The sequence below is a fragment of the Camelus dromedarius genome, unplaced genomic scaffold (assembly GCF_036321535.1).
Source record: "Camelus dromedarius isolate mCamDro1 unplaced genomic scaffold, mCamDro1.pat HAP1_SCAFFOLD_117, whole genome shotgun sequence".
Lineage (NCBI taxonomy): Eukaryota > Metazoa > Chordata > Mammalia > Artiodactyla > Camelidae > Camelus > Camelus dromedarius.
Window position 1 is genome coordinate 883,888 of NW_026989731.1, and position 144,179 is coordinate 1,028,066.

A 144,179-nucleotide genomic window follows, 5' to 3' on the forward strand; every position below is an offset into this window, starting at 1 on the left:
CTGAGGCCAACGTGGGCATGAAAAGCCAGCTTCTCTTGTCGCCATGTGTTCTACCAGGTCTCCAACTAAAGGAATGCGAGGAGATTTGGAGAGGCCTTACCTTTTACCCTCTTGTCAAACATCTTAATGCTGACTGTATTTATTCAAGATGACACAGAGATCACCTGCAGAGCTTGAGGGAGCGGTGCTTGCTTCCTGACTTGCCCGCCCCAGGCTCACTCATCAGACTCCTGATTCTTGCAGGCACTGCAGTGCCCGTGAGGGGTGCTCTGCTCCTGGGGGGGTCTCTGCTCCTGTGGGGGGAGCTCTGCTCCTGGAGGAGCTGGGCACTGGAGTGCTCACATTGGAGCCGGTCGCACAAGCGCTGATCCCTCACCACGTGATGAGCCCTTTGTGTAAGTAGTAGAGGTGGGAAACAGAGTCTTCCTGTGTCTACGGAGTTCTCCAGTAAAGCCAACTTGGAGGAAAGAAAGAAAATGCCTACTGTTCCATGACTGTGTCCTAAGGGTTTAAAGCTCACTGCGGGGCACACGTGAGATCTCATCCAGTAAATACTCTGGGGTCTTGACTCTGACATGTCATGAATTTGGCATTCTCATAATGTTATTTCTCTTAAAATATGTCTAAGCAATCATTTTTGTGTGATGGTTATATGTGCATAAGTGTCCTGAAGAAACTGTTGTGGATGGAAGTGTGGGCATCAGTGGTACCAGAATGGCTGGTGGTCCTGGGGGTTGCCCGAGCTGCACACTATTTGTTACCAGCAGTCTTTCAGGTCGCATCTTATTCCAGAGCTCACCGGGGCTCCCATCTCTCACTATGTGTCTTGAGAGAATATTTGTTCAGAGGGTAGGGGACAGGGTGCTTCCAAGTCTGGGTTCTGGGGTTCCCTGTCTAAAGGTGGCACTGGCACAAATCCTTTATTCATGGGGTAATTAAGCCACACAGTCTCGTGGTTAATTTGGCCTCCCTGTACTTCTTCATGTTAGGAGCTGGAGGGCTTGGGTAAGGCCCCCAAACCTGTTTTTGGTAAGCTTTCAGCCCTACCACACAACCTGGGTTGTCCCATTTCAGTCACATGACTTTGATTTTTGCAGGTAGGTGTGACTCCTGGACAGTGCCTGGGACTTCCAGGTTTCCCCTACAGTAGGAACACTGAAGAAATTTCAACCCGTAAGTTGTGTTTGGGGGCCTCGAGGACAAGTAGGGACCCACAGAAAGATATCTGGATGGGTGGCGATCAGGCCCGAGTCTTGGAAGGACAGAGATTCCATTATTGTTTTAACAGTGAACTTAAGGGAGGAATTCGGGAAGGTCTGATGCAATTGAGGTTAAAAATATTATCTGGCTTTTATTGTTAGCAGTAGTGGTTTTTAAACCTTAGACCCATTCCCGCTTTTTATAAGAAATATTTTGCAACCTTTCTTTTTTGGTGCCCGGAATTGAACATCATGGAAAGTGTAACCTAAGTATAAATATGATAAACAAATAGACAGGTAGATGGAAAAATGGGGTACCTAAATTCTTATATTATGGGGTATTTTATATTTATGTTAATTAGTGACCTCTCAGGACAAAAGGCACATACAAAGGGAGTCACTTCTAATAAACTGTTTTTCCAAGCCTTACCTAAATGGGAAACAAGTGGCTTCAGAATGTTAGAGCACCTCCCAGGTCCCCGGGGAAATCTCCTTGTCAGAGTTACACTTGCTGATGGTGTCCTGTGCCAAGTGCAAGCAGATGCGGTTCGGAAGCTGCCCGGGGGCTGACTCCGGGGATTCCTTCTCCGTCTCAGCTCTGAGGGAGCCTTGCCTTTCCTGACCACAACCACAGAGGCGATTTTGAATCTCTGAAAACTGCCATACCAGTGTATATCACAACCCCCACAAGATATGTTGAATAAAGTAGAAAACTTTAAGTGCCTCCTTTAGGATAGAAATAGGATATAAAATAAATCATGATTTAAAAAATTCTAGTGCCCGAATAAGTGCTACATTACACTGGCTGCATTATTAGGTTAGACAACTTCATTACTGCTTTCCATACCACATCTTCTAGTTAGTTTTTATTTATCTTTTTTTCCCTAAAGAAAAAAATCATATGATGCATTCTTGTGTCAGAGGTGACAAGAAGAGAGCAAGTGTAAAACCGGAAATCGTGATGCTGGTCAGTCTAATATCAGCTCCGTCACTGCACAGATCATCTTAACTCATTTTACTGCAATTTTTGGAATTACCTTCTCACTTGGAAAATCCCCTGTGTCAGTTAGATTTGCTAGTAAAACAATTTTTTTTCTTACTTAGTGCATCAGTGATGTTTTCAAGATGATAAAAAATTTTGCCCATGGCATTTAAACAGTTGCTTCTTCTCGTAATTCATGGTTCACGGTCTTGTATTTGTCACAACTGGAGAAATGTGTTTTCTTTGTGCAAATTCTCATTGTTTTGGTGACGCAGGGACACTTGTCCTTACTGGATGGAGTATGATAGTAGTTGTTTGAATTCTCTCTCTAAATCTGGAGTCCTGTGTTATGATTCCTGTTACCTTAAAAAATATGAATATTGTTATTTACCTAAATAGATAACATCACACCAGTGATGTATATCAAATTGGTCCAACTAGGAATTCCAATATTAAATGAGACAGTAATTTCACAACTCACTATTCCAAAAATTTGGATTGATGGTTCAATTATACCAGGGACATTACCTGTTGTAATTGAATCAATCATTGCTTTCTTCAATAAAAGTTTCCATTCCATCTGCTCTTTTGTTTTATTGTCCTTCTGTGTTTTGTTTGCTTTCTTTCCCAAATATATATGATTTTGGATTTTGTCATTGAAAATCCTTGCTGGTTTTGCTACCTCATGCTGCAGAGAAAGCCTTGTGACTGTTTTATAGTCACTGATTTCATGGTTGTATGAGTGCTTAATGCCACCTTGCAGGGATGTGGAGACCTAATGAAGTGTGTGCATAAAAGGCTTAGTCTACATTGAGTGCAGGGTTAGTGTGAGCAGCTCATGTCATCAGTATCATAGTTAATCCATTACAATCATCCTCTGTTAATCAGTGTTATCATTCTAACGTCTCCAGGAGAGGAAATGTAGTATTCTAAATGCAAATCTTTGCCACTCTTTTAGTCAATTCAACACCTTTAAAGCTTTGCTGTAATAGGACTGTGTGCCTGGTATCCCTACTTTTGCTTCTCCTGACCCAGGACGCGGTCTCCACGGCTGATGATCCATGAGACACTGGATTCTTGGTCCCATGGCTCTGTGTGTTCTGGGACATCTGGGGACTTCAGCACTGTTTTAGGGGCTTTGGGTCCCACCTCTTCATAGCATTGCTGAGATGAGATCTGTGGGTTCACCCTCATTCTTGAGTGTATGGTGCATTTTTTCTAGAACCAACACACGCCACCGTGACAGCACTGCTTTGACCACGTGCTGGGGCAGCGTGTGCTTGTCAGTTCTTGGGTTTAAATTTTCTGTTCAAATTTCTAAAATGGGGTATATTGACAGATACACTCCATGTAAACAGAAGCTCTGTGGGGTTTTCAGCAACTTCTAAGAGCATAAATATTCCTGAATCAGCTAATCTTCCTCCCAACAAGTGAGGAGCAAGCCGGCAAGTCCTGGGCGCCTGTGGCGGCCAAGCTGTGCAGCCCAGGCTGCTCACCGAGGAACAAGGAGAAAATCTTAAAAACCTACTTCCATGCTGTCTTTCACAGAATCTCAGAACTGAATGTTTTAATATTTAAAGAGGGGTGATTAGTTTTTTTATATATTATTTTATTTTTTTCCTTTTTCAGTATTATTAGGTATAATTATTACAGTTCAACTCCACATACACATTGCATGTAAATACATGTATAGAGTATACTGCATTTTTTTAGTTACATATATGTACTAATTATTGTTTCTAAGAACAGATTAGAGTTTCAGATTTTTAAACTTACATAGTTACCAGAGGAATAAAGCCAACTACAAAAGAATAATAAACAGAATATGGTAATCCAATCACAAAGGACAGTCATATGTGCTTAAGCATATTCAAGAAATCAAAATAACAATTAGTTCATTTGTGGTCTTATTATTATTGCTATTAATTTTAGATTCCTCATAAATGAAGTCTTATGGCATTTTTCTTTCTCTTTTCACCCCACTTCACTTAGAATGACAGTCTTCAGGTCCATCCATGTTGCTGCAAATTGCATCTGTTGTGGCTGAGTAGTATTCCATTGTAGATATGTATCACCTTGTCTTTATCCAGTCATGTGCTGATGGACATTTGTGTTGTTTCCATGTTCTTTGTTCTATGTCCCTTCTGGCAACAATTACTGATTTTAAATATTTTCCACCTTAAAATCCTTCCTGAAGGAGACGTGGTAACAGGAATCAAAAACAGTTACAGCACAGGGTTGTGTGTGATGGGCCCTAGGGCTTGGTAGGAAGGTTGGCAGAAAAGATTTCAGATTCTGATCAAATGATTCCTCCTCTTGTAGCCCTGCTGACCGCCTCTCTCATGGCCTGCCCTACTAGTCTGACCAGTCCCTTCTGTGAATCCCACTGTATTGTGCACAAATTTTTTCCAATTGTTGTCATCCCGCAGGGACCTTAGGTGAGGCACCTAAGCTCCTGTGTTGGTTTCTTCCATCAGCCCTTAACTTCCTTGGGAGCCAGGACTGTCTCATTGCCCCAAGGATTCCTAATGCCTAGTGAGATGCCTGATACAGCTGGTACTTAACGAGCACATAAGTCAAATGGAAAAACCTGATCAAAGAAATGGCCCTCATTTTTCAGACATGCCTACTTGAGTACATAGGGTAAAATGACATGTTTTCTTGAATTTGCTGTCAAATACTTCAACAAAGGACAAGTAAAAGAACAAAGGTCTGAATAAAGGAAATATGGAAATGTTTGTGAATTCCTTAATCTGGGTGATGGGCTTATTGTACTATATTTATTGATGTATAATTAAGTTATTTTATAATTTTCTTATCTTTAGCTGAATAGCAAGTATTAATACGTATTAATTGAAATCCTTTGAGCCGACCAAACTTACCCCACACAAAATGCTTAATGTCCTAGTAGTGTGTCTTACAGAAATCTTTTCCCATAAAGACAGGAAAAAGGGAAAGACTGATCTGTGCAGTATTTCCACATTGTCAAAAGACCAAAGACCGACACAAAGAAGAGATTCTAAAAAAGATAAAGAGGCTGAAATCAATGTCCTGAAAACCTAGCCAAGAATTCTAAATGTCCCAACTTAACTAACCTCAGCACTGCCGCATCAAGAATGAGGCAAGTAGAACCTTGAGGATTTTTTTTAAATAAACAAATAATGATCCAGTTCCTACCACAGGCAATTATGGTAAGAGTGAGTACATGTTCTAACACCAACTAGTGTACAAATTGTAATTTATACTTGATTCAAACTGCTTCTTCTATAAAATCTGAATCTTTTTATTCTTAAGACAGATTTGTGGCATATGACCTAGTGATAAAATTTTCAACTCGCTTGTATTCAAAAAGTTCACCAATGTGAGAGTTTATTACAACAACTATTGCTTTTTGGGAAACCCATGTGCCTTGTCACTCTCTTCCATAAGATTTCCTGTGGAAAATTCAATCCCTCATTCAGGAAGGGGCTGAGCAAACAGTCTGATGGAAAACCTTCATACACTGCAACACAAGAAAATGAAAATGACAGTGAGCCGCCCGTGAAGCTGGCAGACACACACAGCTCACGGCTGTGTTCCCGCCATGACATTCTGTAACCAGCAGGGAAAATGTGCATTTCAAGAAATAGACATAAACACTTTTCAGGACCTGAGCACATAATTTCCCTTTCAGGGTTTAGTGGGCTTCCATTTAATTCTATGAGAAGTGTTTAAAACAACAGAACAACAGCTGAGGTATGGTTTAAAGTAACATTTGTCTTAGTGAAAATAAAGCCAGCTGATTGTTATCATTTTTACTTTATTTGATCTCACTCTCCTACTTTACCTCCCCAACCTCCTCCACAAAATGATGGTGAACGTCCCCTCCTGGGTCAGAAGGCTAAGTAGAAAGTACCAATCACACGGAGGTGTGCTTTGTTGTTTTATTTTTCAAAAGAAACATGTTTCATTCATGTGATTTAAAATTAAGATCAAGAAACAAACTCTATTCAATGAATGGTAGCCAACACATGTCGTCATAGCTGCTCATCAGGTTTGGCCCCACGTTACACACATTTACATGGACATGTGACATGTGCTGTCATGGGACATGGTGAGTGGGGACAGGGTCTCTGCTCTCACAGGGCACACAGCCTGGTGGGGGAGGCAGTGTTCAATCATTGCCTTTTTTTTAATGTACTTACAAATTATGGGAAATGCTATTTAAAAAGAACAAAGTGAGTCAATGAAAGTGAAAAGTTCAAGGACAGTATTTAGGTGAGGGAAGACAGGGAACCTCTTTGAAGAGCTGACACTCCACTGAGACCCAAAGGACAACTCCGGTGCTGCAGGTGAAGGGCAGGGACACATTGATAAAGGGCTGATATCCAGAATACACCAAAATCTCTTTAAACTCAACAAGAAGAATGAATAACCTGCTTAAAAAATGAGCAAAATGCCTCAACACACACCTCAACATGGAAAGTAGATGCCAAAGAAATCTATGGAAACATGCTCCACAGCATCTGTCATCAAGGGGCTGCAGACTGAAACAGTGAGTTATCACTGCACACCAGTCAGAACTGCCAAAACTCAGAACACTGACAGCACCAAATGCTGGTGAGGATGTGGAGCGTCAGGAATTTTCTTGCATTGCTGGTGGGAATGAAAAATGGCCCAGATACTTTGGAAGACGGTCTGGCAATTTTTTACAAAACTAAACGTACTCCTACCATATGATCTGGCAACTGTGCTCCTTGGTGTTTACTGAACAAAATGGAAAATTACGTCCACACACAAATCTGCATACAGATGTTAATAGCAGCTTTATTCATAATCACCAGAACTCAGAAACAACTAAGCTGTTCTTCAGTAGGTGAATGGATAAATAAACTGTGGTCCAGGCAGAAAATGGACTATTTATGGTGTTAAAATAAAATGAGTTATCAAGGCATGGAAAGACATGGAGGAACCTTAAATGCATATTACTAAGTGAAAGAAGCCAATCTGGGAAGATTCTGCAACTGTCTGATTCCAACTGTATGGTGTTCTGGGAAAGGCAAAACCACAGAGACTAAAAGATCAGTTACTGTCAGAGGCTAGAGGGGAAGGAGTAATGAATGAGGTGCAGCAAGGAGCATTTTTAGGGTCACTAAGACAGACTACTCTGTATGATGCTGTGATGGTAGAAAACGTGTCATTGTACATCTGTCCAAACCCACAGAGTGCACACCACCAAGTGTAAATCCTAGTGTCAAGTATGGGCTCTTGGTGATGATGACGTGTCAGTGTAGGTTCACCCATTGTCGCAAATGCACGCTCAGGTACAGGCGTCAATAGTGAGGAGGCTGTGGGGACAAACTGCAGTTCATACACCCAATCCAGCCCCAGCCACTGCTGTGAATAAAGCTCTGTGGGTGTGTGGACTCTCCGGCTGCTCTGGCGTCTGAACAGCAGAGCTGAGCAGCTGCACCAGAGATCAGGAGGTTTGCAGATCCTGAAATATTGACTCCCAAGCCCTTGACAGAAAAAAGTCTGCTGTGTCCTGCTCTACACGAATCACAATTCACCCTGTTGAGACAGGAGAGCAGGGCCCAAACAAGGCATGGTTAATCGGACTGAAGCAATGTTTTAGTCCCAAAACCTTTGTTGAAGTCCTGCAGAATCAGTGACAGACTGTAGCCAGGAAGCGTCTGCAGAAGGAGTCGGTAGCAGGCCTTCCCGCCAGGCTCCGGGATGCCGGGGGCCACGCGCTGCACGGGGGCCACCCACTTGAAGAAGACGGACTTGCAGTGGAAGCCGATCAACTCATAGAGCTCGGAGAGGATGCTGCACTGCTGAATTCTCTCCTAGGAACGCTGAAGCACAGGGAAAAAAGCAACAAGCATCTGAACGAAACATGTAAGTGAAAAAAGACACGTAAAAAATGTTTTCCCATAAAACAGAGACCTGACACAGGAAGGAAGAGGAAGGCTGACTTCGTGCACTGATGGGACCGGATGCAGAAATGCAGGGAAGCAGCGCTGTGCAGATGCTCCAGACCCCCTCCGGCCCCACCTATCCACGTTCATCCTGTCCTTTTCCTAGAAAGGCCTGTATTCCCTGAAACAGAGGAATCTGCTCCCTACACATGAGACGCAGAGAAAGGAAGGAGCAAAAGAAAGGGAAAGTAAAGGAACAACGTTTCATCTAGACCCTAGTATTTGGGCAGGACTTTCACCAAATACACATCTTCTCAAAGCACAGAGCACACAGTGAGAGGCTGACAGAGTGACTGCGACTTCTGCTCCTTAAGCACCAGCTACCTGCCAGCACACGCTGCGCCCCTTACTGAATCATTACAATCATCTCAGAAACTATTACTACCCCGTCTCACAGGCAAGGAAATCTGAAACTCGGGGAAGAATTATTATCATCCTGGACAATGTCCCACGACCCAGAATTGTCAGAGCCTCCACAGACCCTGGACTAAAATTCTCCACTTCACCACGGGCCCTGAGCCTCAGGCTGAGGCCACATCAGGCCTGCACGGGCCCAGAGCACGAGTATGTGGGACAGGGAATGGTCCCACTCGAAGTGCCAGGCCAAGGCCCTCAGAAACCTATGAAATGAAACCAAATCCCCAAACTCCTTTCCAACCCACTGCCCTGTCCGGGAGGACTGCTCGGCACATCTGCGCTGTCACCTGTGCACAGGCTGAGCAAGGGGCCCAGACAGTGACGTGACGTCCCAGTGGAAGTGGCTAGGAGGCCGCTTCATCACAGGACAGACTCTCCCGGCTTCCAACGTTAACTCTCCATTCCATTTTCAACTGGAAAGTAAGTTTAGACTTCTTTTCCTCTCCTAGAAACAAAGAGAGTGGTAATATCAGCAGGAAACTCAAGACTGAGGAAGAGTCTCCTGGCCATCTGGAAGGATAGGTCGGGGAGGGAACAGAGACTGGGATCAGAAAGACCCGTGTTCCAGTCCAAAGTCTGCACGTCACTCGCTTTGACAGTTTACTTATTAATAGAGGTGAAAAAATCTAATTATGATTGTTGGGAAAACTAATTGAAATAACGTATGCCACTAGCATACGTATAAAATCCTTCATGAGTGTCCCAGAAATGGAAGTGATCGTGGTTAGTTACTGTCTGCCAAGTCTTGGGTGCTAAGCCCACATCAGCCAGCCAGAGATGTGCCAGAGAATGCCTCACCAGCTAGCAGCCTTCTCCAACTTGGAAACTCACAGTGTCTGAAGAACAGGCAGTGGTGGATGCTTTGGGACACTCTGGAGGTAACACTCCAGTGATGACTTTAAAAAGCTGGGGAGAATTTAGGGGACCATACAGTTCAAATACAGAAAACACATTCCATGTCTGCCCACATTCATCTCTAGCCATGATGATTCAGAGAGGAAATACATATTCAAACGTACACCATTTTCCCACATAAGTGCATCAAAACAATTTGGAAAGAATGTAACTTTCTTCTCTAGATCACACAGCGGGGATTACAAGGTTTGTACTGAGAGCCCTACTTGTAAAACATCTGCTAACATAACTGGGTCCACTATCAGTCCATTCAAAGAGAAGGATGGAAAAGAACAAAGCCAAGCTAATACGCTCCGGTTTTTGGTGGGTTACAATGTCACAAAGGAGATGGACAGGTCATCAAGGAACCACCCTGCCGTGATCACGGAGCCGGGCAACGGGGTGGGCGGCAAGATGTATGACGCAGCCGCAGCTGTGCCCGCTCTTCTAAGCAGGTATCCAAAGTCTCCTCGACATGGCGTCCAATGCTTGTGCCCACGTCCTCATCACCTGAGATGTATTTAAGAGAAATGAAAACTAATAAACGGAAAATACCTTTGGTGGGCACACCGTCCAAAAAGCAAAGTCACAGTTTGACAACTGGCCATCCCGGTTCCCTGGGATTCATTCTTGGAGAACCTTAAAAACCACCCCTCTGTCCTCAAGAAGTGCTGCCTACTTGTCCTATCTTTGGCTCAGGGATACAGCACGTTCACGTGAACTTCAATGTCTGCACAGATTTGACTGTCTTTCTCCAGGTTCATTTGTCCATTCTGAAGAGGCCTGAGTTAAGTCCATTTTCTGTAAGATCAATTCCCTCCAGTGAAAACTCATCGAGCCTGCAATTAAAAGCCAAATGAACAGGACTGTCCTCAGCTAAAAAGTTCACCCACCCTTCACTGCTTTCTTAATTTCCTTTCCTAGCTAATTGCAACAGACTAAAACCTCCCTCCACCCAGCTCCCCAACTATGTCAAACAGAAAGTAAGGTCCATAAAAGAGGAGACAACTCCATAGTCACCTCTGAATTCCTAGCATATACTAATGTCAATAAATAGAACTATGATTATGGCTTCTTTCCTTTAAAACCTTTCTGGTTATTTAAATGAGACCTTGGAAGAGAGCTGTTTGGGTCTAGTATCTTGATCCAGAAGACTCAGGAGGCCTTTTTAGGAATGGCTGTTCACTGTTTCATTCAAAACACAACTTCTCATTCCGGGAGGAGCTGTGATTTTCTGCCAGGAGATTGTGGTCACTCTCATGCCAGAACAGCTTTAAACTAAATCCTTACTTTGGATTTGTTATTTTTCCCTGCATCCCCAAAAATTGACTTTCCTTAATTTCTTGCCTTGAGGAATGATATTTTTCTTTCTTTCTAATTCACCCTTTATTAAACAGGATTCTCAGGATGTGCTTGGCCTTACATAGGATGAGCCATCCAACTCCCAGTGTGAGAGGCCCGGGGCTCACCTCCCGCCCTCCTGCCAGGGCAACTAACACTCAGTTCAGGAGCCAACCGGCACCCCAGGGATTCTAAGTCTCACGTATCTCCCAGAATCCCTGCTTTCTGATATGACTTGGATTCTGAGGATTTCCCCTCACTTTCTTGAAAATTAGCTGTGCAGCTTGAAAGATGAGGAAGGAAGGAATTATTTCTTAATCAGCATTTTAAGGAACTTGTGTAATGAACGTTTTCACGAGTTTCTAGAACACTCCATTGCCGAGACAGAAAACACAATAGATATTTTCTAAACTTAGGTATCATGTGCATTGTTTCTTTGCTTTTGTTTTCTTAACTACTAACACACATTTTTTAATTAAAAAAAATAAGGCCCGAAATAGGATAGAAACTTGAAGGGGCAAAAAAAATTTAAGGGCAAAGAAAGAAAAATGATAAGTACTCTACAAAGTTAATATAATACATACACTATGGATCAGATCAGCAATTCTCAGTAACAGCTAATTGAAACATGACCATGAGGTAAAACGTCTCTCCTGTCAGGAGATGACCAACAGATAATAGAATTAAAACAACAAATTAAAATTCTATGTCTGGCGAGGTATAGAAGGCTACCAGCTAAATGTGTCTACTTCTGGAAAAGAGGGAGGCTCACCAGCTCTTTACTGTGGAGCCTGAGCCTAGGGGAGGGCGGTGAAGAACCGCCCTGTAAGTATCCAATTAACAAAGTGGGTTATGTATAAAGAGACGTGAGCTTTGATGACAGAGATGATACTACTATTCACTTGTCCTGTAAAGAATACTTCACGTTCAGCGATCAATACCTCGGCGTCCTCAGGGATTGAGATTATAGGAAAATGCACAGCCCGGGCCCAGACCTCCTCTGTGAGCTCGTGACACTGCACTTAGATGTCTCAAGAGCAACTCCAACTCCACCTGAAAAGAGCTGACTTCACGGTGCTCCTCCCATAGCCGTCCTGCCCAGGGCCCCTGGTTGGGAGGGAAGGTCTCTCTGCCCCTCCCAGCTCAGGCCCATCACTCACAGATGTGACTGGACCCCTCCTTCAGGGCTCAGATTTCCTCAGTCACCGAGAACCACCACCGACACCTGACCTACCAGGTATTCACAGGCACTCCCTCAGCACTGACTCTGGGCTGGGGACCACGCTGCACACTGTGCGAATGTTATCTCACTGGATCTCCACAACAGTCCTGGGAATTGGGTACATCACTGCTTCAATTGATTAAATAAATTGTTTCACTTCCTTGAGTGCGTCATCCAAAGTGACACGTCTACTGAGCCACAAACATGGGACTGAAAACCACTTGAAAATTGAACACTGCTACACCTCGCAGCCACCCTACTCTGATTCGTCACATCACTTTCTGCCGAGCCTACTGAATGTTTGCAAGCATTCTACAAACACAAAAGTGATCTACGAGAGCACCCCACCCCCCTAATTAAAATCTGTCAATGATGGTCCACTGCTCTTCAGAGAAAGCCTCACCAGGCCTGAGCACAGCCCAACGGCCCGGCATCCTCGTTCCCTGCGCGGCCACGCCGCCTCACCCACCACGCAGCACAGTGCCGTGTCCAGGACTGGGATGCTGACTCCGTACAACACGGGGCTCGTCTCACTCTAACAATGATCACCCTCTTCAGTGGTCACCCTCTAAAATGCTGACTCTCAGAAAAATATTTTCTCAGGATGAATCAATATCTTTTTCCTTACAACTTCCAGTCATTGATAATGAGCTCCCCCAAAAAGAGAGAAGACTTAATCTTCAGTCTCCTTATCTGTAAAGTGGGAATAACAAGGAAATATGTAAGGTTTTCAGAGAAATAAAACTCATGTGAGTCTGAGGGACAATTCCCAACATACAGTAAGCACTCAATATGGGCTTACTTAGTATTAATAAGAATATGTTGCATTCCAGCAACCTTAAATCAATGATTTATGGCTTTGTCCAACAGACTACTGACAAACAGTTGGACGAACCCTTTTGAGCAGATCAGCACAAGTGTATTGGGAGAGGTAAGCGCTGCCTCCAGTTACAGCTCAAACTCTTACATGTTGTTTGAGCATTTAGTTGTCGTTATTGAATAAAGACAGGTGTTCTTTAGTCAAAGCTCCTGAAACATAAATCTTCAAAGATAGATACAAATTAGGTTTCAAGTACAACATTCTCACTAGAAATTATTTGAAAATGATAGTCTTAGCTCCTCTGTACATCAAAAGGGCATGTTCTTAATGTATCTGACTATATACACTGAAAGGATTGTTTAAAAGAAATTAAGATGAAGCCATCCTAAATAAGTTCTCAGTATCATCTGCACAAAGCCCCACCCAAGGGTCTCATTTCTCACTTCCACATAGGTGTTCAGGTAGTTTAACCTGGGTCTTGGTTTTTTAAAACACAGGGGAGGGAAGAGTTGTGGATAGATTTATGAAGCAAATATAAACCTAGTGTATTTGATGTGTAGGAATCCTAGAAATAAACAAATTGATATATAGTCCCACCCTTAAGAAGCTCAGCCTTTCCATTTACAACAGCATTAAAAATAAAATGGGAGATACATTTAACAAAAATTTACAAGATTTGTACATTGAACAATTTGAAGTATCACTGAAAAAATTTTAGAAGATCTACATATACGGAAGACATCCCATGTTCATGGAATAGTAGACAATATTGTTAAAAATGTTAAGACTCCCCAAAGTGATCTACAAATTCAGTGGAATCGCTATCAAAATTCCAGCTGACTTCTTTGCAAAAATTGAAAAACTGATCCCAAAATTCATATGGAAGTGCAAGGGGCCCAGGACAGCCAAAGCTATCTTGAAGAAGCAGAGCAAAGTGGGAGGACTCACTTTAAATGTTACTACAAATCTATAGTACTGAAGTCATTATGGTACTGTCATAAGTTTGGGTACATAAATCTATGAGACACAGTAAAAATTCCAGGGGGGAAACTTATATTTACAATCAGTTTTCAACAAGTGTGCCAACAACACTGCAGTGAAAGAATAGTCTATTCAACGAATGGTGCAGGGAAGGCTGGGTATCTGCAGGCAAAAGAATGAATTTAGAATCTGAAACCCCCTATTGTATATAACAAATAAAAATTAATTGAAAATGGATCACAGACAGAAACGTAAAATCTAAACCTATAAACTTTCTAAAAGAAGACATAGTATAAATCTTTGTGGTCCTAGGATAGGTTATGGTTTCCTAGATACAATACCAAGAGCAGAAGTGATAAAAAAAAAAAACCAGATAAACTGGACTTCATCAAAATTAAAACCACTTGTTACAAAAGACATCATCAAGAAAATGAAATGAAAGGGGAAGTGGGTAGCTCAAGTGATAGAGTGCATGCTTGGCAAAAAATAAATAAATAAATAAAATAAATGAATAAATCTAATTACCTCCCCTATAAAGGAATTGTCTTAATGTTTAAAAAAAGTAAAGTGGAATGACAATCTGCAGAATAGTAGAAAAAATTTGCAAAGCATATATCTAATAAGAGACTAGTATCCAGGATATAAAAAAAATGTTTACAACTGACCAATACAAAGAAAATCGACCCAATTTTTAAATTTACCAAGGAATTAAATAGATACACAAATGGCCAATAAGCATATAAAAAGATGCTCAGCATCACTAGTCAAATCAAAATCAAAATGAGATCTCATTTTACACCCACTAGGATGGTTATAATCAAAACACGGACAATAACAATTGTCGGTCAGGAGGCAGAGGAATGGGAACCCTCAATATGCAGCCATTGGAAATGGGCAATGGTGCAGCTTCTTTGGAAAAGTCTGGTGTTTCCTCAAAAGTTTAGTGTTATCATATGGCTCAGCAATTCTACTCCTACATATAGGGTCATCCCTCAGTATCCTCGGGGGATTGGTTTCAGGAACCCACCACCCTGGATTCCATAATCCAAGGATGTTCGAGTCCCTTTACAACCAGCCATCTGGATCCATGAAGTGGAAACTACAGATATGGAGGGCCAACTGTACAGCCAACAGAATGAAAACATATTCTCACAAAAATTTGCACATCAATATTCATAGCAGTATCATTCAGAGTAGCCAAAAGTTACAAACAATGTCCATCCATCAATGAATGGGTAAAAAAATTATCAAGAATAGTCCCAAAAACTTTTGGTCATTGAATCTTTGACAAAGGAGGTGAGAACATACAATGGAGTATAGACAGCCTCTTCAGAAAATGGTGTAGGGAAAACTGGACAGCTGCATGTAAATCAATGAAGTTAGACTACTCCCTCACAGCACACACAAAAATAAATTCAAAATGGCTTAAAGACTTAAACATGTAGACAAGACACTACAAACCTCTTAGAAGAAAACGTAGGCAAAACATCTGACATGCATCTCAGCAATGTTCTCCTAGAGCAGTCTACTCAAGCAATAGAAATACAAGCAAAAATATACAAGTGGGGTCTAATTAAACTTTCAAGCTTTTTCACAGCAAAGGAAACAGTAAGCAAAACAAAAAGACAGCCTATGGAATGGGAGAAAATATTTACATTCAATGAGACTGTCAAGGGGTTAATTCCCAGAATATATAAACAGCTTTTACACTTCATAAGAAAGAAAAATAAACAATTCAATCCAAAAATGGGCAGAAGTGCTAAAGAAACTTTTCTCCAATGAAAACATACAAATGGCCAATAGGCACATGAAAAAATGTTCAATATCATTATCAGAGAAATGCAAATCAAAACTACAATCAAGTATCACCTCACACCCGTCAGAATAGCCATCATTCAGAAGTTCACAAACAATAAATGCTGGAGAGGCTGTGGAGAAAATGGAACCCTCCTACACTGTGCTAGGAATGAAGTTTGGTGGAGCCATTGTGGAAAACTGTATGGAGATTCACCAAAAGACAAAAAATTTACTTCCCCTATGACCCAGCAATCCCACTCCTGGGCATATATCCAGAAGTAACCCTAATTCAAAAAGACACCTTCCCCCAAATATTCACAGCAGCACTATTTACAATAGCCAAGACATGGAAACAACCTAAATGTCCACTGACAGATGACTGGATAAAGCGGTTGCAGTATATTTATACCATAGACTACTACGTAGGCATAAAAAAATAATAAAATAATGCCATTTGCAGTAACATGAATGGACCTGGAGAATGTCATTCTAAGAGAAGTAAGCCAGAAAGAGAAAGAAAAATACCATATGAGATCGCTCATATGTGGAATCTTAAAAAAAAAAGGAAAGAGAAACTTATCTACAGAGCAGAAACAGACACAGAGACATAGAAACCAAACTATGGTTACCAGAGGGGAGACGGTGTGGGAAGGGATAACTTGTGAGTTCAAGGTTTGCAGATACTGATTATGTATAGAATAAACAGCAAGTTTATACTGTATAGTACAGGGAAATATGTTTAATATCTTATAGTAACTTATGTTGAAAAAGAATATGAAAATGAATACATGTATATTCCTATATAACTGAAGTGTTGTGCTGTAAACAAGAAACTGATGCAACATTATAAACTGACTAGACTTCAATGAAACTATTTTTAAATAGACCAAAAACAAAAAAAAGAAAAAGAAAAAAGATATTATTAAACCAAAAGAATAAATTACTGTTTCAGACTACAACATGGATGAACCTTAAAAAAGTATGCTGAAGTAAGCCAGACACAAAAGGACAAATACTGCCCTTTTAGGTGAAGTGTATCTAAGTGTTCATTGTACTACTCCTGTAAATTTTCCGGAAGTTTGAAGTCTATTAAATTAAAAATAAAGTGTATTATTCATTAAAAACCTAAAACGATCCCTCACAGGAGGGCTTTAAATAATAAATGAAGAAATGCATGTAAATCTCCTGGAACAACACTTTGCACGTCCACAGACAGTCACTGCTGTCACTGCCACTCAGAGGTTGGTACCAGCGCTGATGAGAGCTGCCTCCACTCGCTGCCCTGCAGACAGTTGTGAGGGCCTGGGGTCTGACAGGCAGGGTGACCTGGAACCTGAGTCAGACACAGCAATGCCCCAGACTCTGTGTTACCCAACTTTCTTATACAAGCTGCTACATGTAACATAAACACGCTAGAGGGATGTATCTTACAACATAGGCAATACAGTCAATGTTTTACAATAACTATAAATGGAGCAACTATTGTACACCTGAAACATATATTGTAAATCAGCTATACCTTTTGAAAAAATTAAAAAATAATGTAAAAATATTATAACTTTAATATCAGTCCAGTTTTTAAGTAACTACTAAACAGCTTAGAATGTATAAAAGCATTTAAGTGTGATGTTTATTTACATATTTATTTACTTTCAGCCTCCTGCTAAAAGAGAATTTAAACAATTTTTTAAACACAGCTTAACAACAATAACAACAAAAAGACAAAAGTGAGAGTGAAAAGAAAATGGAGATTCAATACTTAAATGAAACCAGGGGGAGGTAAAGTCATAAAAATGGATGCCATGAAGTCAGGGTAAGTGTTAAAGGCCGACTAGAAATTCAGCTGTAAGATTTTTGGCAGCTAAAGCAAAAAGAAAAAGATGAAGGGGCGGGTGGTAGAGCTCAGTGTTAGAGCGTGTGTATAGCATACACAGGGTCTGGGTTCAAGCCCCAGGGCCTCCACTAACAGATAAATACACCTAATTACCTACCCCCCCAAAAAGAGCCCCAAAGAAAATAAAAAGAGAAATTTGTTTCCTAAAAAACCCTGATATTAAATTTAGATTAAATACTTAAAAAAAAAAAAGAAAAATAGAAACAAATGAGTGACACAAGCGATAATGCCCGTGAGATAAATCTGCGGTGCAGCTGGCAGGTCCCCATGTCCCACGTGGGAAAATCTGAAACATCTTTCACACCACCCAGAGTCATCCTCAGCCTACCCCACCCCTCCCCCTGTTAAATGCAGGAGCACAGCCAGGGCCGGGCCTTTGTTCTCTCTGTGTCATCACAGTGAGACAGGATGGAAGGGGGCAGAGCACAGCCATTCAAGGAAGGCCAAAGCAATTAACATCAAAATGGTGAAGGATTCAACCCCCAATAGGCCTTGAGGCTCAGGATGAAGAGATTTAAGTTCTAGCAGATCTTGAGCTTCATTACACACCCGTTGTAATAGTAACATGGTGAATAACAAGCCCCCAGGCACCATGGCAGTCCCAAGGCTAGACAAAAATGGTCAAAGGGTGGGAAATGGCCAACTCCCTGTGAATTCCAGCCCCTTACCCTTAGGCTGGTCCTTCTACTTATTAGCATATGAAACCACCAAGCCCATGAATACAAGCAACACAGCACTGCCTAGGGGTCACACCTCTCTCTCCCGTTTCAGAGAAGGCCCACACTCTGTAGAGTGTGTACATACTTTTAATCTGAGCATCAAACCCCCACACATCGTGGAATATCTCTTGCCTTTCAACAAATCTCTCTGAATAAATCTACCTTTACTCAACAGTGGCTTGCCCTTGAATACTTTCCTGCATGAAGCCAAGTACCCACATCTGGCAGGGCACACCCAAGGGGCTCAACCAAAGCCTGGGACACAGCCCTTCTCATGCCCCACTTATTTTTTCTAGTATCAACAGGACTGGGTTGTGAAGGGAGCTCTAAGGCCCCGGCTAAGGGACAGAAGCAGCCCCAAGGGCTCGAATTGGTGGGCAGCCTCTCCCCCAGCAGGGGCCCTGGGGTCTGCCCTGTTCTCTATGTTTCTTTGTTGTGCTGACTCCCCAGCCACAGAGCGTTCTCCCTAGGCCTGTCCCCACAAAACCCTTCTCTCCAAAATACAAGCACATCATGTCACAGTCCTCTTGTTCAACCAGGAAATGTTCAGCCCACTATTTCCCTCCCCAGTAAAGTACCTAACTGTCCTCCCTCCCATCCCACCACTTCTTTCTTTGTGACAACTCTGCACTCTCCACCCACCATCCTGAACGCAGGTGCCTTGCTGGCTGGGACCGAGATGTTTCAGTCTTACACAGCCTGCGTCCTTTCACTTTCCCCTTTCTACCTTAAAAAGCCTTTCCTGAGTCTCCCACCCATCTGATTCTGAACTTCACAAAGTGCTGAGTTTACGGTCACTATGTGCATACATCCCAGGTTTTGACTAGGTTTCCTTCACAAGATCAACATTAAGGCGCTGCATCAAGAAGTTTAAAGAGGCTATTCTTACATCTGAGCGGAGGAGCCTGCATAAAATTTAAATGGCTTTGAATAGACTGTTAACCAGGGACAGAGAGGTCGCAGGTCCTAGTCAACAGTGTCATGAGGCAAAATGTTCTTCAAAGGCTCAGAGTGGCTTCTGAACACGGAGTCTGCAGGGAGGAGGTGACAGGCAGTGAGTGGAGTGTGTGACAGAGCTTACGCTCCCCCAGCTGGGGAAGAATTGAATTTTTTTCTAGTTTTCCAAACAATTTCTTACTACCTTTTTCTCCTACTGTCACATACCATTTCCTACGAATTAAGAAAATCAATATCAGTCATTTGGGCCACTTGGGAGAAGCTACACGATGCCATTCACAGGGCTGGGGCATGACAGCCACGCCAGTCTAGGTTGAAAGACCAGTGGGGGTATTTTCACGGTAATCACGGGCATGCAGCAAACTCCCCAGCTTCAATGACCTCATCTCAAAGTTGGGGCCAATAAAACTACCAAGCAAAGTGCGTGATGATTATGGCCAACATCTGTTTACTAGGTAAGTGCCCATGACAGCTGCCGCTTAATGGGGAATGAGTATGACTAACGAGGCCCAGTCTACCTGGTCACACGTGCCCTGCCTTCCTGCCTTTGTGCAGCAGCAGAGCTTGTTTAGCTGAGATGAACGCCCCCAGAGCAGCCCCGACGGGTAAGCTCCCAGTGCTGCACGGCGAGGTCTGTTCCTTTCCTTCTCAGAGCTGATCACAGTTTGCAGTCATCTGTTTTTATGTTTATCCATTTTGTAACTGCCTCCACCCCGGAGTTTTGCTCAAGCAGCACAGGGCCAGGTATGTCTTCCTCCCTGCTGGATATTCTGGGCTGGGAGACAGCCGAGCACACATCTGGCTCAGGTGCTGAAAGGAGAGGGCAGAAGGCCCAGGGGCCTATGCTGAACTGAGGCCCCTGCACCCAAAATTATGGTCTGACTTTGGGCAAATTACACAGTCTTCTTTACCCTGAGATTCCTCATCTGTCCATGAAAATAACTGCCCATGGCACACAGATTTACCAAAAGGAAATAACCAAATTCACAACCTATTCAAGGGGCTATCAGTGCATCCTCAACAGACAAATGCTGCCTTTACGACTCTGACACACGCGAAGCGGGATGTCCACACACAGTGAACACTGCTAAGTGCCAGTGTGTTAAGTGCTTCATGTGTGCTATAATACTCTTTACAACTTACAACAACCCCAGGTAGAAACCAATATTATCATGCCCATTTCACAGATTCACCAACAGGTTAGGAGAGGTTACATTCTAGTCCAAGGCCCCATGGTGAGGAAATGGCGATTTAAACCTGAATCTGGGCCCAGGCCTGGGATCCATCTCTCTCCCATCCACCTGACCACTTGCCTATGAAATCCACCTGTCCAATACACAAGTTTGCAGCCGGCCAGCTCTTGAATGCAATGTTTGGCACAGTTTCTCAATGTTCATTAATTACCATATACTGTTCTCAGGAACCACTACAGAAAAGAAAGGTGGGCTTACGTCCCTGCCCAAAAAGAAAAGGAATTCTGCCTTCTCCTGTAATGTGCAGAACACCTTCCCTACACCACCAAATCCTTTTGTATGCTTCCTCCATGTTTATGTTTGCACACGGCTTATTAAATTAGAAGGTACCTGAAGTAATTCCATCTCGGTTGCTTTCCAAGTTTGCAGATTATCCATAATCATTCTGTGACCGAAAATACTACAGTGTGAATGAAAATACTGCAACCATGTAAGTAAACAAAGAATGCTGAAACCAAATCATCAGTGGCTGCCAACACACCCCAGTGAAGACAGGCCTGCAGCCCAGCCACTACAGCCACTCACAACGGTGCCCTCTGAGCAGACTCAGAATAAGAAAGGACAGGATACTTGCCCTAGATAGCTAGGTGCTTGTCTAAAGAATGAATTCAGTGAGTCAAAATGTTTGCTTCCTCCCATACATGGAAAAGCACTAAATTCTTGAACTTGAGATACCTGGCTTTCTTTAGATAACAAGCAATCTTTTATTGTTCCAACAACCTTGTCTTTGTTGTAAAGCTCCTATATATCCTAGCTCCTCCTCAACCACTTGGGAACAGTCCCTCCGAGTGATCTGAGAGTCTGTCATCCCGGCTCGAGTCCTCCCGCCAAATAAAACATAACTCTTAACTTTTAGGCTGCACATGTATTTCAGTCAAAAGTTTTGGACACCAGGAAGGGACCCAGAGCAGACTTCTCTCCAGCTGAACTCTCAGAGTTACCGGAGCCTTGGTACCAGCATTGGCACTTTGTGCCCATCTGCCTCCTTGGGGAATCCAGATGAATTTGGGTGAGTCTCTCCTGGTTCTCGGATCTCCCAAATTGGTTGATGATCCTGAGTTTTATTTTGTGGTGTATCCAGGTACCTGGCCCTCCAGTTGAAAGATACTGGGGGGGAATAACCCACCCAGTGGAGACATACTGGGTGGGGCCTGGTTGAAAGATAACAGGAAACACCCACCTTGAGGAGACGTCTGAAGTGGGGCTGGTGGAAACATACCAGGAAAATACTCACCCAGTGAAAACGTCCTGAGTGGGTCCCAGTTGTAAGACACTGGGTTCAGGACTAAGTGGTTAGGTAAGAGGCTGGTCTAATGTTGTCCTCGATTTGGTTACCTCCATTGAATTTTTCGGAATAGAAGTAAAACTCTTATGAGGAACCTTTCAACTCCAAAAATGGGACCCTCCTCCTGGCTGGTAACAGCTTTCTTGGGTGATGGAGAAAATTACAGGAATGGTAGAGGCAAAGACTTCATGCCATAGTGTTGTCCCTGTGGGAAATCTTACCAGCAATTTTATTCTGAGAACCCGACCTTACAATGGGAAATAGAACTTTGAAAAAAAATTAAAAAAAAAAACACAGAACAGAAAAGAAAAAGAAATGACAGATTGCCAGCCTCCAACTAATACACTAGCCAGGTTTATATACGTACAAAACTCACAACATTCATTAGGAATTAGAAAAAATAACTCACCCTGAAAGTAACTAACCAGGCCTGATAAAATATTTTTTGGAATTCTGAACTTATAAGAACAAAATCCCATTTAGGGGGAACTTGGATTTCTCTTCCTGTGTCCTTGAAATGTAAATGTTTTATCTTTCTCTGGGTGTTTTATGTGTGTGTATGTATGTATATATGTGTTTCTTTTTTTTTAAACGACACCTTGGACTCTGTCATACAAAAGGTACAAGTATTGTGTACATATTGTGGCCACGCAAATAAATTGGGATTCTCAAAAATCCTTTGATTGTACCAATTTTCAGATATTTTGCCATCTTAACCGTTGTTCCATCAGCCTGGACCACAAAGGCTTTTAGCTTTTGGAAAGTAAACTTTTGAATTTTATTTAAGCAACACCCCCACTGTCATGTGGAAAAGCCTCTTCATCTTATTGGTTTAAAATCACTTTATATATATATATATAAATTGATGGCCATATGATGGATCCTTTAATTTGGGAAAACTTTTAAATTGGTGAAAGTTGAAAGAGCTCTCATTATAAACAGCCGTTTTATTGGTACCTATTAAAATCAAGTTTAAAGGTAGAAAAATATATCTAATGGTTAACCTAAGAAATTAGTTAAAAAAAAAAAAACTGGTTTGAAAACCTACATTTGTGTTTTTCCTTTCCGATCAATGGTTTTAGGGATGCTAATAAATACTTAGAATAATTAATGTTAATTAGGCTGAATAACTGGAAAAAGGATTGTAAAAATGTCAAAAAAGATAAAGATAAGGGGCTTATCCCAAATGGATAAATATTTTTATATGGTTATTTTGAATGAGATAAATAAAATGGACATTTTTGGATTTAGATACAAGGTTTTGATACTACACTATGTAAAGTAAAAAAAAAAGGGCCAAAGAGATCACCTACTCCCCCCCAACATTAAAGTTCAAACAAGTCCGCTTTAGCACAGTTTAAAATATATGTATTTATAGAGCTAAAAAAATACATATTTATAGACTGAAATACTTGATCAATGATTGGGACAACAGACCTATTAATCAAATTGAAAATTGAGAAGGGCCTAAGCTCTTTGGCTGAAACTTGGGAATCCCAGAGACTTTTCTATATAATTAGATACAATGCACACACAAAAAAAAAAAGCTTCTGACACTCCTTCTAGAAATAGGAATTACTGATTAAACCTAATAAATATAAAAATTAAAGGTACGAGATTTAATAAAATTGAGATAAAGTTTGTAAAATTGGTATATTAAATGGGCTTTATATAAAACATTTGCTTAATTATATTGTGGGATAGATATATTTCAATGGAAAAACGCTTCCCCTTCTTGGTATTATAAGGCTGGGCACATATCTGTCCCTTAGAAAATATTAATTGAACAAAGTAAAGGAAACCAATAGAGTATCGTGAGCCTTCCAATATAACGTAAAATTAAAAACTAATATTCAGTGGCTAATAGACAATAAAGTAAGAGGTTTACCCTGGGTTTAACTTATAACCCAAGGAAAAGAGACCTCACTAAATACCTTATGCAAGCTTTGGAAGACATGCTAAAGTAAATCTTAAAGTTTTAAAACATGGAATTCTTTGTTTACAGCTCTTCTCACTGATACAAAAAAAAGCCAATTAAGGAGATACAATTGGATCTGCGTGACAGAGCAGTTCTCTGGGGAACTGGAAGCATCTGTCTTTGTCTTGCAGATCAGAAATATAAATACAGCAAACAGTGACCTAGAATGAGCCTAATTAGCTCAACGAGATAATACTTAAGGCCAAGAAATTTTTGGCATTTTAGAACTCATAACTCTGACGTGTCCTTCAGCATTTGTCAAGAAATCTTAAATGTCGGTTTCATAAATAGTAAGCCTTAGTGATTTGAGCAAGCAAATTCAGCTTACTCCAACTATTATTATACCTATCTTATAAGTAAGTTTTAAAGTGAACCTATCAGATCTCTAGCTTTTGTCTGTTTATAAGCCTGAGTACACATTATAGATGTGAGATATTTCTACAGCTGAAAAAAAAAAATCAAAGTCAAAGATCTCTGCTTATTTGACGTAAAAAAAATAAGAGCTTACAAATTAAGTATTTTTAAAATAAAAACTGACCAAATTGACTTTCAGCGTTACGTGAATTGGAAAATATTCAATATTAAGATTACACTTGGTATTGTTTACTTTAAGTATGTTCTAATTAATATAGACATCTTTAAAGTCATCAATATTAAGTACAATACCTTTACTGTACCTAGTTTTAATGAAAGTCAAATAAGATCCTGTTATATCTGTTGCAGAATTGTCAAGAAAAAAATAGTAATGTGGTGTAGTAAAATTTTAAGTAAATTAAATGCAAATGAGATGAGAGCTTTGGGTAAATTTTTAAAATATATTTTTAAAATGTATGGTTAAGATACTCTCTAAATGTTTGGTATCTTTAAATTCTAGAGTTGTGCTAAATTGAGTTAAATGATAGGAGTTTATTAAATAGCTATGACACTTTCAGATAAAATAAGATTGTAATATGAATTATTTAACATTTAACTTACCCTTACAGAGAAAGTAAAGGTGTTTAGAAATATTAATAAATGGTTGGTGCTACCCTGAAATAATCTCTATTATTAAGGGTATAATCTCAGTATCCTAGGAAAGTAAGATAAATGTGTAAAGGAAGATATATGAATGTAATTATAGTTTGTTAATAAAAAATAGTGACTTTCTTCTGAAGCTGGTTACTTCTGAATGGAAGAGAAAATAAAGGACACACTAATGTGAGTATAGTAAGCTGTGGAACGCTTGTGGAAGAGGAACCCTGAGGAAAGGGTTTTGTACGTTGTCGGAATTGTCTAAGTTTAAAATCAACTTGGGCAAAGTAAATGAATCTTAGAAGTAATCTGGTAGAAGACTAGATTTGGTTTTCTCTCTGTTAAGATGACAAAATTTTCTAAAAATGTTAATCCACTTTCAATAACAAATTGTAAAGCTTCTTATACCACATAACTGACCTGTTCTGCTTTTACCTTTAACGTATTTTCTTGTTAATGAAAAAGAACTACTTTACAGTGATCTATATGTTTATCTGACCAAGTGTTCTGAAAACTTTTAAAAAGCTCCCCAAATATCAATTTCTAATTAAAGTTCTTTTAATCTCCAGTTAAGTTTGGGATGCTACAGAGGGCCCCTGAAACATCCCAAAGAGAGATTTTAAAGTAGTAAGTTTCATTTGGCATGTTAAATAACATGGTATTGTCAAATGAATAATAGATCTTCCTAGGTTATATTGTATGAGAAAATATTATTAATATAGATATTCTAGAAATTATATGGATTCCCTAAAATTCTGGTATATCTGAAATGTTACCAGTCATAATTCTAGTTATAGTGACCAGCTTTCTTTATCGATTATAGTGTAACGTTGTTTAACCATGCTTTTAAATCACTTGTCATTTATATACAGTTAATTGTTTCCTTCTGATGATTTTGCAAATTGCTTTCTCTTCAAGGAGATTTATTGATTTCAAATGAATTTCAAATTATAGCACTGAACTAAACTGGGTAAGTAATTTTAAAGGTCTAATGGATACTCTGAGTAAAAGAATTAGTTACATGGGACTGAGTAAACTGGTGAATATGGTTATAATTTTTGATTTTGTCTGAAATACTACTGGCTTTTAACCTGTTTCCCAGACATAAAGAAACTCTTCTCCTCAAGCTAGTTATGTTTCACAGAAATTTGATAAATTATACTTATGTACGCAGACTTGGAACAGTTATCTTTTCTCTCTATCTGATCCCTTAAGAGACTAAAAACTCTAAGGTCCCCAGTGGCTCTATCAGACAAATGAGGAAGATCATCTCCTAACAGATATAGCAATCTCAAAGTATTTTAAGGATTTTAAAGAGAAAAGAATTTACCTAAATCTGTAAGGCAGAAATCCATGACAAGCCCTTGACGAGGCATTCTGGGCCTAAGAAAACCTTATTAACATTCTACCCTGAGAGTCCTTATTAAAAGTTCCAACACAGCCAATTTAAAAAAAGCCTATATAATCAAATAATCAGACTTAGCTTGTAAATAAATTAATCTTGATTTGACTATATTTGAGAAAACTGAGGGTAACTTTAGAGAGAAAAAAGATTATATTTTAGTGGATATTAATTTCTAGTTTTGTTGATTGAGGTCTATATTTACTTAGACATTTCCCAGATCATTCCTTGCTGTTATGTCACATTGCTGTAAAGTTTAATTGAATTATGAAAAGAAAACTCTAGGTTTGTTTCTGAGGCTCAGTAATCTATCCTTGGTAAAGATCCAATGCCCCATGACCAGAAGCCAGGGGAATATACATACTGGTACAGGCATGACTTAAAGAACTGTCTCCAACCTGAATGGAAGGACCCTTTATCAGGTACTCTTAACAAGACCATACACACCAAAGCTGAAGGAAATGGACTTTCAGATTCATTTCCTATCAGAAACAGCCCCTGCAGTGCACTGGCCTATAGAGCACTGCTCACCTTAAAACAATGCCCAAATGGAGAAGAATCTAGCAGGTCAGGATGAGAAGAAGTCAACATCTGAAGAAGACTGCAGACCCAAGACACAGAACCAGGCCTGTATGCCAATTACTTTGATAATTTCTCCTACCTTTGATTATGAACTACTCCAGCTGCTAAGATTATGGTAAATTACCTATGTCTAGTACTTCTGTGTTACCTTGGTGGGTTTCCCTACTCCAAGGCTCTAACTAGATAGCCCTCAGAAACGTTATTCTAAAAAGAAATTATAGTTCTGTTTAGGCCACTATTGATCTTACAAGGTGGGAGACCTCACCTGGCCAATTAATACCTGCTCTGACCCTGACCATAAATATGAAATTTCGCATAAGATCACTCAAACTCAATCAGGAACACAAGGAAAATTTTAACCCAAAAATATAACTTCTCGACTATTAAATTCTTACTCATGACTTTATAAACGTTACTAGCTGAATTACTTATATTCTATCTATATAATAAAATTGTTATCTGTTACATTTCCCAATGTGTAACTAGGCCTACAAAATTGATGATGGCTAAACATCTTGAAGGAATAGATAAAATTTATAACTCTGTGTAAAATAATTGTAATAGTGTGATTCTAGTTATGGTAATGAGCAACGAAGGGTAAACAATTCCTGGATCATAATAGACTAGTAAGACAGGCGATCCAGAGAACTTTTAGTATCAACAGGGTCTGATAAAAAACTAACACCTTGAATGGCAGCTCAGAAGATACTTCACCTGAACTAGGAATGAGCCATCCTAGCACCCTGGGACAAAATTGGTCATGAAACGTCTCTCAAAATATTGGTCGAATTTAGGACCAAGGAGGAGCACTGTGAATGAAAGTACTACAATGTGAAAGAAAATACTGCAACCATGTCAGTAAACAAAGAATCCTGAAGCCAAGCCATCAGCAGACACTGCCACACCCCAGCGAGTACAGGCCTGCAGCCCAGCCTCTCAGCCACTCATATCGGTGCCCTCTGAGCAGACTCAGAATAAGAAAGGACAGGATACTTGCCCTATATAGCTAGGTGCTTGTTAAAGTATGAATTCAGTGAGTCCAAATGTTTGCTTCCTCCCATACATAGAAAACCACTAAATACTTGAACTTGAGATACCTGGCTTTCTTTAGATAACAAGCAATCTTTTATTGTTCCAACTACCTGGTCTTTGTTGTAAAGCTCCTGTATATCCTAGCTCTTCCCATACCTCTTGGGAGCAGTTCCTCAGAGTGATCTGAGAGGCTGTCATCCCGGCTCGAGTCGTCCCGCCAAATGAAACACAACTCTTAATTTTAGGCTGAACGTTTATTTCAATCAACTCCCAGAATAGACACAACTCATCACTTCTGTAATGGAATACACTGGATCAGTAACCAAAAGCGTGTTCTAGTCCTGAAAAACTACTGGTTCCTCTTTCTTCCTGTCAGTATACAGTCCCACCAGAACTCATTACTTTGCTGTCTGCTCATCTGGTAACCAAACTCAGAGAAGAGTCAACTCAGCAGACTGCCCTACTGGGGAGAACAGCCGGCAAAAGCACTGTGGGTTGCCTGCCCTCCCGCACGCTCTGCTGACCCCTAGTGTCCTCCGTGGAGACCAGAGCAACAGAGCTGTTCCCAACAACTGCAAAGTCCCACACGTTAAGAAAATCATTTTATTTTATACGATATGTTATGTATATACCCATCTCTGAAAACAGCTTTGCCAGAAGCCCAAATCTTCAACATTAATCAGCAAAGGCAAATCCGGTCCCTAAGTGAATACAAGTTTTAAGACGACGCTAAGGCCTCCAAAGTTCTCTCCACGACCATCAATCAAACTGCCTGCAGGTCTGCAGCTGCAGGCGGCAACATGTCTGCTTTTAAAGCAAACCCATCCTGCCCTCGGGTGCTACAATGTCCCTCTACGCCCTCCCATCTCAGGGTAAGAGCAGCCGCTGCAGAACCTCACAGGGCAGCACTGACAGGACTGGACACAGAGGATCAGAGCTAAACTAAGCCTTCTGATGACACTAGCTTGTCACTGTGTCACTTTACAGATGAAGATATATATAGAGAGAACTGGGGTGATCTTGCTCAAAGTCACACAGCTAATAAGTGGCAAAGTCTATAACTCTGCTCCTCCCTCCGGCGTGACGCCCCAGCTGGGATGCCCACAGGGTTCTCTCGGGCCTGCCTGACCAGTCCTTTCCTGTCACTCATAACCCACCACAGGGTCTGAACCTAGCCTGCCTTTTCAGCATCTTTTACCTCCAGTCTCTCAGGAACAAGGCTGCTCGTGCCACTGTATGACTTCCGGCTTCCCAAACCCTCCGTGCTCAGGGTGGTCTTGCCTGTGCATCCAGCACCCTGCTCAGAGGCTCTTCCTCCCCTGCAGGAGGACGTTTCCACTCTCTGTAGGGACACCCCCTCAGGGAAACCCTCTTCTCGCCCTCAGCACAGCAGGTGTCCCAGGCCACATCACGAGCTGCCCCATTAGGACTGTGGGTGCCCAGGTTTGCCAGTCAGACCAGAAGCCTCAGAGCAAGGGATTATGCCCGGGTCTCCCTGCAAACCTACTGCCCGCCTAACAGTCCCCAGCCAACAGGTCACCTGGAAGTCACAGCAAGTGCCCCACCCAATCCAGAAGTCTCTTCATTTACCAGCACCGCTGAAGACTGGTTTCCAACCTTTGGTCAGTTTTGCACAAAAAGGCACCTTCCACTGTGAACCGGGGGGGGGGGTTTTGCTTATGCAACTCACCCTTACTGGAAACGTCAAGGGAAACCAAAAGGCCTTTTCTCGACAATTTTTTGATGACAACCTCCCACCCACAATACTCAAATGTTCAAGAGAATTGGGTCCACGTGATTTTGTTTTCCTTACGCTGTGGCTCAAAACACTGCAGGTTTCTTTCTCTTTTGAGGGTATTTGTACTAAGTTTATAGGCTTTAATCTGCTTTTGTCTCACTCTTCAGTATCCCTAGAAGTTGCCACTTCTTACTCCCTTCAGCAGCCTCCCTCCCAACATCAAGTCTAGGAAATCAGCTGTGATGAGGGGCCCAGGGGCAGTCACAGAAGATGCAACTAAGGCACAGAGAGGCGACATAATTTGCCCAAGGTGATCAGCTTCAACCCCTAACAGTGTGTGTCACGTCCCTCAGTTTAACTCTTATGCTAAGCAAGTTAACTTTTTGTAGATTATAGTTATAAACAGATGAGGTATCAAAATATACACAAGGACACACATCAAATCTAAGATGTTGATTAACTCCACTATTTTGTTTCTATTTATTTTATTTCTCTTAAAAAAATTAAGAACCTCTGCAGTCAATAATGCAAAATGTTACTGGGTTTTAAATCCAAAATATAGAGGTGTTAAGTGTGTCATTGCTCATCCTTATTTGTATGTTCACAAGACAAAATGATTTGAAAGACTCTCTCCCCTCCCCCTACTCACTACTGGATCTCACCAGAGCTCCCAGTCCACACATCTAACAGCCTTTCATTTACCCACAGCTGAACTGATCAGATTTTCCCCAGAATTCCCTCTGCAGGTTTCCCTCATCACAGCACAGCAGGACTATCATTTACCTCATTAATCCACCCAGAAACCTGGGCCTTACTCCATTCTAACTTCACAGACTGCATTCATCCTTTCTTATTTACCATCGAAACATGTCTTCAATCTGTTCGCTTTAACACACTAACCGTCTCACCGCTCAAGTGGAAGCCACCAACACTGCACTCCTGGACTCACGAGTCTCCCAAGTGGCCCTAAAGCCGCTCTCCCCTACTTGAGACAAATGGGATTGTGTCACTCCCGCGCTTTTAGGACTCTTTTCAAACCCACTCTTCTTAGAAGAAACTCCCAGTTCTTCACCTGGTGAAGGTCTTTGCCGTCAAACTGTCAGCTCAGGAAGGGCAGGACACGCCCTCTCCCCTTGGCCCCACCCTCTGGCAGAGCATCAGCATGGGAGGACCTGCTGAGCTACACCAGCCTGTATTCTAAACCTGGTCTTGATTTCTTAGCAAACTGCTTCACTTATCCATACAAATCCAAGGTAGATTAGAAAGATTTTAGATGTTGAGCTAGACTATTGATTTGGGGATTTTGCACTAGCAACCTGCAAGTACATGTTCTAATGATTCTGTCTTCTAAAAACCACACCCAGATTTAAGTAGTACTTGTGGAATGTCTTCGGAGTAAAAGGGACTGTACTTTTACAGACTTTATATTTTATAACATGAACAAACCGGACAGGGTCACAAATGGAACTGCCTCACAAGTGACAGAAGACAGGTGAGAGGCATATAGCAACAAGTCACAAAGATGGTAAGAGAAACGTTGATTCTCCAACCCCCCAAAAAATTTTTGAAAGAACCGAAAACTCTGAATTTTGAAAGTAAAACACTATCATATAAAGAAATAAAATAAATAATCCTCTTCATCAGTGTTTCAAGATCTGACTGCAGAATTTTTAGCAGGCCATACTGAATCCTAGCACAGAAAAATCAGATGGACTAGTGGTGAGTAATTTCCAGGGAAACGGCAGCAATTCCTCCACTTGTAAGAGGACACACACTCAATTGTCGAAGGTGATTTTAAACCACATTCTGGAGAAATTCAGAAGATTCAGGCACCGATTCTAGATGGTGATGACACGGAAGGACGGGTTGGATGCATGCTTCTAACTGAGTCACCGGCATTCTTACACTGCAGGGGGAAACGGAGGCTCTCAGTTATGAGCAGAGATGTTCCTGTCATGTCTCCCAGGCCGTGCCTCGGGGACTCAGTGCCCTGCAGCAGCCTGGCCCCAGGCGAGGACCCGCAGCGTGGCCCACTCAACCAGGAGGGGCACTGTGCTTGAGAAAGCCCATCCCCGATGGGAGAAAGAGGGGCTGGTGGGGTTGTGTGTACCTATAAATGATCATAGAAATACACCTGCATACATTCATTTGATACAATTAATATTAGAAGGCTATTTAACAAAATTTCAATTGTCAGTGTTAATTTTACCATTCCTTTCCTCTTGTCCCCTGCACTCTGAGACAGGCTTAGGCTCTCTCACACCTGCAGCTCTGATGCAATATTTGTGAAGTCATTTTACTTTGCTGCAAGTGTCCTCGCTCCCCGTGTCGCTGTGACTGTCGTCTCTTAACAGAGTCAAATGTCTTCCTGGATCTCTCCCTGATTTCCCTGCTCCTGCTTCTCAGATCCTGAGATAAAGAACAAGTGAAGACACATGACTAGAAAAGGCACTGTGGACTTGACCAAAGTCCTCAGTGACCCCCTAGGTGAGTGCTGCCCACCCCTTACCTTCGGTTCTCAACGTTCTGCCCAGGGTGACATCCAGACAGGAAAGAGTCTTGGGCCCAATTAAAAGCTGTGAGGCTTGGGTGCAGGGAAAGGTGCAGGAGCTGGTTCTGGAGCCGGGCCCCTCCCCACCTCTGCTACTCTCTCTCCCGTGGCCCTGCCCCCAAGCCCCCAGGCTCCCTGATATTCTGTCCTCTTCTACACTACTCCAAGCCCTTTTCCCCTTCCTTTATTCCCTGATTATCCCCAGCTGTAGTGATTTTTTCATCACAGCATCTAAAAAAATTTCCTACAGCTGAAAAAGAAGTCTCCAGAGGTCAATACCCACATGGTGGTTCCTGAAGAGAGCCCCTGGTTAGGTGGACCCTCACCAACACTCACAGGGCATCAGACATGTTGCAGGGTCGACCACCCCCAACAAGAGTTTGCTGTGACCCCTATGCCCGCACAGCATCCCTGTTCACAAAACTGTAGTTGGGCCACTTATCCGTTATTAAGAAGCAAAAGTAAAAAAATTGCTCATGTTTCTTACTAAAATTATCTATGAGGTGGAAAAAGAAATTGTAATAGAAAAGAACAAATTTGACTCCATGTTAGATGTGTTCATTTGGCTTTAAACCTGTACCCTGTTTTCTAGGCTAAGACTTGTTATCTCTGCACCTTTTGTAAAAGAAAGTTGCCTTTAGCCTGAAATATCCAGGAGGGCCTATTCTGCGGGCTCTGATCTTTAAGGATGTTAGCTCTTCTACACTTATGTAGAGATGGCAAGTTGCAAAATAAAAATAAACTTTGTTTTTTTTGAGGTTTTACAGGGGCGCCATGATTTGACCCACATGGACACCTGCAAGAACAAAGGATTCCAAGGAAATCAATTCGTACAGCAAGAAGTTTGCAACAACCAACCACACCCCCACCACTTTTTAGTATAAAAGGAGACTGAATTCTGACTTGGGGAAGAGAGTTCTCCTGGATATCAGTATGCCATCTTCTGAGTCTGCCAGCTTTTCAAATAAAGTCACTACTCCTTACTCCAAAAGCTCATCTCCTGATTTATTGGCCTGTCATGCAGCAAGCAGAACGAGTTTGGACTTGGTAAATAAATGACTGCATTAGAGGTAGTATGTCTCCACTGTTTCCGCATTTCCAGTATGTCACAACCAATCAATTTTATATGCTGTTTAAGAACACGACCAAAAAACCTATTATTCGGAATTGATTCCATGGAAATAAAATTATTTCTACTCCTTCAAAACTTTGTTCTTTTCTATTTTATTTTGTTTTGCTTATTGAAAAGAAAATAAAAGTCAAATCATTTTATTTCACGTATTTTTTATAGCTACATATTGTAAATGCTACAAAGATATTTAAATTGCAATAAAAATTGTTCATATATTAGTATAAAGATATATACACAATCAAAGCAGAGTAGGAAAGGAGTGGATATTTACTAAAAATCCACTGCACATCCAGTCTTTTACAAGCATATCCTGGAATATAAGCTCTATTATCCAGGGGTCCACCACCCCCATTCTCACTGCCGAGTCCCATAGTAATCAACCTCCAAAGCACCAGCATAGAACCACGCGATCACTATTTTAGGTATAAATGAGGGAATTAGCTCATTCAATTCTAAAACTGAAACCTTAAAATAAATACTGAACTTATTTACAAACAAAGAAAATTGGACACAAAAAAGTACAGTTTCTCCCCCAAGTCACAAAGATAATTACTGGTAAAGACAATATTTGAACTCATCTGCCTGATTCTAAAAACTAAGGTGGAAATCCCCTTCTACTGTGGAGGTCCAGCAGCACAGCCTATCACCCTATCTTTGTTCAGATCTAGCATTAGACAGCCTGAGACAGCACCCCATTCCTATGGAACTCGAGGGCAAACGATAACAATAAGGATTTTATATTCAGTAGTTTCTTGGTCTCATTTATATAAAGTGTCAGCAGGTCAGCAGAAAACTCTGGGAAATATGAGTGGGTCCAGAGCTTTTTGCTGATAAGAAACAATCTATCAGGACAGAGTGACCTTCCCATGAGAGGCCTCATGGACATAAACTAAAGGCAGCTGAGCAATGAAAACTAGCAAGACCATGGAACTCAAGCAAGAAAGATCCCTGCCATCCCCCACCCAGTTGCCTTTTCACCCACATGGACAAGATGGCAGAAGACCCAGGTTCTTGTCCAAGTTACACCATCATGGATTCTCACCCATAAAAAGTTATGACTCTATGCTGTCTTAAGCCCTTTCCAACTCAAATATGATGACACCAATATCTCAGCAGAATGTCTATGTCTTCACTTTCTCTCTTCTATTAGGATACTATATCTATGGCCAAAAAGCAGAAATCCAATTAAAAACACCATGCACGAAGGCTGGTGAAAGTCTGCGTAAGAAACTTTGTTCTCACGCTCAGTGAATGAAAACTCAGAAAAAGTGTTCCTTCACCCTCTGCAAGTGGGAGGTAGCCTGATTGTGTGTGTGTTTTTGTGCACGCGTGTGTGTGTGTAAATCAAATACAATGCATTCTGGGATGTGTACAGATTTTTTTTATGTTACTGTCATTTCATGAGGATGAGCCAACCTTTAAAGTAACTTGAATCTAGTGTTCTGAGAGAGTCCCAGGATCTTTTGATGGAGGAGGGGAAAGGGGAAAGGAAAGGAGGAAAGAAGTAAATGAAGCAAAGGAGTAAGAATACTACTAGGGAAAGGCAAGACTTTAATTTTGTTCCTACTTGCATCACACACAAATTAGGGACTGGCTTTCCCCCATGTCTCATCAAGCACTGAGTTGCAGAAGAAGAGGCGACAGCCCATTTCTCACTGAGATTGTGACTGTACATGGCATCTTATAGACACAAATTATTTACCCTGATCAAACACTCTAGCAGCAGGCCGTAATTCTCCTGTTTTGAGAGACAAGAAAACAGGAGTTCAAAGAGGATGTATAACTTGAGAAAAGTCAGAGGACCAGTAAACTAAAGAGGATGAATTCAAACTCAGATCTGAATGGAGAGTCTGATCTTCCCACTCCCAGGGCTGGAAAATCCTTAACAGACAGGCTTCCCAGCTCCCTGCATTGTTCCTGGCACCAAGCATTTCCCATGGCGATGGTATCCTGTTCTCACAGACACAGTGCTCTGTGCAGCCAATAACCTCCATTCGACCTTGATCATATATCTGCCTCACTCACCAGGCTTCTCCATACAGGCAGGAAAGCTGGCTTTCAAGTGCGTACAAAGCCACCCCTGTTCTTACCTGGGCTCTTCAGCGGCTTTTCCAGCATAAAGGCAGCCATGAAAGTGCTCACAGTTTGTACATGAGCCACACTACCTCTCTCCATCTGTCTCCCCACCTATACTACTTAGCTATGACCATTTTGAGAATCTTGGAAACAAATTTTTAAAAACAGAAAAGAAACTATTCTGTAACAAGTACTTAATACTTACAATTTTAAATGACAAATTACAAAGTGAGTATTTACAAATTGAATCTGCCTTCCTAGGTGTCAGTTTTAACAGTTAAAAAATATAATAGCAAAAAATTCTCACTTACAAAATTAACAAAAACTTCAACAATAATCTGGAATAAACTCAAAAACAATGCCCATGTTGTACATGGAGAAACACAGGACTGTACTGAGGGGTAAAGTAAGAAGTGTGAATGCAGAGACATCAACATATTGTATGGAGGAAAGCAGTTTTGTAAAGATGAACGTTCTCCTAAGAATAATTCAAAACTTACTAAAAATTCCCATGACAGCTCTTATCTGTTTTTTTTTAACTTGAACAAAATATTTTGGAACTCTTCAGGAATAATAAACTCATAATACTAGACAAGAAAATTGGGGATGGAAAAAAGAATAAAAAAAATCACACTGTCAGATATTAAATAAATTTTTACAATATGTAAGATATAGCACTGGAGTAAGAAAGTAAGACTGACAGAAATAAACCATGAGCTCAAAAAGAGACTCTAGTGTACATAAATATTTTTTACAGTTGGGATTTCAAATCAAACAGCAAAGTATGAATTCAATAATTGTCTTGGGACAATCAGAGAATCACCTGGAAAAAACAAATTCTATTCCAGTCATAATGACCACAAGAAAAATTACAGATAGTGATGTAAATATTAGAAAGTACTAATAACAGCAAATACAAATCTTTGCTTATAGTAATTCAACTTCTCCTCACTATAAAAAGTAGTATTATCATCTCCATCATAGAGATTAAAAAATCCTACAAAGGAGATATATACCATTATAAGAAAATATTTCTAAGAATACTATCAAGGATAAAACCCAAAAAGAAGACATTTACTGTCTTAAGATTATTTTCGGCCACAACAAAAATAAACCTACTGAACAAAATGAAAGGCAAGAAATGACAAGAAAAAGCTCTGTGATACATGTTAATGAAGACAAGGGGTTAATGTTCATAACATACAAAGAGCTGTCACAAAGCAACAAGAAGCTCCCTCACTTAAATGTGTGCAAAAGACAAAAGGGATCATTCACCTTTTAAAAGTCAGATGGCTAATGAGTGAAAAATGCTCAATACCTCACTGGTCATCAAGTGCAAACTAAAACATTGAAAAAGCAATTTTGCTCATCATATTGGCAAATGTTTTTAAAAAATATTCTAGGTAGTGTCCATCTTTGAGAGAACAAACTGAGCGATCTTTTTGGAGGATGACGTGTCAATGGATATGTAAACTCTGAAAAATGTGTTGTACACACAGACTGAACTCCATTTTAGGAATAGTTTCGTTTAGAAAAAAAATCAGTTCAAAAAGATGTACTCATCAGAGCATTTACACAGCACTGTTTACAATGGTGGGAAGAAAAGCTGAAGTGAAATCATATCCAGCGATAGAGAATTGGTTACATAAGTTATTCTACATCTTTTCATTCCCCGCAGGAGAAGGAATTTCTAGAGTCACTTGAAAGGAGCCTGTGATGTATGTAATTGTCACATCCAGGGACTAAATTTCCAGAAACCTTAACTAAAGGAATACTCATACAAGATCACAGGAATGTTTGTACAAGAAGGACGCCAGTCAAACACCCTTTCTGACAGTGGAAAATGGAGAAAACTTAAGTATCCACCATCAAGACAATGATGCGGTAAATGAAGGCGAGCTGTGGGCACTAAGGGGCAGGCGTTTTGGCGTGGTCCAAGGTCTTGTCCACAGTACTCTCCCACCAAAGGTGTCCTTACACAAGAGACCAAATCTACTGCACATCAGGAGACCCTTCTACTCTATCTGAAAGGACCGGGTGAGTCTGGAGTGGGAGGACGTCTATGATATACACCTCAGTGAATAAACCGAGCTGCACAAAACATATAGTATGGCCTTATTTTTCAATAAAGCATATATACACACACATATACATAGATTTCTCATATACATGTATGTATGTATGTGTATATATATATGACAGGCATAAAGGTCATGAAATATATACACCACATTGTCAGCAGTTTTTACTCTCAGGAAAAAAAGGGGAAGGGATGTAGGGGCCTTTCGGTACCACCACAGTTCTCTTTTCAGTATTTCAGTTAAATATACTTGGAATTTAAAAGGTTATTTAAGTCCGAAGTAAAATGGACGTTGCCTCCACAAGACAGAATGCTATACTGGTCATTAAAAATCATGCCAGGGGAGAGAGAATACTGTAGAAAAAAGTGTAATAAGCCGAATGAAAAATGGAGGTCTCCACAAAGTAAATAGGCACAGAGTGCTCGCTCGTTTTTATGACAGACGTAATACACACTGATGAAAAGAACAGAAAATAGATGTTAAAGTGTTAATTATTATCTCTGAGTAGTGGGACCAGGATAGACCCTTTTGTCCCTTTTTTTAAGACTTATTATATTAAATACACATTATTTTTCATCTGAAAAAAGCATTTTTAGATGTCTAGTACCACACATTGAAAAAAATACACGAGTACTTACAGAAATAACTAGGAGACACGGCAGCAGCGTCACACAGTATAGAACGGGCGATCCTGAATAACACTGCGCAGTTACATAAGGACCCACAAAGTGAGAGCACCTGCTGTCACAGGGCTTGGCCCCCTTCTATTTGTCAGTTGTGTCTTCAGAGCTGAGGCAGTTCTGAGCACGGCCAGTGTCAGTGCTGGTGTCTGGATGGATGCCACTGGAGGTGAGGGCACCTGCAAGCCGAGAGGAAGAACAGAAATCATCCTCTGCTTTTTCTGTCTTGATTCTTTGTTACTTTTGAAGAGAGGTGTAAATAAGATAAACTAAATCTTCCCTACTAAAATTTCAGTAATGAAACCGTTTTAAAGTGTTCACAACTTATATTCTGCCTATAACTGTCTTTTCAACAAAGCATCATATTTTTTAAATGTTAATTAACTCAGTTAATTAACTACCTGTTGAAACCTATTAAAGAACATGAAATGCACTATGTAAAATCACCACGCCTGCAGTGACTGGCACAGCTGTCTTGATAGCAGTGCAGTCAGCCCCCACCATCCCGCGGCCCTGAGCTCCTGATGCTGCTAAGAGAGCACGCTGCCACCTCAGATGGAGAGAAACGGTGAAAGCGTTTTCTGAAATCTACAGCACTGACAAAACATAACTGACAAATCCCAGGCTCCTTTGAGGCTGTCATTTTCTGTTTCTGGCCAACCCCCGTCAATGAGCAGAACCACCCCATTCCCGATCCATGGGAATCACGTGGGAAGCAGTTTTGGAGAAATTTCCAGGTATAGAATGTAAAAAACTATACATAGATCTCTGAAAAAAGAAAAGATGCAATACTCTGATTTTGGAAGAAACTCAAAATATTCTCCTAAGCCTTAGTAGCTGGAAAGGCTGGGCATCTCCTAAGCCACTTATTTATTTCACAGCCAGTGAGCATCTCCCACAAACCCTGTTTCCCTGTGTCTGCTGGGAGCCTCAGGCACACTGTTGTTGTCGATCTTATAAGTCACAGGGCTGAGGCGTGTGTCTCACGCCTGCATCTACCACACAGGCTCGCCTCCTAGCCTCACTGTCTGAACTTGGCCCCATTTCCTCACCTGTTTATTTGGTATCTGTTCTTCTGTAAGCTGCCTGAAATGCTTTTTGGAACATGTCAAAAGAATCAGTGGGTAGAGAAATGGACAGATGGACAGGTGAGAGTTGGGGAGACAGAGTGACTCCAAGAAAAGGGGAACAAAGAAAATTTCCTATGCAGAACCCTCTTCTAGTCAGGGAAGAAAACCACCACGGAGAAGTGTGAAGAGGCAGGTGGCTTAGGACTGTTTCCTGGATTCCATGAAAAGTCACACCAAGAGATGAGAGGGTAGAACTATAAATAATAAAAGAAAAAAGCATGCATGCTTGAAAAATATATCTACAATATGTACTTTCTAAAGAATAGATTCAAATCAGCACGGCCAAATAACACAATCCTTGGGTATTTACAGAAGTGAGAATCCCATCTCCAAACCACAAGGCATCCCTTCGGAGCACTAAGAGTCTACACGGGACGGTCATAAAGTTTTCACCGCAAAAGCGATGCTATCCTGCCCTTACGAGGAATGAGCAGCTGTGCTCGGGCTGCCCACGCGTGCCATTTACACCCCACAGCACCTCTACGGGAGAGGGACGCCTAGCGAGCCCCATCTCTGCAGGACAGAAAACAAGTCCAGGAGAGGCTAAGCCGACCTACCAGTTCTCCATCTCACAGGACTGGTCACTCCAGAGCAGGACTCGAACTCGGACCCACGTTTGTAACCGCAGTACTACCGTGATTTGTGTGCTTTTTGTGTGTATAATACATTTGTGTCCGGCATGAAAGGATATTTAACAAATGTTCGGTTGTCTTGTCTATCTCATTAGCTCACAATCTTTATATTTTTGAATTGTACTCTTTTCCCCTGGAGAAAGGAACGGAAAGAGCGAGGGTCAGAATGAGATGGGGCTCCATTCTTTATCTGTTACCACATCTCATCCAGTCCCCAACCAGGAAGAAGGAGCAAATGTTCTCTTCATCTTTAAAGAGAGAGCTCCACTGATGGTGACTTACTCAACTCCAAAACCAAGTCTGGGGGAAGGGCACAGACAGCAACCAGAGAAGTATCACCCGTAGGAAGGAGAAAAGAGATCAGGGGAGGGCTCAGGGGGTCAGCCTGATTTAATTTCAATGGATAATATAATACCACAGACTAAAAATACTAGCATGCAGTGAATTTGCTATTTCTTGACATCTAGCAAGTTTTCATAGCCCGCATGAAACATTATCGTGAACTAGTGAAAGGAAGAGTCCACACTGAGGGAAAATCAATGCCACAGGCAGGCTGAAACCCAGGTTGCAGGAAAGGAAGAGAAAAGGCATAGTTAAGAAGAGGGGAAAGTCTGGGAAAAAGACATCATCACAAGGACTCTCCAGCATCATCCAGCAATCATATAATCATTCATTCAAGAGAGAGTTACTTAGGTCCTATTTTGTGCAAGATTTTACACAGGGCAAAGCAAGAGTGCAGCGTCCATGGTGGCAGCAAGTGGCGGGGCTATAATACAATTCTGATCCTAGTACCTTGCACAATTGTACTCAGTATAAAGGCAAAAAAATAAGGTAAAATAATACTATGTAAACTCTACGCATGGTTGAAAAAAATTAAAGAAGACCTAAATACCTGGACAGACACACCACGCACATTCCTGGATCAGATGACAGCGCTCTTGGGATGGCAGTGCTCCCCAGAGCGATCTGTATACTCAACGTGGTCTCGATCACAATCCCAGCGGGCTCCTCTGCAGTAACTGACTAGCTGCTGCTACTATTCATATGGGAATTTGAGGGACTCAGTAACCAAAACGTACTTGAAAAAGAAGAAAAACATGAGAGGACTTGTAATTCTCAATTTCAAACCTTACAACTGTATCTCCAGGTGAGATTAGAGGCCATTTTTAAGTTATTACTGGGTTTATCCTTATTTTCAAAATTCTGTACAATGAATATACCTGTTAGAATAAGAAAAATAAAAAGTAAGATATCTTGTAAAACATGCACAGTGATTCATTCATTAGGAAAAAAATTATTTTAACTATAAAGAGGTAAACAAATATCTAGTGAAAAAGGACTACTTAAAAACAAGTGTGCATTTATAATTTTCATAAATTGAAAACTGAAAAGCACAAAAACATCAAGTTTCTAGGGAGACTAGTGAAACATATTAATAGTTATTTTCAAAAATTCTAATTGAACAATGAAAACTCAAGAAAGGGAAAATTGTGATTGACACCCAAGTGCAAACACATGGAGAGCAAAGGCCTAGAAATCACAGTTCCTTTAAATCTGCTTCTAACTCAATAGGAGAGGAAATTCCTCACTTAGGGGACAGTGGAATCCCATACATAAGACAGGATACACAGTACAAACTGCAGTAGTATCGGGAGTGAATTTCTTAGAATTCTAATGTTACAACATTGCTGAAAAACTATAAAAACACTGACAGACAGATTAAAACACACAGTCATATATATTATATTGAAACATATGTAGTCTGCTCCCATGTTGCATAGAAATACAAACATATTTGTTCATTTATAGGCACTGATTACTTTATACCACATAGAATATTTCAACTAAAACAAAAAATCAATAATACACTCCTCTTGACAAATCTACTTGATAAGTTACTCTGCTATGTAACCATAATGTGTTTAAGATAGATCTAAAATTAGTGAAAAATCTTTGTATGGTTTCTTGAATTGTTCTCAAAATTTCAAGCTTAATTTTCAAATAGATCTGAGCAGTATTTCTATATTATCTTTTCCCTTGTGAAATGAACAACACAGTCTGTTGTCAAAATTCTGTCCTTACAATGATTCACGAGCACCGTTTCCTAACAAAACTGCTGAACAGCAAGGCACTATCCAGACACTGTGACCAAATAAATGAAACACAAGGAAGACAGTGACCCTAACCTGGAGGGCTTATAATCTGTGTCAACAGCGGGTTTTTATTTGATTGGTTTGATTGGGTAGCAAAATAAAATCAATCAAGTACTTTCTGCTTTTAGCATTCTGTAAGTCATGACTGTTTTTAGTGTCATGAGAAGGAAAGACTTAAGCATGACTTGATTAGGTCAGCTAGCAACAATCATCACTGGAGAGTGAGTAATAAAGAAGTTAACTGATAGAAATGCTTCTGCCTACATGAGACCTAAAATAAATCTATACTGATATCCGAAAGGAAAATGAGGAGATGAGGTCCCCAATGAGAAAACAAACAAGGAATCAAAAAAGGAAAGACGTTTTCATTAACGATTCCAGGCAGTAGTGGAGCATGGTGGTGAGGATCACAGATGTTTGGGACGAACATGAGTGCCTGAACTCCCACAGCACTGGGTAGCTGTGAAACTGATATTTCAGAGAAATTTTCTGCATCTCAGTCTTCTATCCATACACTGGGGACAACAACCGCACCCATCTCCTAGAACGGTCCTACGAATTAAGTTATTTTATATATAAAATTTTAAATAAAATACCTCAGATTTTAAATAATACCCCAAAAGCACAAGGAACAAAGAAAACAGAGATAAATTGGAGTTCATCAAAATTTAAAACTTTGCTTCAAAGGGCACCATCCAGAAAGTGAAAAAACAACACACAGAAGAAATTTTTTTCAAATCATTGATCTGATAAGGAATTTGTATCTATAAAAAAAACAAGTACCTCCTACAACTCAACAATAAAAAGGCAACTCAATTAAAAGGTGAATAAAGGATCTGAAATGGTATTTTTCAAGGAAAATATACAAATGGCCAATAAGCACAATGAAACGATGTTCAATATCATTAGTTGTAAGGGAAATCAAGTCAAACCCACTAGGAGAAACCACTTCACACTCACAACAATAGGTTATAATAAAAAAAAGAGTAACAAGCACTAATAAGGACACAGAGGAAGTGGAGCGTGCAGCCCTTGCTGGTGAGGACGTAACACAGCGTGGCCACTTTGGAAAACAGCCTGGCAGGTCCTCAGAGAGTTGAACATTTGGTTTCTGAATGACCCAGCAACTCTGCTGTCTGGGCACAAACGTAAGAGAACTGAAAACAAATGCCCACATAAAAACTCCTACAGGAATATTCATGGCGACACTACTCATCACAGCCAAAAAGCAGAAACAACCCAATTGCCTATCACCTGATGAATGGGTAAACAGTGGGGCCCAGCCATACAGTGGAATATTAGTCAGCAATAGCAAAGCATAGAGTACTGACCCAGGCCACAACGTGGACAAACTTTGATAACGTTACTCAGTGTGAAATAAGTCAGTCACAATAGACGGTTCCACCTACATGAAGTGACTCGATTTAAATGAAATGTCCAGCACAGGCAAATCCACAGAGAGAGAAGAGTGGCTCCTTGGGGCTGGGGGAGGATGGGGAAGATGGGAATGACTGCTTATGCATACGGGGCTTCCTGTTGGGGGAATGAAAATATTCTAAGATTAAATGGGATGCACAATTCTGGGCATAGAGTAAAAACGACTGTATATTTAAATGGGTGAATTGTATTAAAACTGGTAAGAAAAAAAGCAACTCGGGCCAGTACCTTCCCTAGTAAATGCAAATTGCTAACTTTTATTAGAGGAAGAAGAAACTGCCCTCAGCATGAAAGTAGGAGATCAGCAAATGTGAGTTAACCAAAATTGGACAAGAGCATTTCACTTGAAACAGTTGCTGAGTGTACACGAAATATTCAGAAATAGGAAAATCAGTTTCACATCAGGAAGAAGCATTCTGCTTCAAATGCAGATCAAGGATTCAGCAAGCCCAGCTGCTACAAATGACCAGAGAAGAAACCTGGTTCTTAAAACAAGCACCAGAGCCAACAAGGAAATGGTGGTGAGGAAAGCAGGCGGCCGAATATCTGGAACAGTTTGCTACAAATAATTTCTCCACTGAAAATTTAAAAATAAAATGAAAGTGATAAAATGCTCTGTTGACCTCACGTGAATGGGCTTCCTTCGGTGCTCGACTGTTCTGTAACCCCGATTGAGAGACTCAGGAGAATCAGCATGTCTCCTGGGAGTCCCCAAAGGACTGCCCACCAGCACGCTGACCACCATCACATCTGCCAGGTTTGAATTGCAGAGAAGAGACCAACTTCTGAAAGGCACAGGAAATGTTGACAAGGGAAGAAAATGCTGCAGTCAGTCCTGGGACAGAGGCCCTCTGAGCAGAGGCCAGAAGGCTGCAGGTGAACTGCAGTGGCCGTGGGACAGGAAGCGACCATGGGGGAGCATATCTCAATTCTCTCCTCTCTCTCCATCGGGTAGGAGTGGTAAACCTGCATCCTTCTCACCTGGAACTGTGGGTTGGCTGGCAGAAGTCTTACCGACATGGAATGATTATTCAAGTCTCTGTGGAAAAAGTCAATAAATCGAGAGGGAGTAGGGAGCCAACTCCACAAGCCTCTCAATTGCACCCTTATTTATTGTGTATAATCAAAGGAAAAATTCATTAACAATTGTGTGATAGTAATAGGAACTTCGGGAAAGACAGTATGAAGCAGAGATTGTAGAATACACAATGAGTACAAAGGATTAGTGTATCTTTAGGGAAGTAATGGGGTGAGGGGAACAAGATACATTTTTAGACATGTGAATTACAAAGCAGACCACCAGACCAGCCAGGTCCTTGTTCTGTGGATCATAGACTATCTAACAGCACACAAGCTCAGCGTTTATACCTGAGGGCCTCGGTCCTTGCTTTGCAACCAGCAGAGTGCTATCTAAAACCTCAACTATGCAAGCAAAGCATTGTCTCTGCTTTTTAATGCAAGGAGACTGGAGTGAGGATGTACAGGCACTTGCTTGTAAAGCAGTTTTTAAGCATATATTTTTCTTCTTAAAGTTCACAGGCGGCTGGAGTGTGTTACAATTTGTTAAACCAATCATGGGCTCCCACATGGAACCATTATGGAGGACACCCTAAGATGACAAATTCTGCCTCTGGGTCTTTTCCTGCCATCTTCAGCCACTCTAGCAGGGTCTAGGTACATCCGTGAATAACGATCCTACAGAACTACCCACACTCTTAACTCCTGGTGCTTGAAACTTAATTTTAGCTCTACACAACTTACCGTAGAAAAGTTTCAGAAATAAAAGGTATAATATTCCTTTTATATCTCATCATATTACTGATTTTTCTGATTGCTCTAAGTTGCTTCTACTTGGTAAAGCAGATAATTCTGCAGGTGAATTCAGTAATTTCCATTGGGCATATCTAGCCATTTTGGGCTCTCTAACTTCTATTGGTCAAATACCGATACACTTAATTGATTTCTTTGTTTATCAATTTCAGCCGGGAGGAGAGGGAGTGTCACTCTTTTCCTCAGCCCACCCTCAACACTTTTCTCATCAACTCAGGCCTCCTGAAAACAAAACAAACGATTTGTTTCCCTTCTACTCTTTCCACAAAACCAACAGGAAACATCAGTCTGGAGAAAGAATTCAACACAAATGTTAAAACAAAAATCTATAAACCTGGAGCAACTCCATCTCCGAATCATGATACACAATGACATGAGAGTAAGTGTGTCAGGCACAAAGCATGCGTGAGCCTGACCACCTGATTTCTATTCTTCAAAGGAAGGAAGGTTTTCATATTTTTTATTATCATTCTTTGTCATTGTTTCTGAATATGCCAAAAAATAGTTTATGAAAGAATTATGCACTGCAATAACAGGTTACTATTGTATCAATTATAGAAGGCATTCAGAGGGGATAGGAAAAGCCACCTCTGTAAAAAATGCAAAATTTCTTCCCCTGTTAAGAACACGTATACAAAATGCAACAGAGAATTCAAATTCTTGTGGAGAGGTGCAAAAGCCACAGAACCAAAGCAAAGTCAACAGAATGAGTTAATTCAGAATTCACTGGACAAACATGCTCAATGTATTCAAATAATTTTAAAGGCACACTGCAAACCATTCACTTTATGATCTGCAGGCTAGAGGAAGCATTTCCTGCTTTAACAGACAACAGAAATCAATAGGGTGCCCCAACAAACAAGGACCAAAGAACAATCAGGTTTTTAACAGCTCTGATAAATCAGCATGTTCTAAAGATCAAAATCCAGAAATTTTAAGCATTCATTCACACCACAATGAAACAAGCACTTAAAAAAAAAAAAAAACAAAGAAACTAAGCACATAGATCATGTACATAGAACAATGAGGACTTCATGTACCGCTGGAAGAACAGGCTATAGCCTTTTACTTGAAAAATAAAACTACTTTTAATGATAACTGCTAAAACACATTTCATCATTCATGTTGCCTTGAAAAATCTGAGGCACTTGTATCTGATCAGAAAAGCAATTCTGGGTAATAGTAGGTTACAATTCAGTGCCAGTTTGCTTTAGAAGAAAAGAGAAAAAAAAGCTACTGTTTCTCATATCCTGCACAAAGTGTGAAGTGCCTCCCTCCCTCTTTCTCCTCCCGTTTTCTGAGCTCATGCTCCCCAACCCTTCTGAAACAAGTATGAGAAACTCTTATTCCCACCAATATGCCAAATGACAAAAGAATATCAATTTATTTGTGTAAATATATGCCTATACCTTGAACTGTAGGAGAAAGGTATCAGAAGTCCATATGAAACTTATTTCTAGATTCCTGAAATCACACACACAAACGTTCACACAGACACAGACACATACCCCCTGGATTACTGGGCACTTCACAAGTTTAGGAATTCCAACTTCTAGAAGATAACTTTGTAGTTAGTTTAAAATACAAATCTGTCAGCTTTTGAAAGCCTTGATCATCTGCTAAACCATCCAAATATCAAAGAGATCCAATTAGATTTCTCTGTAGAATGTAATTTCACTTGATGGCAAAACAGACCCTAAGAAGTACTGGATCAAAGATTCGTGTTTATCACTACCTATGATCGTTTTTAAGCACATTAACAGATTCAGAATTGTATGTCTCAACAACATTTATTCTTATTGAAAAAGCATACGTGTTCAACTCTCTATACAGTGACTAGGTCCCATGATGGTGTTTAAGAGCTATTTTGCGCATTGAAATATTTATTTTCAAGTGCAGACAAGGAGGGTGTGTATTACTCAGTTGTAGAGCACCTGCTTAGCATGAACAATGTCCTGGATTCAGTCCCCAGTACCTCCAAAAAATAAATAAAAATAAGTGCATATTTAAAAATAAGAATAAAGTTATATAAAAAAAAGCAGACTAAAAAGCACTGCAATCTATATGCTACAATTATACTAAAAAAAAAGTGTTTCTTTCAAATATTGACTATATGCCAATCACAGAGACTATCACAAATCACACCTGAACCATCACGTGTGATTCTCAACAACCCTAAGTAGACACGGATGAGAAACCCGGCACTGAGGATGAGGAGACGGAGCTCGGAAGATCCGGGGACTCTGACCGTCCTGCTCCCCGTGACACCACGTCAACCCAGGGCAAGCTCTGACAGACCTGCTCTGAGGGGACACCCAGCTGCATGGAACCTTGGGGCATTGGGGAGTCCCAGAAAACACTAAAAATTGTTCAGTGAAAAACCAGCTCAAATATATTACACTTTGCCACATCCTTTAAAAAGGGAAAATGACTGAGACCTTTTTGATGCCTCCGTGTCCTTTCTGCCATCATCAATTATTTGCCCTCTCAGGGTGACCAGTGAAGAACTGGACCCCATATGAAATGCACTCAGATGGAAGAGCTTTTAAAGTTATTTTAAGAAGTTTGTAAGACCCTGTCTATGCCTCACACAGGTGGTCATCCATCACTTCTCACCGGTGTGGACGTACCACCTGAAATCACTCCTTTCTGCTTTTTAAAATCCCTTCATCTAATCCAGGCTTTTCAACAGCAAAGAAGCACCTCAACCACAGACACTGGACAGCTTTACACCAAACGGACTCGAACAGCCCATTGTACTATCTGGAAACCCTTTTCTTCTATTAAAACCACTTCCAGGTACTTCATCATTTTCTGATTGGTGGACTTGGCCTCTGACTGGCCTACTCAGAGAGCTCCCAGCCTCACATGCGGGGGTGGGAGAGGACCCTGCTATTGGGGGAAATCAGTGAGGAAGGCGGACATACTCCCGCCAGGTCTGCAAGGGTAGAATTGCCACAACGTGCTCAGAAATTATACCGTCATCACCCCTGGGCTCCCATGGACTTGTTTCACATTAACCAAACTCATGACACACTGATGAAAGAAAACCAGAAACTTAACTTATTAATGTAACAGAAGACGTGAAACTATGAACCAGACTGAAATATCAGAGTTCAACCATGAGTACATTTTCTCAATGGCCTAATCACGGGGAGGCAGTCACATGGCAAGCATGGACAGAAACAGAGCAGGAAGGGTTTCTAGATTAACTCAATGGACTAAATTTCTGTTATAAGAACTGATCTACTGCCTGGAAAACAAATAACGCCAATCACGATTCACTCTCTGTGGACAGTGGCCAATACATGACTATGAGCATCTGTGTAACTCTCTTTTCCCTGTCCTTTCTGGGCTAAAATATGCACAGAGGTACAAAGATTCAGGGATGCAGATAACACTAAACACCCAAAGCCCATCTCTGGGAGCCTCAAACCAGTAAGCCAGGGTTTAGATACCAGCTCTGCCACTTACTATTTCTGTGATTTTGGCCAACTTACCCTCTGTGTGCCTCAATTTCCACACTGTAAAACTGGGATAACAATCAAACCTTCCTTACTCGCTTGTTGAGAAGATTGAAGGATTCATTTCTGTAAAACTCTCAGAAAAGAATGTAGCACATTTTGGGTGTTCAACAAATGTCAACTTAATATCAAAGTGATTTACAAGTCTCCCTTCTAATCATCTTATGTGTTTCCTGGCTAGTATAAGTCCCAAAGAAAATCCTTATTACTCCTTTTATAAACTCTTGGGGAGGACCCTTCTCTTCCATCCCACCACCTGTTTAAACCGAGGGAGGGAATGCCTCCTAACCACTCCTCTGGGCCATGGAGAGTGCTTCTCCATTCACACCCCTGGCCCCTGGCCAACAGCTAGCCCTCGTCACACTAACAGAGTGAGGTGTGAGTCCGGGGAGACAAGCAGGGCATTTGAAACCCTTCCTTTCCCTCCAGTGTTGATCACCATTGGGAAGCACTTGGGATGCTCGGCTTCATGACAGGACAGCTTTGTGCATGAACGGGCAGGTCCTCTCAAGGGAAGGCTCGCTGTGTCACAGAGCTACATGGGACAGGGTGAGTCTCTAATTCTGGGACACAGTATCATGACACGCATTTTCCCACAGCCCTGAAGTTTATGGAGAACGTGGCTTCATCAGTAACAAATAAGACATTTATCGCCTGCCTACTCTTTTGTGTCATCTCTCAGTTGGCTGCTGGAGACAACATGTGTATAAGTATTGGATCCCTTTAAGCCCCAAAATATATGAAGTAACAAAGAATTCTGTGGCTTAACGTTGGCTCAGGGCGACTGTGTAACATTTCTGACTCTGCTGATGCTTAATTATGGGTATAGGAACTAAGGAACCTCCTCAAATATCTTTCAGCATAAAACCAGCTTTTCTTATTTTCCTGTTTCTTAGTAATTGCCAAAGACTCTCAAATGATGGCTTCACACAAAAAAGCAGCTAAAGTTTATGAGCCCTCTTGACATACCCACTGTGGTAAACACTTTACATAATTTCTAATTCTCACAATTCTACAAAGCAGATATGAATGTCCCCATCTCACAGACAAGGGAAAAACTCAGAGCAAACTGACTCAGGCTCACGTGGCTCAGTGGCAGCACGTGCACGCAAACCCAACTCAAAAATCTACACCCCTTCGTATATGTACCAAACCTCCTACCACCAATTAACACACAGCGGCGGAGTCAATACTCAGGGAACTCAATACACTTTTCAGCTTTAAGGTGCTCCAGAGGCCGCTTCTAGCTGTTTTATAAAATCCCGGCTCACTGACTTCTAACACTGGAAGAAAAGACCGATTTTGCCATTGTTTGCACAGCAAGTCTGAAATGTTCACAGCGAGATGACAGAATAAGTCTAAGACATAAGCAGAATAATTTTTCCAGGTAGACAGACATAATGGACATTGTGCTATTCTGAAGCACTAAGCAACGGAATCAAAACAAAATAACATTTGTTAAGCCTTCTTTTGCAAAAGGAATATTAAGACTGTTAGAAGTTGCAACAGCGCCACCTATGGCTAAAATGACCTTCCAGGTTGCCGGGAAAGATGCAACACAAAAATTGCCTGTAGGATCAGAAAAGAGAATCAGATAACTAAAAGCTTATGTAGCACATACTGCACTTTGCTTCGGGGGAAGGGAAGGGTATTCAGTATTTAATCTGATATTGCTAATACTCCTGAATATAAACAAAAGACATAGGTTCATGGAAACTCATCTTAGAAGAGGAAAGAATCCAGTCCAGCCACTTCATTTTACAGGAGGGGAAACTGAGACATGGGTTCTGTCCTGCAATCGGCAGCAAAGCTCTCCCAGGCCTCATGTCTTGCACTGTAGCATAAACCAACAGATCTGTACTAGGCCTATATTCATAAAAGTCACGTTTGTATTTTTCCAACAGTAGGTTATCTAAGTATCTTGCAAAATAATTCTCAAAGAGCCAGGATATCATACAAGTTTGATGAAATGCAAAAACATTTATTTACATAATAAAACAGCATGAGCTTTATTCTATTAAAAAAGTGACTTGTTAAATCAATGTTTTGATATTTTAAACCTGTTAAGAGTGCAGGAAAAAAAATCAAAATTTTGCTTAATCACAAAAGAGAGAAGCTTATTCCCTGAAAATGATCAATGTGGATTTTACTAAACTTAATGAATCTGGTCAGAATTCCACGAATTTAAATGTCTGTGTGGATGGTTACACGGCAACATGAATTCTGAGTTGTAACAATACATATTCTGTGTAAATAATATTCAAGGTCGTCTGATTAAGGCAATTTAACTAGTCCCTGTCTCACTAGTATGATACAGATTTCATTAAAACTTCATACTACACTAAAAAAAAAAAAGAATCCTTGTTACTTTAAACCATATTCAAATATATCATATATATAAATATTATAAATATTGAATATGCATCAGAAATAAGCGACACTCTTTAGTATTCAGAGTTGATCCTTCTAAAATATCTGTCATTCTGACAGCACATTTTTATTAAGCACCTCTTGGGTTCTTTGTATACAAGGCGTCTAACTCTCACAGTCAGACAAGTTAAACGATATTACTCAAATTTCACAAATAAGGAAATGTACTTAAGCCATGAAAACAACTTACATATTCACCATCAGGAAAGAAAAGAGTAAAGATTTTACTTATAATATTCACTGACAATCTTGTCTTCCATATTAAGACTACATAAAACCAATTCAGTCTTTGTAAGTATTTCTGTCAATAAGGGCCACTAGAGAAAAACAAGTAACATCATTAACAGTGGTTGGACTTTCAAAGCCCACTTCTCTTTGGCACTATAATTGTTTTTAATGTTTTGTTTTTTGTGCTAACAGACCACTAAATTAAAAAAATTAACTTTTTAAGTAATTACCTGAGAATTAAACATTTGTGAAAATGTACAATTTTAATTTATGACACTCTGTCTCACATTCTCACTGGTGTCTCTCCTTTGAAGTCCTCATAAGGCTGAGATCACTAAAATCGGCCATTTATGGAGTCACAGAAGTTCAGGTAGCCACTCAACGGGAGGCTGATTAGAGGAGCAATTAAGAATGCATCCTGTGCAGCCTGGGTTCCAGCACCGAGCTAGCCACCGCCAGCTGGGTGTGATTTAGGACAAGCTGCTCCATCTCTCAATCCCTCAGCTGCAAAAAAGGAGACACTGATACCTACCCTCAAACACCTGCTATGAAGTAAAACATGAGGAAAGCATTTTAGTGTTAGGTAGGTGTCCACTCAGAGCGAGTTTGGTCATTATGATGATGAGGATGGCTGTTAATAAATTAAGCTAGACCAAAAAGGAGAAATCACCTTAAAGGAGAAACATTTTAATTCAATCAGCATTTCCTTTTGGATGGATTGCAGAATGTTCTATTGATGTTTTTAATAAACCAAGTTTTGTCCATTAATTATAGATTTACAGGTTCATGGACAAGTCTCCAGAAAAAGAATTAGAGGCCTCTAACCTCTGAATACTAAGAAAGTAAATTAAAAAAAAATCATTTGGGAGATTATACCTCATTTGGGAGAGTATGTGCTTAGCATGCATGAGGCCCTCAGTTCAGTCCCCATAAACTCCATTTAAAAACTTTCTTTTTTAAGAAATGGAGAATTAAAGCAAAAAGATGGAGGAATACAGAATATTTTAGAGACTCATCTCAGATTTAAGATGGGGAGAAAACATCCATTTCTCAGAGGAAATCTTGAGAACTATGTAAACAGTATCTGAGATGTCTAGTCTTCTAACATTATTCATGAATTCATATTACCAAGTCTTAAAACTACCTGATAACCCACAGAGGTGATACTGATCGTAACACCTGCCAACACGGATCGAGCTCCCGCTAGGACTGCTCTGTTCTGACATCTCTGCTCCTGAGGCCTGACCAGGCTGAGAGCACTAAATTCGGTCATTCATGAGCATCTCGTGTAAGTCCTCCATGTGTGCTTCTAACTCTCCCCTCACCAGCCCCTCTGAGGGAAGCACTGTTATCATCATCCCCACCTGCAGATAAGGCCACTGAGGCACAGAGACTAAACCCTTTCCAGGTCACATTGGCATTAAAGGACGTCTGTATTTCTGCTGTTTTGCTTTTGACAAAGTAATCTGAGATATCAATTCAAGGGAGACTGTTAAATAGTCAAGTCTGTCAGGTCTTCACCTCAAAGAGCAGATACTATAAATTCCTGATGTAGGATGAGGCTGCCGCCACAAACTGACTCAGCTTGAAATTAATATCCAAGGTGAAGCAGCGGATTCACGTAAATATTCACGACTGTCAACTCCGCTCACGGGTCTGGGCCCTTCACTGCCTGAACGGGGGTGAAATCCCCACCCCTGTCAGGGAGGGACTCGCAGCTCTTCCGGGACTCACCCAGGATTCACGGGCTGTTTCCCCCCACAGGCTGTCCTCAACGATTAAAAAGCTCTCAAGATTTTTACACCATGCAAAACTGAAAGACATTTCTGCAGATGGAGCACTTTCTCAGGCTTAAACCTTTTTTGCCTACACTCAGCAAGGGGCAAAAAAAAAAAAGAAACATGACTCTACAAAGTCTCTGACCCTCACCACTCACGGGAGTAGAACGGCCACAGCAGCAGATGAGACTTCTCATTGCACGATGAGAACAAAATAAAGCCGCCCCAACTACAGGCACTCCCAGAGACAGAGCTCAGCATTCTTCTGCACACTCACAGTTGTGCAGCCCTCACCACCATCTATTTCCTGAACACTTCATCACCCCAGAAGAAACCTCCTGTCACTAACAGTCACTCCCTAATCCCCCTCCACCCAGCCCCTTTCAACCATCACCTGCTCTCTGCCTCTGCATGTGCCTTTTCTGGGCATTTCGGATCACTGAAATCAACAATATGTGGCCGTTTGTGTCTGCTTCCTTTCACTTAAAATGCTGTTTTCAAGGCTTGTCCATTTTGAAGTGGTATCAGCATCTCTCTCTCTCTTTTTTTTTTTTTTTTTAACCGTTAAAGTTTATTAGAATGTAGTAAGTACTATCAAAAAGAGTACGGTGGAGCATAAGTGATTGGGTTTCAAAGGGAAAAGTGCGGGTTGAACAGTCAGGGAGGAGTTCCCAGAACAGGTGGCCTTTTTCATTTTCCTCTTTATTTGTTTTTTCTTTTTTATTCACTCTTACATGTGAATAATGTTCCACAACATGGAGTTACTACATTCTGTTCTTCCATTCAGCAGCTATTTTTGGACGAAGTCCAGTAGAATGAGTGTAAGAGGTGACTATCATGGATGGCATTTAAGCAAAGGGCAAGACGTGCTTTCAAAAAACAAGCCAACAAACAGAGGCACAAGGAAATTCAGTGCGTTTCTGAGCAAAGAGCATGCTTGCTTCGGCAGGACTACCGTGCAGGGCTGGGGCGGATACTGGCAAGAATCACGGTGAGGGAGTCACCTGAGAAAACTCCCCACTGCAAGCAGCTCAGCCAATTCTCCCTCACCCTGTATTGTTAGAGCCATGTTTCTAGGTTACTCTTATTTCAAGTAATAGTACTTTAACTGCACATCTGATCATCTGCCTCAGACCACATTACCTAGAAGCCACAGAAAATCATTCACTGACCGGAGCAGCTCCAGGACATAACGGTGATGGATCAGGGAGTCCAGCAGCATTCCAGCCTGCAGGCACAAACCCCACATGTGCCCTGGTGATGTCCGGAAAATAAAATGCATGGAAATATCTCATTGCTGGTACACGACATCTGCCCTCAAATTGCCCCAAAATCATGCTGGCAAAGCACTACTCAAACTTTTCACTCCAAAAAAAAAAAAATGCTAAGAAGGCAAATTTAGGCCCTTCCATTAAAAACCAGCAACCATCACTGCCAGTATCTGAGCTGGAATTCTCCTGACTTCAAAAACCACCGCGCAGTTACTTTTCAAACGTGAAAGTCATATATGTATTCCACGTAGATGATATTACAGTAGGATTTTTCTTTTCAAAATTTCCAGTTGCAACATTAGCACAAGAAAGTTTATGTTTCAGCTTTAAAAAAATCAATTATCCTCCACTTTCTTAATTTTGAACCTATTATTATTTTATAAAGGGAGCTATGCTGCGTATTATAAACCAACTGTTTGGTTTCTGCAAATAAGACCTTTATGACCTCACTATTTCAGAGCAAACTTTAATGATGTTTTGAGAGGTGGGGCCTGGGGCGCTCACTAACAGCTTTTTAAATACTGACAAGTATGTGCTCTTAAGTAATGCAAAGGCTCTAACTCCACACTAGCTCAGAAAGCAAAGAAACTGCACCAAAGACTTACTTTAACATTTTAATATATTCCTATTGTTTTGAATATTAAAGTTCTTAAAAGATATGATTTTTTTGAGAAAGCCAACAGCTGTATTAAATTTCCTCTCACCAAGAAAGCAATCTTTATCAAGAATAAAAACCTCTATAGAAATTGAAATGACGGGATGTTTCTAGCTAAGTGAACATGCAGATCAGAACACAAACCTAAATCCTATCAGATCTCACTCGAACGAGCTCAACAAAGTCCTGGGCTACCCTGGAACTTAGCTCTTCTTTTCCAAAAGTTGGCTGAGCTAAGATCATCACACAAGGCAGGGAAGGAAAGAAGAGGAAAGTCCACCTGGCAGCCTCCATCTGTTTACTTCCAGCCAAAAGTCGCCTCTAGGGTCGCCCTGCTAACAAGCCCTCCCCATAAGGAAATCCGGCATCCACACTGCCCCTGCCGTCCCCAAGCAGTCCCGACGCCTCTCTCCCAGCCTGTGAATGTTATTCTAATGACCCCCCCTGTTGGTGGCACCCTTCCCCTCTTCCCTGCTACACACACACACACACACAGAGCCACAGCAGTCTTCCCAAATCACAAATTTGATTACATCACCCCCACTTCAAACCCTTCAGAGGCTCCCTGGTGGAATTCTAGCCCCACCCCAGACACTGCTTGCCCAGCCTCACCTCAGTACACAGGTCCCCAGTGACCTCAGGGGCCCCCTGACTTGCTCCTACTCCCCACTTGTCTCCAGGCTCATTTTGACTGTTTCCCAAGGAAGCCTTCCCTCCTTCCAACTACCACAATTTGTTCCTCTATTCCTAGAACATTCTAGGCTAAGTCAACTTCTGACAATGCTAAGCTCACAAGAAGCAAATACATTTTGCTTACTAATGTGGGTCCACCCTCTCTCCCCTAGACACACAGAAGTGCACGTGTTATGAATAAATGAATGACGGGGTGGGTCTCAAAGGGACAGACATACCTACTCTCACCCGTCCCTACCCTTGTGTCTGTAGAATATCAGAAGAAAAACCAGAATTACCTTTACTGAGGGTCACTTTCTGATGACACCCTTCACTGACTACTGTGTCAGTTCTAGTAAAACCCAAGCTCTTCCAAAGCCCTCCATCCCGGACTCTCTCCAGTGTCCTCACCAGCAGGGGCACCTTCCACCCTGGACCACACAGGGCACTCTCCCCGTTTCCCCACGCCAAAAGCCTCCAGGCATCTGCCAGGGCTGCACCTGCCACCTGAGCCACATTCTTGACTACTTCTCCTGGCTGACACTCTGTCCTCACAAATGAATATAGAGTCCATTTCTTCCAGGAAGTCCTCTCTGATAATGTCCTTTAGGTCTTGGTTGGGCTTCATCTATAGCAGCAGTACATGGTGACCAACTGGGTGTTTGCCCGCTCCTTTGAGACCACAAACTCTTGGGGGCCACGTGGGAAGGAGTGAGAGATTACAAGAGGGGTGCGGGAAGCAAAAAGCAAAAATCACAGCCCAAGTCCCAAATTCAAAGATACTTTCTCAGGAAAAATTATAAACAATTTCACACGTGTGCAATTTGGCTACTGTTTTTGTGGCTTGTGGACAGCAAGAACTTGGTGTTCTAGTCCAAAACCCAGATTACATGCAAAGAAATGTATATATTCATATCCAAATGAAACCAGAGCTGCTCAAAAACAGTTTGCAGTTAGAATTGAAAGGAACTTTGATAAAGGCAATCTCTCTCTCTCTCTTCCTTCTTTTCTGGCATCATATAATTTTAGAAGTATTTGCGTGACCAAGAGATGGCTACAGCCCGTGATTCTTCACTGGAGTGTTTGGGGCTGAGGAAGACCAGATTACATTCACTGCGTAAATGCAATCACACCAACACACTGATAGGTGCCGTGGTGGTGGAGGTGATGTTCCAAAGCAGGAAACCTTATTCTGTAAGAGAACTCTAAATAGAAAGTAAGAAATGCAATGTTCTGTAGTCAATTTCATTTGCTATATGGGTCATTAATTGATAGTATATCTTGTCTAATGAAACCCAAAAATAAATTGTTAACGTCGATTTTCTTCATCTGACCATTTTATGCTAACTTTGGATATTAAACCCTCACTCCATAAGTAAAACTCAGGCCTACGCTGCAGCAGTTACATCCCGTGGAAGAAAGCCGATCAAGGGAGAACTGGAGAGTTTCCCTTCAGAAGCTGCTAAGTCTGGTTTTGCACCTGTACGTTATTTGCAACCACGTCATCGAGAATGGAGAAAACCTAACAACTGTGGGGCGAAAAGCACTGAGGTGCTTCAGAAAAATCAAAGAACGCTGAGCTTTGTGAAACAGTCCTGAGGCACTTAAATCGTACTTTTTCTGAAAGGCTCCAAAACTGACCCAATTCACCATTCCAGGTTCAACAGGGAGGTACCGGATTTAGTAGAGAAAACATGCCCTTGAAGTCTGACAAGGCCTTGCTTGAATTCTGCTGCAGCATTTACTAGCCACTAAATGGACCAATTCCTTAACCCTCTGAGAAGGCTTCCCGATCTGCAAAAGGGGGCTGCCACCGCCCACCTGGGAGGCATGGATGAGAACACAACACGCAAGTAGGGCTGCCGACTGGTACCTGACACGGGGCCTGACTAGCTTCCCTCCGCTGCCCTTCTCCCCCTTTAAACTTGCACTGTTCCCCCGGTAAGGATCAAGACCACGGAACAGAATGCCCGATTTTTCTGTGTATCCCCGGATACATGACTTACCCTTAGGAGGCCAGAAAAACTGCTTCCTCCCCAGTCACTATCAACGTTCTTAAGATTCTGGGTATTTTTAACTCTATTTTCCAGGGAGACTATTCCAGAAATTTCCAAGCACCATTCTCCAGGTTGGCTCCCCTCCCAGCACCCATCCTTTCTCACTTCAGATACTCTGTATGATTGCCGTCTGTTCATGGGAAAGCGAGTCCGGTAGGGTGGGGACTTCCAAGGACTCCCCCCTCCCTCACAGGTGAGTGTGACTACCTTCTGCCCACTCCTCACTCCAACTCCAGCTTCTAAGAAGTCTACCCTCCAGGACCCTGCAGACTCTGCATCTTCCCAAGACACACACGTGGCCACGACCCTCCCTTCAGATTTCTTCCTGGCTGCCCCTGCACACCCCCCGGCCCCTTAAAGATAAATGGCATTAGGCTGAAAATCGCAAATGCCGCTGACTGACACACCAAAGCTGCATGGTCTGGGCTTTCCTCCAACACAGGCAGGGCCCTGCCCCCCCTCAGCCTCAGTCTGCAGCTCTCGAGATGATCTAATTCACATGCAAGGCTATGAACACCAGCTAAGAATGACGACTCCCAACGTGTATCTATAGTCCGGCTCCTTCACCTGAGCCAGAATCTCATAGACACGAGTGCCTCTTTGAAGCCCTAACTTGGATGACAAATGGCATCTTAAAAATGCCTCATGTTAACCATTTACTCTGGAATTCGATTCCTGGCAGGTACCTCCCAGACTCCCCATTTTAGTAACAGCCCCAGCACCCAACTATGTGTTTGAGTTCACATTCAATTTCCAATGTTCCCTCCCCTAATCCCTGCCCTGGAATCAGTCCTATTATTTCCGTCGCTAAGCCCATCTCAAATGTGGTTCTACAGGGACCATGGCCGTAACCCCCCAAGTTCACAGCATGGTACACTGACTAACAGTCCTCCGTAGGGTGCTCCCTGGAGGGGGAGGCATCTCCTGCCGCTGGTCACCTCAGAAGGCACTGGATTCTCACAAAGGAGGCCCAGGAGAAGGGACTCAAGGTTCTCCCGTGGTCTGAGCTTTGAAGGGCCCGAGGTCTGGGGGAGCTCCTAATTAGCAGACACACTTGCCAGTGAGCAGATGAGGATGGAGGAACCCAGGCAAGGCTGTTCTCACTCCAACACCTGGGCTCTCGGGAGCCACGGGAAAGACCTGTGTCCAGGGCACAGCCCAGCCATCACAGATCCCAGCCAGCATTAGCCAACACGGACAGCCTAGTCTCCATCTAATTGTGACACTTACTTCTGTTCTGTTCCCCACCCGGAATGTGATGGACTCATTCAGATATTATGGCCTGTCTCAAGCGATACAAATTCAGTGATAAATGAAGTGTCCACATTTGGACCAGAGCATGAAAGGAGAAACAAGGCCTCATGTTCAGCATGATGGTGGTGGCCAAACCCTTCCACCGAGTGAGATGAACCATGATGGGGGTGAGAATCCAAGGTCCTAGGTCGGCCAAAACATCTTCCTTCAAGGTTGGCTGGGGTGTTGCAGACTCCCTACCGCAAACTAACTACACGGCCGTCAGTGGTGGACATCAGCTGCAACAGACACGGAGTCAGCTATTTATGTCAACATGGGTTAAAAGTAAAGGCCGGGGCAGGGAGGCCTGCACGGCTGCTGAGGCAAAGCACAGACCCGGCTCTGAATGCCCACTGGCTGGAAAAGAGAGGAAGCTACGGTCCCCTTTAGCGGTCGCTGTGTCAACAAGATCCAGGTGAGCCAGCTACTTAGGAGAAGGCCATGTTTTCCTGATACTCAGAAAAACCAGCCTCGTAAAGGGAACACAAGAGTGGCATGGATTTTAGACCCACTTCTGCCCCTTTATGAAGGCAAAGTAAAGTAAATGGCACAGGGATGTTGAATGCAAAAAAAAAAAAATTAAATAAGTAAACGGTGACTGCTTCCTCCAACAGCGTCCCATGCAGCTGCACACCCATGAGCCTGCCACTTTCTCACCAGTGACCGCTGGCCAGGAAGTGCCATCACGCACGTCACACTGTGACAGCCAGGAACCGCGTGAAGAGCACGTTTGTGTAAAAGCAGGAATCGAGCAAGATGCTGCAGACTTTGACTTCACAAGTTAAAATACTCCATGAAAAGAATCCCTCAGCAGCCGCCAAAATCAATTCGCATCTCACTTCTTCAAAACAATCAAACAAATTTAATAAGGGCGCATTTGTCACCAAATATAAGGAGGACCAAACAGGTTCCTCAAAGCAAGGATTTTAACAGGTATCAAACACCAGTGGGTGATGTGCTAACAAAGCAAATTTTCCAAAAAATTAGAAAATAAAAAATGACTAGGATAATACATGGATCAAGGCAACTGTTAAGTTTTTGCTCTTTAAAGCGATGGAGACTGTACGGAGGGCAATCTGGATATTTCCAATGCAGGGTGTGCACAGCCCACATTTTCAGACGCAACAACATGCTCACTGGGCAGTACAAGAGAAAAAGAATAAAGAAAAAGGAAAAGAGGAACAAGAGAAAATTAGAAACACACAAGAACAAAAATGATTTTGACAGCATGTACAAGAATTTATGTGAGTGTGTGAGGCCAGGGATGCTGGGACGGTGAGACCCACACTCACCTCCTGCTCCAGGGAAGGCAGGGGCCTGAGGGGAGCGGTGCTGCCGGGGGACCCCAACGTGATCAGCGCCCCTAACCAAAACTCCACCTATATGCGTCTAGGCAGATTTTCAGCTACAAATTGTGGTCGCATTTCAGGCTGGACAGTTTTACTCACTTCCACCAAGAGTAGCAGGAGAGAATTAGGCTGTTCCTGTACCAAAGCATTGTTTAAAAAATTAATGACTGTGGAATAGTAAAAGAAAAAATTGAGTAAAAGTGACTGGAGGAGAATGTGCTTGACCCGAGCTCACTGGCCACGTTATCTCACTGACGTTAAGATGCTGGCTGAGCCCTTATGGTAGCAAAACAGACAGACCCACCAGGAGGGAGGTTTAATGCGCTGCTGTATTTTGATGCCGAGAGCCATGCCTGGTACACGAGGTTCTGGGTAAACAATGGTGACAGTGTCAACCACTATGGGCTAAGCACACATCCAGCTACTCCGCCAAATCCCAAGGGCAGACTTCAAAAGGCAAAAACAAGTTGGCATTCTCTGGTGGTTCTGCAGAGTCAGAGCCAAGCAGTTGCTGAGCAAAAATGTCACCAGTGCCTCCTATGACAAAAGAGGAGGCACTGGCCTGGGCCTGGGGTAGGGCTCTAGGCTTCCACTGCTCACCAATCAATCTGTCCAGGGGGAGAACGTGGTCTCTGCGTATGTTGCACCTATGCACCTACCTTGACTGACGCCTGGGGGCTCAGCAGGTGGTGACATGTGAGGTGAACGGAGCCAGCCTCGGTGTAGCACAGTGCTGGCAGCTATGCCCTCAGCAGTGCCCAGGCTCCTAAACCTGACACCTCATCTCCAAGGAGCAGAAGGGGAGTGCGGGCATGAAGATCACAGGGCCCTGTGAGGACAAGTACAGGCCATGACATGACTTGCCCCTTCCTTAAGCCATAGAGTTATGTCCGGGAGGAACAGAAAATTCATCCAGAGCCCGCTAGGCACCTCACACACGTGGGGGACTCGGGTCCCCTGTGCCTATCACTCACAGGGCTGGTCTGGACATTCTTTTTATCAATTCTCTGGCATCTTCTCCTCCAACTTACCAATAACCAGAAAGTAGAATCTGATCTTAGTTAATTTCAAGAATCACAGAGCACCGCCTCCACAGTGGGCCCGGCAGCCGTGCCAGGTCCTCCGACCGTCACCTGTCAGACCGCCATGAGTACTCTCCAGACTCAAGGCCTGAGGCCGTAGGCCGTGGGCACACAGCTTCCCTCACTCTCCCCAGCAAAGGGGGACCACCTCTCGGCAAAGGCATGTCACCCTCTTCTGCACGAAGGACAGCACTATAGATACACGGGGAAACAGAGCAGATGGTGGGGGGTTATGCAGCCCAGAAGAGCTCGTCTGTAATTCCGAGACAAAGTGGGGCCGTTGACTTAATCACAGGGACAAAGTGAGGATGAACATTTCCCTGCTCTTTCCCATACTCCGTGATACGCCTTTCCCTGCATAAGGAGTTCATTCGGAGGTCCCTGGCAGTGATTCTGATGTCCTAACATGGCATGCTGGCTGTCGGGCAGGAAGAGAGGGCCTGAGCTGAACAGGTGCTGGGCCTGGGAGGCAGGAGACACCGGCTCCAGCCCCAGCTCAACCAGCGCCTCGTTCTGCCTCTCGGGATTCAGCATCTCATCTACAAGCAAAGGGATGGGACTATCTAAAGACAGGCTGCCCAACATAAATGAAATGAGAGCCATGTAAAGAAAGTTTCCCAGTTGCCACATTTAAAACGGTAAACAAAGAAACAAACCAACAAACAAAAAACAAATACTAGAAAATGATTTTAAGAACAAATCTTAACCTACTGTATGTAAAATACTATCATTTTGACATGTAATCAATATAGGAAGTGATAAGATAGTTTACATTCTTTTTACTAGACAAGTCTCAGCGTCTGATGTTCATTTGACCTACAGCAAATCTCAGCTCAGAGCAGCCTCCTCCCCAGCTCTCCTAGCATCAGTGGCTGTGGCTACTCTATTGGTCAGCAACTCCAGGGGTCCCACCAGGGTCCTGGCTGAAAAGCTGCAGTAAGTGTCCACAATAACCCTAAAAGGATCTCTCTGAAACAAAGGCGGATTCACTTTTAAATGTCTGTAAAGCGGCGGGCTGCACCTCCCTCCACCCTTGGCTACAAGAGAGTCCTCTTCCTTGCTGATCACTTTCTGGATGTAGGGAAGAAACCCGGCACACAGCCAGGGTGGACTGGCCTCCAGGTAAACTTACCTGCTTTCTGTGTCCAGTCCCATGATGTCCTCCTTCTCAAATGGGATGCAGAGAAGGAGGATCTTGTCCCCAGAATTGTCGGATGCACCGTCCAGCCACTTGGACTTGGGCAAGATGAAGAGTGACTCAGTGAAGTCGTCTATCCTCTTCTCCACCACCCTGCAGTCCTCGTAAATTGAAGGCCACTTTGGTGCGCGGCTGCTCGGCCACCTCCCCATGCAGCAGAAAGTCAAAGAGCTGAGAGTCATAGAGCGTGGTGCCATACAGCTCCTCTGCACGTGGAGCTTTTCGAAGCCTTGGCCGAGAGGCATTCAGTAATGATGACAAGGCCCAAGACCTTGCGGTGGGTCTGGAAGTCGCTCCACCCATTCTTGGGCGCATAGTGGTGCCTGTAGTGGATACAGTTTGCCCACTGGGAGCTGCACGGACTGATCTGACTCACCAAGGTGATTCACTTATAGATGCAAAAGAAATTCTCCTCTGAGATGATCCCCACGTGTTCGACCACCACGGGGAAAGTCTGGTGGTCCTCAGCACACTGCACGTAGTCAGGGATGCTCATGCTGCAGGCCCTGACGAGAGGGGAGAGGAGATCGAGGTACATACTGTACTGTGGGCTGCAGGTCCATCTGGGTTGCGATGACCTGGTGTGTACCAACCAGAAGGCAAGGGAAGCTCAAGTAAATCCGGAGGTACAGTTTGTCCTCAGAGTCTTCAAATGGCTACCGTAGCTCGGATCACATTACCCAGCTTTTGGTCTAGGCTTCCTGCCCTGCAGAGAAGGGTCATTTCTTGTTTTCTGTTTCCAAGCACCTACCAAGGCCCTGATGCAAAGTCACTGCTGAAAAATGCTGAATAAGGAAGTGAACAAAGGAAGTGCTTTCCCCAACCTCCTTCAGCAGAATATAAAGAAAAGGACTACAGTGGGATCAAAAGATCTGGTTTTCTATCCAATTTATTTGAACTCCTAAGCTTCAGAATAATGGATAAGAAAACTTGCCTTGGGGAGAAGGGTACAGTTCAGTGGTAGAGCACGTGCTTAGCATGTACGAGGTCCTGGGTTCAAACACCAGTACCTCATTTTAAAAAATGAAACAAATAAATAAACCTAATTACCCTCCTGAAAAAATATTTTTTAATTCAAAATTCAAAAAAAAACCTTGCAATTGACACAACATTGTAAACTTGACTATACTTCAATTAAAAAAAAAATCTTTGTCTTACATGAAAATATCTGGATTACAGAAGTTTGCAAATGTAAAATGCCTAGGGTACCACCTGCATAAAAAGGGGTGACTGTAAAATTTAGTATCGCTCCTTTATGAGCTATATTTCCTTTGGGGGGGTTATAACTTCTTAGAGCTAATTTTCTCAGATTAAAAAATATAAACATTACCTGATTCTCAGGACTGCTGAAGAATCAGATAACCCTATGAAAGCATCTGACCCACAGAGGTTACTCAATAATATTTGTTGAATGAATGAATAAACCAGCAAAGTGAATGCTGCTCCCTGCCACAGACCATCATAATGGTACTGCCTGGAAATCCCAAGCCCACGTTCCACCCGTCTCTACACTAACCATGTGGGTGACCTGGTCAGGCCTGTGTGATTCTCTAAGCCCCAGTTTAATCGTGAATAAAATTAGGGCAATAAAACAAACCTCAAATTGTTAGTGAGTCATTAATGAATTGTACCCCAAACTTTCAAGTTGGAACCATTAAGGAAAACTATACAAAGGGTCCATAGGCCCTCTCCATATTATCTCTTGCAACTACATGGGAATCTACATTATATCTCAAAATAAAAAGTCTAATTTTTTAAAGAGGCTATTGAGGTTAAATGAGCTCACTGTCTCAAATAAGGAACACAAAGCACAAATAGGACAATGCCCAGCACATGAGATACACTCAGTTAACATTCCCACTCAACCCATTGGTCCCTCCAACTTCAGAGCAAGAGGATGGGTCCTCGTGGCAAGAGGCCACTGCACCTGAAGCTAACAAAACTAATGGTGCCCACTTCCAAGAGCTCCTGTCATCACCCTTGTTCTAATTTTCTATTTGTAATTTTTTTCTTTTTATTAAATAGAAACTCCCAATTGCATAGCCTTCACCTGACTAGACATCATGATGGCAGCCCTTCAAAACCTGACCACAGAGATCATGATGGCAGCCCTTCTTGGTGAAACAATAAAATGAAAATCCATTTCCACAAGACCTCTGTGTAAATCTACTAGGGAACTTAATCCTGGACTGAGGAAGAGGACTGGGGAGGAGGGGGCAATCAGGCGCACAGAAAACTATGGGCCACCTGTCCCACGATGGACTTTAGACTCAACCCTCACCCTCCAGGAAATTCAAAATACACACCGACAGATTGCTATGGACAAGATTTTTTTTTTTTAAACAAATCCCTGAATCCCTAGCAGGTCTATTTCTACCGAAACACAAATGGATTATGTGTATAATGTTTCACAAAAGCCCTAAAATATTATCACGCCAACTTGACACATCAAGAAAAACTGAGGTAGAGAAGTTTATCACATTGTACATGATTAGAGAGAGGCCACGTCAGACACCGTATTTAAATCCAAGCCACTGCTCCAGTGCTCACACTAGAAAGTGTGACATACTGCACCTTTCCTGCCCTCTCCCTGCAATAAATCTCTGAAGAGTTTTTTCTGTGCCACCTGGAATCACAATCACATCAATTTTCCACAAAGTGCTATGTCACTCCTTGGAGGCTGTATCAAAATCTAAAGGGTTGGGATGGGAGGAGTGATTTGCATTTTCTGTTTCTCAAAGGAAACATGGCTTTAAAAGAAACTGAAAAGCACATATCTAGTCTAAGCCCTCATTGTGCAGAGAAAAAAATGGAGGCTCAGAAGAGATGAGGAAAGGTCCTTATTAATAAATATATCCTCAGTGCAGCACCAAGCCAGCCCTGGGCACTGCTGGGGGAGGATCTGGGAGACCCAGGAGAATGAGTGTTAGAAAAAGGAAAGAGAATAAGCATAAAAGGCCCTGTCTCTACACCACCATACCATGGAATTCCACCAAATTACCAAGTAAGGGTGCAGCCAATATTAAGGTGGGCTAAGCAGGTTATAGAAACCTGGAAGTCTCAACAGTATTGGAAATTCCAACATTTACTATGTTTTTTTCCCAGTTCAAGCATCAACTCAGTGGGAACTCTGTACCAGGGACTACACGAGGCCTGGAGTTCTCCCAAATACAGACCTCTATTACCACGTGTACAAACCACATAAAGGCCACCAGAAGAAAAGCACCCACAGATGGAATTACTGAAACTGAAAGCAGCCAACCAGCATATATTACTAAGAAATATGGTGCTCCTAGAAATGGACTCATGGACATAGAAAGCCAACTGTGGTTAGCAGGCAGGAAAGGGGGGATTAACAGATACACGTTAATAAATATAAAATAAATGACAAGGACCTACTATATAGCACAGGGAACTATATTCAATTTCTTGTAATGAGTTGTACTAAAAACAATCTAAAACATATTTATACACATATGCATATGTTCATAACTGAATCTCTGCTGTACACCTGAAACTAACATTGTAAATTGACTACACTTCAAAAAAATTAATTTAAAAAAATAAGTAAAAATAAAAGCAACGCCATTAAGGAAAAATAAAAGAACACTCTAATCCCCTTAGCTGTAGCTGCTGAATATTTTTAGTTGCAAGCACCAAGTCCACTGGATCACTCCAGCACTGGCTGTCACTTTTTCTGACCATCAGAGAGTCACTTGGCTTCACTGAGGTTAATTTTCTCTTCTGTGAAAGGCTACAGTTGCAACTAATGATGTATAGAATCTCATCATTCACAAGCCCAACAATTAGTGAGGACTTCCCATGGGCCAGGCTCTGGAGAGATGAAAATATAGGGTCCCAGTTATATTCATGAGTAGAAGAAGTTTATGCCATAAAGACATTAATTCTTCCTATTTTGATAGACAGATTCATTGCAATTCTGATTAGAATTCCTACCAGATTTTTCATGGAATGTAACAAGTTAATTTATGGTCAAGAATAGCCAAGAAACTTCTTTAGAACCACCACTGGGGAGGGGTGGATTGGTCATTCATTTCCACTGGTCTTTCTGATGTGATGAAAACGTTCTGGAATAATAATTGTTGCACAACTGTAAATATGCTAAAAGCTGCTGAATTGTACCATTTAAATGGGTGGACTTCATGGTGTGTGAACAATATCACAATAAAGCTGTTATATGAAAAAATATTTCTTGACAATTATTTTTCCCTCTATACTACTTAGTCTGCCCCACAATTTAAGAAAAACAAAAAACCAAAACAAACCAAACTGTGCCAGGAGCTCTTTAGGACTGCAATGTCCCTGGGTCTCCAACGCCTCTGGTGGTGCTCTTCCTGTTAACACACCAAGCTGGGCTGGGCTAGTTAGGGAATGTAACTGTCTTTTTAAAATCGATGGTCACACTTTTCACCCTGGGAGAGGGAAGGAAGGAGGATGACACAGCCTTATGCCTTCAGCTCATTTTTAACTGAACCAAGCCCTGCTTTCAACACTGTAATCCCTCTCGCTATAAAAACACATGACACCAACAAGCACCGCCATCATAACACCTGAAAGTGTTCAAGGTACTTACCTGGGGCAGAAACACTGAGGGAGGAGACAGAAGCTCGCTTGGCACTGAGGATCCCTTTTCCCGACTCCACCAGTAGCTGGGCTTTACAGCGGGAGGCTCTCAGCCCAGGGAGCAGTGCAGACGCCACTGAGCTGTTCCTCAGGGAGCGGGAAAGGAAGACCAGGGCAGCCCCGGAGTCGCGGGGCAGGGAAATGGGTGGAAACGCGGGCTGCAGCCCCGCTCGGAGGCCATCCCCAGCCCCAGCCCCAGCTGCCCCGTCCGGGTCCGCAGACCCCGCCCGCCTGGGACGCAGCCCGCCCAGTTGTGGGGACGGGCCGGTGGCCGAGGAGAGGAAGCCCGGGAGGAGAGGACTCGCGGGCGAGAGAGGGGAAGGGGACGCCAGCAGCGGACTGAGGGGAGCCCGGCTGGGTGAGAGGCGGCAGGTGCACACCTGGCCCCGGGAAGCTGTGGCACTGGGGCACTGGGGCAGGTGGCGCGGGCAGAGGGGTCTGGCCCGAGCAATTCAGCTGAACACAGGCTGACTCGCGCCCTCGTGGTCTGTGACACGCGGACCGCCCTCCCGCAGCCACCTGACCCCTTTCCCGGGAGACCCCACATTGCACTTCCACGGCCAGAGGCACCGGCCCCGGGCAGGAGCTAAAGGCCTGCCGGGCGACAGAGCTGAGAAGCCTTTGGGGCTAATCCCCGGCTCCGAGCTGGAGCTTCCAACCCGCGGTCCAGCTGACACCGACCGCCCATGCGCAGGAGGGCCAGCAATCCGCTCTGGGTTCTGCGAGAGAAGGTGGGGCAGTGAGGGAGGGAAAAGATGGGAGGGGGAGGAGAGGAGGGAAAAAGTGGAGGGAGACAGATGGACAGGAATAGCAGAGAGAATGGAGGGATCCTGAAATGGTAAGGTCCTAGCGAGGATGGAGAGAAAAAGCTTTACCTCTCGTGGCACCCTGAAGAAGGCGGCAGTCCTGCCTCTGTACCCTTCTGTAACACTTCAAGGCCCGCAGCTCAAGTTTTACCTCCCTGATCCAGCCCTCCATCCGATGCTGCTGCAGAACCCCTACGGGTATCACACCTGTTGCCCCCACGCGGAGCAGGGTTTTCTGTTGGTCTGGGAACCAAGCACCCGCAGGTGTTGTCGCTCAGAACTACCTTGGGAAGAGTACATATTCCCCTTTTACACGCTGGGAAACAGGCAGGCACGATCTTTGCCTTAGCTCCACTGTCCCAGGTGTTGGGCTGGCAGGGAGCGGGGTGGTTCAAGATCAGAGCCCCAGACAGAGCAGACTGCCTGAGTGTTGGTGCATAGTCCCCATCCGTCCTGGGTAAACCACACTCCACCCTAGTGGAACCATCAAGGGCTCACAGTAGTTCCCTGGGTGTGGGAGAGCTGTCCTCATGTGAAGGAAAAGCCCAGCTGGGCTAACAAGCTAAGTCACAAATCTAAGTGTGATGTGTCAGTTTACTGATCTAAATTCTGCTGGGCTAACTCGTAAATCTGAAGTTTAGTGTCAGTTTACTGGGCTAACAAGCTAAGCCGTAAATCGAAGCTCAACAAGTGTCTATTACAAGTTGACAAGCACCAGTGTGCTCATTCCTTGCTTTTTGTTGCTTGAGCCTTATTGGCTAATACACCCTTACTTGTAATTAACCCTTTAAAACTTCATGTGTATGTCTTGGAGGTGGGTGCTCAGAAATTCGGAGCAGAAGCCCCTCTGAGCCCGCCGGCATAATAAATCTGAGTACGCCAACACTCCGAGTGGTGATTGTTCCTTGGCTGGCCTGTTGTTTCCATAACACTCAGTTCCAGTGCCCAGCTTGCTAGGTATATAGGAGTGCTACCAAATCCAAATTCATTCTCTTCAGTGCAGGACAGGCCAATAAGTTGGGAGACCAGGTGTTGGGGTATGGAATAGCAAGTTTCTGTAGACCTAGATGGCAAACTAATGTCCTGGAAAACCATCTCCCCAAGTCAGAATTCAGGCTCTTTTCCTACGTGCTTGGTTGTTGCAATCTTCTTGGTGTAGGAATTCCTTCTTGTTAGAATCATTTGTTCTTGCAGCTATCTGCCTGGGTCAAATCTCTGTAAACCTCTAACAAAACAAACGTTATTTTCTATTCTGCAATTTCTAATCTTTTTATGAATGAAAATGTGTTAAATATACTTAAAGATCAGAGCCTTCAGAATAGGTTCTCCTGTATATTTCAGGCTCTAAGCAACATTGTTTTACAAGCAAGATGAAGCCTAGGAGACAGAGCAAAGGGTTAAATCAAAGGAACAGATCTAATATGGAGTCAGGTTTGTTTTTTTCTATTACCGAGGCAGAAGCCACTTGAGGATTTAAATCCCTTTAAGTTAAAAATAACTAAAACTTTAAAGGAATTTACATACATATTTGGGAATGTGCATAGCATATCTGGAAAAGCACACAAAGGATAGTAAACAGTGGCATCTCCAGGGAGGGCTGGAAGAACAGAGGATGAGGGAAAACTTCTTTCACTTGTGTATTTTTGTGCTGTTTGAATTTTTTTTAACCATTTGCATGTATTTCTTTTTCAGTTAAAAAAATGTGTAATGGAGCAAAGGAGTAACTAGCTCAGCAAATACAGCAGCCATGGAATCACTGAGTCATCACTTTTGATTTAAGCCAGGAAGCATTTATTGACTCTCAACTATGTGCCCAGTGCTGTTTTAAGACTTCTTTTTTTATTGTTATTATTATTATTATTATTATTATTATTATTATTATTATTATTATTATTATTATTATTATTTTTATTATTAATATTTTTATTATTATTATTATTTTATGAAATAATAACAAGGTATCCCTCACCCCTGCCCATGGCTGGTGGAAAACCAACTGAGTTTTTATTGAGTTGTTTTCCAAGGAGTAGAGATGAGTTATAAACTGAACACATCTTCAGGGCAAAACAGTCGGAGTGGTTTTCCAGCACTCCAGACAGCTATGAAGGGTTTTCAATAAAGGTGCCCAGAGGCTGAGAGAGAAAGCCTCGAGGACCCTATAAAAAGCTGCCCAAACTGTCTTCTCCATGGCAATACTGAAATAGGAAAGAACAAATCTGACTCCATATTAGATCTGTTCCTTTGAATTTAACAAAGCCAAGTTAATACTCTCCGGTCTTTTCATGGGTTATGATGTCACAGAGGAGATGGACAGGTCAACAAGGAACCACTCTGCCGTGATCACGGAGCCGGGGAGTGGGATGGGCGGCAACATGTGTGACGCAGCTGTAGCCGTGCCCGCGTTTCTAGGCAGGTACCCAAAGTCGCCTCGACAAGATGTCAAACACTTGTGCCCACGTCCTCATCACCTGACATGTATTAAAGAGAAATGGAAATGTATAAAAGGCCAATACCCTTGGTGGGTACACCGTCCTAAGTGCAAAGTCACAGTTTGACAACTGGCCATCTCGGTTCCCTGGGCTTCATTCCTGGAGAACCTTAAAAACCACTCCTCTGTCCTTAAGAAGTGCTGCATATTTGTCCTATCTTTGGCTCAGGGATGGAGCACGTTCAAGTGAACTTTAATGTCTGCACAGATTTGACTGTCTTTCTCCAGGTTCACTTGTCCATTCTAAAGAGGCCTGAGCTAAGTCCATCCTCCGTAAGATCTATTCCCTCCAGTGACTACTCATTGAGCCTGCAATTAAGGGCCAGCAGAACAAGAATGTCCTTAGCTAAAAAGTTCACCCACCCTTCACTGCTTTCTTAATCTCCTCTCCTGGCTAATTGCAACAGACTATCACCTCCCTCCACCAAGCTCCCCAAATATGTCAGTTTGTCTCCCCAAAGAGAAGGTAAGGTCCATAAAAGAGGAGACAACTCCATAGTCACCTCTGAATTCCTAGCATAAAGTAATGTTAAGAAATAAAACTATGATTATGGCTTCTTTCCTTTAAAACCTTTCTGGTTATTTGATAGAGACCTTGGAAGACAGGTGTTTGCAGTCAAGTATCTTGATCCTCAAGACTCTGGAGGCCTTTTTCGGAATGGCTGCTCACTGATTCATTCAAACCACAGCTTCTCATTCCAGGAGTAGCTGTGATTCTCTGCCAGGAGTTTGTGGTTACTCTCATGCCAGAAGAGCTTTAAACTATATCCTTACTTTGGATTTGTTATTTTTCCCCTCTCCCAAAAAAATTGACTTTCCTTACTGTCTTACCTTGAGGAATTTTTTTTCATAGTTAACCCTTTAGTAAACCATGCTTCTCGGAATGGGCTTGGCCGTACATATGATCAGTCATCCAACTCCCAGTGTGAGAAGACTCGGGCTCAGCTCCTACCCTCCTGTCAAGGCAACTGAAACTCAGTACAGGAGCCAACAGGCACCCCAGGGCTTCTAAGGCTCGTGTATCACCCAGAATTCCTGCTTTCTGGTTTGTCTTGGCTTCTGAGGATTTCCCCTCACTTTCTTCACAATTAGCTGTGCAGCTTGAAAGATGAAGAAGGAAGGTTTTATTTCTTAATCAGCATTTTAAGAAACTTGTGTAATGAAGGTTTTCACGAGTTTCTAGAACCCTCCATTGCCGAGACAGAAAACACACTAGATATTTTCTAAGTTTAGCTATCATGTGTATTTTTTCTTTTCTTTTGTTTTCTTAACTGCAAATAGACATTTTTTAATTTAAAAAAATAAGGCCCCAAATAGGATAGAGACTTGAAGGGGCATACAAAATTAAAGGGCAAAGACAGAAAAATGATATATACTCTACAATTTTAATATAATACTTACACTATGGATCAGATCAGCAATTCTCAGTAACAGCTAATTGAAATATGTCCATGAGGTAAAACGTCTCTCCTGTCAGGAGATGGCTAACAGAAAATAGAATTAAAACAACAAACTAAAATTCTAAGTCTGGCGAGGTACAGAATTCTACCAGCTAAATGTGTCTTCTTCTGGAAAAGAGGGAGGCTCACCAGCTCTTTACTGTGGAGCCTGAGCCCAGGGGATGGCGGTGAAGTGAGCTCTGTAAGTACCCAATAGCAAACTTGTGATGAATAAAGAGATGTGAGCTTTGATGACAGAGATGATACTACTATTCACTTGTCCTGTAAAGTATGTCTTCACGTTCAGTGATCAATACCTCGGCGTCCTCAGGGATTAAGATTATAGGAAAATTCACAGCCCGGGCCCAGACCTCCTCTTTGAGCTCATGACAATGCACTTAGATGTCTCAAAGGCAATTCGAGCTCCACCTGCAAAGAGCTGACTTCACGGTGCTCCTCCCATAGCCGTCCTACCCAGGGCCCCTGGTCGGGGGGCAAGGTCTCCCTGCCTCTCCCAGCTCAGGCCCATCACTCACAGATGTGACTGGACCCCACCTTCAGGGCCCAGATTTCCTCAGTCACCGAGTCCCACCACCCACACCTGACCTACCAGGTACTCACTGGCACTCACTCAGCACTGACTGTGTGCTGGGGACCACGCTGCACACTGTGCACACGTTATCTCACTGGATTGCCACAGCAGTCCTGGGAGGTCGGTACATCACTTCTTCAATTGATTAGATAAATTGTTTACTTCCTTGAGTGCATCATCCAAAGTGACACAGCTACTCAGCCACAAAACTGGGACTGAAAACCACTTGAAAATTCTACACTTCTACACCTGGCAGCCACCCTAATCTGACTCATCACATCACCTCCTGCTGAGCCTTCTAAATGTTTCTAAGCATTCTACAAGACAAAAGTGATCTACGAGAGCACCCCACTCCCCTACTTAAGATCTGTCAATGACGGCCCACTGCCCTTAGGAGAAAGCCCCACTGGGCCTGAGCACAGCCCAATGGCCCGGCATCCGCGTTCCCTGCGCGGCCTCGCCGCCTCACCCACCACACAGATCTACACGTGCCGTGTCCAAGACAGGGATGCTGACTCCGTACAACCCGGGGCTCGTCTCACTCAAACAATGATCACCTTCTTCAGTGTTCACCCTCTTCACTGCTGACGGTCAGAAAAATATTTTCTCAGGATGAATCAATATCTTTTCCCTTACAACTTCATGTCATTGATAATGAGCTCCATCCAAAATACAGAAGACCTAATTCTCAGTCTCCTTATCTGTAAAGTGAGAATAACAAGGAAATATATGAAGTTTTAAGTGAAATAATATACATGTGAGGCTGAGGGACAATTCCCAACATACAGTAAGCACTCAATATGTGCTTAGTTAATATTAATAGGAATATATTGCATTCCAGCAACCTTAATTCAATGTTTTATGGCTTTGTCCAACAGACTACAGACAAACATTTGGACGAACACCTTTGAGCAGATCAGCCCAAGCGTGCTGGGAGAGGTAAGCACTGACTCCAGTTACAGCTGCAGCCAACCAGCACTACGGGGCTGGGGCAGTTTGCTCAAACTCTTACATGTTGCTTGAGAATTTAGTTGTCATTAATGAATAAAGACAGGTGTTCTTTAGTCAAAATTCCTGAAACATATATCTTCAAAGATTGATGCAAATTTGATTTCAAGTACAACACTCTCACTAGAAATTATTTGAAAATGATAGTCTTAGCTCCTCTGCACATCAAAAGGGCATGATCTTAATGTATCTGACTACACCAAAAGTGTTGTTTAAAGGAATTTAAGATGAAGCCATCCTAAATAAGCTCTCAGTATCATCTTCACAAAGCCCCACCCAAGGGTCTCATTTCTCACTTCCACATAGGTGTTCAGGTAGCTTAACCTGGGTCTTGGTTTCTTATAACACGGGGGTGGGAAGAGTTGTGGATAGATTTATGTAGCAAATATAAACCTAGAGTATTTGCTGTGTAGAAATCCTAGAAATAAACAAATTAATATATAGTCCTACCCTCAAGAAGCTCAGCCTTTCCATTTACAACAGCATTAAAAATAAAATGAGAGATACATTTAACAAAAATTTACAAGATTTGTACATTGAATATTTTGATGTATCACCGAAATAATACTTAAAAGACCTACATATATGGAACACATCCCATGTTCATGGAATGGTAGACAATATTGTTAAAAATGTTAAGACTCCCCAAAGTGAGTTACAAATTCAGTGGAATCCTTATCAATATTCCAGCTGACTTCTTTGCAAAAATTGAAAAAGTGATCCCAAAATTCATATGGAAGTGCAAGGGGCCCAGGTCAGCCAAAACAATCTTGAAAAAGCAGAGCAAAGTTGGAGGACTCACTTTAAAGGGTACTAAAAAGCTATAGTACTAAGTCAGAATGGTACTGGCATAAGTTTGGATAAATAAATCTATGAGACATAATAAAAACCCAGGGGGAAAAACTTACATTTACAGTCAGTTTTCCACAAGGGTGTCAACAACACTCCATTGAAAGAATAGTCTATTCAACAAATGGTGCAGGGAGTGCTGAGTATCTGCAGGCAAAAGAATGAATCTGGAATCTGGACCCCCATATTTTAAATAAATAAAAATTAATTCAAAATTGATCACAGACAGAAACGTAAAAACTAAACCTATAAACTTTCTAAAAGAAGACACAGTATAAATCTTTGTGGTCCTAGGATAGGCTTTGGTTTCCTAGATACAATACGAAGAGCACAAGTGATAGAAGAAAAAAGCAGATAAACTGGACTTCATCAAAGTTAAAACCTTTTTGTTACAAATTACATCATCAAGAAAGTGAAATGACAGGGGAAGTGGGTATATCAAGTGACAGAGTGCATGCTTAGCAAGAAAAATAAAATAAATCAATACATCTAATTACCTCCCCTGTAAAGAAATTGTTTTAATGCTTAAAAAAACTAAAGTGAAAGGACAATCTGCAGAATAGGAGAAAAATTTTGCAAACCATGTATCTAAGAAGAGACTAGTATTCAGGATATATAACAAATGCTTACACCTGAACAATACAAAGAAAATCGACCCAATGTTTAAATTTGCCAAGGATTTAAATAAATACACAAATGCCCGATAAGCACATGAAAAGAAGCTCAGCATCACTAGCCAAATCAAAATCAAAATGAGTTCTCATTTTACACCCACTAGGACGGTTTTAATCAAAACATGGACAATAACAAGTGTCGTTGAGGAGGCAGAGATACCTCATTTGCGGCCAATGGAAAGGGACAATGGTGCAGCTTCTTTGGAGAAGTCTGGTGTTTCCTCAAAAGGTTAGAGTTATATGGCTCAGCAATTCCACTCCTACATGTAGAGTCATCCCTCAGTATCCTCGGGGGGTTGGTTTCAGGAACCCCCCACCCTGGATACCATAATCCAAGGATGTTCGAGTCCCTTTACAATCAGCCATCTGGATCCATGAAGTGGAAATTACAGATATGGCGGGCCAACTGTACAGCCAACAGAATGAAAACATATTCTCACAAAAACTTGCACATCAATATTCATGGCAGTATCATTCAGAGTAGCCAAAGGTTACAAACAATATCCATCCATCAATAAACGGATAAACAAAATTACCAAGAATAGGCCCACAAACTTTTGGTCATTGAATCTTTGACAAATGAGGTGAGAACATACAATGGAGTAAAGACAGCCTCTTCAGCAAATGGTGTAGGGATAACTGGACAGCTGCATGTAAATGAATGAAGTTAGACTACTCCCTCACAGCATACACAAAAATAAATTCAAAATGGCTTAAAGACTTAAACATGTAGACAAGACACTATAAACCTCTTAGAAGAAAACATAGGCAAAATATCTGACAAACATCTCAGCAATGTTCTCCTAGAGCAGTCTACTCAAGCAATAGAAATACAAGCAAAAATATACAAGTGGGATGTAATTAAACTTACAAGGTTTTGCACAGCAAAGGAAACAGAAAGCAAAACTAAAAGACAACCTATGGAATGGGAGAAAATAGTTGCAATAAATGAGACTGACAAGGGCTTAATTCCCAGAATATATAACACCTTTTACACTTGATAAGAAAGAAAAACAAACAATTCAATTCAAAAATGGGCAGAAGGCCTAAAGAAGCTTTTCTCCAATGAAGACATACAAATGGCCAATAGGCACATGAAAAAATGCTCAATATCATTATCAGAGAAATGCAAATCAAAACTGCAATCAAATATCACATCTCACCAGTCAGAATAGGCATCATTCAGAAGTTCACAAACAATATATGCTGGAGAGGCTGTGGAGAATAGGGAACCCTCCTACACTGTGGTTGCAGTTTGGTGGAGCCATTGTGGAAAACAGTACAGAGGTTACTCAAAAGACAAAACATTGACCTCCCATATGACCCAGCAATCCCACTCCTGGGCATATATCCAGAAGGAACCGTAATTCAAAAAGATACCTACACCCCAATATTCAGAGCAGCACTATTTACAATAGCAAGACATGGAAACAACCTAAATGTCCACTGACAGATGACTGGATAAAGAGGTTGTAGTATATTTGTACAATAGACTACTATTCAGCCATAAAAAAATAATAAAATAATGCCATTTGCAGCAACATGAATGGACCTGGAGAATGTCATTCTAATTGAAGTAAGCCAGAAAGAGAAAGAAAAATATCATATGAGATCGCTCACATGTGGAATCTAAAAAAAACCAAAAACCAAAAAACAAAAAAGAAAGAAACAAAAAGATAAAGTTATATACAGAACCGAAACAGACACAGAGACATAGAAACCAAACTATGGTTACCAGAGGGGAGAGGGTGTGGGAAGGAATAATTTGGGATTTCAAGATTTGCAGATACTGGCTATGTATAGAATAAACAGCAAGTTTATTCTGTATAGCACAGGAGAATATATTTAATATCTTATAGTAACTTATGTTTAAAAAGAATATGAAAATGAATACAGGTATGTTCCTATTTAACTGAATTGTTGTGCTGTACCCAAGAAACTGACACAACATTATAAACTGACTAGACTTCAATCAAAATACTTTTAAATAGACCAATAAGGAAAAAAAAGAAAAAGGATATTATCAAACCAAAAGAATAAAGTACTGATTCAGGCTACAATATGGATGAACCTTGAAACTTTATGCTAAAATAAGCCAGACACAAAAGGACAAATAGTGCCCTTTTAGATGAACTGTATCTAAGCGTTTACTGTACTACTCCTGTAAATTTTCCGGAGGTTTGAAGTCTATCAATATCAAAATAAAATGTATTATTCATTAAAAACATAAAAGGATTCTTTAAAGGAGGGCTTTAATTATTAAAGGCAGAAGTGCAAGTAAAGCTCCTGGAACAACACTTTGCACGTCCACCGACAGTCACTGCTTTCACTGCCACTCAGAGGGTGGTGCCAGCGCTGATGAAGGCTGCCTCCACTCGCTCCCCTGCAGAGAGGTGTGAGAGCCTGAGCTCTGACAGGCAGGGTGACGGTGACCCTGGGTCAGACACAGCCATGCCCCAGACTCTGCGATAACCAACTTTCTTATACAAACTGCTCCATGTAACATAAACACGCTACAGAGATGTAACTTACAACACAGGGAATATAGCCAATATTTTACAATAACTATAAATGGAGCATAACATTAAAAATTGTGCATCTATTGTACACCAGAAACTTATATCATATTGTAAATCAGCTATACCTTTATAAAAAAATTAAAAAATAATTTAAAAATGTTATCTCTTTAGTAGGCAATTTGGTTTTTAAGTAAATACTAAACAGCTTAGAATGTATAAAAGCATTAAAGTGTGATGTATGTTTACATATTTATTTACTTTCAGCCTCCTGCTAAAAGAGAAATTAAACAATTTTTTTAAACACAGCTTAAAAACCATAACAACAAATAGACAAAGTGAGAGTGAAGAGAAAATTGAGATTCAATAATTAAATGAAACCAGGGGGAGGTAAAGTCATAAAAATGGATGCCATTAAGCCAGGGTAAGTGTTAAAGTCCTACTAGATATTCAGCTGTAAGATTCTTGGCAGCTGATGTGAAGGAAAAGCTCAGCTGGGCTAACGAGCTAAGTCATAAATCTAAGTGTGATAAGTGTCGCTTTAGTGATCTAAGTTCTGCCGGGCTAAATCTGAAGTTTAGTGTTAGTTTACTGGGCTAACAAGCTAACTCGTAAATCCAATCTCAACAAGTGTCAGTAACGTGATCTGTTCCAAATTGATAAGCTCCAGTGTACTGATTCCTTGCTTTTTGTTGTTTAAGCCTTATTAGCTAATAGCCCCATACTTGTAATTAAACCTATAAAACCTCATGTGCACATCTTGGAGGTGCTCAGAGCTTCGGAGCAGAAGCCCCTCTGTGCCTGCCGGCATAATAAATCTGAGTACTCCAACCCTCCGAGTGGTGCTTGTTTCTTGGCTGGCCTGTGGTTTCTGTAACATTAAAGCAAAAAGAAAAAGATGATGGGGCGGGCGGGAGAGCTCAGCGTGTTCTTAGCGTGCACGGGGTGCCGGATTCAAGCCCCAGGGCATCCACTAACAGATAAATATACCTAATTACCTACCCCCCCCAAAAGAGATCCAAAGAAAATAAAAAGAGAAATTTCTTTCCTAAAAAAACCTGATATTAAATTTAGATTAAATATTTTAAGAAAAATAGAAAAAGATGAGTGACACAAGCGATAATGCCCGAGAGATAAATCCGCGGTGGCTGCTGGAAGGTCCCCATATCCCACGTGCAAAAATCTGAAACAAACTTCTCACCACTCAGAGTCATCCTCAGCCCACCCCACCCCTCCCCCTGTTAAATGCAGGAGCACAGGCAGGGCCCTGCCTTTGCTCTCTCTGTGTCATCACAGTGAGACAGGATGGAAGGGGGCAGAGCACAGCCATTCAAGGAAGGCCACAGCAATTAACATCAAAATGGTGAAGGATTCAACCTCCAATAGGCCTTGAGGCTCAGGATGAAGAGTTTTAACTTCTAGCAGAGCTTGAGCTTCATTATACACCCATTGTAATAGTAACATGGTGAATAACACGCCCCCAGGCACCATGGCAATCCCAAGGCTAGCCACAAAAGGTCAAAGGGTGGGAAATGGCCAACTCCCTGGGAATCCCAGCCCCTTACCCTTAGGCTGGTCCTTCTACTTATTAGCATATGAAACCACCAAGCCCAAGAAAACAAGCAACACAGCGCCGCCTCGCGGTCAACCCTCTCTCTCCCTCTTCGGAGAAAGCCCACACTCTGTGGAGTGTGTACCTACTTTTAATCTGAGCAACCAACCCCCACACCTCGTGGCGATTCTCTTGCCTTTCAATGTACCTCTCTGAGTAAATCTACCTTTACTCAACAGTTGTTTGCTCTTGAATCATTTCTTACACGAAGCCAAAGACCAACATCTGGAGGGACAAATCCCAGGGGCTCAACTAATGCGTGGGACACAGCCCTTCTCATGCCCCACATCTGTTTTCTTGTATCAACAGGACTGGGTTGTGAAGGGAGTTCTTAGGCCCCAGCTAAGGGACAGAAGCAGCCCTGGCATCGGCCCGGTTCTCTGTGGTTCTCTGTTGTGCTGACTCCCCAGCCACAGAGCGTTCTCCCTAGGCCTGTCCCCACAAAACCCTTCTCTCCAAAATACAAGAACATCATGTCACAGTCCTCTTGTCCAACCAGGAAATGTTCAGCCCACTTTTTCCTTCCCCAGTAAAAACCTAACTGTTCTCCCTCCCATCCCACCTCTTCTTTCTTTGTGAGAACTCTGTACTCCCCATACACCATCCTGAACGCAGGTGCCTTGCTGGCTGGGACCGAGATGTTTCAGTCTCACACAGCCTGCATCTTTTCACTTTCCCCTTTCTACCTTAAAAAGCCTTTCCTGAGTCTCCCACCCCTCTGATTCTGAACTTCACAAAGTGCTGAGGTTGCATGCACTCACTGTGTGCATACCTCCCAGGTTTTGACTAGGTTTCCTTCACAAGATCTTCATTAAGGAGCTTCATCAAGAAGTTTAAAGAGTCTTTTCTTACATCGGAGTTGAGGAGCCTGCATAAAATTTAAATGACCTTGAAGAGAGAGTAAACCAGGGACAGAGAGGTCATAGGTCTTAGTCAAAAGTGTCACGAGGCAAAATGTTCTTCGAAGGCTCAGAGTGGCTTCTGAACACGGAGTTGGGAGGGAGGAGGTGCCAGGCTGTGAGTGGGATGAGTGACACTGGGTACGCTACCCCAGCTGGGGAAGTATTGGATTTTGTTCTAGTTTTCCAAAGAATTTCTTACCACCTTTTCTCTTATTGTCACATACCATTTCCTACGGATTAAGAAAATCAATGTCAGTCATTTGGGCCACTTGGTAGAAGCTACACGATGCCATTCACAGGGCTGGGATGTAACAGCCACACCAGTCTATGTTGAAAGACCAGTAGGGGTATTTCCAAGGTAATCACGGTCATGCAGCAAACTCCCCAGCTTCAATTACCTCATCTCAAAAGTGGGGCCAATAAAACTACCAAGCAAAGTGCGTGATGATTATGGCCGACATTTGTTTACTAGGTAAGTGCCCGTGACAGCTGACACTGGATTAGGAATGAATATGATCAACGAGGCACAGTCAGCCTGGTTACATGCACCCTGCCTTCATGCCTTGGTGCAGGAGCGGAGATTGTTTAGCTGAAATGAACGCCCCCAGAGCAGCCCTGAAGGGAAAGCTCCCAGCTCTGCACGGCGAGGCGTGTTCCTTTCCTTCTCTGAGCTGATAACAGTTTGCAGTCGTCTGTTTTTACATTTATCCCTTTAGTACCTGCCTCCCCTCCGGAGTTTTTGCTTAAGCAGAACAGGTCCAGGTTTGTGTTGCTGCCTGCCGGATATTCTGGGCTGGGAGACAGGCGACTCCACGTCTGGCTCTGGTGCTGAACGGAGAGGGCAGAAAGCCCAGGGGCCCATGCTGAACAGAGGCCCCTGCACCCAAAATTATGGTCTGACTTTGGGCAAATTACACCGTCTTCTTTACCCTAAGATTCCTCATCTGTTCATGAAAATAACTGCCCATGGCACGTAGAGTTTCAAGGATTAAAGGAAATCACCAAATTCACAACCTATTCAAGGGGCTGCCAGTACGTCCTCAACAGGCACATGCTACCTTTACGGCTGTAACACACGCTAAGCGGGGCGGTAGGACACAGTGAACACTGCTAAGTGCCTGTTAAGTGTTTCATGTGTGTTATAATACTGTTTAAAACTTACAACAAACCCAGGAAGAAACGAATATTATAATGCATATTTCACAGATTCACCAACAGTTTAATGGAGGTTACACTCTAGTCCAAGGTCCTTTGGTGAGGAAATGGCGATTTAAACCTGAATCTGAGCCCAGGCCTGGGCTACACCTCTCTCAAATCCACCTCACCACTTGCCTATGAAATCCACCTGTCCAATACACGTTTGTACAGGTCAGCTCTTAAATGCAAAGTGTGCCACCGTTTGTCAATGTTTGTTAATTACCATAAAGTGCTCTCAGAAACCGCTACAGAAATGACAGGTTGACCCACATCCCTGCCAACAAAGAAGAGATATTCTGCCTTGCGTTCTCCTGTAATGTGCAGAAACCCTTCCCTACACCACCAAATTCAAATGTATGCTTCCTCCATGTTTATGTTTGCACACGGCTTATTAAAGTAGAAGGTACCTGCAGTAATTCCATCTCGTTTCCTTTGCAAGTTTCCAGATTATCCACAATCAGTCTGTGAATGAAAATACTACAATGTGAATTAAAATACTACAACCATGTCAGTAAACAAAGAATGCTGAAACCAAGTCATCAAGGCTGCCGCCACCCCCCAGTGCGGACAGACCTGAAGCCCAGCCTCTACAGCCACTCACAATGCTGCCCTCTGAACAGACTGAGAATAAGAAGACAGGATAATTGCCCTAGATAGCTAGGTGCTTGTCTAAAGAATGAATCCAGTGAGGTCAAATGATACATACAAAGGCACTAAATTCTTTAACTTGAGATGCCTGGATTTCTTTAGATAACAAGAAATCTTTTATTGTTCCAACTCCCTGGTCTTTGTTGTAAAGCTGCCATATAATCCTAGTTCCTCCCCTACTTCTTGGGAGCAGTCCCTCAGACAGATTTGAAGGCTGTCATCCCGCCTCGAGTCCTCCCGCCTAATAAAGTGTAACTCTAAACTTTCAGGCTACACATTTTTTTCAGTCGACAAGTCCCAGAATAGACACAACTCATCAATTCTGTAATGGAACACACTGGATCAGGAACCAAAAGCGTGTTCTAGTCCAGAAAAACTACAGGTCCCTCTTTCTTTCTGTCATTATACAATCCCACCAGAACTCATTAATTTGCTGTCTGCTCATCTGGCAACCAAACTCAGAGAAGAGTCAACTCAGCAGAGTGCTTTACTCGGGAGAACACCCCGCAGCAGCACTGCAGGCTACCTGCCCTCCCGCACGCTCTGCCGACCCCTAGTGTCCTCCGTGGAGACCAGGCCAACAGAGGTGTTCCCAACAGCTGCAAAGTCCCACAGATTAAATGAAAGCATTATATTTTCTACGATATGTTATGTATATTACCATCTCTGAAAACAGCTTTGCCAGAAGCCCAAATTTTCCACATTAATCTGCATAGGCAATTCCGGCCCCCAAGGGAAAACAAGTCTTATGATGATGCTAAGGCCTCCAAAGTCCTCTCCAGGACCATCAACCAAACTTCCTGCAAGCCTGCAGCTGCAGGCGGCTACGTGTCTGTTTTTAAAGCAACCCCTTCCTGCCCTCGGGCGCTACAAAGTCCCTCTATGCCCTCCCATCTCAGGGTAAGAGCAGCCACTGCAGAAACTTGCAGGGCAGCACTGACAGGACTGGACACAGAGGATCAGAGCTAAACTAAGCCTTCTTATGACACGAGCTTGTCACTGTGTCATTTTACAGATGAATGTATATATAGAGAGGTGGGGTGAACTTGCTCAAAGTCACACAGCTAATAAGTGGCAAAGTCTATAACTCAGCTCCACCCTCTGGCGTGACGCTCCAGCTGGGACACCCACAGGGTTCTCTCGTGCCTGCCTGACCAGTCCTTTACTGTCACTCATAACCCACCACAGTGTCTGACCCTAGCCTGACTTTTCAGCCTCTTCTCCCTCTAGTTTCTCAGGAACAAGGCTGCTCGGGCCACTGTGTGACTTCCGGCTCCCCAAACCCTCAGTGCTCAGGGTGGTCTTGCCTGTGCAAACAGCACCCTGCTCAGAGGCTCTTCCTCCCCTGCAGGAGGACGTTTCCACTCTCCGCAGGGACACCCCCTCAGGGAAGCGCTCTTCTCCCCCTCAGCACGGCAGGTGTCCCAGACCACATCCCGAGCTGCCCCATTAGGTCTGCCTGTGCCCAGGTCTGCTAGTCAGAGCAGCAGCCTCAGAGCCAGGGATTATGCCCGGGTCTCCCTGCAAACCTATTGCCCGCCTCACAGCCCCCAGCCAGTAGGTCACCTGGAAGTCACAGCAAGTGCCCCACCCAATCCCGAAATCTCTTCATTTGCCAGCACCGCTGATGACTGGTCTCCAAAGTTTGGTCAGTTTCACACAAAACAGCAGCTTCCACTGAAGCTGAGGGTTTTCACTTCTGCTCCCCATCCTTAATGGAAACGTCAAGGGAAACCAAAAGACCTTTTCTCAACCCTTTTCTGATGACACATTCCCACCCACAATACTCACATGCTCAAGAGTTTTGGGTCCACGTGATTTTGTTTCCCTTATGCTAAGTGGCTCAAAACACTGCAGGATTCTTTCTCTTTTGAGAGTATTTGTTTGTACTGAGTTTATTGACTTCAATCTCTTTTTGTCTCTCTCTTAAGTGTCCCTAGCAGTTGCCACTTCTTACTCCCTTCAGCAGCCTCCCTCCCATCATCTAGTCTAGGAAATCATCTGTGATGAGGGGCCCGGGGGCAGTCACAGAAAATGGAACAAAGGTACAGAGAGGCTACATAATTTGCCCGAGAAGATCAGCTTCAAGCCCCAAAACTGTGTGTCACGTCCCTCTGTTTAACACTTATGCTAAACTAGTTAACTTTTTTTAGATTATGGTTATAAACAGATGAGGTATCAAAATACATAGAAGGACACACATCAACTCTAAGATGTTTATTAACTCCACTATTTTGTTTCTATTTATTTTATTTCTATTAAAAAATATTAGGAACCTCTGCAGTCAATATAACAAAATGTTAATGGGTGTTAAATCCAGAATATAGAGGCGTAAGTGTATCATTACTCATAATTATTTGTATGCTCACAAGACAAAATGATTTGAACGTCTCTCTCCCCTCCCCCTACTCGCTACTGGCTCTCACCTGAGCTCCCAGACCACACATTTAACAGCCTTTCACTTTATCCACAGCTGAACTCATCAGGGTTCCCCCAAAGCTCCCTCTGCAGCTTTCCCTGCTCAGAGCACAGCAGGACCATCATTTACCTCATTAATCCACCCAGAAACCTGGGCCTTACTCCATCCTACCTTCACAGACATCATTCATCGCTTCCTTTTTACCATCTAAACATGCCTAAAATCTGTTCGTTTTTTCCCGGTGACTGTCCCACTGACTGTACCACCGCTCAGGTAGAAGCCACCAACACTGCCCACCTGGACTCACGAGTCTCCCACGTGGCCTTCCAGCTGCTCTCCCCTACTTGAGACAAATTGGATTTTGTCACTCCCGTTCTTTTATGACTCTTTTCAAACCTAGTGTTCTTAGAAGAAACTCCAAGTTCTTCACATGGTGAAGGTGTTTGCCATGAAACTGTCAGCTCAGGGAGGGCAGGACCCCCCTCCTCCTTGGCCCTCCTCTTTCCCTAAGCCCCGCCCTCTCCCTCGGCCCCGCCCTCTGGCACAGCGCTGGCTCAGGAGTACCTGCTGAGCTACACCAGCCTGTATTCTAACCCTGGTGTTCAATTCTTAGCAAATTGCTTCACTTATCCATACAAATCCAAGGTAGATTAGAAAGATTTTAGATGTTGAGCTAGACTATTGATTTGGGGATTTTGCACTAGCAACCTGCAATTACATGTTCTAATGATTCTGTCTTCTTAAAACCACACCCAGATTTAAGGAGTTATTTGTGGAATGTCTTCGGAGTAAAAGGGACTGTACTTTTACAGACTTTATGTTGTATAACATGAACAACCCGGACAGGGTCACAAATGGAACTGCCTCACAAGTGACAGAAGACAGGTGAGAGGCACAAAGCAACAGGTCGCAAAGACGGTAAGAGCAAATTTGTTTTGCCAACCCCCCAAAAAATGCCTGAAAGAACCAAAAATTCTGAATTTTGAAAGTAAAAGATTATCATATAGTGAAATAAAATAAATAATCCTCTTCATCAGGGTTTCAAGATCTGACTCCAGATTTTTTAGCAGGCCATACTGAATCCTAGCACAGAAAAATCAGATGGACTAGTGGTGAGTAAGTTCCAGGAAAACTGCAGTAATTCCTCCACTTGTGTAAGGACATACACTCACCTGCCAAAGGTGAAAGTAGACTGCATTCTGGAGAAATTCGGAAGCTTCCAGGCTCCGCTTCTGGATGCCGAGGACACGGACAGCTTGGAAGCATGCTTCTAACTCAGTGACCGGAATTCTTACACTGCAGGGGGAAAAGGAGGCCCTCAGTCGATAGCAGAGATGTTCCTGTCGTGTATCACATTCCGTGCCTCAGGGACTCAGTGCCTTGCAGCAGCCCGGCCCCAGGCGAGGACCCGAAGCGTGGCCCACCGAAGCAGGAGGTGCACTGTGCTTGAGAAATCCCATCCCCGATGGGGGCAAGAGGGGCTGGTGGGGTTGAGTGAACCTATAAATGCCCACAGAAATATGCCTGCATTCATTCAAGTGATACCAGCAACAGTAGCAGGCTATTTAACAAAATTTCAATTTTCAGTGGAAATTTTGCCATTCCTTTCCGCCTGTCCCCTGCACTCTGAAACAGGCTTAGGCTCTCTCACACCTGCAGCTCTGAAGCAATAGTTGTGAAGTCATTTTACTTTGCTGCAAGTGTCCTCGGTTCCCTTGTAACTGTGTCTGTCCTCTCTTAACACAGTCGGATATCTTCCTGGATCTCTACCTGAGTTCCTTTCTCCTCCTCCTCAGATCCTGAGATAAAGGACAAGTGAAGGCACATGACCAGAAAAGGCACTGTTGACTTGACCAAAATCCACAGTGACCCCCTAGGTGAGTGCTGCCCACCCCTTACATTCGATTTTCAAGGTTCTGCACAGGGTGACATCCAGCCCAGAGAGGTGGCCCAGGCCCATTGGAAGCTACGTGGCTTGGGCACGGGGACAGATGCAGGAGCTTGTTCAGGGGTCAGGCCCCTCCCCACCTCTGCTCCCCTCTCTCCCGAGGCCCCGCTGCCAAGCACTCAGGCTCCGTGATCTTAGGTCCTTCTCTTCTACTCTACTCCAAACCCTTTTCCTTTTCCTTTTTTCCCTAATTATCCCCAGCTGGAGTGATTTTTCAATCGCAGTATCTGAAAAAATTTCCTGCAGCCGAAAATGAGGTCTCAAGAATTCAAAGCACATATGCTACTTCCTGAAGAGTGCCGCTGGCTAGGGGGACCCTCACCAACACTCACGTGGCATCAGACATGTTTCAGGGTCGGCCACCCCCAACAAGAGTGTGCTGTGACCCCTATGCCCGCACAGCATCTCTGCTCACAAAAATATAGTTGGCCCACTTATCGGTTATTAAGAAGCAAAAATACAAAATTGCTCATGTTTCTTACTAAAATTATCTATGAAGCAGAAAAGGGAATTGTAATAGAAAAGAACAATTTTGACCCCATGTTAGGTCTGTTCCTTTGGCTTTAACCCTGTGCCCTGTTTTCTAGGCTCAGACTTGCTAGCTCTGCACCATTTGTAAAAGAAAGTTGCCTTTAGACTGAAATATCCAGGACAGCCTATTCTCCTGGCCGTGATCTTGAAGGATGCTAATTCATCTGCACTTATGTAGAGATGGCAAGTTGCAAAATAGAGAATAACCTTTGTTTTTTTTTTGGAGTTTTCACAGGGGCAACATGATTTGATCCGCATGGACAGCTGCAAGAACAGCGGATTCAAAGGACAAGCAATTCATACAGCAAGAAGTTTCCAACAACCAATCAAAACCCCGCCCCTTTTTAGTATAAAAGAAGACTCAATTCTGACTTGTGGAAGATGATTCTCCAGGACATCAGTCTGCCATCTTCTGGATCTGCCAGCTTTGCAAATAAAGTCACTATTCCTTGCTCCAACACCTCATCTCCCGGTTTATTGGCCTGTCATTTGGTGAGCAGAATGAGTTTGGACTCGGTAACAAAATGACTGCATTGGAGGTAGTATGTCTCCACTGTTTCCTCGTTTCCAATATGTAACATGCACATTACTTATGATCTAGTGCAAATAATTCATCAAAGACAACCACAAAAAGAAACTATACTCACCCAGCTATCAACACTGAACACAAAACCTGTCAATTTTATATGCTGTTTAAGAACACAACCGAAAAACCTAACATAGGGAGTTGATTCCACGGAAATAAAATTATTTCTACTCCTTCAAAACTTTTTCTTTTCTTTTCTATTTTATTTTGTTTTGCTTATTGAAAAGAAAATAAAAGTCAGATCATTTTATTTCACGTATTTTTGTTATAGCTACATACTTTAAATACTACAGAGACTTAAATTGCAATAAAAAATTGTTCATATATTAGTATAAAGATATATACACAATCAATGGGGATTAGGAATGGAGTGGACATTTACTAAAAATCCACTGCAATCCAGTCTTTTACAAGCATATCCTGGAATATAAGCTCTATTATCCAGGGGTCCTCACCCACATTCTCACTGCTGAGTCCCTTAGTAATCAACTACTAAGGCACCAGCATAGAACCATGTGATCTGTATTTTAGGAATAAATGAGGGAATTGATTCATTCAATTCTAAAACAAAAACCCTAAAATAAATACTGAACTTATTTACAGATAAAGAAAATTGGTCCCTCAAAAAGTAAAGTTTCTTCCTCAAGGTCACAAAGCTAATAAATGGTAAAGGCAAGATTTGAACTAATCTGCCTGATTCTAAAAACTATGGTGGAAATCCCATTAGACTGGGGAGAGTCCATCTGCACAGCCTATCACCCTATCTTTGTTCAGATCTAGCCTTAGACAGCCTGAGACAGCACTCCATTCCTATGGAACTCGAGGGCAAACGATAACATTAAGGATTTTATATCCAGGAATTTCTTAGGTCTCATGTATATAAAGTGTCAGCAGGTCAGCAGAAAATCTCTGGGAACCATTAGTGGGTCCAGACCTTTTTGCTGATTAGAAACTCAATCTATCAGGACATAGTGACCTTCCCATGAGAGGCCACATGGACATAAACTAAAGGCAGCTGAACAATGAAAACTAACAAGACCCTGGAACTCAAGCAAGAAGGATCCCTGCCATCCCCAACCCAGTTTCCTCTTCATCCACGTGGACACGAAGACAGAAGACCCGGGTTCTTGTCCAAGTTATACTATCATGGATTCTCACCCATAAAAACTTACAACTCTATGCTGTCATAAGTCCTTTCCAACTCAAATACGATGACACCAATATCTCAGCAGAATATCTATGTCTCCACTTCCCCTCTTCTAATAGGAGAATATTTCTATGGACACAAAGCAGAAATCCAATTTAAAAAACCATGCACGAAGCCAGGTGAATTTCTGCTTAAGAGACTTTCCTCTCAAGCTCAGTGAATGAAAACTCAGAAAAAGTGGTCCTTCTCCTTCAGCAAACGGGAGGCATCCTGATTGTGTGTGTGTGTGTGTGTGTGTGTGTGTGTGTGTGTATAAATCAAATATAATCGTCTGGGTTGTGTACAGATTTTTTTTAATGTCACTGTAATTTCATGGGGATGAGCCAACATTTAAAGTAATTTGAATCTAGTGTTCTCAGTCTCAGTCTCTTTTGGTGGAGGAGGTGAAAGGGGAGAGTAAAGGAGGAAAGAGGTAAATGAAACAAAGAAGTAAGAATACTGCTAGGGAAAGGCAAGACGTTAATTTTTTTCCTCATTGCATCACAACAAATTAGGGACTGGCTTTCCCCCGATGTCTTATCGAGCACTGAGTTGCAGAAGAAGAGGCGACAACCCATTTCTCACTGAGATTGTGGCTGTACGTGGCATCTTATAGACACAAATCATTTACACTGATCAAACACTCTAGCAGCAGGCCGTAATTCTCCTGTTTTGAGAGACAAGAAAACAGGAGTTCAAAGAGGATGTATAACTTGACAAAATTCAGAGGACCAGTAAACTAAAGAGGATGAATTCAAACTCAGATCTGAATGCAGAGTCTGCTCTTCCCACTCCCAGGACTGGAAAATCCTTAACACACAGGCTCCCCAGCTCCCCTGCAGTGTTCCTGGCGCCAAGCATTTCCCATGGTAATGTTAGCCAGTTCTCACAGACACAGCGCTCTGTGCAGCCAATGACCTCCATCAGACCTTGATCATCTACCTGCCACGCCCACTAGGCTTCACCATACAGGCAGGAGAGCTGGCTTTCAAGTGCATACAAAGCCACCCCCGGTCTAACCTGGGCTCTTCTGCGGCTTCTCCAGCCTAAAGGCAGCCATGAAACTGTTCACAGTCTGTACATGAGCCACACTACCTCTCTCCATCTGTCTCCCCACCTATACTACTACTTAGCTATGACCATTTTGAAAATCTTGGAAACAAATTTTTAAAAACAGAAAAGAAAGGATTCTGGAACAAGTGCTTAATACTTACAATTTTAAATGACAAGTTACAAATTGAGTATTGACAAACAGAATCTTCCTTTCTAAATGTCAGTTTTAAGCATTTAAATATATAATAGCAAAAAATTCTCACAAAATTAACAAAAACATAAACAATAAACTGGAATAAATTCAAAAATAATGCCCATGTTCTAAATGGAGAAACTTCAGGACTATACTGAGTGTTAAAGTAAGAGGTATGAATGTAGAGACATAAACATATTGCATGGAGGAAAGCAGTTTTGTAAAGATGTAAGTTCTCCTAAGAATAATTCAAAACTTACTAAAAACTCCCATGAAAATTCCAATCTGATTTTTTTAACTTGAACAAAATATTTTGGAACCCTTCAGGAATAATAAAGTCATAATAGTAGACAAGAAAATTTGGGATGGATGAAAAGAATAAAAAAAAAATCAGATTGCCAGTGATTAAATAAATTTTTACAATATGTAAGATATGGTGCTGGAGTAAGGAAGGGAGATTGACAGAAAGGAACCATGAGTTCAAAAAGAGACTCTAGTGTATGTAATTATTTTGTACAGATGGGATTTCAAATCAAAGAGAAAAGTATGAATTCAATAATTGTCCTGGGACAATCAGAATCACCTAGAAAGAATAAATTCTATTCCTGTCATAATGACCACAAGATAAATTGCACATAGTGATGTAAATATTAAAAAGTACTAATAACAGCAAATACAACCCTTTGCTCTTATTAACTCAACTTCTCCTCACTATAACAAGTACTATTATAATCATCACCTTAGAGATTAAAAAAACTTACAGAAGAGATTTATTCCATTATAAGGAAGTATTTCTAAGAATGTCAAAGATAAAACCCACAAGGAAGACATTTACTATCTTAAGAGTAGTTTGTGCCACAACAAGAATAAAAAACTTTCTGAACAAAATGAAAGGAAAGAAATGACAAGAAAAAGCTCTGTGATACATGTTGATGAAGTCACGAAGTAAATTTTCATAACATACAAAGAGCTGTCACAAAGCAACAAGAAGCTCCCTCACTTAAATGTTTGCAAAGGACAAAATGAATCATTCATTTTAAAAAATTCAAATGGCTAATGAGTGAAAAAAGCTCAAAATTTCACTGGTCATCAAATGCAAACAAAAACAATGAAAAAGCACTTTTGCTTATCATATTGGCGAATATTTTTAAGATATTCTAGTTAGTGTCCATCTGTTGGAGAACAAATCATGAGCGACTTTTTCAGAGGATGACATATCAATGGATATGTAAACTCTGAAAAACGTACATACACACTGACTCAACTCCACTTCTAGGAATCGTTTCCTTTAGAAAAAAAAACAATCAGTCCAAACAGATGTATCCATCAGGGCATTTACACAGCACTGTTTACAAAGGTGGGAAGAAAAACTGAAGTGAAATAATATCCAGCGATAGAGAATTGGTTACATAAGTAATTGTGCATTTTTTCATTCCCCAATGGAGAAGGAATTTCTAGAGTCACTTGAAAGGAGTCTGTGATGAATGTAAGTGTCACATCCAGGGACTAAATTTCCAGAAGCCTTAACTAAAGGAATATACATACAAGATCACAGGAATGTCTGTACAAGAAGGATGCAAGTCAAACATTCTTTCTGACAGTGGAAAGTGGAGAAAACTTAACTGTCCACCATTAAGACAATGTTACGGTAAATCAAGGCGAGCTGCGGGCGCTGAGGGAGCCGGCGTTTCACCGTGGTCCAGGGCCTTGTCCACAGCACTCTCCCACCAAATGTGTCCGTGGACAAGAGACGACACCCGCACATCAGGAGACCCCTCCAATCTATCTGAAAGGACCGGGTGAGTCTGGAGTGGGAGGACGTCTATGATATACCCCTGAGTGAATAAAGCGAGCTGCAGAAAAACATATAGTATGGTCTCATTTTTAAATAAAGCATATATACACACACCTATACATTGATTTCTCATATGTGTATATATATGTATCTCATAGGCATAAAGGTCATGAAATATATATACCAAATTTTCCACAGCTTTTACTCTCAGGAAATAATGGGAAGTGAGTTAGGGGCCTTCCTGTACCACCACAGTTCTCTTTTCAGTATTTCAGTTAAGTATACTTGGAAATTAAATGTTTATTTAAGTCCGAAGTAAAATGGACGATGCATTCCTTAAGACAGAATGCTACACTGGTCATTAAAAATCATGCCAGGGGAGATAGAATATTGTAGAAAAACATGTAATAAGCCGAATGGAAAATGGAGATCTCCGCACAGTAAACAGGGACAGAGTGCTCACTGGTTTTTATGACAGAGCTGATACACACTGACGAAAAGAACAGAAAATAAATGTTAAATTGTTAATTATTATCTCTGAGTAGTGGGACCAGGATAGACTCTTTTGCCCCTTTTTTCAGACTTATTATATTAAATGCAAATTATTTTTCATCTGAAAAAATCATTTTTAGGCGTGTAGTACCACGCATTGGGGAATAATACATGAATACTTACAGAAACAAGTAACTAGGAGACACCGCAGCAGCGCTACACAATGTAGAACGGGCGATCCTGATTAACATGGTGCAGTTACATAAGGACCCACAAAGTGAGAGCACCTGCTGTAACAGGGCGTCGCCCCCTTCTATTTGTCAGTTGTGTCTTCAGGTCTGAGGCAGTTCTGAGCACGGCCAGTGTCAGTGCTGGTGTCTGGATGGATGCTACTGGAGGTGAGGGCACCTGCAAGTGGAGAGGAAGAACAGAAACCATCCTCTGCCTTTTCTGTCTTGTTTCTTTGTTACTTTAAAAGAGAGGAATAAATAAGATAAACTGTGTATCTTCCCTACAGAAATTTCAGTAATGAAACCGTTTTTAAAGTCTTCACAGCTTATATTCTGCCTATAACTGTCTTTTCAACAAAGCATCATATTTATTAAATGTGAATTGACTCAGTTAATTAACTCCTTGTTGAAACATTCTAGTAAAGAACATGAAATGCCGTATGTAAAAGAACCACACCTGCAGTGACTAGCACAGCTGTCTTGACGGCAGTGCATTCAGCCCGCACCATCCTGTGGTCCTGAGCTCCTGATGCTGGTAAGAGAGCACGCTGCCGCCTCAGATGGAGAGATACTGTGAAAGAGTTTGAACTCTACAGTACTGACAAAACATAACTGACAAATCCCAGGTTCCTTTGAGGCTGTCATTTTCTGTTTCTGGCCAACCCCCGTCAATGAGCAGAACCACCCCATTCCCGAGCCATGGGAATCATGTGGGAAGCAGTTTTGGAGAAATTTCCAGGTATAGAATGTAACAAACTATACATAGATCTCTGAAAAAAGAAAAGATGCAATATTCTGATTTTGGAAGAAACTCAAAATATTCTCCTAAGCCTTAGTAGCTGGAAAGGCTGGGCATCTCCTAAGCCACTTATTTATTTTGCAGCCAGTGAGCATCTCCCACAAACCCTGTTTCCCTGTGTCTGCTGGGAGCCTCAGGCACACTGTTGCTGTCGATCTTATAAGTCACAAGGCAGACGCGTGTCTCTCATGCCTGCAACCCTCACACAGGCTTGCCTCCTAGCCTCACTGTCTGAACTTGGCCCCATTTTCTCACCTGTTTATTTGGTATCTGTTCTTCTGTAAGCTGCCTGAAATGCTTTTTGGAACATGTCAGAAGATTCAGTGGGTAGATAAATGGACAGATGGACAGGTGAGAAATGGGCAGACAGACAGAGTGACTCCAAGAAAAGGGGAACAAAGAAAATTTCCTATGCAGAACCCTCTTCTAGTCAGGGAAGAAAACCACCACGGAGAAGTGTGAAGAGGCAGGTGGCTTAGGACTGTTTCCTGGATTCCATGAAAAGTCACACCAAGAGAGAGGGTAGAACTATAAATAATAAAAGAAAAAAGCATGCATGCTTGAAAAATATATCTACAATATGTACTTTCTAAAGAATAGATTCAAATCAGCACGGCCCAATAACACAATCCTTGGGTATTTACAGAAGTGAGAATCCCATCTCCAAACCACAAGGCATCCCTTCGGAGCACTAAGAGTCTACACGGGACGGTCTTAAAGCCGTAATCACAAAAGCTATGCTATCCTGCCCTTACGAGGAATGAGCAGCTGTGCTCGGGCTGCCCACGCGCCATTTACACCCCACAGCACCTCTAAGGGGGAGGGACGCCTAGCAAGCCCGTCTTTGCAGGACAGCAAACAAGTCCGGGAGAAGCTAATCTGACCTAACATTTCTCCATCTCTCAGGACTGGTCACTCCAGAGCAGGACTCGAACTCGGACCCACGTGTGTAATCACGTTACTACCGTGCTTTGTGTGCTTTTTGTGTGTATAATACATTTGTTTCTGGCATGAAAGGATATTTAATAAATGATCGGTTGTCCTGTCTATCTCATTAGCTCACAATCAATGTTTATAGTGTTGAATTGTACTCTTTTTCCCTGGAGAAAGGAATGGAACGAGAGGGTGTTAGAATGAGGTGGGGCTCCATTCTTTATCTGGTACCTCATCTCATCCAAGTCCCCAACCAGGGAGAAGGAGCAAATGTTCTCTTCATCTTTTAAAGAGAGGGCTCCACTGATGGTGACTTAACTCCAAAACCAAGTCTGGGGAAAGGGCACATTCAGCAACCAGAGCAGAATCACCAGTAGGAAGGCGAAAACAGCTCACGGGAGGGCTCAGGGGGTCAGCCTGATTTAATTTCAATCGATAAAACAGCAACACACTCTAAAAATACTAGCATGCAATCGATTGGCTCTTTCTGGACATCTAGCAATTTTCCACAGCCCACATGTAAAATGATCGTGAACCAGTGAAAGGTAGTGTCTACAGACAAGAAAAATCAATGCCACAGGTAGACTGAAACCCAGGCTGGAGGAAAGGAAGAGAAAGGGCATAGTAAAGACGTGGGGAAAGGCTGGGGAAATAAAATCATCACAAGGACTCTCAAGCATCATCCAACAATCATACAATCATTCAAGAGAGAGAGAGAGTTACTGAGGTCCTATTCTGTGCAAGATTGTAGAGCGGGTGAAGCAAGTGCGCAGTGACCATTGTGGCAGCAAGTGGCGGGGCTCAAATACACTTCTGATTCTGGTACCTTGCACACTTGTCCTCAGTATAAAGGCAAAAAACAAAAAGTAAAATAAAACTCTGTAAACTCAAAGCATTGTTGAAAAAAAAATTAAAGAAGACCTAAATAACTGGACAGACACACCACGCATATTCCTGGATCAGAAGACAGAGCTCTTGGAATGGCAGTGCTCCTCAAAGCGATCTGTATATTCAACGTGGTCTCGATCACAATCCCAGCGGGCTTCTCTGCAGAAACTGACTAGCTGCTGCTACAATTCATATGGGAATTCAAGGGTCTCAGTAACCAAATCGTAATTGAAAAAGAAGAACAATTTAAGAGGACTTGTAATTCTCAATTTCAATCCTTACAACTGTATCTCCAGGTGAGATTAGAGGCCATTGTGAAGTTATTACTGTGTTTATCCTTATTTTCTAAATTCTCTACAATGAATATAACTGTTACAATAAAAAGAATAAAAAGTAAAGTTTCTTTTAAAATATACACACCGATTCACTCATTGGGAAAAAAATATTTTAACTATAAAGAGGTAAACAAATATCTAGTGAAAAAGGACTACTTAAAAACAAGAGTGTATTTACATTTTTCATTAATTGAAAACTGAAAAGCACAAACACATCAAGTTACTAGGGAGACCGATGCAACAAATTATTTTCAAAAATTCTAATTGAACAATGAAAACTCAAGAAAGGGAAAATTGTGATTGACACCCAAGTGCAAACACATGGAAAGCAAAGGCCTAGAAATCACAGTTCCTTTAACTCTGATACTAACACAAGAGAAGAGGAAATTCCTCACTAAGGGGACAGTGGAATCCCATGCATAAGACAGCATACACAGTACAAACTGCACTAGAATCTGAGGTGATTTTCTTAGAAGAATTCCAAAGTTACAACATTGCTGAAAAACTATAAAAACACTGACAGACAGAATAAAACACACAGTCATATATATTATATAGAAACATATGAAGTCTACTCCCATGTTGCATAGAAATACAAACATATTTGTTCATTTATGGGCACTGAATATTTTATCCCAGGTAGAATATTTCAACTAAAACAAATAATCAATTATACACTCCTCTTGTCAAATCTACTTGATAAGTTACTCTGCTAAGTAACCATAATTTGTCTAAGATAGATCTAAAATTAGTGAAAAAGATCTTTGTATGGTTTCTTGAACTCTTCTCAAATTTCCAAAATTAATTTTAAAATAGATCTGAGCAGTATTTCTATATTAACTTTTCCCCCGTGAAATGAACAACAGTCTGTTGTCAAAATTCTGTCCTTAGAATGATTCACAAGCACCGTATCCTAACAAAACTGCTGGACAGCAAGGCACTATCCAGACACTGTGACCAAACAAATGAAACACAAGGAAGACAGTGACCCTATTCTGGAGGGCTTACCGTATGTTTCAACACCGGGTATTTATTTGATTGGTTTGATTGGTTAGCAAAATAAAATCAATCAAGTACTTTCTGCTTTGAGCATTCAGTAAGTCATGACTCTGTTGTTAGTGTCATGAGAAGGAAAGACTTAAGCATGACTTGATTAGGTCAATTAGCAAAAGCCATCACTGGGGAGTGAGTAATAAAGAAGTTAACTGATAGCAATGCTTCTGCCTACAAGAGACCTAAAATAAACCTACACTGATCTCTTTAAGGAAATGAGGAGATGAAGCCCCAATGAGAAAAAAAAAACTAACAAGAAATCAAAAAAGTAAAGACTTTTTCATTAACGGTTCCAGGAAGGAGTGGAGCATGGTGGTGAGGATCACAGACACTTGGGACAAACATGAGGGTCTGAATTCCAACAGCACTGTGTAACTTTGACACTGATAAGTCAGTGAAATTTTCTGAATCTCAGTCTCCTATCCATAGACTGGGGACAAAAACAGCACCCGTCTCCTAGAACGGTCCTAATAATTAAGTTATTTTATATATAAAAGGTTAAATAAAATACCTCAGATATTAAATATTACCACAAAAGCACAAGGAAAAAAGAAAACAGAGATAAATTGGAGTTCATCAAAATTAAAAACTTTGCTTCAAATGACACCATACAGAAAGTGAAAAAACAACACACAGGAGAAAATTTTTTCAAATCATTTATCTGATAAGGAATTTGTATCTAAAAAAAAAAAAAAAGGACCTCCTACAACTCAACAATAAAAAGGCAACTCAATTAAAAAATGAATAGAGTATCTGAAAAGTATTTTTCAAGGAAAATATACAAATGGCCAACAAGCACAAAGAAACGATGTTCAATATCATTAGCTGTAAGGGAAATCAAGTCAAAACCACTAGGAGAAACCGCTTCACACTCACTACAATAGGTTATAATCAAAAAAATAGTAACAAGCACTAATGAGGACACAGAAGATGCAGAGGTCGCAGCCGTTGCTGGTGAGGATGTAACACAGCCTGGCCACTTTGGAAAAACGCCTGGCAGGTCCTTAGAGAGTTGAACATTTGGTTTCTGAATGACCAGGCAATTTTGCTTCCTGAGCACACACGTAAGAGAACTGAAAACAAATGTTCATATAAAAACTCCTACAGGAATATTCACGGTGCCATTACTCATCACAGCCAAAAAGCAGAAACAACACAAATGTCTATCACGTGATGAATGGGTAAACAGAGGGGCCCAGCCATACAATGGAATATTATTCAGCAATAGCAAGGCATAGAGTACTGACCCAGGCCACAACTTGGACAAATATTGAAAACGTTACTCAGTGTGAAAGAAGTCAGTCACAATAGATGCTTCCACTTACATGAAGTAACTCGATTTACATGAAATTTCCAGCACAGGCAAATCCACAGAGAGAGAAAAGTGGCTTTCTGAGGCTGTGGGAGGATGGGGAAGATGGGAATGTCTGCATATGCGTAAGGGGCTTCCTGTTGGGGGGATGAAAATTTTCTAAGATTGACTGGGATGAACAATTCTGGGCATAGAGTAAAAACCGCCGTACATTTTAATGGGTGAATTGTTATTAAAACTGGTAAGAAAAAAAGCACCTCCAGCCAGTTACCTTCCCATAGTAAATGCAAATTGCTAAATTTTATTACAGGAAGAAGAAACTGCCCTCAGCATGAAAGCAGGAGTTCAGCAAATGTGAGTTAACCGAAATTGGAAAAGAGCATTTCACTTGAAACAATTGATGAGTGTACACAAATTATTAAGACATGACAAGGAAAATCAGTTTGACATCACGAAGAAGCATTCTGCTTCAAATGCAGATCAAGGATTCGGCAAGCCCAGCTGCTACAAATGACCAGAGAAGAAACCTGGTTCTTTAAACAAGCGCCAGAGCCAACAAGGAAATAATGGTGAGGAAAGCAGGCGGCCGAAAATCTGGAACAGTTTCCTACTAATACTTTCTCCACTGAAAATTCAAAAACAAAATGAAAGTGATGTGATGTTGTGTTGAGCTCACGTGAATGGGCTTCCTCCGGTGCTCCACAGTTTTGTAACCCCGAATGAGAGACTCAGGAGAATCATCATGGCTCCTGGGAGTCACCAAATGACTGCCCACCAGCTCGCTGACCACCATCACATCTGCCAGGGTTGAATTGCAGAGAAGAGACCAACTTCTGAAAGGCACAGGAAATATAGACAAGGGAAGAAAAGGCTGCAGTCAGTCCTGGGACAGAGGCCTTGTGAGCAGAGGCCAGAAGTCTGCAGGTGAACATGAGTGGCCCTGGGGCAGAAAGGGACCACGGGGGAGCAGACCTCAATTCTCTTCTCTCTCTCCCTCGGGTAGGAGAGATAAAGTCTGCATCCTTCTCACCTGGAACTGTGGGTTCTGGCTGGCAGAAGTCTTACCAACATGGAATGAATTACTCAAGACTGTGGAAAAAGGAAAGAAAGCGAGAGGGATTAGGGAGCCAACTCCAAGAACCTCTCAAATGCTCCCATATTTATTGTGTATAATCAAAGGAAATAGTCTTAAACAGTTGTGTGTTAGTAAGGAGGAACTTCGTGAAAGATGGGATGAGGCAGAGATTGTAGAATCCGCAATGAGTAAAAAGGCTTAGTTTACCTTTAGGGGAGACATGGGGAGAGGGGAACAAGATAAATTCTTTAGATATCTTCATTACAAAGCAGACCACCAGATCAGCCAGGTCCCTGTTTTGGGAATAATGTACTATCTAACAGCAAGCACGCCCAGCGTTTATAGATGAGTGCCTGGGTCATTGCTGTGCAGAAATCTTCCACGCAGGTCCGCACAGGTAGAAGTGCCACAACGTGCTCAGAAATTATACCGTCAGCACCCCTGGGCTCCCATGGACTGGTTTCACATTAACCAAACTCATGAGAGACTGATGCAAGAAAACCAGAAATTTAATTTATTAATGTAACAGGAGATGTGAAACTACAAACCAGACTGTAATATCAGAGTTCAACCATGAGTACAGATTCTCCTCAACAGCCCAATCACAGGCAGGCAGTCACATGACAAGAGTGGACAGAAGCAGAGCAGGAAGGGTTTCTGGATTAACTGAATGGACTAAATTTCTGTTATACGAAAAGATCTGCTGCCCAGAAGACATTTAACGCCAATCACAGTGCACTGTCCGTGGACTGTGGCTGAGACACGACTATGAGCACCTGTGTAACTCTCCTTTCCCTGTCCTTTCTGGGCTAAGTGATGCACAGAGGTACAGAGATCCAGGGATGCAGATACCTCTAAACACCCAAAGCCCATCCCTGGGAGCCTGGAAACCAGACAGCCAGGGTTTAAATACCAGCTCTGTCACTTACTAGCTCTGTGACTTTGGCCAACTTACTTACTCTCTCCGTGCCTCAATTTCCACATTGTAAACCTGGGATAACTATCAAAACTTCCTTACTCACTTGTTGTGAAGATTGAAGGATTCATTTCTGTAAAACGCTCAGAAAAGAATGTAGCACATTTTTGGTGCTCAACAAATGTGAATTTAATAAGAAAGTGATTTACAAATCTCCCTTCTAATCATCTTCTGTGTTTCATGGCTAGTCTGAGTCCCAAAGGAAATCCTTATTTCCCCTCTTATAAACTCTTGGGGAGCACCCTTCTGTTGCATCCCACCACCTGTTTAAACTGAGGGAAGGGATGCCTCCTCCACAATCTGGTCCATGGAGAGTGTTTTTCCCTTCACACCCCTGACCCCTAGACAACGGCTAGCCCTCCTCACACTAACAGATTGAGGTGTCAGTCCGGATCTACAAGCAGGGCATATGAAACCTTTCCTTTCCCTCCAGTGTTGGCCACCATTGGGAAGCACCCGGGATGCTCAGCTCCATGGCAGGCAGCCCTGTGCATGATGGGACAGATCCTCTTAAGGGAAGGCTCACTGTGGCCCAGAGCTAACTGGGACTGCATGAGTCTCTAGTTCTGGGGCACCGTATCATGACACGCATTTTCCCACAGCCCTGAAGTTCATGGAGAACGTGGCTTCATCAGTAATACAGGAGCCATTTATCGCCTGCCTGTTCTTCTGTGTCATCTCTCAGTTGGCTGCTGGAGAAAACATGTGTATATGTATTGGGTCCCATTAAGCCCCAATATATATGAAGTAACAAAAAATTCTGTGGCTTAACATTGGTTCAGGGCGACTGTGTAACTGTCCTGACCCTGCTGATGCTAAATTATGGGTATAGGAACTATGGAACCTCCTCAAATATCTTTCAGCATAAAACCAGCTTTTCTTATTTTCCTGTTTCTTAGTAACTGCCAAAGACTGTAAAATGATGGCTTCATACAAAACAGGAGCTAAACTTTATGAGCCCTTTGACATTCCCACTGTGCTAAACACTTTACATAATTTCTAATTCTCACAATTCTGCAAAGCAGATACGAGCGTCCCCATCTCACAGACGAGGGAAAAACTCAGAGCAAACTAACTCAGGCTCACGTGGCTCAGTGGCAGCACGTGCACGCAAACCCAAGACAAAAAACTACACCCCTTCTTATATGTACAAAATCACCTCCCAACAAATGATACACAGCTGCTGGGTCAATACTCAGGGAACTCAGTACACTTTCCAGCTTTAAGGTGCTCCAGAGGCCGCTCTTAGCTGCTTTATAAAATTCCGGCTCACTGGTTGCTAACACTGGAAGAAAAGACCGATTTTGCCATTGTTTGCACAGCAAGTCTGAAATGTTCACAGCGAGATGACAGAATAAGTCTAAGACATAAGCAGAATAATTTTTCCAGGTAGACACACATAATGGACATTGTGCTATTCTGAAGCACTAAGCAACGGAATCAAAACAAAATAACATTTGTTAAACCTTCTTTTGCAAAAGGAATATTAAGACTGTTAGAAGGTGCAACAGCACCACCTATGGCTAAATACACCTTCCAGATTGCTGGGAAAGATGCAACACAAAAATTGCCTGTTGGATCAGAAAGAAGAATCAGATAATTATATCTTATGTAGCACATACTGCACTTTGCTTCGGGGAAGGGAGGTGTATTCAGTATTTAATCTGACATTGCTAATACTCCTGAATATAAACAAAAGACACAGGCTCATGGAAACTTCTTAGTAGAGGAAAGAATCCAGTCCAGCCACTTCATTTTACAGGAGGGGAGACTGAGATCTGGGATCTGTCCTCCTGGCAATCAGCAGCAAATCTCTCCTAGGCCTCATGTCTTGCACTGTAGCAAAAACCAACAGATCTGTACTAGGCCTATATTCATAAAAGTCACGTCTGTATTTTTCCAACAGTAATTAATCTAGGTATCTTGCAAAATACTTCTCAAAGAGCCAGGAAAGCATACAAGTGTATTGAAATTCAAAAACATTTATTTGCACATTAAAACAGCATGAGATTTATTCTATTAATAAAAGTGACATGTCAAATCAATGTTTTGATATTTTAAAACCTATTAAGAGTGCAGAAAAATAAATCAAAATTTTCTTTAATCACAAAAGAGAGAAGCTTATTCCCTGAAAATGATCAATGTAGATTTTTCTAAACTTAATGATTCTGGTCAGATTCCTACGAATTTAAATGTCTGAGTGGATGGTTACACGGCAACATGAATTCTGAGTTGTAACAACACACATTCTGTGTAAATAATATTCAAGGCCGTCTGCTTAAGGTGATTTAACTAGTCCCTGTCTCACTAGAATGATAAAGATTTCATTAAAACTTCATACTGCACACACACACACAAAACCCTGAATCCTTGTTACTTTAAGCCATATTCATATATTCATAAATATGCATATTGAATATGCATCAGAAACAAGCCACCCTCTTTAGTATTCAGAGTTGATCCTTCTAAACTATCTGTCCTTGTGACAGCATATTTTTACTAAGCAGCTCTTGGGTGCTTCATATACAAGGCGTCCACATCTCACAGTCAAACAAGGTAAAGGGCATCACTCAAATTTCACAAATGAGGAAATGTACTTAAGCCATGAAAACAACTTACATATTCATCATCAGGAAAGAAAAGATTAAAGATTTTACTTACAATATTCACTGACAAAACTTTCCTCCATACTAAGACTACATAGAAACAATTCAGTCTTTGTAAATTTTTCTGTCAATAAGCACCACTAGAGAAAAACAAGCAACATCATTAGAAATGGTTGGACTTTCAAAGTCCACTCCAATTTTGCAGTATAATCATTTTTAATGTTTTGATTTTAGTGTTACAGAGCACTAAAATAAAAAAAATATTAAGTTTTTAACTCATTGCCTGAGAAAGCAACATTTGTGAAAATGTACAATTTTAATTTATGCCACTCTGTCTAACATTCTCACTGGTGTCTCTCCTTTGAAGGCTTCATGAAGCTGAGATCGCTAAAATCGGTCATTTATGGACTCACAGGAGTTCGGGAAACCACTCAACTTGTGGCTGATCAGAGGAGCCATTGAGAATGCATCCTGTGCAGCCTGGGTTCCAGCCCTGAGCCTGCCAACGCCAGCTGCGTGAGATTTGGGACAAGCTGCCCCGTCTCTCAACCCCTCAGCTGCAGAAATGGAGACACTGATACCTACCCTTAAACACCTGCTGTGAATTAAAACATGAGGAAAGCATTTTAGCCTTAGGTAAGTGTCCATTCAGAGCAAGCTTGGTCATTATGATGATGAGGATTACTTTTAATAAGTTAAGGCAGACCAAAAATTAGAAATCACCATAAAGGAGAAACATTTTATGTCAATGAGCATTTCCTTTTGAATGGATTGCAGAATGTTCCATTGATTTTTTTAATAAATCAAATTTTGTCCACTAATTATAGATTTACAGGTTCATGGACAAGTCTCCAGAAAAAGAATTAGAGGTCACTAACCTCTGCATACAAAGAAAGTAAAGTTTAAAAAAAATCAGGGGGGAGATTATACCTCACTTGAGAGAGTATGTGCTCAGCATGCATGCGGCCCTCAGTTCAGACACCAGTAACTCCATTTAAAAACTTTTTTTTTAAGAAATGGAGAATTAACTCAAAAAGGTGGAGGAATGCAGAATTTTTTTAGAGAATCAACTCAGATTTAAGATGGGGAAAAAAATATCCATTTCTCACAGGAAATCTTGAGAACTATGTAAACCGGATCTGAGTTGTCTAATCTTTTAACATTATTCATGAATTCATATTACCAAGTCTTAAAACTGCCTGATAACCCACAGGGGTGATCCTGATCATAACAGCTGCCAACACGGATCGAGCTCCGGCTAGGACTGCTCTGTTCGGCCATCTCTGCCCCTGAGGCCTCACCAGGCTGGGAGCACTAAATTCGGTCATTCATGAGCATCACGTGTAAGTCCTCCCTTTGTGCTTCTCACTCCCCCCTCACCAGACCCTCTGAGGGAAGCACTGTTATCATCTTCCCCAACCGAAGATAAGGCCACTGAGGCACAGAGACTAAACCTGCTCCAGGTCACATCGGCAATAAAGGACGTCTATAATTCTGCTGTTCTATTATTGACAAAGGAATCTGACATATCAATTCAAGGGAGACTGTTAAATAATCAAGTCTGTCAGGTCTTCACCTCAAAGAGCAGATACTATAGATTCCTGACGTAGGATGAGGCTGCCGCCACATACTGACTCAGCTTGAAATTAATATCCAAGATGAAGCAGCGGATACATGTAAATATTCACGACTGTCAACTCCGCTCTCGGGTCTGGGCCCTTCACTGCCTGAACGGGGTTGAAATCCCCACCCGTGTCAGGGAGGGAAGCGCAGCTCTTCCGGGACTCACCCAGGATTCACGGGCTGTTTCCCACCCACAGGCTGTCCTCAACGATTAAAAAGCTCTCAAGAATTTTACACCATGCAAAACTAAAAGACGTTTCTGCAGATGGAGCACTTTCTCAGGCTTAAACCTTTTTTGCCTACACTCAGCATGTGGGAAAATAACACATGACTCTGCAAAGTCTCTGACCCTCACCACTCATAGGAGTAGAATGGCCTCAGCACAAGATGACTCTTCACGGATGAGAACAAAATAAAGCCGCCCCCAACCACAGGCACTCCCAGAGACAGCGCTCAGCAGTCTTCTGCACACTCACGGTTGTGCAGCCCTCACCACCATCTATTTCCAGAACACTTCATCATCCTAGAAGAACACCCCTGCCACTAGCAATCACTCCCCAACCCCTTGCAACCATCACCTGCCCTCTGCCTCTGCATGTGCCTATTCTGGGCATTTCAGATCACTGAATTCAACAATATGTGGCCGTTTGTGTCTGGTTCCTTTCACTTAACGTGCTGTTATCAAGGCTCGTCCAGGTTGAAGTGGTATCAGCATCTCTCTTTTTTTTTTTTTGAAAGTGTTAAAGTTTATTAGAAGGTGGTAAGTACTATCAAAAAGAGTAGAGAGGAGCATAAGTGATTGGGTTTCAAAGGGAAAAGTGCGGGTTGAGCAGTCAGTGTGGACTTCCCAGAGCAGGTGGCCTTTTTCATATTCCCCTATATTTATTTTTTCTTTTTTATTCACTTTTACGTCTGAATAATGTTCCACAACATGGAGATACTACATTCTGTTCATCCATTCAGCAGCTATGTATGGACGAGCTCCAGACGAATGAGTGTAAGAGGTGACTAGGCAGGGATGGCATTTAAGCAAAGGGCAAGATGTGCTTTCAAAAAAAAAAAAAAAGCCAACAAACAGAGGCACAAAGAAATTCAGCGCGTTTCTGAGAAAGTGCATGCTTGCTTCACGATGACTGCCGTGCAGGGCTGGGGGGGGGAGTGACAGGAGACACAATGAGGGAGTAACCTGAGAATATTCCCCATGCAAGCAGCTCAGCCAATTCTCCTCCCCCATCCTGTATTTTAGAGCCATTTTTGATAGGTTTTCTATTTCAAGTAACAGTACTTAGTTACACATCTGATCATCTGCATCAGATCACCTTACCTCCAAGCCACAGAAAGTCATTCACTGACTGGAGCAGCTCCAAGACATGAAGGTGATGGACCAGGGAGTCCTGCAGCATCCCGGCCTGCAGGCACAAACCCCCACATGTTCCATGGTGATGTCCGGAAAGTAAAATGCATGGAAATATCTCACTGCTTGTGCACGATATCTGCCCCCAAATTGCCCCAAAATCATGCTGGCAAAGCACTACTGAGCCCTCTCACTACAAAAAAAAAAAAAAAGAGAGAGAGAGAGAACAGAAAAGAAAAGAATAATGCTAAGAAGGCAAAATTAGGGTCTTCCATTCAAAACCAGCAACCATCACTGCCAGTAACTCAGCTGGAATGGTCCTGACTTCAAAAACCACTGCGCAGTTACATTGCAAACGTGATAGACATATATGTATTCCACGTAGATGATATTACAGTAGGATTTTTCTTTTCGAAATTTCCAGTTGCAACATTAACACAAGAAAGATTATGTTTCAGCTTTAAAAAAATCAATTATTTTCCACTTTCTTAATTTTGAACCTATTATTATTTTATAAAGGGTGCTATGCTGCAAATTATAAACCAACTATTTGGCTTCTGCCAACAAGACCTTTATGACTTCACTATTTCAGAGCAAGATTCAATGATGCTTTGAGAAGTGGGTCCTGGGGCGCTCACTAACAGCTCTTTAAATACTGACAAGAATGTGCTATTTAAGTAATGCAAAGGCTCTAACTCTACATTAACTCAGAAACCAAAGAAACTACACCAAAGCCTTACTTTATCATTTTTAAATTTTGCTATTCTTTTGAATATTAAATTTCTTAAAAGATAAGATTTATTTTGAGAAACACAGCAGCTGTATTAAATTTCCTCTCACCAAGAAAGCAATCTTTATCAAGAATAAATACCCCTACAGAAATCCAAAAGACGGGAAGTTTCTAGCTAAGTGAACATGCAGATCTCAACACAAGACTAAATCCTATCAGATCTCACTCGAACGAGCTCAACAATGTCCTGTGCTACCCTGAAACTTAGCTCTTCTCTTCCAAATGTTGGCTGAGCTAAGATCATCACACAATGCAGGGAAGAAGAGAAAAGTCCACCTGGTTGCATCTGTTTTCTTCCAGCCACAAGGTGCCGCTAGGGGGTCCCCGTTAATAAGCTCTCCCCATGAGGAAATCCGGCATTCACACTGCCCCTGCCGTCCCCAAGCAGCCCCGACGCCCCTCTCCCACTGGTGGCCCACCAGCCTGTCAATGGTCTTCTAATGACCCTCCCAGTTGGTGGCACTCTCCCCCTCTTCCCTGCTTCACACACACACACACAACACACACACACACACACACACACACACACACACACACACACACACACACACGGAGCCAGGACAGCCTTCCCAAAGCACAAATTTGATTACATCACCCCCACTTCAAACCCTTCAGAGGCTCCCTGGTAGAGTTCTAGCCCCACCCCCGACGCTGCTCGCCCAGCCTCACCTCAGTACCCAGGTCCCCAGTGACCTCATGCGCCCCCTGACCTGCTGCTACTTCCCACTTGCCTCCAAGCCCATTTTGACTGTTTGTCAAGGGAGACTTCCTTCCCTCGAACCTCTACACTTTGGGTTAGGTGCCCCTGCTGTGTTCCTAGAACATTCTACGCTAAGACAACTTCTGACAATGCTAAACTCTCAAGAAGCAATACATTTTGCTAACTACTGTGAGTCCACCCTCTCTCCCCTGGACACTCAGAATTGCATGTGTTATGAATAAATGAATGAAGGGGTGGGTCTCAAAGGGACGGGCAGAGCTGCTCTCGCCCACCCCGACCACTTCTTTCTGTAGAACATCAGAAGCAAAACCAGGAGTACCTCTCCTGAGGGTCACTTTCTGCTGACACCCTTCACTGCCTCTTCTGTGTCAGTTCTAGTAAAAAACCAAGCTCCTCCAAAGCCCTCCATCCCTAGGCCCACTCCAGTGTCCTCCCAAGCAGGGGCACCCTCCACCCTGGACCACACAGTGCACTCTCCCCGAGTCCCCACCCCACAAGCCTCCAGGCCTCTACCCGGGCTGCTCCTGCAACCTGAGTCACCCTCTTGATTCCTTCTCCTGGCTGACTCTTACTCTGTCCTCATAACTGAATGTAGAGCACATTTCTTCAAGGAAGCCCTCTCTGATGATGTCCTTTAGCTCTTGGCTGGGCTCCCTCTACAGCAGGACTGCTTGGCGACCAACTGGTGTTTGTCCACCTGCTCCTCTGAGACCATGACCTCTTGGAGGCCACGTGGGAAAAAGGAGTGAGACGATAAGAGGGGTGGGAAGAGCAAAAAGCAAAATCACAGCCCAAGTCCCAGATTCAAGGATTCTGTCTCAGAAGAAAAGAATAAAATGTTTAATACGTATGTCATTTGGCTATGAGTTTTGTGGCTCATGGAAAGCAAGAGGTTGGTGTTCTAGTCTAAAATCCAAGTTACATGCAAAGAAATGTACATATTCATATCCAAAGGAAACCAGAGCTGCTCAACAACAGTTTGCAGTTAAAATCAAAGGAACTTTGATAAAGGCAATCTCTCTCTCTCTCTCTCTTTGTTTTTTTTTTTTTTTTGTATCATATAGTTGTAGAAGTATTTGTATAACTAAGTGATGGCTACAGCCTATGATTCTGCACTGGAGTGTTTGGGGCAGAGGAAGCCCAGATTACATGCACTGTGTAAATGCAATCACACCAACACACTGACAGGTGCCCTACTGGCTGAGCTGAAGTTCCAAAGCAGACAACCTTATGATGCAAGACAGCTCTCATTAGAAAGTAAGGAATGCAATGTTCTGTACTCAATTACATACGTTATATGGGCCATTAAGCGATAGTGCATCTTGTCTAATGAAACCCCAAAATAAATTGTTAACGTCGATTTTCTCCATCTGACCCTTATTTGCTAACTTTGGATATCAAACCCTCACTCCATACAGAAAGCTCAGACCTACGCTGCAGCAGGTTACATCCCGTGGAAGAAAGCCTATCAAGGAAGAACTGGAGAGTTTCCCTTCAGAAGCTGCTAAGTCTGGTTTTGCACCTGTACGTCATTTGCAACCACGTCATCGTCAAAAGAGTAAGACCTTACCTCTGTGGGGCGAAAAGCACTGCGGTGCTTCTGAACCATTAAAGAACACTGAGCTTTGGGAAAGAGTCCTGAGGCACTTAAATCGTACTTTTTGTGAAAGGCTCCAATACTGACCCAATTCACCAATCCAGGTACAACAGGGAGGTACCGGAATTAGTAGATAGAACATGCCCTTGAAGTCTGACAAGGCCCTGCTTGAATCCTGCTACAGCATTTACTAGACGCGAAATGGACCAATTCCTTAACCCCTCTGAGAAGGCTTCCCAATCTGCAAAAGTGGGCTGCCACCGCCCACCTGGGAGGCACGGATGTGAATGCAACACGCAAGTAGTGAGGCCGACTGCTACCTGACACGAGACCTGGCTAGTTTCCCTCTGCTGCCCTTCTCCCCCTTTAAACTTGCCCTGTTCCCACTGGTAAGGGTCAAGCCCCGGACCAGAATGCCCGATTCTTCTGTGTATCCCCGGATACATGTCTTACCCTTAGGAGGCCAGAAAAAGAACTATCTCCTCCAACGTCACTATCAATGTTCTTAAGAGTCTGGGTTTTTTAAACTCTATTTTGCAGGGAGACTATTCCAGAACTGTCCAACCACCATTCTCCACTTTGGCTCCTTCTCACCTCAAATCTTCTGACTGCTGGCATTTTGTTCGTGGGAAAGAGAGTCCGCTAGGTGGAGACTCCCTAGGCTTCTGTCCCTCCCTCACAGGTGAGTGTGACTACCTTCTCAACACTCCTCACTCCGACTCCATCTTCCGAGGAGGTTCCCCTCCTGGAACATGCAGCCTCTGCATCATCCCCAGACGCGCACGCGTGGCCACAACCCTCCATTCAGATTTCTTCCTGGGTGGCCCTGCCCACCCCCAAGACCCTTAAGGATAAATGCCATTGCTCTGAAAATCCCAAATGCCACTGAGTGACACACCAATGCTGCATGGTCTGGGCTTTCCTCCAACACAGGCACAGCCCTGACCCGCCTCAGCCTCAGTCTGCACCTCTCGAGATGAGCTCATCCACCTGCACGGCTGTGAACACCAGCTAAGAATGACGACTCCCAACGTGTATCTCTAGTCCGGCTCCTTCACTTGAGCCCCGGGGCCATAGAACCGAGTGCCTCTTTGAAGTCCTAACTTGGATGACAAATGGAATCTTAAAAATGCCTCATGTCCACCATTTACTCTAGAGTTCGATTCCTGGCAGGTACCTCCCAGGCTCCAGATTTTAGTAACAGACCCAGAACCCACCTAGGTGTTTGAGGTCACATTCAATTTCCCCTGTTCCTCCCCCCGGCCCTGCCCTGGAATCAGTCTTGTCATTTCTATTGCTTAGCCAGTCTCAAGTCTGGTTCTGCAAGGACCACGGATGGAACCCCACAAGCTGACAGCAAGGTGCAGTGCATCACAGTCCTCCGAAGAGAGCTCCCTGGAGGGGGAGGCATCTCCTGCCTCTGGTCACCTCAGAAGGCACTGGATTCTCACAAAGGAGGCCCAGGAGAAGGGACTCAAGGTTCTCTTGTGGTCTGAACTTTGAAGGTCCCGAAGTTTGGGGGAGTTCCTAGTTAGCAGACACACCTGCCAGTGAGCAGATGAGGATGGGGGAACCCAGGCAAGGCTGTTCTCACTCCGACCCCTGGGCTCTCGGGAGCCACGGGAAAGGCCTGTGTTCAGGGCACAGCCCAGCCTTCACAGATCCCAGCCTGCATTTGCCAACCCAGAGAACCTAGACTCCTACTTGCGATTCTTGTGATCTGTTCCCCCCCAGAATGTGATGGGCTCTTTCAGAACGTCTGGCCTGTCTCAAGCGAGACCAAGTCAGTGAAGGATGAAGTGTCCACAATTGGACCAGGGCATGAAAGGAGAAACAAAGTCTCATGGCCAGCATGACGGTGGTGGCCAAACCCTTCCCCCGGGTGAGATGAACCAGGGTGTGGGTGAGATTGCAAGGTCACTTCACAGCTGAATAGGGTGTTGGAGACTCACTACCGCAAACTAACGACACGGCCGTCAGTGGTGGACGTCAGCTGCAACAGACACGGAGTCAGCTATTTACTGCCATCATGGGTTAATAGTAAAGGCTGGTGCAGGGAGGACTGCATGGCTGCTGGAGCAAACCACAGACCCGGCTCTGAATGCCCACTGGCTGGAGCAGAGAGGAAGCTACAGTCCCCTTTAGCGGTCCCTGTGTCCACCAGATCCAAGTGAGCCAGCTACTTAGGAGAAGGCCATTTTGTTCTGATACTCAGAAAAACCAGCCTCGTAAAGGGAAAATAAGAGTGGCATGGAGTTTAGACCCGCTCCTGCCTCTCTATGAAGGCAAAGTTAAGTAAATGGCACCGGGAAGGTGAATGAAAAAACAAAAAACAAAAAACCGGTGACTGCTTCTTCCAACAGCATCCCCTGCAGCTGCTCACCCCCGAGACTGCCACTTTCTCACCAGTGACCGCCGGCCAGGAAGCTCCGTCACGCACGTCACACAGCGACAGCCCTGAGCCGCGTGCCAAGCACGTTTGTCTAAAAGCCAGAATAAAGGAAGATGCTGCAGATTTTGACATTCCAAGTTTAAATACTCCTTGAAAAAAATCCCTCAGCAGCCGCCTAAATCAATTCACATCTCACTTCTTCAAAACAATCAAACAAATTTAATAAGGGCGCATTTGTCACCAAACATAAGGAGGACCAAACTGGTTCCTCAAAGCAAGGATTTTAACAGGTATCAAACACCAGTGGGTGATGTGCTAACAAAGCAAAAATTCCAAAAATCTAGAAAATAAAAAAATGACTAGGATAATATATGGATCAAGGCAACTATTAAGTTTTTGATTTTTAAAGCTATGGGGACAGCACGGAGGACAATCTCGCTATTTCCAATGCAGGGTGTGCACAGTCCACTTTTCAGACGCAACAACATGCTCACAGGGCGGTACAAGATAGAAAGGGAAATAGAAAAAGGAAAAGAGGAACAGCGAAAATTAGAAACACATGAGAACAAAAATAACTGAGAGCAATTACAAGAATTTACGTGAGTTTGGTGAGGACAGGGACGAGGGGACGGTGAGACCCACCCTCACCTATTGTTCCAGGGAAGGCAGGGGCCTGAAGCGAGCGGCGCTGCCGGGGGACCCCAACGTGGTCAGCGCCCCAAACCTAAACTTCACCTAGATGCGTGTAAACAACTTTTGAGCTACAAAATGTGGTCGCATTTCAAGCTGGACAATTTTACTCACTCCCACCAAGAGTAACAGGAGAGAATTAAGCTCTGTTCCTGCACCAAAGCATTGTTTAAAAAAGTAATGACTGTGTAATAGTAAAAGCAACAATGGAGTAAAAGTGACTGGAGGAGAACTTACTTGACCCGAGCTCACAGGCCGCGTTATCTCACTGACGTTCAGATGCTGGCTGAGCCCTTACGGTACCAAAACAGACAGACCCACCAGGAGGGAGGATTAATGCGCTGCTGTATTTTGATGCCGGGAGCCATGCCTTTTACACAAGGTTCTGGGTAAACAATGGTGACAGTGTCAACCACTATGGGCTAAGCACACAACCAGCTACTCTGCCAAATACCAAGGACAGACTTCAAAAGGCAAAAACAAGCTGGCATTCTCTGGTGGGTCTGCAGACTCAGAGCCAAGCAGTTGCTGAGCAAACATGTCACCAGTGCCTCCTGTGACAAAAGAAGAGGCACTGGTCCGGGGGCTGGGGCAGGGCTCCAGGCTTCCACTGCTCACTCACCATTTTGTCCAGGGGGAGATGTTGGTCCCTGCTTACGTTGCACCGATGTACCGACATTGACTGACTCCTGGGGACTCAGCAGGAGGTGACAGGTGACGGGAATGGAGCCAGCCTGGGAGTGGCACGGTGCTGGCATCTGTGTCCTCAGCTTTGCCCAGGCCAATACATCTGCCAGCTCATCTACAAGAAGCAGAAGGGGAGAAAGCAGTGTAGATCACGGGGCCCTGTGAGAACAAGTCCTGGTCATGGCCACGACATGCCTCGCCCCTTCCTTAAGATATAGAGGTATGTCCGGGGAGGAAGTGAAAATTCATCCAGAGCCCGCCAGGCACCACAAGCAGGTGGGACTCGGGTCCCCTGTGCCTATCACTCACAGGACTGGTCTGGACTTTCTTTTTATCAATTCTCTGGCATCTTCTCCTCTAACTTACCAACAACCAGAAAGTAGAATCTGATTTTAGACTCACAGAGAATCGCAGAAAACCTCCTCCACTTCAGGCCCGGCAGCACGTGCCAGGCCCTCCGACCGTCACCTGTGGGACCGCCATGAGCCCTCTCCAGACTCAAGGCCCGAGGCCGTAGGTCGGGGGGGCACAGATTCCCACACTCTCCCCAGCAAAGGGGGACCACCTCTCGGCAAAGGCATCTCACCTTCTTCTGCCCAAGGGACATCTCGATAGATACACAGGGAAACAGAGCAGAATGTGGGGGGGTAGGCAGCCCAGAAGAGCTCGTCTGCACTTCCAAGGCAAAGTGGGTCCGTTGACCTAATCACAGGGACAAAGTGAGGACGAATCTTTCCCTGCTGAGCCCCATGCTCCGTGACATGCCTTTCCCTGCGTAAGGAGCTCATTTGGAAGCCCCTGGCAGTGTTTCTGTTGTCCTAAATTGGCATGGTGGTTGTCAGGCAGAGAGAGAGGGCCTGAGCCGTGCAGGTGCTGGACCTGGGAGGCAGGAGATACTGGCTCCACTCCCAGCTCAACCAGCACCTCATTCTGCGGGTCAGGATTCAGCATGACATCTATAAGCAAAGGAATGAGACTGTCCCAGGACATGCTGTCCAACAGGAATGAAATGACAGCCATGTAAAGAAAGTTTCCCAGTTGCCACATTTAAAAATGTAACCCCCCCAAAAAAAACCCTAGAAACTGATTTTAAGAACATATCTTACTTATTCTACAGTATGTAAAATACTATCATTTTGACATGTAATCAATAAAGAAAGAAACAACATAGTTTACATTCTTTTTACTAGACAAGTCTCAGCGTCTGATGTGCATTTGACCTACAGCACATCTCAGCTCAGAGCAGCCTCCTCCCCAGCTCTCCTAGCATCAGTGGCTTTGGCTACTCTATTGGACAGCAACTGCAGGGGTCACACCAGGGGAATTGGCTGAAAAGCGGGAGTAAGTGTCCATAATAACCCTAAAAGAATCTCTCTGAAACAAATGCGGATTCACTTTTAAACGTCTGAAAACCGGCGGGTTTCACCTCCCTCACGCCTTGGCTACAAGACAGCCCTCCTCCTTGCTGATCCCTTTCTGGATGTAGGGAAGCAACCCTTCACACAGCCAGGGTGTCCGGGCATCCAGGTAGAATTTCCTGCTCTCTGTGTCCAATCCCACAAAGTCCTCCTTCTCAAACAGGATGTAGAGAAGTAGGATCTTATCCCCAGTCTTGTCGGATGCACAGTCCAGCCACTTGGACTTGAGCATGATGAAGAGAGACTCAGTGAAGTCCTCGATCCTCTTCTCCACCACCCTGCAGTCCTCGTAAATTGAAGGCCACGTCGGTGCGCGGCTGCTCGGCCACCTCCCCATGCAGCACAAAGACAAAGAGCCGAGAGTCATAGAGCGTGGTGCCATACAGCTCCTCTGCACGTGGAGCTTCTCTAAGGTCTTGGCCAAGAGGCAGTCGGTAATGATGACAAGGCCCACGACCTTGCGGTGGGTCTGGAAGTCGCTCCACCCATTCTCGGGCGCATAGTGGTGACTCTAGTGGATACAGAGTGCCCACTGCGAGCCGCAAGGGATGATCTGCCTCACCAAGGAGATTCGCTTATAGATGCAAAAGAAATTCTCCTCTGAGATGATCCCCACGGGTTGGACCACCACGGGGAGAGTCTGGTGGTCCTAAGCACACTGCACGTAGTCAGGGATGTTCATGTTGCAGGCCCTGACGAGAGGGAAGAGGAGACCGAGGTACATACTGTGCTGCGGGCTGCGGGCCTCACTGGGTTGCGGTGACCTGGTGTGTACCAGTCAGAAGGCAGGGGAAGCCCAAGCAAAGCCGTGGGTACAGTTTGTCCTCAGCGTCTGCACATGGCTACCGCAGCTCGGATCACATTACGCAGCTTTGGTCTAGGCTTCCGCCCTCTGCAGAAAAGGGTCATTTCTTGTTTTCTGTTTCCAAGCACCTAGCCAGGCCCTGATGCAAAGTCAATGCTCAAAACTGCTGAATAAAGGAATGAATAAAGGAACTGCTTCCACACCCCTCAGCAGGATATAATGCAAAGAAACACAGTAGGATCAAAAGACCTGGATTTCAACTCCAATTTATTTGAACTCCTAAGCTGCAGAATACTTGATAAGAAAACTTGCTTTGGGGAGGAGAGTACAGTTCAGTGGTAGAACACATGCTTAGCATGTATGAGGTCCTGGGTTGAATCCTCAGTACCTCATTTTAAAAAAAATGAAACAAATAAATTAACCTATTTACCCCCATCAAAAAATATTTTTTGAATTCCAAATTCAAGAAAAAATAAACACCTTGCAATTGACACAACGTTGTAAACATGAGTATACTTCAATTAAAAAAAAATCCTTGCCTTACAAGAATATATCTGGATTATGGTACTTTACAAATGTAAAATGCCTAGGTTACCACCTGCATAAAAAGAAGGAAATGTACAAATTTACTATCCCTCATTTATCAGCTATATTTCCTTTGGGGGGTTTATAACCTCTCAGAGCTAATTTTCTCAGATTAAAAAAAGAAGGAAACATTACCGGATTCTCCATAGTGCTGAAGAATCAGATAAACCTATGATAACATCTGACCCACAGAGTTTACTCAATATATGCTTGTTGAATGAATGAATAAACAAGCAAAGTGAATGCTGCTCCCTGCCACAGAGCATCATGTTGGTACTGCCTGGAAATTCCAAGCCCACGTTTCACCCGACACTACACTAACCATGGGTGACCTGGGCAGGCCTGTGTTCTCCTCTTAACCCCAGTTTAATCATGAATAGAAATGAGGGCAATAACACAAACCTCAAAGGGTTAGAGAGTCATTACTGAATTGTATCCCATCTTTGCAAGATGGAACCTTTAAAGAAATTTGGGCAAAAAGTCCGTAGGCCCTCTCCATATTATCTCTTACAACTACATGGGAATCTACATTATCTCAAAATTAAAAAGTCTAATTTATTAAAGAGGCTATTGAGGTTAAACGTGCTCACTGTCTCAAATAAGGAACACACAGTACAAATAGGTCAATGCCCAGCCCATGAGATACACTCAGTAAACATTCCCACTGAGCCCACTGGTCCCTCCAACTTCAGAGCACGATGATGTGTCCTCATGGCCAGAGGCCCCTGCACCTGAAACTAACAAAGCTAATGGTCCCCACTTTCAAGAACCCCTGCCACCACCGTAGGACTAATTTTGTACTTGTAATTTTTTTCTTTATATTAAATAGAAAAACGTAATTGCATAGCCTTCAGGCCACCAAAACCTGACTACAGAGATCATGATGGCAGCCCTTCTTCGTGAAACAATAAAATGAAAAGCCATTTCCACAAGATCTCTGTGTAAATCTACTAGGGAACTTCATCCTGGACTGAAAGGAAGAGGACTGAGGAGGAGGGGGCAATATGCGGCACACAGACCCATGGGCCACCTGTCCCAAGATGGAGTTTAGACCCAACACTCACCCTCAAGGAACTTCAGAATAGACACAAGACAGAGTGCTGTGGACAAGATTTTTTTTTTTTTTAAAGAAATCCCTTATTACCTCGCAGAATTTGTTTCTACTGAGAAACAAATTTCTTATGTGTATAATGTTTCACAAAACACTTAAATTATTATCACCCCAACTTGACGCATTAAGAAACTGAGGGAGAGAGGTTTATCACATTGTGCAAGATTAGAGAGAGGCAAAAAAAAAAAAAAAAGATGAGAGAGAGGCCACGTCGGACACCGTATTTAAACCCAAGCCCCTGTTCCAGTGCTCACACTAGAAAGTGGGATATACTGCCCCTTTCCTGCCCTCTCCCTGCAATAAATCTCTGAAGACTCTTTTGTGTGCCACCTGGAATCACAATCACTTCAATTTTCCACAAAGAGCTATGTCACATTTTGGATGTGTCAAAATCTATATGTTGAATGGGAGGAGAGATTTGTATTTTCTGTTTCTCAAAGGAAACATGGCTTAAAAGAAACTGAAAAGCACTTTTCTAGTCTAAGTCTTCATTGTGCAGAGAAGGAAACGGAGGCCCAGAAGAGATGAGGAAAAGGCCTTATTAACAAATATTGCCTCAGCGCAGCACCAAGCCAGCCTTGGGCACTTCTGGGGGAGGATCTGGAAGGCCCAGGAGAATGAGTCTTAGAAAACGGAAAGAGAAGAAGCATACAAGGCCCCGTCTCTACACCATCATACCATGAAGTTCCACCAAATTACCCAGTATGTGTGCAGCCAACATTAACGTGGGATAAACAGGTTATAGAAACCTGGAAGTCTCAACCATAGTGGAAATTCCAACATTTACTTTGTTTTTTTTCCCAGTTCAAGCATCAGCTCAGTGGGCACTCTGTACCAAGCACTACACGAGGCCTGGGGTTCTCCCAAATACACAACTCTTATATCACGTGAGCAAACCACACACAGGCCCACCAGAAGGAAAATGCCCACAGATAAGGTGGAATTACTGAAACTGAAAGCAGCCAACCAGCATATATTACTAGCAAAAACGGTGCTGCTAGAAATAGACTCATGGACATAGAAAGCAAACTGTGGTTAGCAGGCAGGAAAAGGGGGATTAACAGATACACGTTAATAAATATAAAATAAATGACAAGGACCTACTATATAGCACAGGGAACTATATTCAATTTCTTGTAATGAGTTGTACTAAAAACAAACTAAAAGATATATAGATACATATGCATATGTTTATAACTGAATCTCTGCTGTACATCTGAAACTAACATTCTAAATTGACTACACTTCAATAAAAAATAATTTTAAAAAATAAGTAAAAATAAAAGCAACGCCATTTAGAAAAAATAAAAGAATACTCTGATCCCCTTAGCTGTAGGTGCTGGAGAATTCTGGTTACAAACACCAAGTCCACTGGATCACTCCAGCACTGGCTGTCACTCTTTCTGACCATCAGAGAGTCACTTGGCTTCATTGAGTTTATTTTCTCTTCTGTGAAAGGCTTCAGTTTGCAACTAACGATGTATAGAATCTCATCATTCACAAACCCAACAATTAATGAGGACTTCCCATGGGCCAGGCTCTGGAAATATGAAAATATAGGGTCCGAGATATATTCATGGGTAGAAGAAATTTATGCCATAAAGACATTAATTCTTCTTGCTTTGATAGACTGATTCAATACAATACTGTTTAGATTTCCTACCAGAGTTTTTATGGGTAACAAGATAATTTATGGTCAGGAACAACCAAGAATCTTCTTTAGAACCAGCACTGGGAAGGGGTGGATAGGTCAATCATTTCCACTGGTCTTTCTGAAGTGATGAAAACGTTCTGGAATATTAATGGTTGCACCACAGTGAATATGCTAAAGCTGCTGAATTGTAGCATTTAAGTGGGTGGACTTCATGGTGTGTGAACAATATCACAATAAAGACGTTAAATGAATAAATATTTCTTGACAATTATTATTCCCTCTATACAACTAGTCTGCCCCACAATTTAAGAAGAACCAAAAAACCAAAACAAACCAAATTTTGCCAGGAGCTCTTTAGGACTGCAATGTCCCTGAGTCTCCAACGCCTCTGGTGGTGCTGTTCCTGTTAACACACCCTAGCTGGGCTGGGCTAGTTAGGGACTGTAACTATCTTTTTAAGATCGACGGTCACACGTTTCACCCTGGGAGAGGGAAAGATGGAGGATGTCGCAGCCTCATGCCTTCAGCTCATTTTTAATTGAACCAAGCCTTGCTTTCAACACTGTAATCCCTATCACTATAAAAACAGTGACATCATCAAGCACCGCCATCATAACACGTGAAAGTGTTCAAGGTACTTACCTGGGGCAGAAACACTGAGGGAGGAGACGGAAACTCCCTCAGGACTGACGCTCCCTTTTCCCGACTCCACCAGCAGAAGCTGGGGTTCACAGCCGGAGGCTCTCAGCCCGGGGAGTAGCGCCCACAACACTGAGCTGGCCCCCAGGGAGAGGGGAAGGGAGACGAGGGCAGCCCCGGGGTCGCGGGGCAGGGAAAGCCGGGGGGAACGCGGGCAGTAGCCCCGCTCGGAGGCCAGCCACAGCCCCAGCCGCCCGCCCCCATCCGTGTCCGCAGACCCCGCCCGCCCGGGACACAGCCCGCCCAGGGGCGGGGACGGGCCGGCGGCCGAGGAGAGGCAGCCCGGGAGGAGAGGACTCGCGGGCGGGAGAGGGGAAAGGGATTACAGCCGCGGACTCAGGGGAGCCCGGCTGGGGCGAGAGGCGGCAGGTGCACACCTGGCCCTGGACAGCTGTGGCCGTGTCGCCGGGGCAGGAGAAAAAGTCCTACCAGGCGAAAGAGCTGAGCAGAATTTGGGGCCGATCCCATGCTCTGAGCTGGAGCTTCCAACCCTCGTTCCAGCTGGCACCAACTGCGCATGCGCAGGAGGGCCAGCGATCCTCTCTGGGTTCTGCGAGAGAAGGTGGGGAAGCGAGGGACGGAGAAGATGGGAGGAGGAGGGGAGAAGGGGAAAAGTGGGGGGAGAGACATGGACAGGAGGAGCAGAGAGAAGGCAGGGATCTGGAGGTTGGAGGAGAGTAGCAGAGATGGAGAGAAATAGTTTTAACGATGGGGGCATCCTGAAGGAGGCAGCAGTTCTGCCTCTGCACACTTCTCTAACCCTTCAAGGCCCGCAGCTCATATTTTACCTCCCTGGTCCAGCCCTCCACCCAAGGCCTCTGCAGGACCCCTACGGGGATCACACCCGTTGCCCCAAAGTGGAGCTGGGTTTCCTTTTGCTCTGGGAACCAAGCACCCGCAGGTGTTGTTGCTCAGAACTACCTTGAAAAGTGTACCTATTCCCCTTTTACACGCTGGGACACAGGCAGGCAAGATCTCTGCTTTACCTCCACTGTCCCAGGTGTTGTACTGGCGGGGAGCGGGAGGTACAAGATCAGATCCCAAAAGGAGCATACTGCCTGAGTTTTGGTGCATAGTCCCCATCCTTCCTGAGTAAACCACACCCCACCCTCGGGGAACCATCAAGGGCACACAGTATGTCCCTGGGTGTGGGATAGCTGCCCTCAATTCCAGTGCCCAGCTTGCTAGGAAGATAGGAGTGTTACTGAGTCTAAATTCATTCTCCTTAGTGCAGGACAGGCCAGTAAGTTGGGAGACCAGGTGTTGGGGCATGGAATAGCAACTTTCTGTAGACCTAGATGGCAAACTAATGTCCTGGAAAATCATCTCCCCAAGTCAGAATTCAGGCTCCTTTCCTACGAGCTTGGTTTTTGCAATCTTCTTGATATAGGAATTCTTTGTTGTTAGAATCCTTTGTTCTTGCAGCTATCTGCCTGGGTCAGATCCCTGTAAACCACCAACAAAACAAACGTTATTTTCTATTATGTAAATTCTTATCTTTATATGAATGGAAAAGTGTTAAATATCCTTAAAGGTCAGAGCCTTCAAAATAGGCTCTTCTGTATATTTTAGGCTCTAGGCAACATTGTTTTACAAGCAAGATGAAGCCTAGGAGACAGAGCACAGTGTTAAAGTCAAAGGAACAGATCTATTATGGAGTCAGATTTGTTCTTTTCTATTACCAGGGCAGAAGACACTTGAGGATTTAAATCCCTTTAAGTTAAAAATAAGTAATACTTTAAAGGAATTTACATACATAGGTCGGAATGTGCATAGCATATCTGGAAAACACACAAAGGATTGTAAACAGTGTCATCTCCAGGGAGGGCTGAAAGAAGAGAGGATGAGGGAAAACTTCTTTCACTTGTGTAATTTTGTGCTCTGTTTGAATTTATTTAACCACATGCATGTATTTCTTTTTCAGTTAAAAAATGTGTAATGGAGCAAAGGATTAGCAAGCTCAGCAAATACAGCAGCCATGGAATCACTGAGTTATCAATTTTGATTTAAGCCAGGAAGCAATTATTGACTCTCTCCTATGTGCCCAGTGCTGTTTTAAGACTTCTTTTACTTTTTTTTTATAAAATAATAAAGTGCTATTCCTCACCCCTGCCCATGGCTGGTGGAAAACCAACTGAGTTTTTATTGAGTTGTTTTCCAAGAAGTAGAGATCAGTTATAAACAGAACACATCTTCAGGGCAAAAAAGGCGGAGTGGTTTACCAGCAGGCCAGATAGCTTTGAAGGTTTTTCAACAGAGGCACACAGAGGCTGAGAGAGAAAGCCTCCAGGACCCTACGAAAAGCTGCCCAAACTGCCTTCTCCATGGCACTACTGAAATAGGAAAGAAAAAATCTGACTCCATATTAGATCTGTTCCTTTGACTTTAACCCTGTGCCCTGTTTCCTAGGCTTAGTCTTGTTGGTTCTGCACCTTTTGTAAAACAATGTTGCCTAGAGCCTGAAATATACAGGAGAACCTATTCTCAAGGCTCTGACTTTGAAGGATATTAACACTTTCTATTCACATAAAGATAACAAGTTACAGAATAGAAAACAACATTTGTTTGTTGGAGGTTTACACGGATGTGACCCAGGTGAAGAGCTGCAAGAACAAAGGATTCTAACAACAAAGAATTCATACACCAAGTTTGCAACAACCAAGCATTCCCACTTCCCATTTTTAATATAAGAAGAGCCTGAAATCTGACTTGGGGTGATGGTTCCCCAGGACATTATTCTACCATTTCTCAGCTGGCTTTCCAAATTAAAGTCGCTATTTCTTGCCCCAAAACCTGGTCTCCTGATTTATTGGCCTGTAATGCACGAGCAGAACAAGCCTGGACTCGGAAACACAGACATTGAAAGTACCCATTTGGTATATTAAATGACCTGTTTCTTCTCACCTTCCTGACGTTTTATTCTCTTGACCACTCCTGCTATGTTTATGAAAAACCTGTCATGTGGACACATTTCCACCTCTAGCCACTACCCTTCCAGGTAAGAACTGATGCCAAGAAGGCAATGGAAGTTGCTAGAAGGTATTACCTGGACAAAATAGAGCAGAAGTGGGTTCTGGCTGATGTTCAGGAGCAGGCTGGAACACCTGACAAGATGTTATAAGTACAGAGAGACAGCTGGGCACCAAAGGAGAAGCTTCTAAACTTCCATGAGGGACTTGTTGGATAGGAAGGGAAAGTCCCAGACTATAGCTAGGATCCCACCACGAGCTTCCTGGGCGAGTCTGGGCAAGTAATTTAAAATCTCTAGGCCCATGCTGTCCAACATGGGAGCCACCAGCAGCATGCAGTAGTATGAAGTTATTCTGTAGCCAGACAGAATTATAAAAAGACATTTTATTGCAAAGGCCCAGCAGGTATAATATTTAAAAACGTTATTGGTTATCTTGACCTAACGAGTTATTTTTGTATGTGTAGGTTTCTGTGGTTTGTAAGGCCGGTGACTAATGATTCCGTTACAGTGAAGTATTTTGAAATTATAAGTTACTAGACACAGTATCCTCATATCACAGTTGAAAAAACTGATCCACATAAGCAAGATGATCTGACTTATTAGTTATGAGCAGGGGCTCTTGGGCCAGCCTGCCTGAGTATAAATTCTCACTCTGCCTCCAGGGGGTTCTGTGTGAATCTTGGACAAATTATTGTTGTTTTTGTTGTCGTTGTTATTATTTGTGCCTCTTTTTCCTTACCTTTTAAGTAGCGAGGAATATGTGGACTCTATCTCCTACTGTGTTGGCAGGATTAAATGAGTAAACGTCTGTGCTGCCCACTTCCCTGGGTTTCAGCATTCTCCAGGCAATCAGTGCCAAACTCAGAGGCATTCTCCACTGTCTTCGTCAGTCTGGGATGCTGTAACAAATTACCGTGGGTCGGGTGGCTTAAACAACCAGCATATTCCTTATGGTTTGGAGGCTGAGACTTTCAAGGTCAATGTATCCTTGAGAGGATTGCCAGCTCGAAGATGGCTGTCTTCCCAATATCTTCATATCCCAGAGAGCAGAGAGAAGCAAGCACTCTGGGGGCTTGTATAAGAACACTAATCCCATTCATGAGGGCTCTACTCTCATGACCTCATTTTATCCTACAAATCACCTCCCAAAGGCCCCACCTCGCAATACCATCACCCTGGGAGATGGGGTTTCGACATACGGATTTTGAGGGGATGCAAACATTCAGTACACACATCGGCTAAGTCTCCCCAACATGCAGTCATCAAACCTGTAGCTAATATCAAAGTAATATTTATATCTCTCTGCCCATTTCCATTCCTACATCCACTATCACTGAAGCCCTGTTACATTTTATTCCTTATTTTTCTTGTAGAGATTTAATTGATTCCTCTAACTCCAATGCTCCCCTCGCTCCAGTCTGCTTAACAGCCCTGCCAGGTAAGTCTTCCTTAAAACACCTTCCCATTTCACCTGGTTGTTTTTTAGGTGTAAATGTCAGAATCCTCTCCACACCCCATCCTATACCTTTAATCTGTTACAATACGGCTCACTATGTTATTTTCCTCTTACCAATGTAAGAAATTTCCATAAGCTTAAGAGCTTAAACCAGCACAGATTTATCAGCTTATGGCTGTGGAGGTCAGAGATCCAACACAGTCCTCACTGTGCTAAATTCAAGGTAGCAGCAGGTTTCCTTCCTTCTAGAGGGTCTAGAAGAGAATGTTTCCTTGTTGTTGTTTTTTTTTTTCCAGTTTCCAGAGGTAACCCACCTTCCTTAGCTTGTGCCCCACGACTTCCTCCATTTTCATGGTCAGCAGCCTTTCTGAACATTGCTCTATGGCTACACCTCCCTCTGAATTTAAACTCAGCTGGGAAATGTCCTCCATTTTAAGGACCCCTGTGAATACATTCGGCCCACCTGGACAATCCAGGCTACTCACCCTATTGTCTCATCTCAGGATCCCCTTGTCCCATCCAATTCAGGCATTTTGGATGTGGCTGAGACACTCACCTGTGTAACATTTCCTCTCATGAGCATTTTATGGTTCAAGGCACTTATGAATGACTTTTTCTTTTTCTTCCTTAGCCTTTCTGCATTCAGTATGTCTGGTGGATTATATGAATCCTTTTTATTTGTTCTCCTGCACTAATCTTTAATAATATATCATGGGTTTAAAACGCTAACTGATAGACAATTTAGAAGACAGAAATCCTCTAAGATTTTTGTCCTAAAATATCTGTCATGCATTTTGCCATGTACAGTAACATGTCACAGGTGGCTACCCTGTGGCCGGGGAGGGACATGATTCTGCCATCACACTCCCCTCATTTTCACCAATGTGCTGATCACCTAACCAAGGCTCTATGCTCCCCGCTTCACTCACTTCCTCCTCCTTTCCATTGACTACCCTGTTCCCATCACTTCCTTCATTCAGCACATCAGGATTTCATGACCACATTCTTCTCTAAATGGAAAGGGTATCTTGAATCTAATGTCTGACAACTCTTCTTACTGTATATGCACACACTGACCTGCACAGAACCCCGTCCAGCTCTTTATTTTCCTAGAATCTCCCAGAGGAATCAGTTCCATGATGATGGTAATGATGATGATGATATTGACAATGATGACAGGGACCTCTCAAGGATTCTGATAAAGAGGGAATCAATAAAGGGAGGGAATCATTGCAAAATTGCCCCAGAGACAGGCTTAAAAGTAAATAACTTCTATAGTGTTTAATGAAATTGCCTAATATTTAACTATTTTTAAAAATTTATATCGCTGAATTTAAAATTTTAACGGGAATTCTCATTCACCAGTAACCAAGATTCAACTCTAGGACCAAAGTCTAAAGATTTTGATCTTCTAACAAATTGTCCACTAGCCTTTTAAACACGTGACCCTTTTAAAAAGCTTAGTGCTGGGCTGAAAATAAGCAGGATTCATATAATCTCACCAGACACAGTGAATGTGGAAAGACTAAGGAAGAAAAACAAAAAGCCCTTCATAACGTCTTGAACTTCACGTTGCTCACAGGAGAAAATGTTTGCCAAGTTGAGTGTCACATCAACATGACGCCTGAGTGGGATGGGGAAGCTGATCTTCCTCATCAGACATTTATCCTGATTTGTTAGATGCCAACACAGTTTCCTCATTTGATTTGCTTCTAACAAGTATGGAAGAATTTACGTTCTACCAAAAGCAGTCTAAACATTTTCCCCTGCTGTCAGGTCTCTGGACTGAATGTCTCCACAAGAAGGACATGAATATGCTTCATAGGGAATTCTTCCTGAGAAGCAACAGGATTTTCGAGGGCAGAACTGCAGGCCCCCCATGGAGGGCTGGAGGAGGGCTACAGGGGGCACTGGATAAACAGCAGGAGTGGGTTCAGATACTACCACTCAGGTCGCCAAAGACAGCATTGCTATCTCTGAGGATATGACATTCTCCCAAAAGTTCCATGAGTGAAGGTACCTGTGAACACTAAGCAGGTTGTTAAGAAACAGCAGCACATAATTTGCGTCACAACTCAATTACAGTATGTTTTGATATTTGGAAAATAATTAGCCCATTGTCCTTTGAAACTGCAGCAGTAGCAATAGAAATAAAAAAGGCTGAGCCGTCTTGTAGACAACAATCAATAAACAATTCTAAATCTGCAGGATTCCTTGACGATATGCAAGCAATGAGCTAGATGTATCTTGCAGATACTTCTTACTGCAGGGCGCTCTCCTGCAAAGCATAGAACTAGTTTTCTCAGCAGACAGAGGGAACCAAGTCAAGATTCCAAATCTTGAGAGATTTACTATATGGCAGGAAAGATCACACAATTACATCCAGCTAAATATGAATAAATGTAATCAAATATTATCAAATGTGATTGGAGCACAGATGAAACAGAAATTCCTTTCACCTGGATCTAGAGAGACTTCTTCAGAAAATGTGGCTTTGGAGATGGCCAAAGATATGGGTTGAATTTTGGCAGAACAGGATGTAAGGAATTTTAAAACTGATTCTAAAATTCATATAAAAATACAAAGGATCCCAAATATCCAAAACAATTTTGAACAAGTAAAACAAAGTTGGAAGACTTGCACTATCTGATTTTCAGCTTTTTTTTTTTTAAACTACAGTAATCAGAATGTATGGTGTTGGTGTAAAACAGGAAAATAGAATAATGGAGCAGAATAGAATGTTCAGAACTAAACCAACACTTATATTGACAATTGATTCTCAAAAAGGATGTAGTGGAGAAAGGATCTTTTCAACAAGTGGTGCTGGAAGAATTAGAGAGTGATATGCAAAAAAAAAAAAATGAACTTTGATCCACACCTCAGAAAATATACAAAAATTATCTCACAATGGATCATAGATCTTAATAGGAAATCTAAAACTACAAAACAGCTAGGAGAAAAAGCATAGGCTTAAGCTTTATGACCTTGGGTTTGGCAAATATTTCTTTGCTATGACACCAAAAGTATAATCTATTTTAAAAAGAAACTGATAGAGTGAACTTTATCAAAATGAAGACTCTTCAAAGCTGTTCTAAACCCTGCTAAGCAAATGAAAAGACAAGCTATAGACAGAAGCTATTTGCAGATCATATATCTGATAAAGGTCTCTCTTTGTATCTGATCCAGAATAAAGAGGTCTCAAAACTCAATAATAATGCAAACACCTGAATGAATAAATGAGGCCAGAAAACACACTTCAGTAAAGATATCCAGATGGATAATAAGCATATGAAAAGATGCTGATTAAAGATGCCATTAGTCATTAGAGAAATGCTTTTAAAAACCACAGTGAGATACTAGTACACATACATACAAGAATGAATACGATTAGAAAGACCGACCTTACAAATTGCTGGTAAGGAAGTAGAGCAAGCAGAGCTGATACACACCACAATGAATTTACAATAGTACAACCATTTTGGAACAGTCTTTAACAGTTTCTTTAAAAAAGGTAAATACCTATCTACCATATAACCCAGATATTCCTCATCTGGTGCTTTAGAAAAGAAATAATATGTCCATATAAAGACTTGTAACCAAATATTCACTGCAATTTTATTTATAATAGCTCAAGTTGTAAATAACCCATGCATCCATCAAGAAGTAAATGGAGAAACAAATGATGGTCTATCCAAACACTGCTCACAACAAACTCTTCAGTAAAAACTCAGCACAAAACAATACTCTGCTATAAGAAAAATAAGCTATTAATACAGCAACACAGATGACTCTCAAAATAATTACACTGAATGAAACAAGTCAGACAACATAGAGTAGATACTGCATTAATCCATTCATACAACGATGTTGAAAATGCAGACCAATATGTTGTGATGGAAAGCAGATCAATGGTTTCCAGGGGAAGAGATGGGGAGGGAGGGAGGGACAACAAATGGCAGGAGAGAAGCTTTGTGGGTGATGGGTATGTTCACTCTCTTGAATGTGGTCATGGTTTCTTGGGGATATACTTATGTCAAAACGTATTAGCTGTACACTTTATACGTGTGAAAATTACTTTGCCAAGTATACCTCAAAGCTGTTTTAAGAAAAAAGGCACTTCAGTCCTGATCCACCTCAGCGCCTGATTGGAGCGACATGATCAGTCCCTCACCCTGTTTGCCTAACAGGAAGGTAGAAAACCTCTCACGGAAAATAACATATGGAATTTTCATTTGCAATGTCTGCCATGTAATAAAGAATTTCAAGACATGCAACATGTCAAGACTATATAACGGATAATATGAGAATAAGAAACATTAGACAAAGGATGCAAACCCCCAGGTGATGTAGGCATCAGAGTTACCAATAAAGGCTATAAAGTACTTTTAATATATTCAAGAAAATAAGGAAATTATGGGAGAATAGACAACAGGGTAAAGACTTTCACCAGAGAAATATACTGGAATGTATTTTTAAGAGAAATCAAACAGATACTCTAGAACTGAAGCTTTCAGCTCTGGAAACAGGTAAACAGAGCTAATTAGGATCCCTTTTAAGTAAAACTTTCAGTAATGCCGGGTAAATTACAACAACAAATGTAACACAGAGCTAACTATGGAAAGAGAAGTTCCCAGGTGACAATACAAAGAGGACACTTAAAGCCCAGAGTGGTAATCTTGTGAGCTGATGCCACCACACCCTGCAGGGAAGGGGTTTTAATCTGCACTTAAATAGAGATACAATGTCCATTTAGGAAAAAGGGTCCATACCAGATGTAGAAGACACTTCCTTTATATCTATATAGTCAGAGACAGAGATGTAAAGTGGCAGCAGAGGTCACAGTGACACAGGGCCCTGGGCCAAAGATTGTGAACACCTCTGCAAGCTGGGAAAGGTAGGAGGACGAATCCCTCCCTAGAGCCTCGGTGTGGAACGTAGCCTTGGCCACACGTTGGTTTTAGCCCACTGACAATGACTTTGAACTTCTGCACAATAGAAGAGTGAGACAATGAATGTGTATTGCTTTAAGCCACTGAGTCTGTGGTCCTTTGTTACAACAGCAAAAGGAAAGAAACTCAGGAACCAACATGAACATGAACCCCAAGCTGCCTGCTGTGCTGGCAGGAAGTTCTTTGTCTCTGATCCTGAGGGAGTCTCCTGTCTTCTGGCAGCATCCACAAACTACCTCATGCTAACTTGACAGCTTGCAGAGGGTTAAATCTTAACCCTGCACAGTTCTTGATATTTAGTTAATAAAAATGATGGTGTCATCATGGGTATTTTTCCATCTTTTAAATACCCTTCAGTCTTCTAATAAAGCTACCTCTAATTGAGAGACAGTGTAAATAGTTTTCAATCTTCATAATAAATAACTGTGGTTTTATTTGGTTATTTAAATTATGAATAATAATATTCACATTAGTAAAAGTTATTAAAATCAACATTGTTTAATGAAAATATCATTTCTTTTTGCATGAACATGTATTAACTACAATAAATGTTCCATGCTTTGTTCTACGATTTACTGTTAGAGCCTTAAAGAATAATATTTTCCTCAAAAGATATTATGGCAAAGGGATTTCTTTTGGTGGAACAGTTCCTACATCAAATCTGGTGCATGGCTCAGGCCACTGGGAACCTAGAGTTGATAGAAATTAGGAGGCATTATAAACACAAAATGATTTTTAATGAATTAAACAACTGGATGTGTGAAAACAAAGAATCCGAGAATATTCTAGTGAAATAAATGTATTTTTCAGCTTAAGCAAGACACTGGGTGAATAAATCTAAAATGAAAAAACCACCCAGAGATCAGCAGTGAGTCATGCATGCAGTGTGACTGATCAAAACCAAGTTGTTTCCAAACCAGTGTGCAGGCTTGATGCCTTCATGAATCAAGTCTGTGTGGCACCAGGTCACCTCGAATACATGTTGATGAGGTATTTATAAGCCCTTCACCATCCCAGCACAAAGCCCACACATGAGCCACAAGACCATCACCTACACATCTGCAAAACACACAGAATGGTGAATAGCACTTTTCTTGTTCAGTAGCCGGTGGCAGGGCACTGTGAGCAGACAGAGATACAGGGACACAGAGACACAGAGGCACTTCCCCTCACTCAGCTGATAACCTTCCGTGCATTCCTGGGGACAGGATTGTCATAAAATGCACCATGGATTGATCCTCCTCCTAGGAAAGGAACGGTAGGTCTGTCCTCAGGTTGGAGCAAGGGTGGCCGGAGGATCTCAGAAGAGCTGTTTCAGCACAACCAATAGAATTTTCGGCCACCGTGACCACGAGAGACAGGTCTCCTGCCATCCCGGTAGGCACTTGGGCTCCTGACAAAAGCTGGGCTCAGTAAAGGCTTGAGTAGAAGGCACAGACCTGAGGGTTGCCCCAGCAAGAGACAGGAGGTAGGGCCTGGTTTATACTGCTCTGGGTGTATCCCAGCCTCATCCGAATACGAAATCAGAAATTTGCAAAACAGCAGAGCTGGGATGGATCATCTACTCCAGACTCCTCACCTTACAGTTTAAAGGGTGGCAGCCCTGGGAGGCAAAGCAACGTGCTAAAGGCAGAACGTGGAAGAGGCAGCGCGAGATAAAATGAACCGTGCCAACCCCTGTTCAAGGATGCTGACACTGAGTGTGGGGCCAAGGTTTCCAATGAGGAGAATGAGACAGTGTAAATACTTTGTTCCCCCCAAAACCCCAAATATTTTTTAATGGCACAAAACTCACCTTAACTAGCTCTCTTCTGAGGGGGCTCTCTTCTGCTTCTTCGTCTTTCTGTCTGTCTCCATTTCTCTCTCTCAGACAAAAACACATACAATTTTGTGAAAAGGGAATTCCTGCCATACAAAGACAAAATTCATATCTTCAAAAATACACCTGACAATGCACGTTTCTCAATTCAAGTCTTTGTGTGGGGTCTGGGCAACTGGCTTATTTTCTAGAACATTCGGTGGTTCGAAAATCAGATCATCATCCCCAAAGGAAGAGTTCTGGTCCGTGTTGATGAAGTTGGGGATGTCACATTTCATGAGCAAGTTCGGCTCCTCCTCTGGCCACCTGCTGCATCTGATGGCTTCCTGGAGCCGAACATCACTGTCAAGGGCTATGGTTGGGATACGAGCTTTGGCCTTGTCGAAGAGTCCCACTTCATTGACGTAGCTGTGAAAGATGGACCTAGATTCGTCATTGACCTGCCAGAGAACATCTTGGGCACCAGCGGTCTCCCAAAGTCTGACACAAATCTGTTCAGTCTGAATCTGTTCTCGGGAGACTCTGCATTGCTATAAAGAAAACCAAAATAAAATATCGCTCACACTCTAGCTCGGTGACCTGAAGAATCATAGTTTTTGCCATCTACTGAGAGCAAACCCCTGCAGAGAGCATGCTGACAAGCACTGGAAGTGAAAGACATCACTTCTGAACACATACAATTACACCCAAGGCAAAAGTCTCAAGTGAGGGCCCTTGGAAAATCCTGAAAAGACATCGCTCCCTGAGAATCCTCAATATTGGTGTCTCGCACACCAGTGTTTCTCAGTGGGACACTCAGATCATCTTCATCAGATTTAGTTAAAGTGCTTCTTATAATGCAGAATTCTGCTGTGCACACCCTCAGAGTCTCAGAGGTAAGGACGGGTAGTCTGTATTTTCATAGCCACCAAGATCACTAAACATGCTCAGGTTTAGCACCGCGGTCTACATCGGGTCACCTGAGCATCGACAATGCTGTCTCATGTGGTGGGGTGGCCATGTGTGTCAGGGTGCTGTCCTTCCCACGTGACTCCCCTGATTCTCAAAACTCACAGTGCAGCCCCATTGGGCAAGAAATACTACCATTTCACAATGCATACTCAAGGCGCCCGACTGACAGATACAATCAGTGATAGGAGAGGGGACAAAACTCAGCTTCCTGATACCTTCTTTCACTTACTGTGGGACAAATGATCAATTCAATGGTAATAAATTAGTGAGTGAGTGAATAAGATGACTCGTTATTCCCACGAGTGCCTGGAAGAGCGAGCCTGGGCACACTGAGAACCGTAACAGCCCATCTACGTAATTGCCATCCTCCCCAGATCTATGTAAAGGTTACTACCACGCAGGCAGTGTCTCCTGAAGGGCAAGAATCATGTCTGAACACACTCTCAAATCCAGAACAGAACCTGACAACAATTAGGCTCTGGAGTCTGTGTTTAGCGAGTGTGGAATCTCAGTGATTTCAGCTCTTAGACCTTGCCTTCCCATCCCACCCCTCATGATATGGCCCCTAAGACCAGTTCTTTCAGGGCTGGGGCCACGGAACCCATTTACAGGACTGGAAGAATCTGATCATATAAACCATCCCCCAGATTATCATCAAGTATCACCTGCATTTCAGGGATCAGTAATTCCAGAAGCTTTGCAGTTCAGGCAGCTGAGGGATTTTTATATCAGCTCTGTCTTCTACTGTGACTGCCTGGGTGATATCCGACAAGGAATTCTCAAAAGCCTGAGCTTTTCCTTTCAGGAATAATCTAATTAACAAATCTCGCTGACCACTCAACCAATGTGATGTGAAGATCAATGATTTACACAGGAGTACAACATTCACTAGGTCGTGGATTTAGAATCAGAGAAAAATCATTTGAGAAAGATTGACAGAATTTAGCTTTAATGCAAATTTAAGTATTCTTACCTTTCAGTAAATCATCTTCCCCTACTTATCACTTCACCCAAGTTTAAAAGATATTTGAGAACAGGGATGAGTGTGCCAGCAATCTGTGACCCAATAACCTAAAATGTCACCTAGGAAAAAGAGAGGAGTAACACATTTTTAAAAAGCATGGTGAGGATGGCGGGGCCATCCCCCAACTCCACACTAAGGAGCTCTGAGTAATAGCTTTCCTGCCTGCCTGGAGCATCAGCTGATGTGAAAACCCACCCAGAAACCTCACTGTCCAGCAGCTCTTCCGTAACACAGGCTACACTTCCTCAGAATTAAGAATTGGGTCAAGTAACCCCTTCGCTGAAGAATAAAGACAAAGGAGAACAAGAGGTTTCTGCCCCTCCCCAGGGGAGAGCCCAGACCTTGGGCTGCATGCACTGCACCCACCTCCCAGGAGAAGAATTAACTGGAGAAGGTCTTTCTGCGAAACTGGGGCAGCAAAGTTTGAGATGGGAACAAATTGACCAGCTGGCCAGGGACAGCCCCCTTCGTCGCTGCCTTGGCAGCTGCCTCCTCCCCCTCAGCACATCCTGCCCACCTCCAGTGGCTAAGCTGTCAGGGAAACTGTGCTTTGGGACCTGGGGCAAAAGAGGCTGCCCCCAGGCCAAGCTGCGGAAGAGATGGGAGCTAAACCACCAGCTCCCAAGCGGCAGGCTCCATACCCCCGCCAACACCCCGCCGCCCCCTCACCCTACTGCAACCCCGGGGCAATATGACCCGGAGAAACGTGACCTGGGAACGAGGGTCGGCCACGTCAGGCCTCCAGAGAGATGGGAGCTTATCCTCCACCTCGCCAGGGGCAGCCCCTCTCTCCTCTCCAACACCTGATCTCACCGCGCCCACCTCCCAGGAGCAACCTGACCGGGTGTGGGGTGTCAGGCGAATCTTGCGCGGGAGAGGCCATCCCCAGGCCAGGTCAGTGGAGAGGAGAAGAAGTGGCCCCATTAGGCGGGGCAGCCGGACATCGCAGCTGCCTCTGCACTTCGACCGCATCGCGCCCTTCTCCCAGGAGCAAGCTGACCTGGAGACGGGCATCCGGCTTCTTGGGCAGCAGAGGACGCCCCCAGGATTGGCAGCGGGGAAGAGGAGAGCAAATTGACAGGCTCAGCGCTGCAGGTCTTCTACCCCCGCCGTCGCCACCCCCGCACCTTAAAGGCACCGCCAAGGGCACCCCTCCCCCAGCAGGTTGAATGGGACAGGTGTGTCTGGTGATCTGGGGGAGGAGAGGCCACTCCCACACCAGGCAATCGGGGAGACGGGAGCCAATCCACCAGCTCCCCAAGGCAGCCACCTACCCCCGCAACAGCCACCTCTCTTGACCCCTGACCTCACGGTGGCCTCCTCTAGGGAGCAGGCTGACCTTGAGATGGACATCCGGCGAACTTGGGACAACAGAGACCGCCCTCAGGGCAAACCATGGGGGGAAATGGGAGCAAATGGACCGGCTCCATGGGAAAACCTGCCGCTGCTGCCACCACCCCCAACGTACCACGCCCGCCTCCCGGGGTCAGGCCGACTAGGATACACGTGTCCCGTAACCCAGGGCAACAGAGACCGCCCCCAGGACAAGCCGCGGGGAAGATGGGAGCAAATGGGCCCGCTCCCCCGCTGCAGGCCCCCGATCCCCGCCACCCGTGCACCCTGACTACCCTGCCTCACGCCCCCAGCAGGCAAAGTGGGACAGGGGTGTCCGGGGACCTGGCGCAGCAGATGCCGCCTGCAGGCCACGCGGCACTGACATGGGAGCTAATACACAAGCTACCCCGGGGCAGCCTCCCTATCCCCGCAGCCACCACCTTACCAGCCCCCTGACTGCACCGCACCCATCTCCCAGGAGCAACCTCACCTGGAGTCGGACCGCAGGCAAATCTCCGGCGGCAGAGGTCGCCCTCAGGCCAGGCCGCGCGGGACAGAAGAAATGGAGCTACTCCCTGGAACGGACCCCCTCCCCCTGCAGCCGCCGCCGCCGCCTCCCAGGGGCAAGCTCACCTGGAGACCCGCGTCCCGCCTCTACGGCAGCAGAAGCTGCCACTGGCTCCGCCGCGGGGGAGAGCTGAGCGAACTGACCGGTTTCCGCGCGGCAGTCCCCCTAACCCCGTGGGCCCCGCACATTAATGGCACCGTCCCGACTCAGCAAGCTGAGTGGGACAGGCGTGTATGGTGACCAGGGGCAGCAGAGGCCGCTCCCAGGCCCGGCAGCCGGGAGAATGCAGCTATTCCACCAGTTCGCCAGAGGCAGCCGCGCTCCGCCCCCCTGTCGCTGCCGCTGCCCCCTGACCTAACCGCCCCACCTCCCAGGAGCAAGCTTACCTGGAGTCCAACATCTGGCGAATCTCCAGCGGCCAAGGCCCCCCTAGGCCAAGCTGCAGGGAAGAGAAGAAATCGACCGGCTTGCCCGGGCAGCCTCCCACGCACCGCCGCCTCCGCCGCCCCAAACGATTGCACTAGCCTCCCGGGGTCAGGCTGACTGTGAGGATGTGCACTTGCCTTCTAATCCTGGCCACGTGAATGAGCACCTCCCTGCATCCCTACACTCCCTGCACCTCTGCACCCCTGCCACTATCTGCACTTCTGCACTGCCTGCACTTCTGCACCCCTGCACCCCCGCAACCCCTAAACTTCCTGCGCCCTCCACAGCCCCTGCACCCCTGTCACCAGTTACACTTTTGCACTGCCTACACTCCTGCACCCCTGCATGTCCCACACACCACCTCTTGGGCCTGTGGCAGAGTCTCTGCTGTTAGACCAATGCACAGGAACTCACATCTTTGCCAGTATATGATGCATCAGTGGACGTCTGGGGTTGGCTGCAGGAAGGTACATGTTCCCGGTCACTAGCCTGGGCCACTAGGGTGATCTCTCTGAGGTCACCAAGGGCGGGCTCAGAGATGCTGTTTTCCGGGAAGAGAGGAGTTGAAACAGGTCTTGAGGGCAGAGCTGTGCTCACCAGGCCGTCCACGCTTCATGTTTTACACAGGGCTTCGGAGAAGTGAAATGGATCCAGCCAAGTAAGACCGGCCTGCTGTACGCCCACCTCAGTCCTGGGCTTTGAGTCAGACCGACTGGCTCCCACCCTCACGGCCCAGTTTTGGTACCTGAATGTTCCCTTTGAGGCATCCCATCAGTTCTCATGAAGAAGTCTGGCTGCTTCCACCCCATGGCCCTCCCTCCTGTGCTGGCCTCAGGAAGTTTCCTTATTTGGGGAAGAAGGCAGCCCACCCCCTACCCCACCCCTCACCATGCTCTCACCCAGGCTGCTGCTCTCTCTGCCCATCAGAGTCTGGAAAGCCATCCCTCTTCAGTTATGTCCCTTCTGAGATGGACTTGCTTCCACTCAATTCTAGGCGAGGATGCACCATGGAATGCACTGGGTAAGAGAACCAAAATAAATACTTTCTTCTGTGAGGTTTTCTGTTTATCTACTGGGATGGGCTGTGTGTAGTTTGCTACAGCTATTGGTGTGAGAGGCTAAAACAGCCTGTGTGTCCTTGTTTTCATCTCCCCGCTGTCTTTGGGTTTTCCCTTGACACTCCTGAGACATTTACTTCTTTTAGTTTTATTCCTGTTATTACACAGGGGCCCTACTGACATGGAGGTAAGGTGTTGGGGGATCAGGACAGAGCAGGGCATCTGTAGTCCTGTGATTAGTTCTCATTGAGCCTATGCCCTGAGCTGTGACCTCCACAAGTGTGTCTCTTTCCCCCCACCCCAATTTGGGTGAGACAGATGGGATTTCCCTTCTCCCAGGTTGGTTAGGCTCTGGTAAAATAATTTCTCATTAAAAAAACAAACAAACAAAAAACAACTTCCCCAAATGAAACAGAATGTTTTGGGTATATTTCAATAGAGTTATTTTCTCCTTTCCAGGCAGGAAGCATGAGGAGTTATCCTCTGAGGCCTTCATTCTGAGAACAGGACACGGTCCTGGAGGTAAAATGCATGAAAAAGAGCAGGGGGCCCCTCTGACTGGCCCCCTGGAGTTGTCACACTCGGACTTCCCCACGCTGAGACTTCCACTGGCCTCAGGGACCTGTTAAATCTGCCTGCCCTGGGGGTTGTTACAAAAGCGGGTTCTGCCCTGGGAGCTGTGACTCGCCAAGCCTGCCTGGCTGCCTCTCTGTGTTGGGAGCAGATTTTCCCCTCATTTTTCTGGGATCTAAGAAGTACAGTGGGATTGCAGCTCCCTCAGCTCTGGTGTTGTTTTCAGGACAGAAGGAGCAATTTCTGAGCTCCACAAGAGCTGGAACAAAGGCTGGAATCCTCCCCTCCTCTGCCTCCGTGCAATAAGTGGCTGTGGTTCTAGCCGAGTTTCTGAAGATGTGGATTTAAACACACACATCCCAGCCCCTACAGGAGCACACAGTCCCATAAATCCCCCCAGTTTCCACTGGTAACTACTGAGCTGATGGGGACACGGGTTTCGGGTCCACAGAGGCCTGACTGCACTACTTGCTCCGTGGCCTATTAACGTGGTTGCTCTGGGTCTTGTCTGAAGTGGCTTGCTTACCGCACCTGGTACATGGGAAACACAAAATAAGTTCTAGAAACTTCACTTTTTCTCCCTCCAGGGCCTTCAAACATAGAAAGTATTAAGTGAACTCAGACGGCCTAGTCACCGCAATGAGGTCCGTCCAGCCTGGCTCTCCTGAGTGATGGGCACTGACTTGCACCTTAACTCGGAACAGTAGGGGAACCGCCTTCTTCTAACTGGGCCTCTCCCCACACCGGGCACGCCCTCAGCTGAGACGGTGTCAACTCCCCCATTGAGGTGTGTGCTGGTGGCTTCAGTGTGACCTGGCCCTGCCGGGATATGAACCTGCAGTGAGTGAGGTGGAGGGTCGGGTGGAGAGGGGTCCCTTCTGGGGTGGCAGGGGGCCCGGTAGCACCCAGCCCGGCCTGGTGCCTGGGGCTCCCTAACACCTCCTACAGCTCCTGGGTTGGCTCCGGTCCTGGCCAATCCATACACCCTCCCAGCATCTTCTCATTAAGTCCCTTTTTGCTTTTATCAGCGAGAGGTGGCTTCTGTTGCTTGTTCAGTGAAACAGTACATAGGGAAACCAGACTATTTCTAACATCAGTAAAATACCAACCTCAGTTATCTCGCCGGGCAGACCGTGCAGCACAAAGGCCTGCAGAGGGCTGTGCGAACGGCATACGTGAAGGGTCCTCATCATCTGTCTTCAGAGATGCAGAAGCTGGTGGTTCAGGTAAAACCTCAGGGAGGGATTGAGGAATCCAAAGCTGGTTGGTTTCAAAGGCTAACAGGTCAGACCAGACCCCTGAGCTGTGGTCAGAAGCCTAGCTCAACATCACGCAGACTCAGCACCCTAAGTGCCAGGTGGGGGCGGTGGTGTTCCCTTTGCAGGCTCTCATTGGGGATTCACTGTAGTCCCTTAAATGCAGCAGAGATTCCAGCCCCCTTAGCCCCCACCCTGCGTGTTCCATGACACAAATCCCGGGAGTGTTTAATTTTCATCTTTGTTTAGGAGGATGAAGGAGGGGCAAGAGGAGACATAAATTCATACTGACTGACACAAGGTCACAGCCAGTACCTCCTCCTTGGAGAGATATGTGCTCCCAAAATGGTGGCTGGGGGGCTGGGCGGAGACCCTCCACTGGTCCCAGAGGGACCCCCTCATCTGGCCACAACTGATGGGTTGGACAACAGATCCAGAGGGAGACAGAGCATCTTTCCTGGGAATTTGGAACTGACACACAGAAATCAAGTTCACTCATCTGGGGATTGGCGAGGGTGAGGGGCGGTGGTTGGAAGTCAAATGAAACCAGAGCATGAGAGAAAGTTAGAAGTGAAAGAGAGAGAGACAGAGAGACTGAGCTTGTGAGAGCAAATAGTCAGAAAGAAGGAAAACAATCAGGGGACAGAGGAATTCCAGCTCTTGACTGTCTAGTTTGTCCTAGCCCATAAACGACCCCGCGGGATGGTTAATAAAATTCCAGTTTTGCAGATAAGGATAAAGGCTGAAAGAGGTGGGGGCTGGGTTTGGGTGCACAGTTAATTCAAGTGCCGCTGGACCCCTCATTTCCCATTGCCTGAAGGCACTGTAATCCTCACTGGGAACCCTGCGGTCCCCTGACAGCCCAGCACCCTGATCAAATGGCCCCTGCGGGAGTGGGAACCCCTCTGAGGGTGAAGAGTTCCCTGAACCGAGATGCCATGCATCAGCAGGCTCCTGCACACCCCAGGTTAACATCTCCACAGCTGTGCAGTCTCCCGACCCACTTCCCTCCCTGCCAGGCACCCCTTCCTTACCACCGAGTGTACTTCAGGAATTCAGACACAGGGATGCCCAAAGCAACACGAGCCCACCGGCTATACAAACAGCAGACTCCCAGCCCCACCTGGGTTCCGAGGGGACAGTAGGCGTCCTCAGCTTCCATGTGTCTAAGACAATCTTCTTCAGCTGGTGGTTATAGAGAAAAATAAAAGGTCCAAAACATAGTTCAGTGAGGAATTCCTCCAAGGACCTGACTCCAGAGACTACAACCAGGGGTCCCTACCCCCCGGACTTGGGGTGAAGGTGGATTATTGATCAGCACAACCTCCGGTGGCCCAGCTCCTCAACTTGGCTGCCCAGAGTGGGCTGGGGGAATGGATAAAGCCAGGGCACTCAGGAAGAGCACAGAGGACCTGATCTCCCCTCTCCGCACTTGTAAACCCTTCCTCAAATCTCAAGGCATCTGACAGAGAGCAGCCACCACAATAAGGAGATGCTCCCATCTCTTCACTCACTCCAGTCTGTTCACTTACGTGCTGAGCATCCACTGGGTCCCAGGACATGACACATAGGATGGCCGATGGGACAGGCTTGGTCCTTCACCCTGGACCCTGTTCAATCTGATGGAAGAATGATCACTCATAAAGAGTTTCTCAAAATTATACAGAGACCAAAGACAAACTGTAGAGTGAACCAAATTTAAAAATATATATGAAGATCCCCCAGTCTCCCCGCCTAAGGTTAACAGCATAAAGCAAAAAGATCTTGCCTTTGATCACCAAGGAAGTTGTCACCCCCTCTCAGGTGGAAAGGACAGTTATTCTTTGAGCAGGACACAGAAGTGCTTCATCGGATTGGACCAGGGCATCTACAGTCATTCAGCAAATATGTATAAGCTCCTACTACGTACGGGAATCTCCTAACTAGACCAATTCACAAGGTTCTCGGGCTTTATCAGTCAACAAAATAGACATGACTCCCCATCACTGGGGGCTCAGAGTTGTAGTAGAGGAAACAGGCAGCATGTTGGGGGTAGTAAGAGCTTGGAAAAATTAAAAAAAAAAAAAGAGTGATATGAGCAAACTCCGGTGATGGCGGTGGGGTGGGAGGCAGGCAGGAGGGAATAAGGCAATCCTGGCAGATCTCACGGAGTAATGAACTTGAAGCAGAATAGATCCGGAGGAAGAAGGAAGAGCCGGAGCCAGAGGCCCCCTGAGTGAGGGGGAGAGTGTGGGCAGAGAGGCAGAGCACGCCGGGTCCTGAGGCCTTTGTGACGACTTTGGCTCCTAATGAAATGATGACCCGTTTAGTGAGTTTTGAGGGGAGGGGTGATATAGTCCAACTTAAGCTTTTGTGTTTGTGTTTTTTTGTGGGAGGTAATTTATTTATTTTAATGAAGGTGCTGGGGATTGAACCCAGGATCTCTTTTTTTTTTTTAACATTTTTTATTGATTTATAATCATTTTTGAACCCAGGATCTCTTGCATGCTAAGCATGCGCCCTACCACTGAACTAAACCCACCCCATCAATGTATGCTTTTGCAGGCTCCCTCTGACTCTGTGTGGATGAGAGATTGTAGGAAAGCAAAGATGGAAACAGGAGGCTATTGGTGTCCAGGAAGGGCTGAAGGTGGCTCTTAGGAGGGCGGGGAGCAGGGAGCAGGTGGTTAAGAAGACAGAATACCCAGAATTTTCTAACAAGCTGGATTTGCTGTCTGTGTGTGTAAGAGAAAGACAGAAAGAACATTGTTCCAACATCTGGACCTGGACAATGGGAGGGATGTCCTCTCCATCCACAAGGGATGGGACAAGGTGGGGCTGAGCAGGTGGAAAGGGGCTGGTATCAGCTCAGTTCTTCAATGTCATGGTTAAGGTGTGTATTACATATTGCCACAGAAATGCCTAATAGGTAGAGGAGTCTGTTTTCTTTTTCTTTTTAACATTTAAAAAATATAATTTAAATGTATTAATTGTATTATGTGAATGATTTGGGAAGTTTGTTTCATGCCAAGGTATATGTTATATATAGCCAAATGGAAAATATATCAGAAAGGGGAGAAATGAGGGCTTTCACGTAAACTGACTGTCCATAACGTAGGTAAAATTTCAATAAAACCAGTGTTCAGTGCAAAAACCTCATCTTGGTGTTACATAAAAATAAATGAAAAAGGACTATGTTAATATATCATTATTTCATGTTACATAATAGCCCCAAACAAACACACTGATTAACTATGAGGCTTGTAGAAATGCTATTCGCTTTTTTCACATAAATACAGAAATGCAGAAAGGTTCTAAGGTAGAATAAGCATCTTAGTGGAAATAATACAGATTTGAGCATTTTACATGATATATATATTTACTGATACAAAATTTGGAAAAGTAATTACATAGTAGAACATATGTATGAATGTGAAAGCAAGATTAATGAAAGAAAAAGAATGTGAGTCTCAGGGATAAAGGTCCAGATGGAAAGGGCAAATCAGGGAGTTTTGGAGAAATCGAGAAATTGATGGCATGCCAATTTCCAAGGCTGGGTTGCTTCCACCAAAGGAATAGCAGAGAGAGAGATGAGAGGCCCAGGAGCCAACCCTGGGGCACACCCACAGTGTATGTTTGGGAAAAAGAGGAGACATTGGCAAAGGACCAGCCAGTAGACCAAAAGCAGAACACAGACAGAGCGATGGGCTGGAGTTTAAGTTAAGCAGGAACACGGGGGAGGAGGGATGGAAGAGCTGGGTCAAATGCTGCCGAGGGTCTACGCATGATGAGGACTGAAAATTGACCGCTATATTTAGCAACGTGTGGTCACTGATGCCCTTGACAGGGCAGTTTCCATAGAGCGAGGGATCAGGGGAAGAGCCAGAGTGAGTGTAAAAGGGGATGGCTCAAGAGAAGATGCAGACAGTGAGTTTAAACAACTCCTTAAAGATTTGCTGCAAAGACACAGGGTGGCAATTGGTGGGGGTGAATTAGGGTCAAGGAGTGCTGTTTGTTTCTTTTAAGAAGATGGACGTTTATATACTGATGGGAGCCAACTAGCAGAACAAAATAGATGAGGTAGTGAAAGAGAGGATGGTTTTGGGAGTGACAACCCAGAGAAGATGGGAGGGATGGGGCCCTGGGGACTTTTCGAGGAATTGGCTTTCGATGTCACCTGTAATAAGAGGTGGGGCACCGAGAGTGAGGTCACAGACAACACTAGGTGAGCGGATGTGCTGGGAGTTGCTTGTGAAACTTCTCTTCTGTTGGCTTGTTTGCTTGTTCAAAGTAGAAAAGTAACCTTACCAGCTGAGGGATGAGGAGGAAGAAAGAGTTACTGGAGCCATGAGAAGAAGATAAGAAAGAGACTTCCAGGGAGAATGGGACAGTGAAAAGAGCAGGGGGAGATGGGGGAGTGCGCTCCCAGAAAGTTACATTTTCTCTTTGACGTCCCCAAATGTGTGATGTGTGATTACCCTTCCTGCTGTCTACGAAATAAAAATTAAGTATGGTTCAGAGGAAATGCCATTTCATTCTAAGAGGCTACCTGTTTCTCAGGAATGGCCATCTTAAACTGCAAATATTACAAAAAATGTTGAAAAGATGAACCTGTGTACCTAAAATCCCCTATTTTCTATTAATCTGGTTACTATCTAATTCCCCTATCAATAACTCATAACCAATAATGCCATGATGGAGGTACACTGATGCTTAAAAGGAAATGAGATCTGTATCCTTTTCCTAAATTCCATGGCTTCCTTAATATACAGTTCCCCTTGGAATTTAGGAATGTCTGATATAAGAAGTGAGAAACAGTTTGAGAAAATCCCGGCTCAGAATTACACAGCACAACCGCATCTCAGAAGTATATACAGCCGTAAAGAATTTTAGAAGCAAAACTCCGTAACTACTCTTAAAGAATTTTGCAAACCTGGGCCTGCCCAGATGTTTCCAAACTGGAAAGGGACTCCAATCACTTGCCTGGTACCGGACCAGAGGCTGGCCAGCCTTTTCTGTAAAAGCGAGAGAGTAAATATTTTCAGTTTTGCAGATCATTTTGTTGTAACCATGCAGGTCTGCAATAAGAAAGCTAAGAGCACTGGGAGACAGGAAACAAATGGGCATGCCCACACCCTCCCTTCCACTCAGGGCAGCTTCTCTGTGATGGGCAGTTTTGCCACAATAACTTGTTTCTTTGTTTCCATTGGTTTCTTTTTTTCCACCTTACTGCTCAAGCTCAGAAATTCAGGTGGTCCTGGTCCTTCAGCATCCATGCAGAGAGAAGGCTGAGTGGGGTTGGGAACCCCACCTGCTGGAGAAGAGAGATTGCTGGGAGGGACACTACGGTGGCCACCATGACACGAGACAATCACACCTTCTGGGGTGAAAGGGAATGAAGACAAGGGAGGGACAGAGCAGTGGGACCCCTAGGTCGCCTGCCAGGCTTTCTCTCCCTCCACAGCCACCCTGGGTGCCTGGGGGGTGTTGGGATTCAGCTACGGTGATTAGGCTGAAGGGACTCAATATAAAGGACCATCCAGCTCCTCAATAGGTTCCAAACGCAGGCCCTCAAAGTCCACCCTCTGAGTTTCTGGAACTCAGCTGGAAGAATAAATGAGCAGGCCAGATCCAGAGCCCAAGCCAAACACGACGGTGGTCACGTGGGGTTGTAACACCATGCTCAGTGGTAGGGGACGCCTTGCAAATCTGCAGAAATCCCTGTTCCACCTCATTCCTGGGGGAAACCCCAGATCTCCTTCTGCTCTGTCTGTTCTTCTCTTGATGCTATTGTCCTGGATGGATGCAGAGTCTTTGAACCTGGCCCTCCAAACGTACATAAGCAGCCTGTTCGATAAAACAAATTATGCACTTTTTCACATTTGCCAGTTTTTTGATTCCAGAAATTTTGCGGGACTCATTCTCACAGTCTCCTGTGCCCCCACCACTTGGTGGCCCTCTGCTCATGGAAACACCATTTCCCACAACTGCACCCTGCCTCCCAGCTGGTCAGAGGGGAAAGTCCCACAAAGACACAGGTGATTGTGAGGATCCTGTCCCCCAGCAGAAAGCCTACTCCTGGAGCCACGGACAGGGATCTGGCCTCCTGAGCCGCTCAGCTCTAATTCAAAGCCTAAACTGGGGGCCCCGAACATTGCTGACTGACTTTCTGAGTCACCTGGACTGGAGGGGCCTGATTTATCTTTCCAGGAATGGATGTAGTGCAGCCTCCATTTTCAGGGCTGATATTGACGATGGATCTAGTTCCCCCCACTGCACCGCAGGAAGGAGAGGCCCTTCCATCCCACAGCTTGGAAACCCAGCCCAGGTAAGTTCTGAAGCAGTGTATTGCTGCCAGGTCCAGTATCCCTGCAGAGTGGCCTCTGTCCCTGAATGAGCCCCTTACCTGGGCCTTTTCTGCCCTGACACAACCACACCCCAGTCTGTGCCAGAGATCTGGGGCTCTGTGTGTCCAGGGCACACAGTTGGGACCTGAGCCAGGTGTCCCCTGGGCCTCAAGGGGGAGAGGTCTGCCTCTGCATCAGGGGAAGGTGATCCCTCATGGCTGGCAGGACGCTCTCAATATGGACCTCCAGGAGCCCAGGGAGCAGTTTCCCTGCAGGTGTTAGAAGCCATCATCAGGAGGGCAGGCCCCTCTTTGTGCAGACCATCCCGCAGTGCTGGGCCCACGTGCTGACCACAGAAACCTACATGTCCCCAGGTTACCCCAGGCAACCTCACAAATTCGTCACTTGGTGACCTGGGTACCACGGGATCATTGGCCATCCCATGAGGGTGGTCCTTGCAGGCATGGACTCCAGGTGCTCCCGTTAAGAAATCCCCCTGGGTTTCTGTGGTCACAGAGCCCACACCAGAAGATTCTAGTCCTGCAGTGACCACCACAGCAGTCACCTCCCCTGTGCATGTCCAGGAACAAATGACAGCAATTTATTGCCAGGAATCGTGATGAACAAGGGGGTGGGATTCCATACTAGTTTTAGGATCCTGGTAACTCACTCTGCACCCCAAAAAGCATCCATGAGAAATGTGTTTATTGGGATATCTGTGCCCCTAGAAGAGCTGTTCCTCAGGGCTCCTGGGACCCTCCAGCCCCTCTCAAGGTTCTCAGAGCTTGGGTCTAAATTTCTATCTCCCTCCTTTGGTGTACAGCCACCTGTGTCTCGTGATCACAGGTCACTT

The 144,179-nt window shown here is 43.5% G+C and overlaps 3 long non-coding RNA genes across 4 annotated transcripts; all 3 read right to left on the reverse strand.

The window, feature by feature from the left end:
• Positions 1 to 3,770: 3,770 nt before the first annotated feature.
• On the reverse strand, positions 3,771 to 64,387 carry LOC135320482 (uncharacterized). Of its 2 annotated transcripts, XR_010379623.1 has the most exons (7): positions 62,638 to 64,387; positions 40,639 to 40,824; positions 39,672 to 39,879; positions 38,693 to 38,752; positions 37,943 to 38,163; positions 7,805 to 8,018; positions 3,771 to 5,683 (listed from the first exon to the last, which is right to left on the reverse strand). It is a non-coding gene; the product is annotated as an uncharacterized LOC135320482 (long non-coding RNA). The 2 variants fall into 2 exon arrangements; XR_010379622.1 differs by lacking the exon at positions 3,771 to 5,683 and having other exon boundaries at positions 6,086 to 8,018.
• Positions 64,388 to 112,144: 47,757 nt separating this feature from the next.
• On the reverse strand, positions 112,145 to 123,133 carry LOC135320483 (uncharacterized). Its single transcript, XR_010379624.1, has 4 exons — positions 122,325 to 123,133; positions 119,044 to 119,274; positions 112,314 to 112,457; positions 112,145 to 112,209 (listed from the first exon to the last, which is right to left on the reverse strand). It is a non-coding gene; the product is annotated as an uncharacterized LOC135320483 (long non-coding RNA).
• An 11,264-nt stretch (positions 123,134 to 134,397) lies between these two features.
• On the reverse strand, positions 134,398 to 136,927 carry LOC135320481 (uncharacterized). Its single transcript, XR_010379621.1, has 3 exons — positions 136,854 to 136,927; positions 135,013 to 135,130; positions 134,398 to 134,654 (listed from the first exon to the last, which is right to left on the reverse strand). It is a non-coding gene; the product is annotated as an uncharacterized LOC135320481 (long non-coding RNA).
• Positions 136,928 to 144,179: the final 7,252 nt, after the last annotated feature.